Source organism: Oncorhynchus kisutch, linkage group LG18 (assembly GCF_002021735.2).
Source record: "Oncorhynchus kisutch isolate 150728-3 linkage group LG18, Okis_V2, whole genome shotgun sequence".
Lineage (NCBI taxonomy): Eukaryota > Metazoa > Chordata > Actinopteri > Salmoniformes > Salmonidae > Oncorhynchus > Oncorhynchus kisutch.
Genome location: NC_034191.2, coordinates 36,832,260 through 36,947,075, shown reverse-complemented (window position 1 = coordinate 36,947,075; position 114,816 = coordinate 36,832,260). Strand labels below are relative to the sequence as shown.

Sequence of the window (114,816 nt, the reverse complement as noted above, 5' to 3'; positions counted from 1 at the left end):
TGGTTTCCTTCAAACTGTAAATACAGTGGGAGAAAAGTTTAATTTGTTTACCAGTCAGATAATTATGTTGGGATAATGATATACATGTACCTGGGACACATTGAGGGTTCCTTACTTTTTCCTTCATGTGTATATATAGTAATAAAACTGTAATGCCATATATCATTCTATAGTAGGCTATTCTGCATTCTCATTGCAAACAGTTTTTTAGTTGACATTACATGATGTCATGTCAACTTGTTTTGCTTAGTGAATAGCATGTACAACTTATGATGCTTTTGCATTTGTTGTATTGCAATTTGCTAGCATGTTGTATTGAATGCTGATGACTGTAAATTGGATCTACGGCAGCATTGTGTGTGTGTGTCAGAGAGAGAGAGAGAGGCTATGTGCACGCTGTACACAAAATGAGGTGGAAACTGAGCTGCACTTCCTAACCTCATGCCAAAATGTATGACCATATTAGAGACACATATTTCCCTCAGATTAGACAGACCCACAAAGAATTCCAAAACAAATCCAATTTTGATAAACTCCCATATCTATTGGGTGAAATACCACGGTATGCCATCATAGCAGCAATATTTGTGACTGGTTGCCACGAGAAAAGGGCAACCAGTGAAGAACAAACACCATTGTAAATACAACCCATATTTATGTTTATTTATTTTCCCCTTTTGTACTTTAACTATTGTCACATCATTATAACACTGTACATTGCCATAATATGACATTTGAAATGTCTATTCCTTTGAAACTTGTGAGTGTTATTATCTATTTCACTTGCTTTGGCAATGTACTTATACGTTTCCCATGCCAATAAAGCCCTTTTTAATTTAATTGAATTGAGAGAGAGAGAGAGAGAGAGAGAGAGATTGGGAGGGGTGAGAGCAAAGAGGGGGGTGAGTGGGGCCATATATGCCATATATGGGCACGCCATCGACTCTGCCTTGCTATTGGCTGTGGGCCTTGTGCAGCTGCCTGTCAACAAGATGGCCTTCCTCTCCACGGATGTTCTGATTCCGATAATTTTGGTTGGTCAGAGAATGTACCGTAAAGGCCAGCCTGTGTCAGCTCTGAAAAGGTAGCCAGATGAACGAGGAAGAGTGTGAAACAGGCTCAGGATCAGTACAGGTTGTGTACAATCAAAAAACGGACAGTAGGCTTCGAGGTTAACATTAGGTTGATATTAGAAAGTAAGTACTATATTCTGCAGATAGCTAGCTTCGTGGACACGTAACGCTAAAAGATAACCCGAGTCACCTGCACCCCCATCCTTGCTCAATCGGGTTCCTCGGTCGGTTGTTGAGAGGAAAACGGGCCTAAGACGGGGTGACTTGCTAGTGCTGTCATCCGCACTGTTGCAGGTCAAGAGTTTGCGGATCTACAGGTAAAGACGAAGATAACATGAATAATTGCACTTTACGTTAGCAATTCTTAGCTGCATTTCAATGTCGTTAGCCAGCAACACACAATATGGGTTCCATTGCAATTTTGTTTGGCAGCCTAGCCAGCACACAATGTTACACGACACAACCCTTAACGTAGTTGACTAACTAATTTTAATGTTTACTTCAAAGACAGATGTGGTGCCTATCAGTTAGCCGCGCCAAAGCGAGTGTTTGTAACCATGTAACAACGAGATTGTTGTTGGCGTCTTGGGCTATAACGCTCTAACTAATTTAGCCTAGTTGGCTAGCCAGCTAACATTAACTTAGATAAATTGGTAACGTTAAGCTAACTAGCAGTTAGGAAATGAAGTTGGTTAGCTAACGTTACTGTACCTAGTTAGCTAGTTGTGTTAGCTACCTAGCTAACATTAGCCAGCTGACGTTAGTGTTTACTTCTTTGCGGCCTGCTCGTTAGCATAATTGATTAGCATATAACTAACCTAATGTAAGCTCACATTAGTTAGCTAGTTAACCACGGTACGGACCTAGGGGGTTGACTTAATGTTATAAGAATAACTAAACCATCTGGTTAAACCACAGCCAGGGTTTCTGTTTCGTCCTATTCCTAGCTAGCTATGTAACTAAGTTAGCTAGATTGCGCAATTATTGTTACATTTGTATCATATTTTTGGTCATTTCAACTCATTGTTTGGCTGATCATTGTTAGACAATAAACACATGTGGATGTCAATAATTAGTCATTGGCTACTCAATGGTTACCCATGTAGACCACCTACCTGTAAGTTACAACCTAATGGAAATGTTCCGTTAAATTCTGAAGGTGCTTTGTTTATAGCTAGAGTCCATGTCACCTGTACTTCCTCAGTGCAGTAACGTTTCTCTGTTTCGTTTTTTTGATTTTCAGCTTCTTAATTCAGTATTGGCTAGGTGACCATGTTTTCCAAACACTGGTAAATATCTAACGTTAACTCTGAATTAAGATTCAAATTTGTCTGCCGAAACAATGGGGTGTCAGCTATGACATGTGACACCTTGACATTGAAAACATCTATTTTGTTAATTGAAGTGAAGTGGATTTACTGCTGGTGACAGAATTTCATCATGGGTCCCTGATCTGTACTATGCAGAAATAAATGCATAATTATGGATATTAGTGTTGTATCTTAAATAGGCGCACAAATGTAGATATATGCAATATAGACCTCTGCATATTTTGGTATTATTCTACACACTGGCTATTTAAAAAAAAAAATATATATATATATATGTAACCTTTTATTTAACTAGACAAGTCAGTTAAGAACTAATTCTTATTTACAATGACGGCCTACACCGGCCAAACCCGAACGACGCTGGGGAAATTGTGCGCCACCCTATGGGACTCCCAATCATGGCCAGTTGTGATACAGCCTGGAATTGAACCAGGGTGTCCGTAGTGACACCTCAAGCACCCAAGACCAAATTTGTTTGGACCGGACCAAATCCGAATCAGTCATAAATATCTGTTTCCCCTTTTTCCCTCAGAACAGCTTCAGTTTGTCGGGTCATGGGCTCTACAGGTTGTCAAAAGCATTCCGAAGGGATGCTGGCCCATGTTGATGCCAATCTTTCCCACAGTCGTGTCAAGTTGGCTGGATGTCCTTTGGGTGGTAGACCATTTCTGATACACACGAGAAACTGTTGAGCGTGAAAAACCGAGCAGCGTTGCAATTCTTGACACCAACCGGTGTGCCTGGCACCTACTTCCATATTTTTGTCCTGCCCATTCACCCTCTGAATGGCTAACATACACAAACCATGTCTCAAGACTTTAAAATCATTCTTTAACCATCTTTTCCCCCTTCATCTACACTGATTGAAGTGGATTTAACAAGTGACATCAATAAGGGATCATAGCTTTCACCAGGTCCAGTCTGTCATGGAAAGCGCAAGTGTAGTTCGGTAGAGTACAGTAAATGAGTGTACTCAACTTGTGTGCTTTACTGTGTACTGTACTGAACTCTATTCTACTGAACTATACTTTAATTTAAAAAATGTTTTACCAAATCTGAACCAATCATGGATGTCTGTTTTGGGCCAAATCAAGGCCGGTCTGGACCGGACCAAAAATCAGTGTCTTTGGACGTTGAAATCAAGGCCGGGGGGGGGGTACTGACCAAATTCCAAATACTTCTCAATGTCCATGGATGTCAGTTGGTGCTCAGTGAGTAAGGAAGCTGATTACAGTAAATGGAAAGAGCGGAGGCTCATGGGTAGGTGTCAGTAGGTAGCCGGGAGAGGTGACATTAACTGGATGGAGAGGGCTTGTCCAGGCTGTAGTCACACTTGCTTTGACCACCAAATGGTAGAAAGAGAGAGAGAACCGTTATGAGTTGTGGAAGGAAGGACTGTAGCAGGTGACCCAACAGTGGTTTGTGACTATGATTTCCCATTGTTGCCAATTCAATTGCAGTAATTTGTAAAATAATTGTTTTTAATCACTTAATAATTCATAACCAAATAGATATTAGTAAAATCGCTAATATGTAGGTCTACCTTTACTTGTTACTTTTGTGAACTTTCATTATCCTCCCTCCTCATGAGAGAAATGGGAAAATATCTTAGGTATGTGGGTTTTTGATAACAGAATTAAGGCACAGGGCAGTGTGTGTGTTGATGTTAGCTGGCAGGGGTCTTCACATCAACATGATTGTGTTTTGATGTGTTACTGATACCTCTTAAGACTTTTTCTGGTAAATGTTTTCTAAGGCCCTTTTTCCATCTGTTTGAATAGAGTTCGAAGCCTTTGCTTAGTCCTAATATTTAGGATAGAAAATAAACTGTACATATATGCCTTGATTTCTTAAATATAGATGCTGTAGCTTTCATTAGACACCATATTTAACATCATCCTATGAACTTGGAGGCGCTCAAGGGTCCGGTTTTACATTGAAATGCTCTTATTTTCTCAAAGATGAAAGAAATAATCGGAAAAGCACATGTTGTTCAACTGAGAACTAGACCTATACATTTTTATCTTTGGTACTAGAATCAGAAGTATGGGAATAGTGGAGCAATGGGGCATTGAAACATGCTTTGGGCATCTTCATGATTCATCTTCACATGTAGGTCTATATTCAATAGTTAAATTCCAGGGATCATCCATTGACGCTTTGTTCAGCCTAAAATCCTCTCAGAACAGTTTTGTATTGATAGGGTTTGTTTTCAATGTTTACAGAGAAACTACAAATCACCATTAAGGCGACCACTGTCCTGGCCCCTTTACAACCAACACTATTTGAGTGAGGGGGTTGATGATGAACTCTTTTCATTGAAGCCAAATGGTGGAAAGAAACAACCTGATGAAGAGCGTTAGTTTAAAAGGAGGGCCTCGATATCCGTTGCAGTTCAGCACAGTGCTGTTCACTGCCAGAGAAGCACAGCTGACAGACCAAGCACTTCTATAGCCAACTTGTCTGCCTGACCCTCTCGCGACAAAGGCACTCTGGGTTCATTTTATCGGGGTGGGTGGAGTCCATTATTCTTGTAGTCGAGCATCATCAGCCTCACCTTGGCACGGGCTACTGCTGTATTGTCCCTGCAGGCGCAGCCAAGGCGAGGGCCAGTGGCTGGAGTAATTTATCACCTCTCTGCATAGTCCACCATTCTCAAAGCCACTGAGAGGGAGGATATCACTAGAGGCGAACGAGGGGCCTGTCTGAATTATCGGAGGAAAGCCTGGAATTAGGATTTTAGTTTAACAAGTGTTTTTCCCTGAAAGGTCCTTCCCTGCTTAGTATGCCTAAACTGTTTCTTCTCAATATTATATTTTCTCTGTGATGGGAATGATGTCGTGCTAAACATTTCTTCACTGCCTGAGACTATTCTAACGGTGGTATTTTAGTGGGCGCAGATAGAAACGCAAGTTGTGGAATTGAAATGCATTCTGTGGCATTTGACAACCGTTGTTTTGTTTCTATACATTCCCTGTTAAATCTGGAGCATTCTGTTATGATGTGGAGCCTGCTGAATATGCTCCAGCAGAAAGCCTCTGGATTGTTTGATGACTACATGATGGAGGAGTGAATCCTTCTGCATTGGTGTGTGTGTGTGTGGTTCAGCGGTCGGTCAGACAACTTGGGGAGCCAGTGAGAGACGAGCCTCTGGCACGGCACTCAGCTATTTCTGTACTGCTGCTTGGCATGGACAGGATTTGGAGGATTAGGCAACAACAACAAAAAAGCTTAAAACCAGCCTTAATTTGCAGGAATTGTTTCAAATGAGAGGGGAAAACCTGTGCAATTGATAATGCAGTTTTTATCAGCTGTCGGGGAATACAGATTTTCGGCAAAGTATCGGCCGTGTTTTGGTCCATGGATATCACTTTGATACGATAAACGGTGTACCAGTCTCATGTCCTCATTTTGTGGACTCTGTCATCGTTCAGGCTATTACTCATTATCTGTTATTAAGCCAGTATAGATGTCTTTAAACATACTGCTTGTATTAGATGGTGTCTCCCTGCAGAGTTCAGCTTTGTTTCAGCTCGTATGGAAACACGTGTAGAATAGAACCGCATACTGCATGCCGTTTATTACTATTGTAGCATTTTACTACCATCTGTTCATCAGCCGCCTTACTTACTAAATAAATTGCAGGGGATATTGTGGGATCGCAGTCAATAAATAGGCTATGACTACAGGATTGATTATAGCCACTGACTCCAGCTTCTGGGAGACTGGTAGTGCGACTGCCATCCTCCTCCATCTCTCCATCTTCTGAAGCAACGTTGGTGGCTCTAAATAGTAGATACTGATCAATAGAGAGGGAATCTGACTGGAGACAAATGAATCACTCACTGTCTGGTTCAGGAAGTGCCAGTGTTTGTTTCAAAGATGGACAAACAGACTGACACTCACTGTCCCTGTTAAGCCAACCAATATTTTTATGTGGGGGGATAAAAACGGAGTGGGGTGGTGGCCCTGGGATGTACTTCATACAGGGTGTAATCTGCAGGCTCTTAGCTGGAGCTGTGTGATTTATAAAGCCCTTAACCAACCCAGGAGTACGCGTGTACACACACACACACAGTCTGGGCAGCAGACTACTCCGTGTAGACATTCCTCTTCAGCCGAAGGTACACGTTCTCATGCTTTCAACTGGCGACGAGTATAGATAGGTCTATATCTAGCCTTCGCTGGTAAGAGTCACCTCAGGGGCCGAACAATAGTGTAACACTGGTGGTGTCTGTCTCAACTTGTTTGGAATCACGAGATGGAAGGAGTGGGGCTTGTTCAGTTTTTTTGTTACAAGATGTTTCATACATTTTATATACAGTGTGTGTTGTTGTTATTTTTTGGGACAGGGAAGTCCTACTGAGACTAGGGTCTCTTTTACAGATGAGCCCTGCATGAATACATCAAACGCATACAATATTCATAACAAGAAAAACAGACACATTTGTCAACATAGAGGTCTAAAGGTCTCGTTGAAACAGTTTTGCACCACTTGTTCCTCTTAAGCACCCAGTGTCACATTTTTGGCAGGGTAACATGAAATGGCACGGGCACCCCGGGTAAACAGTTTTCCTGCAGGCCGCAGCCAAGATCCTTTAGACTCTGCCTGGCAGGCAATATCAATTCCACTACTCTCCCCTTCTAAAAATAGACTAGGCATATGCTTTCCTTGTTCTTCCTCACCTCCTATTAGGCAGGTCCTCTTTTGAAGTTTCAGGATGGGAATCCATTAGCTCTTTTATTCCTCCCTTCATCTGCCCCAGACACAAGGCCCTGAAATGGAAGCCTTTAATTAGATTGAAAGCCTTCAAGGCGAGATAATTGACTAATTGAGTTTAGCTGTTGAGGCTGTCTGAAAGCACGAGTCCTCCTGACTTCCTTGTGCACTGCGACTTGGTTTCTGAACCACCAAGAGGCTAGAAGCTGACTTGCTGTACTCTTGCTGTAATGAATGGCTAGAAGATGTGACATTTGATCCAGTGAGTGTCTCCACACCCTTCCATAGAGGTCACAGAATTAGACGAGGTGACTTCGGTATTTAGTACTAATACAACATGTAGAATGCATGGGAAGAAATTGGCCATCAAATGAGATTTTTAGATGTGTAATGTAATACAACTTGATGACATGACTCCTGTTTTATCTCCCCCGGCTAGATGACCTATGATGGTTAATGTTGTAATACTCCTCTCCCTCTCCCTACAGATTGTATGCCCTCTTCCTGTGACGGTGCCTACTGGCTCGCACAGAGAGAATGAGTGGCGTGGTGCACAGCAGATGCCCAGCCTAGACGCCGCTGATATGCTTCCCTCCGGCCCGTGATGGACCGAGATACCTTCTCCCACATCCGACTGTGGTGCCCACGCCCCTTTGGCACCTACTCCCAGAACAAGCCCCGAAGCACGGGTACGGGGGGCAGTGGGGCAGCCCCCTCCCTCTGCAAGGCTGACACTGCGGGGCACACGTCGCTGGAGGCCAGGGGAGGCGTGGATGGCCAGGAGGAGGAGGAGGATGCCGGCTCCGAGAACACTCCCCCAGACGCCGACCCGGCATCGGCACCGCAGGCCCCCTCCACCCCTCCCGGCGCCACACAGATGGAGGATGGGAGGGTGCTGCTGGACACCTGGTACGTCATCAAGCCGGGCAACACCAAGGAGAAGATTGCCTTCTTCGTGGCCCACCAGTTCAGTGGGGTGGGCCTGCCTCGACCCAGCGCCTTAAAGGTAAAGGGGAACTGGGCCACGGACTGCACTAAGGCCAAGCGCAGGCGGCGCTGCTCCTCCTATGACCCCCCTGCCCGGGCCCACGTTATTTCCGCCCCCCCGCCCCCAGAGCCCTCCACCCTAGAGGACCTCCCCGGCGTGAGTGAGACTGACCTGCTGTCCGTGGCGGAGATGGTGGCCCTGGTAGAGCAGCGTACAGCCGTGGCCCTGCAGGGCATGGTGGCCCAGGGACAGACTGCCCCAGAAGACCCCGAGCACACACTCCTGCGGGGCACAGTCTCCGACCCCAGCCCCATGGTGTTCCTGTCAGAGAGCCCTGACCCCCCACACCCCTCGCATGGTGCCCTGGAGGAGGAGGAGGAGCAGCAGGAGTCGCGGCGTGTGGCTCAGGTTGTAGCCCACTTTGAGTCCCAACATCAACTCCTGGAGAACACATTGAGGCCCGCGTCGGGCCTGGACTCTCCCAGGGAGAGGGAGCGGAGCGGGGACTCTGGCCGCGCCGGGTCCACCCACGGCCGAGGCGAAGTGAGGATAGCCTTCCGGGTGTCCAGCCTGGATCCTCGCTCGCAGTCGGAGCCCGCAGGCCGGCCCCGCTGCATGTTCATGAGCTGTGGGGGAGGAGGGGGGCAGGCGGGGGCCCGGGCCAACGAGAAGATCACCTGTGATCTCTACCAGCTGGTCAGCCCCTCGTCACTTGACCCCAGCCTCCTGCTGGCCGGCTCTCCAAAAGCTGACCCCCATGGGGAGGGCCATACGGACCGGCCAGCCTCCAGCAGCCCTGACCCCAGCCAGGAGCTCGGCTCTGGGGAGAAGAAGCCTGTGGCCCGGGAAAGGGTGACTGGCTTCCACGTGGAGGTGGTGGTCACGGGTGCTGTGGACCAGTGTGTGTTCTATGGCAAGGACAGCACAGAGAATGTGCAAGAGGAGACTGTGTGTTTCGCCATGCCCAGTGGGGTCAGCCCTGCCGACGGCTCAGAGGACCCCCCTCCAGGCCAGCTGTTCTTCCTGCAGCCCCAGAGAGGGTCTGACGAGGACAGTGGCACCGGCAGCAGCAGTGGAATGTGTTCTTTGGACTGCGCCAATAACAACAATCCTGCTGGGGATGCTGCTGACCGGCCGGACTCCCCCCTGGCTGGCGTGGAGGACTGCTCGGACCCCTCCCTGTGCCGTCTCTACCGCCACGTCTCTCACGACTTCCTGGAGATCCGCTTCCAGATCCAGCGGCTGCTGGAGCCTCGTCAGTACATGCTGCTACTGCCCGACCACATCATGGTCAACATCTTCAGCTACCTGCCCACCCGCTCGCTGGCCGCCCTCAAGTGCACCTGTTATGACTTCAAGGTTCTGATTGAGACGTACGGTGTGCCCGCCACCGACTCGCGCTGGAACCAGGACCCGCTGTACCGCGACGACCCCTGCAAGCAGTGCAAGCGGCAGTATGAACGGGGCGACGTGTCTCTCTGCCGCTGGCACCCCAAACCTTACCACCACGACCTGCCTTATGGACGCTCCTATTGGATGTGCTGCCGGCGCACGGACAAGGACACACCAGGCTGCTGCGTGGGGCTGCATGACAACAACTGGGTACTGCAGCCCTGCGAGCTGGTGCAGACCCGCGCTAAGAGGGAGGACGGGAGGTAAAGGGGGCCCTTCCTGGGTCCCAGCACCCCTCTTACTCCCTCTAGACCCACTGCACCTGGTGGCACGCTACAGACCAGGGTTGGGGTCCTCTCCTGTGTTGTCAGCGCTCTCTCTGCTCGCTATCACCTTGTTCTTAGCAGTCGACAAGCTCCCTACTCGGTTGTTAATACATGTGAAAACTGGACACCTGATGAGTGGGCCCATGTTGGTGGTATGGTATAGTGCTCTGTTTGCATGAGGCCTGATGCTCAACGTTTCTGCCTATTGGTCAACTGACAGTTACGTCCTAGCCATGCTGTCTGTACTGGAGCAGACCCCAACCTTACTGACCAGAGGCTCAGCCACTGAGGACTAACTGGCTGGCTCACAGAGGGAGTCTGTGAAAGTTTTTAAAGGTCCAATGCAGCTGTTTTTATCTCAATATCAAATCATTTCTGGGTAACAATTAAGTACCTTACTGTGATTGTGTTCAATTAAAATGGTCAAAAAGAAAAAATAGCATCTTGGCAAACATTTTCTGAAACAAGAATGTTTGCTTGGACTGTCTGGGTCTGGTTGGGGAGGGGAAAACTGAGAGCTAGCTGTTGCTGGCAGAGGTTTAACTCTTTCTTATTGCTCTATTAACTATTGATGTCACCAGGCAGGCCAAAAATCCATCCTACCAAAACAGGCTGAAATTTCAGGTGGCATTTTCCAACAGCTCTTAGACTAAAAGGGCTTTAACTCACAATTGCACAGTATAATTCCAACCTCTGTGCAAAAATGTATATAAAACACAGGAAATCATGTTTTTGACTGCACTGGGCCTTTAATGATTGAGACTTTTTTTAACAGTGTGGGGGCAAGAGAAGGCAAATTGTCACTTTGCAAAGCTCTGGTGTCACTTTGTACAATGGTTTTGACAGCTTGATATCAATGCTTTTGTTTTTTTGGTGTGAGCGAATGTTTGCTGTTTTTTGAGGACTATGTTCTCCCTCCCGCCTCTCTTTTCTTGCCCCTCTCTCCCCACTAACCCCCAGTCCCAACTCCCTGCTAGTCGGCAGAGGGCAGTCTTTGCGTCAATGCGGGTGAAAAGAAACCCTGACCATCTCTCTACACCAGCTTCCAGCCTTAACCCCACTGGTCCCACTCACACTCCCTAAATCTGCAAAACCTTGACAAATCCAGTCTAGAGAACTTTGTTCACTTGACCCCTCTGACTGGGTATTGGGAGACCACTGTAGGTTTCAGATGTACAATGCTAATGGGAATCTGTGCTTCTCAAATAAACAGAAATGATAACTGGAATATGACCTCTGACATTTCTTTCTGCATGATGACTTGTTGGTAACTTTTGATAGGCCTACACTGTAGCAACTTCTAATTGAAAAATCTATTGATTTCATTTAGATTTACAGATTTGAAATTGTCTTGCGGAGGACAGTGTCACTTGATATATGCAATGGCATCATGTGGCCACTAGAGGGGAGACGTATGCTAATGTACAGGTTTAGCAAAGGAGTGTGGATTATTGGTAATCACCCAATTTCATAACTTGAATTGCGTTTTTATAATATTACAAGAAAGGGACAAGGAAAAGTCCTACAAAGGACTATTTTTCATGAGTAGATGTTTGCACATATGTGTACACTAACAAAAGGTATGAGACATACAGTTTGGTTTAATTCAGAATCTAGTGAAAATGATTATCAATAGTCACATTGCCATTTTTTTACTAGTCCCCTCATGCATAGTAACTGCCACAGCCATCATAACCAGGGCATTAGCATCAACAACATTCTTCCAGAAGGGCTCCTCACTGATGTCAGGCAGCACTTTGGATGCCTCAGTAACCTCCTGTGAGCTCTGGGCCTGTGAGCTGCTGATTCCACAGAACCAGCCAATGAGACAACAGACACGGGTTCTTCAGCATCCACTAGCAAAGGAAAGAAATCAAAACAAGGTAATGGGCTTGTTAAGACTTTGCAGGCGAGTCAAGACTGACTGATCTACAAATCACCTTGCATAACACATTTAGATGTCAGTCAACTTACCCACAATGCATCATGGATTAGAGCTCGACTGCGTCGTGTGTAGTGGACGTTTCTCATACCTGGGCTGTCAGGCTTTTCTCCTCTGCCTCCCTGCGTGCTATCCTCCCCAGCACTTCAGTTCCATCAGACCTCACTCAGAGCATTATATGGGGAGATGCATACCACCATAGGCTTATAATAAGTTCTCATAATAGTGGGTAAGAGTCCCCTGCATTAATGATATGGATGCAGGCATTTGATAAAACAGTGTTGAGGCAAGCGCTCACCTGTTGTCTATGGCCAGTGTACAGTAGCTGACAAGCAGCACCAGGATGAAGGTGCAGAAGAAGAGGAGCACAGTGAAGTAGAGGTAATAGACTCCACACACCAGAGTGGGGCAGTGTGAGGGGAACAGGCAGCTGCCTGAGCCAAACCAAAACTCTGGCCACATATGGCACAGCCCCATAGCTAGGCCCCCCCCCCCCCCATCAGGCCCCAAAACACCCCTGAAAGAAACAAATGTCAATTTAGTACCAAAGTAATCAAAGAAGGAAAAGTTAATCCAGTGGTATATGTCTGCATTCACAAAGAGTTTCAGAGTAGGAGTGCTGATCTAGAATCAGTTTGGCATTTTTGATCAAGGTTATATGAAAGGGGGGTCTAATCTGAGATCGGCAGTACTACCTTCAGATGCCTTGTGAATACGGGCCCAGATGTCTTTCACACTCATACTCAACAATACTTTCCCTATGTCATCTCACAACAATTTGCTCTGTAACTAGAAAACACACCCTCTGACCTCACCTGCTCATTGACCCTCTTCACAAACACAGCCAGGAAGAAGACTAAGGCGATGGGAGGGGCCAGGTAGCTGGTCACTGATTGGATTTGGTCAAACAGCTGACCGCTCTGGGCCGCCTGGACCACAGGGATCCAGCAGATACTGACGGATACGATGACGAGGACCCGCACTCTCAGAGGGCGAGACGGAGTGAGAGGCAGCCATTTTATTGGAGCGTACGTTATATTGACCTACTCCAGCAAATGGTCTGGGAGAGCTGAACTTTTCTACATAAACCAAGTTTTCCTATTTAAACCAAGTGAAAAAAGGCCCAGACCTGCCAACCACCATGCGTTTGCTCTCTCTGGTCTGCGGTCTGAAGCGGGTATAGATGTCCATGGTGAACAGGGTGTTGCTGCTGTTGAAGATGGAAGCCAGGGAGCTCATCAGGGCCATCAGCATGACCGCCAGCATCAGGCCCCTCAGACCTGGGGGAGAGGAGGGGGAAGGAAGATTAAGGTAAGATGATGGGAGAGATAAAAACCTTGGTAGCCATCAACACACAACTGCACGCAGTAAATGATGTGTAAAAATAACAATTATACAGTAAAAGTGTCACCCAGATCTGAGCAACTAGTTCAGCAGAGAAGAGAGACTTCTCACCATTGGGCATCACAGAGACCACCAGTTTGGGGTAGGCGATGTTGGAGCAGCCCACCTCCGTCCCACACACTTCTGGCACCACACAACCCACCTCATCTGTCAACAGAGAGAGAAGACAGGCTCTGTCACCATGGAGCCCATAATGACAGGAGGAAAAGAGAGGGACCACACACACACACACACCCCTTCAGGGTAAAAGAAAAAGGCATCAAAAGTTTGACAAACTGTTATTAATGTAGTTTTTTTTTTGCTGTGTGCTTGCTTCCCTGTTAATGAACCTAAAATATCAAAGTCTCCAATCCTCTCTGTAAATCCTATGACGGCATATTTTGGGAACTCACCTGGGAAGAACATGCGGCTGATCATTCCAGGGAACACCATAAGGAACCTGGGGAGCAGTTTCAGGTATCCACACATGATGCAGACGCCTTCACATGGGTCAGACTGCAGGCCGCCAGGCAGCGCTGCATGATCACCTATACACAGACATGGGGGAAGATCCCAGATCAACTCAACCAACGATTCAATCTTTCTGTCTGATCCATGTTGTTTCACATCCATCTAATTTAAGTATCTCTCACCATAGCAACAGAATGAGCAGAGCAGACAGTAACATTATGTAACACATGCAAATTAGATTGTCAGCAATGTGCCAACTCAAATCTAATCACAGTTTTGAATGTGCCATCTACAGTGAATGCAATATGAAATAAACGCACATATGAATTCCATCCACTGTGATCCTATGAGCTTATTCACCTGGTCAGTGCACCAATACCAGCCGCCCACGATGGTGATGCCAAAGAGGACCCCTGGCCAGGGCAGGTCCCAGCAGCTGGAAGGCGTCATTTTCGGGGGTGAAGCACTGGGGGGAGATGTTGTAGAGCTGGGGCTCCAGGGACTGGTACGTGGAGGGCAGTGCTAACCTGTACTTCTCCAGCAGAGCATTGTAGCCCCCCACCTCAAAGAAGGCTGAGGACAGGAAGAGAAAGGAAGAGGGACACACACACACACACACTGTCACATAGGTTACAGAGGTCAGGAGGAGTGGACTGGGGGATATATAGTGGCTTGCGAAAGTATTCACACCCCTTAGGCATTTTTTCTATTTTGTTGCTTTACAACCTGGAATTATAATGGATTTTGGGGGGGGTTGTATCATTTTATTTACACAACTTGCCTAGCACTTTAAAGATGCAAAAAATGTATTGTGAATCAAACAAGAAATAAGACAAAAAAAACAGAACTTGAGCGTGCATAACTATTCACCCCCCCCAAAAGTCTATACTTTGTAGAGCCACCTTTTGCAGCAATTACAGCTGCAAGTCTCTTGGAGTATGTCTCTATAAGCTTGGAACATCTAACCACTGGGATTTTTCCCCATTCTTCAAGGTAAAACAGCTCCAGCTCCTTCAAGTTGGGTGGGTTCCGCTGGTGTACAGCAGTCTTTAAGTCATACCACAGATTCTCAATTGGATTGAGGTCTGGGCTTTAACTAGGCCATTCCAAGACATTTAGATGTTTCCCCTTAAACCACTCGAGTGTTGCTTTAGCAGTATGCTTAGGGTCATTGTCTTGCTGGAAGATGAACCTCTGTTCCAGTCTCAAATCGCTTGAAGACAAACAGGTTTCCCTCAAGAATTTCCCTCTATTTAGCGCCATCCATCATTCCTTCAATTCTGACCAGTTTCCCAGTCCCTGCTGATGAAAAACATCCCCACAGCCTGATGCTGCCACTACCATGCTTCATTGTGGGGATGGTGTTCTTAGGGTGATGAGAGGTGTTGGGTTTGCACCAGACATAGCGTTTTCCTTGATGGTGAAAAAGCTCAATTTTAGTCTCATCTGACCAGAATACCTTCTTCCATATGTTTGGGGAGTCTCCCACATACCTTTTGGGGAACACCAAACGTGTTTGCTTATTTCTTTCCTTAAGCAATTACTTTTTTCTGGCCACTCTTCTGTAAAGCCCAGCTCTGTGGAGTGTATGGCTTAAAGTGGTCCTATGGACAGAGACTCCAATCTGCCTGAGATAAGGCAGAGCTATACCTAGCAAAGACTTATAGATGATCTTTGTTGCCTCTCTAATTAATGCCCTCCTTGCCTGGTCTGTGAGTTTTGGTGGGCGGCCCTCTCTTGGCAGGTTTGTTGTGGTGCCATATACTTTCCGTTTTTTTATAATGGATTTAATGGTGCTCTGTGGGATGTTCAAAGTTTTAGATACTTTTTTATAACTCAACCCTGAACTGTACTTCTCCACAACTTTGACCCTGACCTGTTTGGAGAACTCCTTGGTCTTCATGGTGCTGCTTGCTTGATGGTGCCCCTTGCTTAGTGGTGTTGCAGACTCTTTAGCCTTTCAGAACAGGTGTATATATACTGAGATCATGTGACAGATCATGTGACACTTAGATTGCACACAGGTGGACTTTGTTTAACTAATTATGTGACTTCTGAAGGTAATTGGTTGCACCAGATCTTATTTAGGGGCTGCATAGCAAAGGATGTGAATACAGTTGAAGTCGAAATTTTACATACACCTTAGCCAAATACATTTAAACTCAGTTTTTCACAATTCTTGACAAATTCCTAGTCTTAGGTCAGTTAAGATCACCACTTTATTTTAAGATTGTGAAATGTCAGAATAATATAATTATTTATTTCAGCTTTTATTTCTTTCATCACATTCCCAGTGGGTCATAAGTTTACATGCACTTAATTGGTATTTGGTAGCAATGCCTTTAAATTGTTTAACTTGGGTCAAACGTTTTGGATAGCCTTCCACAAGCTTCCCACAATAAGTTGGATGAATTCTGGCCCATTCCTCCTGACAGAGCTGGTGTAACTGAGTCAGGTTTGTCGGCCTGCTTGCTTGTACACGCTTTTCCAGTTCTGCCCACAAATTTTCTATAGGATTGAGGTCAGGGCTTTGTGATTGCCACTCCGATACTTTGACTTTGTTGTCCTTAAGCCATTTTGCCACAACTTTGATAGTATGTTTGGGGTCATTGTCCATTTGGAAGACCCATTTGTGACCAAGCTTTAACTTCCTGACTGATGTCTTGAGATGTTGTGGAGGTCTTGGCTGATTGTTTTGATTTTCTCATGATGTCAAGCAAAGAGGCACTGAGTTTGAAGGTAGGCCTTGAAATACATCCACAGGTTGCTTCAATATATCCACATCATTTTCTCCCCTCACGATGCCATCTATTTTGTGAAGCGCACCAACAACATGATGCTGCCACCCCAATGCTTCACGGTTGGGATGGTGTTCTTCGGCTGGCAAGCCTCCCTCTTTTTCCTCCAAACATAACGATGGTCATTATGGCCAAACAGTTCTATTTTTGTTTAATCAGGCCAGAGGACATTTCTCCAAAAAGTACAATCTTTGTCCCCATGTGCAGTTGCAAACCATAGTCTTTTGGAGCAGTGGCTTCTTCCTTGCTGAGCTGCCTTTCTGGTTATGGTGATATAGGACTCGTTTTACTGTGCATATAGATACTTTTGTACCTGTTTCCTCCAGCATTTTCACAGGGTCCTTTTGCTGTTGTTCTGGGATTGATTTGCACTTTTCACCAAAGTACGTTCATCTCTAGGAGACAGAATGCGTCTCCTTCCTGAGCGGTATGATGGCTGCGTGGTCCCATGGTGTTTATACTTGTGTACTATTGTTCGAACAGATGAACATGGTACCTTCAGGTGTTTGGAAATTGCTCCCAATGATGAACCAGACTTGTGGAGGTCTACACATTTTTTTCTGAGGTCATGGCTGATTTCTTTTGATTTTCTCATGATGTCAAGCAAAGAGGCACTGAGTTTGAAGGTAGGCCTTGAAATGCATCCACAGGTACACCTCCAATTGACTCAAATGATGTCAATTAGCCTATCAGAAGCTTCTGAGGCCATAACATAATTTTCTGGAATTTTCCAAGCTGTTTAAAGGCACAGTCAACTTAGTGTATGTAACCTTCTGACCCACTGGAATTGTGATACAGTGAATTATAAGTGAAATAATATGTCTGTAAACAATTGTTGGAAAAAATGACTTGTGTCATGCACAAAGTAGATGTCCTAACCGACTTGCCAAAACTATAGTTTGTTAACAAGAAATGTGTGGAGTGGTTGAAAAACAAGTTTTAATGAAGCCAACCTAAGTGTATGTAAACTTCACACTTCAACTGTACATATGCACGCCCCACTTTTCCGTTTTTTTACATTTTTTACATTTTACTTCACCAATTTTGACTATTTTGTGTATGTCCATTACATGAAATCCACATAAAAATCCATTTAAATTACAGGTTGTAAAGCAACAAAATAGTAAAAATGTCAAGGGGGATGAATACTTTTGCAAGGCACTGTATAGTGGGTCGACAGTTTTATTTTTTATTTAACTAGGCAAGTCTTATTTTCAATGACGGCCGCCCCAGGGTAGCCTAGTGTGAGGCTGGATCAAGGAAGTGGTTTACTAAAGGTGGTGAATGCGAAACGAGGGAGGGAGGTTGGATGAAGGAGGGAGGGAGGGAGGGAGAGAGTGAGTAAGGAAGGGCTGCACTAACAGATCCACTAGACACAGCAACTAATTCATCATGACCAGTTGAGTCATGAGTTTAAAATATTTATTAAAGTGTCATTCCACAATGATAGAATAGTTGACAATACAAAATACACATTTTAAAAGTCACATTGTGGACCACTCAAATAGAGTTGAGACACTAAATGCAGTCATAGTCAAAACATGGTACAGTATTTCATTTGGAGGTACACTATCTATAATACATAACATCATCGATACATCATTGGTACCAGTTTTTATACATTATCTATACACATGCAAGCATAAACAAAAAGTACAGGAGATAAAAGGACATTTAAGCACCGATAAAGAAACATCTCCATTTCTTGTTACTCCATCATGCGTTGAGAAACAAGTGGAGTCAACAGGGTGGAATGTGTTTGGACTCTGGACACAGGACTCTAAACTTACCGAAACCTGTGAGGCTGAAGGCGCCAGCGATGATGACGAATGTATGGACGGACGGTGTCTGTGTACATCAGAGCAGCTAGGCCCCCTAGTGAGCAAAACAGATCATTACAGATGAACACATTTCAAGTTACAATGTCACATACAGTGAAACGGCTTTCTTGCAAACTCAAAACCCAACAATGCAATAACCATTAACAATGTAGTAATAGAAAAAAACACACGAGAAATAAGAATAAGAAATATTAAATACACAAAGTAAGCAAGCAAGCATACTATATACAGGAAATATTTTTTTAAGTCAGTTCCAATACCATCTTTACATGTGCACGGATACTGGAGTGACTGAGGTAGATAGATATGCATAGAGGTAAGGTGACTAGGCAACAATAACCCAGTTGATGAACAAACTACTGAGGTCATCTAGGACAGGGTTTCCCAATATGTGCACACAGGGAGGGCCCCAGGACCGAGTTTGGGAACTCCTTATCCAGGACAGTGTTTCCAAACTCCAGTCCTCGAGTACCCCCAACAGCACACATTTTCATTGTAGCCCTGGACAAAAACACCTGATTCAACTTGTCAAGGGTTTGATGATAAGTTGACAAGTAGAATCAGCTGTGCTTGTGGGTCGAGGGTAACAGACAAAATGCTTAAGGCCCTGTTTTTTTCCTATGGTTAATCTTTTCCAAACATGACCTCTCTTTAATCGTGGACAGCCTTTTCTACCACAAGTAATGAAAGCGTTTTGTGTATAATTTGATCAAACAGATGTTACCTGTGACTGTGTACAGAGCTCAACACTGGGGCCCCACAAGGGTGCGTTCTGAGCCCTCTCCTGTACTCCCTGTTCACCCACGACTGCGTGGCCACGCACGCCTCCAACTCAATCATCAAGTTTGCGGACGACACAACAGTGGTAGGCTTGATTACCAACAACGACGAGACGGCCTACAGGGAGGAGGTGAGGGCCCTCGGAGTGTGGTGTCAGGAAAATAACCTCACACTCAACGTCAACAAAACTAAGGAGATGATTGTGAACTTCAGGAAACAGCAGAGGGAACACCCCCCTATCCACATCGATGGAACAGTAGTGGAGAGGGTAGCAAGTTTTAAGTTCCTCGGCATACACATCACAGACAAACTGAATTGGTCCACTCACACAGACAGCATCGTGAAGAAGGCGCAGCAGCGCCTCTTCAACCTCAGGAGGCTGAAGAAATTCGGCTTGTCACCAAAAGCACTCACAAACTTCTACAGATGCACAATCGAGAGCATCCTGGCGGGCTGTATCACCGCCTGGTACGGCAACTGCTCCGCCCTCAACCGTAAGGCTCTCCAGAGGGTAGTGAGGTCTGCACAACGCATCACCGGGGGCAAACTACCTGCCCTCCAGGACACCTACACCACCCGATGTTACAGGAAGGCCATAAAGATCATCAAGGACATCAACCACCCGAGCCACTGCCTGTTCACCCGGCTATCATCCAGAAGGCGAGGTCAGTACAGGTGCATCAAAGCTGGGACCGAGAGACTGAAAAACAGCTTCTATCTCAAGGCCATCAGACTGTTAAACAGCCACCACTAACATTGAGTGGCTGCTGCCAACACACTGACAATGACACTGACTCAACTCCAGCCACTTTAATAATGGGAATTGATGGGAAATGATGTAAATATATCACTAGCCACTTTAAACAATGCTACCTTATATAATGTTACTTACCCTACATTATTCATCTCATATGCATACGTATATACTGTACTCTATATCATCGACTGCATCCTTATGTAATACATGTATCACTAGCCACTTTAACTATGCCACTTTGTTTACATACTCATCTCATATGTATATACTGTACTCGATATCATCTACTGTATCTTGCCTATGCTGCTCTGTACCATCACTCATTCATACAGTGCCTTGCGAAAGTATTCGGCCCCCTTGAACTTTGCGACCTTTTGCCACATTTCAGGCTTCAAACATAAAGATATAAAACTGTATTTTTTTGTGAAGAATCAACAACAAGTGGGACACAATCATGAAGTGGAACGACATTCATTGGATATTTCAAACTTTTTTAACAAATCAAAAACTGAAAAATGGGGCGTGCAAAATTATTCAGCCCCCTTAAGTTAATACTTTGTAGCGCCACCTTTTGCTGCGATTACAGCTGTAAGTCGCTTGGGGTATATCTCCATCAGTTTTGCACATCGAGAGACTGAAATTTTTTCCCATTCCTCCTTGCAAAACAGCTCGAGCTCAGTGAGGTTGGATGGAGAGCATTTGTGAACAGCAGTTTTCAGTTCTTTCCACAGATTCTCCATTGGATTCAGGTCTGGACTTTGACTTGGCCATTCTAACACCTGGATATGTTTATTTTTGAACCATTCCATTGTAGATTTTGCTTTATGTTTTGGATCATTGTCTTGTTGGAAGACAAATCTCCGTCCCAGTCTCAGGTCTTTTGCAGACTCCATCAGGTTTTCTTCCAGAATGGTCCTGTATTTGGCTTTAACCATCTTCCCTGTCCCTGCTGAAGAAAAGCAGGCCCAAACCATGATGCTGCCACCACCATGTTTGACAGTGGGGATGGTGTGTTCAGGGTGATGAGCTGTGTTGCTTTTACGCCAAACATAACGTTTTGCATTGTTGCCAAAAAGTTCAATTTTGGTTTCATCTGACCAGAGCACCTTCTTCCACATGTTTGGTGTGTCTCCCAGGTGGCTTGTGGCAAACTTTAAACAACACTTTTTATGGATATCTTTAAGAAATGGCTTTCTTCTTGCCACTCTTCTATAAAGGCCAGATTTGTGCAATATACGACTGATTGTTGTCCTATGGACAGAGTCTCCCACCTCAGCTGTAGATCTCTGCAGTTCATCCAGAGTGATCATGGGCCTCTTGGCTGCATCTCTGATCAGTCTTCTCCTTGTATGAGCTGAAAGTTTAGAGGGACGGCCAGGTCTTGGTAGATTTGCAGTGGTCTGATACTCCTTCCATTTCAATATTATCGTTTGCACAGTGCTCCTTGGGATGTTTAAAGCTTGGGAAATCTTTTTGTATCCAAATCCGGCTTTAAACTTCTTCACAACAGTATCTCGGACCTGCCTGGTGTGTTCCTTGTTCTTCATGATGCTCTCTGCGCTTTTAACGGACCTCTGAGACTATCACAGTGCAGGTGCATTTATACGGAGACTTGATTACACACAGGTGGATTGTATTTATCATCATTAGTCATTTAGGTCAACATTGGATCATTCAGAGATCCTCACTGAACTTCTGGAGAGAGTTTGCTGCACTGAAAGTAAAGGGGCTGAATAATTTTGCACGCCCAATTTTTCAGTTTTTGATTTGTTAAAAAAGTTTGAAATATCCAATAAATGTCGTTCCACTTCATGATTGTGTCCCACTTGTTGTTGATTCTTCACAAAAAAATACAGTTTTATATCTTTATGTTTGAAGCCTGAAATGTGGCAAAAGGTCGCAAAGTTCAAGGGGGCCGAATACTTTCGCAAGGCACTGTATATCCTTATGTACATATTCTTTATCCCCTTACACTGTGTATAAGACAGTAGTTTTGTAATTGTTAGTTAGATTACTTGTTGGTTATTACTGCATTGTCGGAACTAGAAGCACAAGCATTTCGCTACACTCGCATTAACATCTGCTAACCATGTGTATGTGACAAATCAAATTTGATTTGATTTGATTTGAGCTGTGATGGAGAGGAGGGCAATCACAGCCACATCGATGTTCCAGCCTAGAGCCTGCTGTATGAACACAGCCCCGGAGAACATGTCCACCCGGAGAGAGAGAGATGAGGAGACAGTCAGACTGGTCCACGGGTATGTTTATATCGCAATGCCTTTCATACCTCAATCAAACGTACGGAACTCAGGAGACTTAGAAATACCACAGATACTATCAATATTGAAGAAAATGTCATGATAAAGGACCGTGTCGGACGTTTATAGCATGTTACAGTGCCTCATAGTGTTGTCCCGGACCAGGGCTCTCCAACCCTGTTCCTGGAGAGCCGCCCTCCTGTGGGTTTTCGCTGTAACTCCAGTTGTAACTAACCCATCAACGAGCTAATAATTAGAATCAGGTGCACTAGATTAAGGTTGGAGCGAAGACCTACACGACAGTAGCTCTCCAGGAACAGGGTTGGGGAGCCCTGTCCTACACTCACAGAGATCTTGGTGAAGATGTAGAGGAACAGAGAAATGACGGAGAGGTACAAACTGATCCTGGTTCCCCCAAACCTCTTCTTCAGGTACTGAGGCATTGTAATTACCTAAGCAACAAGAAATGCAGAAATTACCAATGGACACAAATCTCTCCAGTATGCCATGTTTGCCGGCATACAATGGTCTTGTGTAACTTACCCCCGCTGTGAGGTAGACAGGGACAAACAGCCAGCCCAATAGGAGCACAATAAACAAGGCCTGGGTAGAGAGAGGGCTCCAATGTCAGAAGAATCTCAATTTCCTGATCAGCACATATTAGAAAGTATTGTCATTGTGTTGTGTACTCGAAACCCTGTAACAACATGTCATAACATCTTTTTAGGCGTCAAATTATACTTACGTTCCACGCAAATCCCCCCACAGCAATACCACCTGCTGCTCTGGTACCAGCAAGGCCCACAAAGTGACCGCTACCAATATTACTGGCAAACAGTGACGCTACAACCTAGAGAGAGAGAGAGAAGGGGGAGAACTGTTAAAGGAAAAGCACATCGTCGTGATGATGTGACACGTTGCTTCTTGAAAATCCTGGCTCTTGAAAACTTGTCTGCTGACATGCAAAACGCTTTTGGACTAATGAAACAAATATCCCAAAATTATTTTGGAGTGGTACTGTCCTCTCGCATACAGGCTGTAATATAGACAATGGGACTGAGCAAGACAAGAAAGGTGACTGCAGAGTCCCAAAGGGTTAGCTAAAATACAGGTTAATAAGGGTTCAAATACACGAGCTGGCAAAGAGGTTAAAGATGAAGTTGAACTTACTGGCCACCAAGTCATGGTCCGTCCTGCCAAAAAGTACCCTCCCACAGTGCCACCGTTGGTCTGAAACATAGACTGGAAGACGGGACATTCCCTGGATGTAAGCCCTAAGCAGTGGCTTACTCTACAGTATTGTATATGTCAATAAATGGAGCTATACAAATACCCAGTTTGACATAAGACATCATTATGATAAATGATACATGGAGAGAATCAGGTATAATTTAAAACTATGTAGATTCAAAACTAAACTCAGCAAAAAAAGAAACGTCCTCTCACTGTCAACTGCGTTTATTTTCAGCAAACTTAACATGTGTAAATATGAACATAACAAGATTAGATAAAAGAGACATAAACTGACCAAGTTCCACAGACATGTGACTAACAGAAATGGAATAATGTGTCCCTGAACAAAGGAGGGGTCAAAATCTAAAGTAACCGTCAGTATCTGGTGTGGCCACCAGCTGCATTAAGTACTGCAGTGCATCTCCTCCTCATGGACTGCACCCAGAGTTGCCAGTTCTTGCTGTGAGATGTTACCCCACTCTTCCACCAAGGCACCTGCAAGTTCCCGGACATTTCTGGGGGGAATGGCCCTAGGCCTCACCCTCCGATCCAACAGGTCCCAGACGTGCTCAATGGGATTGAGATCCGGGCTCTTCGCTGGCCATTCCAGAACACTGACATTCCTGTCTTGCAGGAAATCGCACACAGAACGAGCAGTATGGCTGGTGGCATTGTCATGCTGGAGGGTCATGTTAGGATGAGCCTGCAGGGAGGGTACCACATGAGGGAGGAGGATGTCTTCCCTGTAACGCACAGCGTTGAGATTGCCTGCAATGGTAACAAGCTCAGTCCGATGATGCTGTGGCACACCGCCCCAGACCATGACGAACCCTCCACCTCCAAATTGATCCCGCTCCAGAGTACAGGCCTCGGTGTGACACTCATTTCTTCGATGATAAACGCGAATCCGACCATCAACCCTGGTGGGACAAAACGAGTTTGTGCCCATAGGTGACCTTGTTGCCGGTGATGTCTGGTGAGGACCTGCCTTTACAACAGGCCTATAAGCCCTCAGTCCAACCTCTCTCAGCCTATTGTGGACAGTCTGAGCACTGATGGAGGGATTGTGCGTTTCTGTTGTAACTCGGGCAGTTGTTGTTGCCATCCTGTACCTGTCCCACAGGTGTGATGTTCGGATGTACCGATCCTGTGCGGGTGGTGTTACACGTGGTCTGCCACTGTGAGGACGATCAGCTGTCCATCCTGTCTCCCTGTAGCACTGTCTTAGGTGTCTCACAGTACAGACATGGCAATTTATTGCCCTGGCCACATCTGCAGTCCTCATGCCTCCTTGCAGCATGCCTAAGGCACGTTCACGCAGATGAGCAGAGAACCTGGGCATCTTTTTCTGATGTTTTTCAGAGTCAGTAGAACGGCCTCTTTAGTGTCCTAAGTTTTCATAACTGTGACCTTAATTACCTACCGTCTGTAAGCTCTTAGTGTCTTAACAACCGTTCCACAGGTGCATGTTCATTAATTGCATGGCAAACAGTGTTTAAACCCTTTACAATGAAGATCTGTGAAATTTTCTTTGAAAGACACGGTTCTGAAAAAGGGACGTTTGTTTTTTTTGCTGAGTTTTTGTAGGCTACAGACCTGTAGACAGATATACAGATAGGATAATGATAATATTAGTGTCTATTAACTAGCGCTGCTCACATTCTAACGGACGATAAGGCATAAGAGAATGGCCAGGTGAAGGAGAGAAAGGCCAGGTGAAGGAGAGAATGGTCAGGTGAAGGAGAAAATGGTCATGTGAAGGAGGAGAGAATGGTCAGAGTGGTTGGTCAGTAAGACCTTTTGGTCGCCAGAAGAGGCTAATTCAGAGGTTTATTAATGACAGTAATAATTAACGCCTAGCCTCTTCAATGTTCACTTACAGTACACACACGGTTCAGTTGTAGTAAAATAAACCCCATTAGTTCAGTTCAACCTATCGTAACATGTCAAACAAACTAGATTTTCTCTTCCGTGTGCAAATTCTATTGGTAACTTAATCAAATGAATGTTACAGGTGTTAACATTTGGTTTACCGTGACCCAAAATATGCCTAAAGCACAAACAAAGACCACATCCTCTGTCCTGTCGGTCTCTGACCAATGGTTTCACCCCCACCCTGCTGGAAATGTGTTGAGGGAGACTAGGAGATGTGTGCATGAGTACAAGACCATTCACTCTAATGTAAATCTGGTTAATGATTTCTTCGATTTTAGTAACATACGCAAAATGACAAAAGGACCTGTTGTCGTAGCCCAGAGGAAACTTGTAAAACAGGAGAATCCCAAAACTCTTAAGCAAATATTCCTTTAATCATTTGATAGCATAACTGTCATCAAATTATCAATTTGACTTTCAGATCAAAAACATCAGATTACATCAGTCAGGTGATGTTTCTCTTAAGGGGTGTGAGGGATTGGGGGGGGGAGGGGGGGGGAGAGACGACTCCCCTGTTGTTACATACCATAATCCAACATTCACACCCCAACACACATACACATTTAAACTCCAAATATCTTCACACAGCTCTATAGAGTAAAGGGGCGTGTTCAACTAAAATCTAAAATAAAACAAATATTTAGGTGTCAGGTATTCTGGCAGATCTGCATGCTCTTGCGGTAAGTAACCCATGCATCTGAAAATTAAATAAAACATCATTTGGCGACTTGGGGGCAATAATGATTACGAAACCACGTTATCCCCTCTGATGAGAACACTATATCTGATTGGAGGAGGATAAGTGTCAGGGTGAATAGCGATGAAGAGAAACTGACCAAAAATAACAAGTGACTGAAATCTAGGTCATGTTTATTAGAGCATTAAATAAAAAAAAACATTACAAAACATGTTGCAATGGAAAATGAATGTTTAGGTTATTGGACAAGTCCTGGTAGGTAGTCCTTCCCTTTTTCAGTTCATTTTCTTCCGTTTCGTGCCTAATGAACATGGCCCTGGAATCATTGAAAAGTGAAAGACTAAAGTTACATACATGGGATGCTTTAGTGAATTTCAGAATGTCTGGAATAGAAAAGGCAGAAATAAAACAATTCAATAAACATTCGCAGCCAGTCATCCAAAACATAGCCCTATGCAGTCGTTAAATTCCTATAGAAGGTGGCAAAGGCTGAGGATGTGTATTCAACAGGCAGACAAGTTTCAGACCATTGAAATGCATTCAAATCATTTTTGATTAGAACTTTAGTGTTGTTGTGGCATTCGGTGGTTACATTCAGATGCGAGTCCCCTTCCCCCCCACTTTCTCAAGTGTAAAAAGTTGATAACATTTCATTACTGAAACCCCAAGAATGCTGGTCTTAGCCACAACTCATTCATCCGGCTGTGGCTAGTCATCATCAGGATTGCGGTCCTCCCTAGCCAGTCTCAGCCGGGACAGGATGTGTTTCTTGGGGAACTTGAGGGTGGTACAGCCGAACTGGCTGACTCCCCCCGTGTCTCCGGGTAGTTTCTCCCGTCTCTGGACCCAGCTGCGCCAGCCAGGCTTCCAACAGTACACACTGTCATAGAAACGGGAGCCGTTCTCCCCGCCCAGCACGTATATCCTGCGTTTCCACCTGGCCACGCCCCCGGCAGCAATCCGCCTGGGCAACCCCGGGAAAACCACCGGACTGGGGGCTCGGTCACTCCCCCCACCCCCACCCCTCTCAGACACCACTGCCCCTGTCACCTCCCTTTCCACCCCTGTGCCCCGGCCCTCCCTGAAGAACAGCACCCGCCCCGTGGCTTCCAGAGGTTCCAGATGGGTGTAGTTTCCATCTATAAACTTCGTGGCGTCCCTCATGTAGCCTCCAATGGCACAGACCCCTCCCCGCACTGCCACCCCTCCGGCCAGGCAGGTGGCGCCAGAGTCCAGTCCCACGCGGGTCCATGAGTCAGTCAGGGTGTGGTAGATGAGCACGCCAGCGTGCACCACCGCCCGGTTCTGCTCCAGCGTGGTGCCGCCCAGCAGGTAGATGCGGCCGCGCAAGGCGGCACAGGCAAAGGAGCGCAGTGGCAGGGGCAGACGGGGCCCAGGGCCCCACTGGAGAGAGGCCAGGTCCAGGATCTCACAGGAGTCCAGCATGGCTCCTCTGTTGCAGCCCCCCAGGGCGTAGAGTGACTCCCCACAGCCCAGCAGACCCAGCATGGCCCGGGGCTGCACCATGGGCGACCGCTCCTGCCAGCGATCCAACACAGAGTCATACTCATGGACCTCCGTGGACACCGTGCCCCCCCGCAGGATGCCCCCCGCTACGAACAGCCGCCCCCCAATGGCCGTGCAACCTGGGCACAGCAGAGAGCCCAGGGCAGCCAGCTTCTCCCATTTTCCTGTGCGTGGGTCGAAGCAGTCCACCGTGAAGTCCCTCTCGTTCAGCGACTCATCCTCCCGTGGCTTTAGGTCCACACACACTATCTTCTTCTCGAACATGCCTTCCCGGGGCCTCAGCGGGCCCCCCAGGCCCTCCCCGGCTGCCGCAGGGCCCAGCTCCTGGCTCAGCCGCTGGCTCTCCTCCAGGGACAGCAGGCCAGGGCGGAGGTGGTGGAGCAGGGCCGGCATGTGGCTGTAACGGTCCAGGGGTTGGTGCTCGGCCCAGCGGCGCGCCGCGTCGTACACCTCTGCCTCAGAGTCTATGCCCAGGCGGTCAGAGCCCAGCAGGCTTCCCAGGGTACCTGGGTCCAGCAGCAGGAAGTCCTTCTGGCGGGCCACGCGTGGGAAGTGCTGGGCCACCAGCCTCAGAGAGGCCCTCAGGAGCAGCTGGTCGTGGTGGGAGCGGGCCAGAGAGTACATGCCCAGGCAGTTGTCCACAGACAGGTGTTCAAACAGGAACCTACGGACACACAGATATTTGAGGATGGAAAACCAGACAATAAAATATGTTTTTTTTAAAAATGCTATCAAAACTCTGTGGCAGTTACTGAACTGCATATGCTTAGGAGTATGAGCAGCATTCTGGACCGGGGAAAATACAACGCATCTATATCAGGCAGTACTGACTATATAGTTACCTGGAGCACAGGTCCTGCAGGGGCATCACTTGAAGCCGATTGGCCGCGACAAACAGGTCCTCGGCCGTGTCCAGGCAGAGCCCCGCCTCCCCAGTGTAGACAAACTGGATGACAGTCTCCATGACTGACGGCGTCACCTCCTCCAATCGGATCTCAGTGAGGCGGGACTCCACCAACGGGCTAGTGAACATGGCACGGAAATACGGGCTGACCGCTGCCAAGAGGACTCTGAAGAGAGGTAGAAGCATGACGTCATTCACATAGGGTGTGACTACAATGAACTGCAGGAGACTAGAGCACTAAAACAGCAGTAGGCATCCAAGTGTGTGTAACATATTCCTTTGTGTGTAGCAACATGCACGGTCTGGATCTAGTACACTAGAATTAAAAGAAGGTCTTTGATCCCACCTGTGACACATAAACCTCTTCCCCTCCACTAACAGAGTGACATCACACAGCTGCTGAGCATCCAATAGCTGCTTCAACCCTGAGGGTGAGAATAGGTAAAAAGTGAGGCAAATGAGACTTACAGTACCAGGCAAAAGTTTAGACACTTACTCATTCAAGGGGTTTTCCATTATTTCTACTATATTCTACATTGTAGAATAATAGTGAAGACATCAAAACTATGAAATAACACATACGGAATCATGTAGTAACCAAAAAAGGGTTAAACCAATCAAAATATATTTCAGATTCTTCAAAGTAGCACCCTTTGCCCTGACAGCTTCACACACTCTTGGCATTCTCTCAACCAGCTTCACGAGGTAGTCCCCTGGAATGCATTTCAATTAACAGGTGTGTTAAAAGTTTATTTGTGGAATTTATTTTTTCTGAATACATTTGAGCCAATCAGTTGTGTTGTGACAAGGTAAAGGTGGTATACAGAAGATAGCCCTATTTGGTAAAAGACCAAGTCCATATTATGGCAAGAACAGCTCAAATAAGCTAAGAGAAACAACAGTCCATCATTAATTTAAGACATGAAGGTCAGTCAATATGGAAAATTTCAAGAACTTTTAAAGTGCAGTCGCAAAAACCCATCAAGCGCTATGATGAAACTGGCTCTCATGAGGACCGCCACAGGAAAGGAAGACCCAGAGTTATCCTCTGCTGCAGAGGATAAATAAATTACAATTAATTGCACCTCAGATTGCAGTCTAAATAAATGCTTCACAGAGTTCAAGTAACAGACACATTTCAATGTCAACTGTTCAGAGGAGACTACGTGAATCAGGCCTTCATGGTCGAATTGTTGCAAAGAAATCACTACTTAAAGGACACCAATAAGAAGAAGAGATTTGCTTGGGCAAAGAAACATGAGCAATGGACATTAGACCGGTGGAAATTAGACCTTAGACCTTCTGTCCTTTGGTCTGATAAGTCCAAATTTGAGATTTTTGGTTTCAACCGCCATGTCTTTGTGAGACGCAGAGTAGGTGAACGGATGATATCCGCATGTGTGGTTCCCACCGTGAAGCATGGAGCAGGTGGTGTGATGATGTGGGGGTGCTTTGCTGGTGACACTGTGATTTATTTAGAATTCAAGACACACTTAACCAGTATGGCTACCACAGCATTCTGCAGCGATACGCCATCCCAGCCTGGTTGGCACTTAGTGGGACTATCATTTGTTTTTCAACAGGACAATGACCCAAAACACACTCAGGCTGTGTAAGGGCTATTTGACCAAGGAGAGTGATGGTACTGCATCAGATGACCTGGCCTCCACAATCACCCGACCTCAACCCTATTGGGATGGTTTGGGATGAGTTGGACCACATAGTGAAGGAAAAGCAGCCAACAAGTGCTCAGCATATGTGGGAACTCCTTCAAGACTGTTGGAAAAGCATTCCTCATGAAGCTGGTTGAGAGAATGCCAAGAGTGTGCAAAGCTGTCATCAAGGTGGCTACTTTGAAGAATCTCAAATATATTTAGATTTGTTTAACACTTTTTTGGTTACTACATGATTCCATGTGTTTTATTTCATATTGTTGATGTCTTCACTATTATTCTACAATGTATAAAATAGTAAAAATAAAGAAAAACCTTTGAATGAGTAGATGTGGCCAAACTTTTCACACACACACACACACACACACACACACACAGCACATGATGAGCTCTCTGAGTAACATGACTGATGCAATCATTTGGACGTTCCCATTCTACCATACCATGTGTGACGTAGTCTCCTAAAGGAGTGGTGCTGTCGTCGGGAAAGTCCTCTTCTTCAGAGTCACTGTCCGAAAGGGGCTCCCCTCCCCCACTGTCACCGTCCTGCCAGGGCTGTGGCCGCCAGGTGATTGTTCCTCCACGGACTGCACTCATCTGGAAATAGTCAAGATTTGACATAGATAAACAGGAATATCAGGAACCTTTAACAACAAAAAACATTTATGTCAAGGAGCCAAATACACAAGATGGTGGCCAATTATAATGACAATTTGATGTAGATAGATAGATATAGGTAATCTATCTATGAGTAATTAGAGGGTCACGGTCAAGATCAACTTCAAAGCCCTTAATAAATCATATCCAACTCTGAGCTAAAGGCTGAATGAGTGTCTTGCAAAGCTCTAAGGTACCATTCCCTAATCCTCTCTCTTATTGGGAAAATCAACAGGGTACATTCAGGAAGTGACACAAAATGACAACAATGTGGTTGACGTTACCTTCATTAAGGGGAGACTACCCTACTTGGTGGTCCTGTCCTGGGCTCTGATTGTGTGGATGTCACCAGGGGCCAGACAGTTACTGTTAGTAGCTTCTCCTTTGGGCCCGATTGTCTGTAGTCAGTCAAAAAGGGAAGCTGACAGTTGACATCCGTGTGTCCCACCCTCCGATCCGCCTTGCCTGTCCTGGTTTGAGTGAGTACGGCCTCCAGTGTGGGGTGCAGCACGGCTCATGGTTCTCAGAACCACCATGCAGACTATAACAACAGACCGCCCGGCGGCGGCTAGCTAACGTTTGTTAGCAACTGCTGAATGCAGCTCTCTAAAAATCATCCGCCAAAGCACCCCTTTCTGTCTTATCAGAGGAATTAGTCAATCATGGCATAAAACACAAACATCTCAAACACATTACGGATGTAAAACGAACATAAAATACTGTTTTTATTGCCCCAGAGACCTGCCTGACTGTTGTCGGCCGCACAATTGACTTGTCTCCCTTTCTGAACCGCATTACCGCAATGCAATGGTTTCGCTAGTCTCATTGGCTAGCCTTTGAACCAGTGCACGGATGTGACGTTTAGTTTTGAACTCGCTCGTGTTCCTTCTTTTATAACTAAAGAAAATGTAAGAGATATTTTGTTTTTAGACTTTATAAACACACAGTCAGTACATTACATTTGTTACAAATAAAAATAATTTGTATTAATTGGTTGTCTTATTTGGTTCCGCCTTATGTACCAACCTACTTCCGCATTGAAACATGGCGACTTGCATTGGTATGGTTGTTCGGCTTGGCACATTGAATGTCTTAAAACCTGTTTCAAGACACTTTAAAAGGCAGGGGACATTAGTGTTTACCCACAGCCGCTCCACACATGAGGTGCGAAGTAGTCTGTACGAACATGTCCGTGAGGGCTACAGTGACAAGCCAGACTTGGACATGAGACTTGTGTGCGAGGAGACTGACAAAGTCATTGCCAATGTGGAGACTCGGAAAGGGGACCTACGGGGAGCAGATGTCAGGGAGATCGTAAGATTTTCTGTATATCCCATCTCACCACACCATGTTAAATACTGTAGATGTAGCCTAGTTACATGCAATTTGCATGCTCTCTTGACCCTCAAGTCATTAATGTGTATTTGATGTGCAAGAGAGATTGCCTCTGTGCTTTCATATGCTGTCTTACATTTGCCTTGAAGTATATGCATGCGGTGTAGCCTACTACATTAGTATCAAGCACATTGCCTGATCTATATAGGCCTATTTTAGGGGGGTGTTTCTGATGTAAGTGTGTGCTGCAGGTGTATGTTTGGCAGCAACTTGAGGCAGTGCGAAAGGAAATCTCACATCTGGAGAAGCAGAAGAAAGTGATCAGCCATAGAGTTCGGGCTCTTGTGGTCAGTTGATATGTTGGTAATGATACCAATACCTGTGCTTCAAAACATTTTTTTCATGTTATGATGAGATATTATTTTGTGGAATTATTGTGATAAACATTTCCCTTCTCTTCACAGGATCAGAATGACAAGAAATCCCTAGCTAATGTAAGTTCTGCCTTGCCTGCTGTGGCCTTATGGTATTTGCACTTAACATCAAGGCTGAACAGAAATAATACCCTTTTGAAGTAAGTAGCCCCTTATTTTGTTCAGATTCCTGAGTTCAAGGAGGCTACGAAGGAGGGTAGGGAGATCCGTCATCGGCTGAGCCAGCTTTACCCCAGAGAGAGTGAGCTGGAGGAGGAGCACTATGGCCGAGCCCTGAGGCTGCCCAACACCACACACCCCGATGTGGTGAGTACACACACACACGCGCACACAGGTGTGAGGCAAATGTATGTTGTTAGAGAATCATTCTGAGAGAGACCTATGCATAGAGACAGTCTTTCAACTATTGGAAGACATTTTTTTGCATATCTGAAAAAATCTATAGTTTGTAACTAATTTAATTTTCACCCCCCATCTCCCTCTTTCAGCCAATTGGAGATGAGAGCCAAGCGAGAGTGGTGGAGCTGGTTGGACAGAAGCCAGGTGAGGAGGCGGAACAATACAATTACATGCTGTCCTCATGATCTCATCAACGTACAAAGTAGGGCAGTATTTGATATGCAGTTATCTCTGCCCTTTTTCATCAGAGTTTGACTTCAAACCCAGGGGACACCTAGAGATCGGGGAGGAGCTTGGTCTTATCAGACAGAGGTTAGACACACACTGGTCTGCTCTCTGTCTTTTGTTCTCTCTTCCTCCTGTCTCTCTCTCCATACACCTCTGTCTCTTCATGTCACTCTGCTTACTCTCTCTCCTCACTGTTTATTGTCTTTTTCTCTTTATATCAAAATGTATTCTCTCTCTCTCTCTCGTTGTTCCTCAATACTATCTCTCTCATTTTGATCAGTTGATCCTCCAGTCCCAGTATTCTTGGCAAAGGCCTACCGGTAAAACACATAACTGAACCTCATCAACAGTGCAGCCAAACAACAGGGGCTCACCAGCGTTATCCTCTGGTATTGTGGTTAACAATATGTAGCCTAGGGCTTGTCGTTAGTAAATGGGTGCTTAATATTGTATGAGTTGTTTCTTTGTCTAGAATCTTTTTTTTGCTACAGCAAATGGCCAGGGTCTTTGCTAGATTTTCAGATGAACAATCTTTTGTTCTAATTTCCCCTTGAGATTAATGTCTTATCTTTATATATATTTTTAAAACTTAATTACCAACTCTCACCCTCTGTAATTTCCAGGTGAACATAAAGGAGAGCAGTCGTTGGTAAAGTCGATAAAAAAATCTATCCTGTTTATTACATGTTGCAGCATGGAGACACCTCCAGCACAGAAGCAAAGGAAATGTCTAACTGGCCTGCACTGAGAAGGTCCTTAAATCCTAATCAGCAGATAGGCTGGTGTTTACAGAACAGCTGAGAGGCTTTTAGGAGGTCAAAACGAAAGGCAGTGACTTTGTCAGCTGCTACAGAATCACACTGTTTGACAGAGTACAATAATAATCAGCGTCCTCGGTCCTTGTATCTCCAGTCTAGCGTCATCAATCAATATCAAGTCATTCAGAACATTCTGCTTCAAGCTTAGTGACCATAAACCTGCACCTTCAGTGTAACAAATAGAAGACTGGAAATCATGTGTACAGAAACTCCAAATATGCATAACATTGTCTAAATTAAATATGAACTTCAGTCCTCTGAAATATTCCTAGTGGTTAGAATGTTGAGCCAGTAACTGTAAAGGTTGCTGGATCGAATCCCCAAGCTGACAATGTGTAAATATTTTGTTCTGCCCTTGAACAAGGCAGTTAACCCACTGTTCCCCGGTAGGCCGTGTATTATAAATAAGAATTTGTTCTTAACTGACTTGCCTAGTTAAATAAAGCTTAAATCATGTGGTTTACTCCTATCTTCTCTCTGCAGGCGTCTTGCCCATGTCTCAGGTCATAGGTCATACTATCTAAGGGGAGTGGGGGCCAGACTCCAGTCTGCTCTACAGAACTTCGCCCTGGAAACACTGCAGCAGCGGGTGTGTAAGATACCATTGTTTGACTGTGTTATCAGGGAGAATAGATTGATATAACTGCAAAATGTGTGATTATCAATTCAGATTCTGAGTGTCTAAAAGTCACATGTACAAGGTTGCAGGTGTGATTGCAGGGTACAATGAAAATCTTAGGTTTCGAGCTCCAACATGCAGGACTAAGTGAAATAAAATAATGAAAATGATAATAAAAAACAATAGAAATAGCACTATATATAATATAACAACTGTAGCAGTGATGAATAAATGCATGTCTCCCTACTTTGAAAGCGAATCTGTTTTTTTCCCATCTCAGGGGTTTATACCTATGGTTGTGCCAGACATGCTGAAGGGGGCTGTATTTGTGAGTATCTGACTCTATCCTTCATTTACACTGCAGACATGAATGCATAACAATATTCAAACTGGAAAAAGAGAGTAAAGCATTCCGAGATTAAGGTGCGATGTGTGTACCTAGTAGTGAGCCAGTTTTCACAAGTAACATTTCTCCAAACTGACACGTTCTCTCTTTCTTTCTCCGGAGACTCTCTCACTCCATCTCTGTCTCCCTCTCTCATACATACAGGAGGGTTGTGGAATGCAGCCCCATGCCCACAGGTCTCAGGTGTACTCTCTGGACCCCGCCTGCTTCCCTGACCTCAACCTGGCTGGCACAGGGGAGGTGGGCATAGCAGGTGAGGCCATGTATGAGTTAGGCTGTGATGGGGAGGTCGTGGGGTACGGTCATCTGTGTGGGTGAGAATGGAAAAACCTTAATGATTAGTAGTGATGTACTAGTGTGTCGTTGTTGCTGTAACCAGAAAGTGTCCTTTTTCTCTTCTAGGTTATTTTATGGACCATGCTGTTAACTGGAAGGACCTTCCTGTCAGGTGAGGCACTTTATTTGTAATACTGTATGTTTGGTTTTCTGACAACCCAGTGTAACATATACATGTACCTCCTATGTGTTTTTATTAGAGCTGAATGCACTGGTTTTTCCATTGTAGGTCTGTGTGCAGTAGCACATGTTACAGGGCTGAGACGGACACAGGCAGAGAGACTTGGGGCCTTTACAGAGTACATCACTTCAACAAGGTAACAGGAAACAAAGGCAAATCTTTAGAATCAACCAAGGACCAATTGTCCGCCATATTTGATGCATGGTGTTAAAGAACCCTTGTGTTCTCATCCTCTGCTCGTGTGTCTGTCCAGGTGGAGATGTTTGGTGTGACTGCAGATGAGACTGGGGAGGAGAGCTCTCAGATGCTGGAGGAGTTCCTGTCCCTGCAGAAGGAGATCTTCTCCTCCCTGGAGCTCCACTATAGGTCAGTGCTCCTCTCTGACTCTCTGCATACACTCAATCTGGCTGGATAGATGCATAGCTTGTGCTTTGAGTCATACACTACAGTGTATTTTGCCATTTGTACACACCATAGTCATATATTTACATATAAATATATTATTTGTGCAAATACTCACACACACTAATGATTTAACTCATTAAACCCCTAGCAAGAGTGTTCCTGTAACCGCTGCGTTCTCTCTACCTGTAGAGTACTGGACATGCCCACCCAGGAGCTAGGTCGCCCAGCACACAGGAAGTACGACATTGAGGCCTGGATGCCAGGGAGGGACAGCTATGGCGAGGTGGGATTGATGGCACTACTATGATTGGTTAATCATATCCTGGATGAATATTGTTTTTGTTTGAAAATAATTTCCCATTATTGCTCTGTCAGAGCATTGGGGTCGGTTTTGTTATCCAGGCTTGATGTTTTTGTTTCTCCATTGGCTTGCCTTAGATCTCCAGCGGGTCTAACTGTACAGACTACCAAAGCAGACGCCTCAATATCCTATATGAGGGGGAGGATGGTAGCCTACATTATGCTCATACGGTGAGACAAAGAATATCCCCCTTCCTGATGTTGTGAGATTCAGTATTTCTGATGCACTACATGTAATAGATTCTACAAGAACAGATTTTCTAAGTGTTTTCTAATTTTTTTATTAGAAAATGTCTAATTATTTGTGTTCTGCTCTATAGGTGAATGCAACAGCGTGTGCTATTCCCCGTACTATCATTGCTATACTGGAGACTCATCAGACCAAGGTAAGAGAGAACACCGACTGTATTCCCAATACTATTGATGAATACATTCACCCACCATGAAAATAAGTGTCTCTGATAACATGCTACTTTCTATATCTCACTCACATGTCCATTTTCAGGAAGGGACTGTGTTAGTGCCTCCTGCCTTGCAGCCCTTCCTGGGGTTGGAGGTGATTGAAAAGCCCAAATACATTCCTTTGAAATACATCGGACCAAACCAGCCCAATCGCATGCCCCGCCCTGTCCCAAAGCCCAGATGACATCATGCACCAACACACTTACATCAAGAGAACAACTGAAGCCTTTTCCATCTGCACGTTTACTTATTCTGTGTTGCTCTGCCATGTAAATATATTAATGCCAAACTTTGTGAATGTGTGTCACGATGACACTATCATAAACTGTCCTGTTTCTGTCTGCAAAAGAATGAAACGGTATTAAATTAAACAAAAATGTAATTTTCTCACAATTCATGTTGATCATTAAAACCATTCAGGATCTGCAACCACACAGTAGGCTACTTTCAGAGAACACAGTTCTGCTCTAACAAATCTAAATGCTTTTATATGTAAATATACTCAAAAACAACATTATGGCAAATAAGTATTTCAGATCTGGTGGTTTTATTCATTGGACCCCTGTTTATGTCCCACATAGGTGTAGTGCTTGCTGTGTCAGGCTTATCATTCAGGAGAGGGAACACAGGGTCCTTCATGTCCACTGCCTGGAAGTACTAGCACACTGGAATTACTGAGTGAAGAGACACCAAATAGTGCTGTAATGACTGTGTTCCTATCCTTAATTCTGGGAAATAGATTAGAATAGAATTGTTAATGAAGCCCAGAGGTATAATGTGCCCCTTCCAATAGTCAGAAAACAAGTGGACAAAATGCTGTGCCCATTAGGCTGGGCATTACATGGACATTACATGTCAACTCTAAATGTGTAATTAATTGTGCTAGACACTACTATAATTAAGTAATAAGGCCCGGGGATGCATGATGCAAAGCAGAGTGCCTGGATACAGCCCTTAGCCGTGGTATATTGGCCATATATCACAAATCCCCAAGGTGCCTTATTGCTATTATAAACTGGTTACCAACTTAATTAGAGGAGTAAAAACAAATGTTTTGTCACACCCGTGGTATATGGTCTGATATACCATGGCTGTCAACACATAATTGAAATGTACACTCCTTAAAATAAAACCAATGTGTCTCCCGTCCCCCTCTTCACGTAAAGCCTACATGCCTTCAGCATGGCAGGTTATGTGTTGTAATACAAATCTGCTGCTGAGCCATGAGATTGAACACCAGAGAATTGGCGATACCTCCGGTCAGATGTGGTCAACAGCTTGGTGCGAGCAATCCTCTCGTTATCACCGCGTTAGTTGTTACGCCTTGACGGGGCATCATCCTCCCGACCTGTCCTGCATCACCTGTCACTTTGAGCCAAGCACACGCGCCTCTCAGCTCCTCCTCAGCGGGTCCTCGCTCGACTTGAAAATGAGGTCGCCGCATTATTATTTCAAGGTTATTTCCTTTTCTTTAAGGCCTTTATATTCAGATCCTATGGGAGTTCTTATTTTCACGGCGTTGCTTTGGACCTTCAGTGGAGGTAAGGAAAATCAGGGATTCATTTGTGAGGCTGCTGATCAATCCGTGTATGAGCGCATCCAGTGTTAGATAACGCGTATGTTAACCGAGTCCATAGCCTGCCTGTTCTAACAGCCTATAGCATTTTGGTTATAGCTTTGCTTGGGACATTAGCTAAAACGTGTGATTGTAGGCTATTGATTGCAGTTAAGTGGAATGTTTATGCTATTTAGAGCATGTTTATAATTTTATAATATAGCCTATAAATAAAACGGAGGGGAGAATGGATTATGCGGCAATTCAACCAAAATGACTAAAGTACAAAAAGGTAAATTGGTAGGATATATCTTCGCTTTTAAGATTTAGGATCGATCAAGATCGATTTATTACATAATTTGTTTAGAGCGCACCTTATCCGGTCAGTCAGTCACGCTAAATCTGTCCGTAGCCTATCCAGAAAGCGAGTTAGGTTTTCCCTGGGATTGCCTACATATTGATTGTTATCGCATGTGTGTGTATTGGAAATACTCTTATGTAAAAATGACATAATAAATCAAGTGTATTTCTATATCAACCTAAATGTGAATTATGTTGTCGCGCACGACAGGTGACGAAAACAGTGCACGTGCACTCACGTAACTGTTAAACCTAAATCTTTTACAACCATGTCCTGTTTGAATAGCCAAATATTGACCCGATGACCATGGTTTGATGTGAGCAGTTTTGTATCAGTGTCTTGGGTGTTTTGGGAGTAAAGATGTATGGATGTAATGTTGTGAGAACGGGAGGGTAGGCTGTACATGTATTATATAACAGTGTTATATGAAAATACAACTGAGTTTAAAGGCTAATGCTCTGTGCATAGTGCGCACCGTGTAGAGGTGTTAAAGTCACCTATGTGTGTGTGAACATACAGACCCAAATCTCCTTGCCAATTGCCTTGTGTATACAGAGGGTGACTGGAGGCCTGCCAAGCCAATCAACATGGGATTGCAGCTTTAAAGGATCTGTGTCCCAGTTTAGGAAGAAACACTCTCTCTCTCTCCCACACAACTAACAGCCCCGTTACCATTGAACTCCATTATCATTGACCAATTGATTCATGCACCACTGGACTAGCTTTATTGACACATAGAAGAAGGCAGTGGCTTTAATAAGATATGTCAGGGGTCCAGTGACTCAGTCGTTTAGCGCTTGTGTACAATTCATTGGACTCCCTGTGAAGCTGTGAGCTAATAACATGGAGATTTCCACTTCCTCCTTGGGGGAGGATTACAAGGTCCTTTTCTGTCCTGTTAGCTGCTTGGCATGTGGCCTTAAAAATAGATCCTGCTACTTTTAGGCCCAACAATCCAATGACTTTCTTTTTATTTCCTGGCAATGTTCAATCACCTCACTATGTATACAGTTGGAGTCGGAAGTTTACATACACCTTAGCCAAATACATTTAAACTAAACTTTTTCACAATTCCTGACATTTAATCTTAGTAAAAATTCCCTGTCTTAGGTCAGTTAGGATCACCACTTTATTTTAAGAATGTGAAATGTCAGAATAATAGTAGATAGAGAATTATTTACTTCAGCTTCTATTTCTTTCATCACATTCCCAGGGGGTCAGAAGTTCCCAGGGGGTACATACACTCAATATGTATTTGGTAGCATTGCCTTTAAATTGTTTAACTTGGGTCAAATGTTTCGGGTAGCCTTCCACAACCTTCCCACGCTAAGTTTGGTGAATCTTGTCTCATACCTCCTGACAGCTGGTGCGACTGAGTCAGGTTTGTAGGCCTCCTTGCTTGCAAACACTTTTTCAGCTTTGCCCACAAATTTTCTATAGGATTGAGGTCAGGGCTTTGTGACTTTGTTGTCTTTGAGCCATTTTACCACAACTTTGGTAGTATGCTTGGGGTCATTATCCATTTGGAAGACCCATTTGCGACCAAGCTTTAACTTCCTGACTGATATCTTGAGATGTTGCTTCAATATATCCACATAATTATCCCACCTCATGATGCCATCTAGTTTGTGAAGTGCACCAGTCCCTCCTGCAGCAAAGCACCCCCACAACATGATGCTGCCACCCCGTGCTTCACAGTTGGGATGGTGTCCTTCGGCTTGCAAGCCTCCCCCTTTTTCCTCCAAACATAACGATGGTCATTATGGCCAAACAGTTCTATTTTTGTTTAATCAGACCAGAGGACATTTCTGCAAAAAGTACAATTGTTGTCCTCATGTACAGCATGCAAACACCATGTACACCAAGCAAACCGTAGTCTGGCTTTTTTATGGCGGTTTTGGAGCAGTGGCTTCTTCCTTGCTGAGCGGCCTTTCAGGTTATGACAATATAGGACTTGTTTTACTGTGGATATATATACTTTTGTACCTCTTTCCTCCAGCATCTTCACAAGGTCCTTTGCTGTTGTTCTGGGATTGATTTGCATTTTTCGCACCAAAGTACGTTCATCTCTAGGAGACAGAACTCGAGCGCTATGACGGCTGCGTGGTCCCATGGTGTTTATACTTGCGTACTATTGTTTGTACAGATGAACATGGTACCTTCAGGCGTTTGGAAATTGCTCCCAAGGATGAACCAGACTTGTGGAGCTCTACAAATATTTTTCTGAGGTCTTGGCTGATTTCTTTTGATTTTCCAAGACGTCAAGCAAAGAAGCAGTGAGTTTGAAGGTAGGCCTTGAAAAATATATCCACAGGTACACCTCCAATTGACACAAATTATGTCAATTAGCCTATCAGAAGCTTCTAAAGCCATAACATCATTTTCTGGAATTTTCTAAGCTGTTTAAAGGCACAGTCAACTTAATATATGTAAACTTCTGACCCACTGGAATTGTGATACAGTGAATTATATGTGAAATAATCTGTCTGTAAACAATTGTTGGAAAAATTACTTGTGTCATGCACAAAGTAGATGTCCTAATCAACTTTCCAAAACTATAATTTGTGGAGTGGTTGAAAAACGATTTTTAATGACTCCAACCTAAGTGTATGTAAACCGACTTCCGACTTCAACTATACATTTAAAAACATGAACATGTAGTGTGTGTGTGTGAGTCTATCAGTTACACATACATGTCAGTACATACACACAACAAGTAAGTCACATGAGGAGAGGAGTTGTGCTGTGAGGTGTTGCTTTATTTGTTTTTTGAAACCAGGTTTGCTGTTCTCTTGCTCTATATGAGATGGAAGGGCGTTCCATGCACTCTGTATAATACTGTATATTTCCTTGAATTTGTTCTGGACCTGGGGACTGTGAAAATACCCCTGGTGGCATGTCTGGTGGGGTAAGTGTGTTTCAGCGCTGTGTGGAAGTTCACTATGCAAACAATTTGGTATTTCCAACACATGAATGTTTCTTATAAAACAAGAAGTGATGCAGTCAGTCTTTCCTCATCTCTTAGCCAAGAGAGACAGGCATGCATAGTATTAATATTAGCCCTCTGATTACAATGAAGAGCAAGACGTGCTGCTCTGTTCTGGACCAGCTGCAGCCTAACTAGGTCTTCCTTTACAGCACTTGACCATATAACAACAATCAAGATAAGATAAAACTAGAGCCTGCAGGACTTGCTTTGTGGAGTGTGATGTCAAAAACGCACCGCATTTCTTTATTACGGACAGACCTCTCCTCATCTTTACAACCTTTGAATCTATATTTTTTGACTATGATAGTTTACAATCTAAGGTAACACCAAATAATTTAGTCTCCTCAACTTGTTCAACAGCCACACCATTCATTACTCGATTCAGCTGATGTCTATAGCCTAGGGATTGATTTGTATCAAATACAATGCTTTTAGATTTAGAGATGTTCAGGACCAGTTTATTACTGGCCACCAGGGGTGAAAGTGGATTTCATTTCTTACAGGTACGGGACACCGAAGTCCGCACACACATTTTGGTTTTTGCTCCAAAAATTACAGGGTGGCCTTCTCTGCTGACACTGTCAAACAGATCAATAAAAACGATGTTGTCTGATCCATATAATCGGCCTACGAAAAGGGGAGACACAAATATAATATGATGTCCATCTAACCTGGAGGAGGAAATTACTGTCCAAAAACAAACAAAAGTGCCACTGACCCAATGATAAAGACAGTGAATATGCACACTCACCAGGGATATGGCCGATGTTCTCCACGGGTTCCAATATGACAGGCTACTGTTCGCTCAATTAATCATTTTGATAACTACAAGACAGATTGGAGGCTTTTCATTGTCATCTCTTTACAGCAATAGCCATTTGGTTTCCAAACAGTTTTTCCGCAATTGCATTTTTAAATATTGCGATGTGCCTGGCTGGGTCTCTGCTTTTCACTGACAGTCGCAACTCAACAATCATCTATTTGATATTTGCAGGGCGCGCTGCCCAAATCTTTCAGACTGTAGGCTATGCAATTAAAAACAATCCACAGCTTTCTTTTTAAAGAAGCTAATGATCCTCTGTGGCCAAATCATGCTTTCTGGTGTAGTAGCCTATTTGGTGATATGATAATGATAATTTTTTTTAAATAACTGTATAGACAGGAGTAAGCTAATTAGGATACATCATTTTGGCAATTTAATTAAATTTACTTTAGGGAAAGCTTAGTTCCACCAGCCTTATGAACACGCCCCCTATGCCTTTTAATGTCCTAAACGATATCTTAACCGTCATCGATAAGAAAAATTACTGTGCAGCCGTATTCATTGATCTCACCACATCCTCATTGGCAGACTCGACAGCCTTGGTTTCTCAAATGATTGCCTCGCCTGGTTCACCAACTACTTCTCTGATAGAGTTCAGTGTGTCAAATCGGAGGGTCTGCTGTCCCGACCTCTGGCAGTCTCTATGGGGGTGCCACAGGGTTCAATTCTTGGACCGACTCTCTTCTCTGTATACATCAATGATGTCGCTCTTGCTGCTGGTGAGTCTCTGATCCACCTCTACGCAACGACACCATTCTGTATACTTCTGGCCCTTCTTTGGACACTGTGTTAACAACCCTCCAGGCAAGCTTCAATGCCATACAACTCTCCTTCTGTGGCCTCTAGTTTTACTTGCTCTTAAAAACAAGTAAAACTAAATGCATGCTCTTCAACCGATCACTGCCTGCACCTGCCCGCCTGTCCAACATCACTACTCTGGACGGCTCTGACTTAGAATACGTGGACAACTACAAATACCTAGGTGTCTGGTTAGACTGTAAACTCTCCTTCCAGACCCACATCAAACATCTCCAAACCAAAGTTAAATATAGAAGTGGCTTCCTATTTCGCAAAAAGCATCCTTCACTCATGCTGCCAAACATACCCTTGTAAAACTGACCATCCTACCAATCCTCGACTTCGGCGATGTCATTTACAAAATAGCCTCCAATACCCTACTCAACAAATTGGATGCAGTCTATCACAGTGCAATCCATTTTGTCACCAAAGCCCCATATACTACCCACCATTGCGACCTATACGCTCTCGTTGTCTGGCACTCGCTTCATACTCGTCGCCAAACCCATTGGCTCCATGTCATCTACAAGACCCTGCTAGGTAAAGTCCCCCCTTATCTCAGCTCGCTGGTCACCATAGCATCACCCACCTGTAGCACGCGCTCCAGCAGGTATATCTCTCTGGTCACCCCCAAAACCAATTCTTTCTTTGACCGCCTCTCCTTTCAGTTCTCTGCTGCCAATGACTGGAACGAACTACAAAATCTCTGAAACTGGAATCACTTATTTCCCTCACTAGCTTTAAGCACCAACTGTCAGAGCAGCTCACAGATTACTGCACCTGTACATAGCCCCCCTATAATTTAGCCCAAACAACTACCTCTTTCCCTACTGTATTTATTTTATTTATTTATTTATTTTACTCCTTTGCACCCCATTATTTTTATTTATACTTTGCACATTCTTCCACTGCAAATCTACCATTCTAGTGTTTTACTTGCTATATTGTATTTACTTTGCCACCATGGCCTTTTTTGCCTTTACCTCCCTTATCTCACCTCATTTGCTCACATCGTATATAGACTTGTTTATACTGTATTATTGACTGTATATTTGTTTTACTCCATGTGTAACTCTGTGTCGTTGTATGTGTCGAACTGCTTTGCTTTATCTTGGCCAGGTCGCAATTGTAAAAGAGAACTTGTTCTCAACATGCCTACCTGGTTAAATAAAGGTGAAATAAAATAAAATAAAATAAAAAACATGGCATTAACACAACTAGTCATGATGTTTTCATCTGATTGTCAAACAATCACTCAACAAAGGCGCTCCGGTAGGCTACCGCGCGTTCACTCACAAAATCATTTCAGCATCCAAACCCCAACAGTGCACCGTGCAACGCAATTTGATGAATGGAAAGAGACAGCTGTTACAAAACACCTGCGTGGAGTGTAATGAAATTCGGTGATTGTCATTAGGCCTACACTTGTAGCCTGAATTGATGCATCCACTGTTGTCCACGTGCACCTCGGTCTCGGCCACTCATCTACGCCTTGACAAAACCTACTGTTCTCCTCAAACCACAGCACAATTTGGAGGTATACCACCCGGTTTCCAGTCAATCCACTAATTTGTCATGAGGCTGATATGCAGTAATGTTAAATAATGGTGTAATAACCTATAGTTTTTTGGGCATGTTTTGTTAATTGTGATAGGCTCATGTTTTACTGGTAGGAGTACCCTCACAATTTATTTTACTGGGCTGTTGTACTGCCTTACTTTCACTCCTACTGGCCACCCATTCCAAAATTGACTGCAAGTCTTTGTTAAGGGTTTAAGTGACCTCATTAGCTGTGGTTGCTGATGCGTATATGGTCAAATCATCAGCCTACATGGACACACATGCTTTGTTTAATGCCACCGACAGGTCATTGGTAAAAATAAAAAAGAGTAGAGGGCCTAGAGAGCTGCCTTGCGGTACACCACACTTTACATGTTTGACATTAGAGAAGCTTCCATTAAAGAAAACACTCTGAATTCTATTAGATAGATAGCCATGAATCCTAGATATGGTGGTGGAAAAGATAGAACACATACATTTTTTCACCAACTGATTATAGTCAATAATACACTATATATACAAAGGTATGTGGACACCCCTTCAAATTAGTGGATTCAACTATTTCAACCACAGCTGTTGCTGACAGGTGTATAAAATTGAGCACACAGCTATGCAATCTCCATGGACAAACATTGGCAGCAGAATGACGTTACTAAAGAGCTCAGTGACTTTCAACGTGTATCTGTCATAGGATGGCACATTTCCAACAAGTCAGTTTGTAAAATGTCTGCCCTGCTATAGCTTCCCCGGTCAACTGTAAGTGCTGTGATTGTGAATTGGAAACGTCTAGGAACCACTACAGCTCAGCCGCGAAGTGGTAGGCCACAGAAGCTCACAGAAGGGGACCGCCTAGTGCTGAAGCGCATAGTGTGTAAAAATCATCTGTCCTTGGTTGCTACACTCACTAACGAGTTCCAAACTACCTCTGGAAGCAACGACAGCACAAGAACTACATCAAATCAGTTTCCATGGTCGAGCAGCCGCATACAAGCCTAAGATCACCATGCGCAATGCCAAGTGTCGGCTGGAGTGATGTAAAGCTCCCCATCATTTGACTCTGGAGCAGTGGAAACGGGTTCTCTGGAGTGATGAATCACACTTCACCATCTGGCAGTCTGACAGACTAATCTGAGTTTGGAGGATGGCAGGAGAACGCTACCTGCCCCAATGCACAGTGCCAACTGTAAAGTTTGTTGGAGGAGGAATAATGGTCTGGAGCTGTTTTTCATGGTTCGAGCTAGACCCATTGGTTCCAGTGAAAGGAAATATTAATGCTACAGCATTCAATGACATTATAGACGATTCTGTACTTCCAACTTTGTGGTAACAGTTTGGGGAATGCCCTCACCTGTTTCAGCGTGACAATGCCCCGTGCACAAAGCGAGGTCCATACGAGATTGGTGTGTAAGAACTTTTTTAATTTTATTTTACCTTTATTTAACTAGGCAAGTCAGTTAAGAACAAATTCTTATTTTCAATGATGGCCTAGGAACAGTGGGTTAACTGCCTGTTCAGGGGCAGAACGACAGCTCGGGGGTTTGAACTTGCAACCTTCCGGTTACTAGTCCAACGCTCTAACCACTAGGCTACGCTGCCGCCTGCACAGAGCCCTGACTGGCCTGCACAGAGCCCTGACCTCAACACCATCAAACACCTTTGGGATAAATTGGAACGCAAACTGAGAGCCAGGCCAAATCGGCCAACATCAGTGCCCGACCTCACTAATGCTCTTGTGGCTGAATGGAAGCGAGTCCTGTTACGAATTTGCAAAATGTACAATAGGTTACGAATTTGCAAAATGTACATTATGTTACAAATTTGCTCAATGTATGATATGTTACGAATTCTAGCTAGGTGGCTAATGTTAGCTAGGCTAGCGGTTAGGGATAAGTTTAGGAGTTAAGTTAAAGGGTTAAGGTGAGGGTTAGGGGAAGGGTTAGCTGTAAGGGTTAAGGTTAGGGTTATCGTTTGGTGGAAGGGTTAGCTAACATGCTAAGTATTTGCAAAGTAGCTAAAAAGTAATAGAAAGTTGCTAATTAGCTAAAAATGCAAAAGTTGTCCATGAGGAGATTTGAACTCGCAACCAGCCACCCTACTTAAGTAACCATCTGTCTTATGTAACCATACCAAACGTAACATATCATACTCTACTGCTGACTACTGCTTCCCTCCAGGCCTGAGGACAAACACTTTCCTCTAGGCTCAGATTAAAGGTATGACGGATAGGAGTTGCTATAGAGTCAGCTACCAACCTCAGTAGCTTTCTATCTGTATAAGTTGTCAATGCCAGGAGGTTTGTCATTATTGAATGACAACAATTATTGTTCCACCTCTCCCACACTAACTTTCAAACTTAGCTTTTCTTTCATTATTCATTTTTTTAGGCATAAATACGATGGCTCACTGTTCGTTGTTGGCATTTCTTGCCTAAATTTGCCAACTTTGCCAATGAAATAATAATTTAAATATTTGGCAACGTCAGATGGTTTTGTGATGAATAAGGAATCTGTTTTTTCATATAATTTATCTTGGCTTCATAATACAGTTTCTTCTTTTTTTTGTTGAGTTTAGTCACATCGTTTCTCAATTTGCAGTAAATCAGCCAGTCAGATGTGAAGCCAGACTTATTAGCCACTCATTTTGCCCCAACTCTTTCAACCATACAGTTTTTCAATTCCTCATCAAACCATGGAGCCTTAACAGGTCTAACATTCAATTTCTTAACAGGTGCACGTTTATCAATAATTGGAAGAATCAATTTCATAAATTCATAAAGTACAGGATGCTCCTTATTAATCACATCAGCCCAATAAATATTTGTAACATCATCCACATAAGAGTCATAGCACAATCTTTTGTATGATCTCTTATACACTATTTTAGTCCCAGCTCTTTGTAACTTTGTCTTTCCTGGATATAGCCACTATGTTGTCATCCCTGCATCCAATGGGTACGCATACAGCTTTAGAACGAAGTTCTACTGTATTAGTAAAAATGTGATCCATACATGTGGATGATGTTGTTCCTGTAGTGTTTGTAAACACCCTGGCAGGTTGATTTAATAACCTGAACCAGATTATAGGCACTGGTTACAGTAAGAATCTTCCTCTTGAGCGGACAGCTTGATGAAAACCAGTCAATATTCAGGTCCCCAAGAAAGTAGATCTCTCTGTTTACATCACATACACTATCAAGCATTTCATACAACATTTTTAGATACTGACAGATAGCACTTGGTGGCCTATAGCCACACCCCAAAAGAATAGGCATTAGATTAGGCAGGTGAACCTACAACCACAATACTTCAATAACACTTGATATGAGATCTTCTCTAAGCATTACAAGGATATGGCTCTGAATATATACAGCAACACCTCCCCTATAAGCATTCCAGCCTCTTCTACAGATGTTATATCTTCATACTGCTACTACTGTATCATCAAAATAATTATCTAATTGAGTCTCAGAAATGGCTGTATGCGCTTATACAGTATGTGAATGTTATCTGACGTGAGCAAGTTATTGATTTCATGAACCTCATTTCTAAGGCTACATATTTTAATATGGGCTATTGTCAGCCCTTTCCTGGGTATCTTATCATAGATAGACTTAATATGGAACAGAGCAAACAAAGCAAGAGAAAAAAAACGAACATTCAGCAGACCATTAATCAGTTGGTGTTATTGTTGGCAAAATATGCAATTATTTGGAGACTACATTTCTCTCTCTCTCGCTCTCTCTCGCTCTCTCTCTCTCTCTCTTTCTCTTTCTTTCTTTCTTTCTTTCTTTCTTTCTTTCTTTCTTTCTTTCTTTCTTTCTTTCTTTCTTTCTTTCTTTCTTTCTTTCTTTCTTTCTTTCTTTTTTTCTCTCTCTTTCTCTCTCTCTCTCTCTCTCTCTCTCTCTCTCTCTCTCTCTAGTGGGATGCCTTCCTCTATCCTCCTCTCTACCGATTGGAAAGGTCAGAGACAAATCATTTGTGTTATCTCTCTGATTTTGTTTACGAGTGTACTATAACACTGCTAACATATTGTGGTAATTGATATTGATATTGATGCTGCAATAGCTAATTGACTGTGTCCGGCTGTCCTCTGTGTGCATGTGTTTGTGTGTGGGTGTGTTTGTGTGTGCATGTGTTTGTGTGTGCATGTGTTTGTGTGTGGGTGTGTTTGTGTGCGTGTGCTCTCAGGTTGCTGACTGTATTCAGGACTCTCTGAAGAGTAACAGCGGTGTGCCACATTCTAGCTGTGACAAACGGAGAACAGGTGACAGTGCCTACCTTATCTCTTATCTGACATAACCTCCCTCAGCTGCACAAATGCACTAGGTCACACAGTGCACTTTTCACCTGTATTCACTATGACATTGTAATGCGTCAAAATGTGGATTTAGTTTATCATGATGATGGAATCATTACTTACTGTAGGCGAGGAATACCCTTTACATTTGACTATAATGCTGTTCATTATTTCATCAATTGAATCAATCTTCCATTACAAATATTCACGGAAACACCTGTCACTCAGGCAGCTAGGTATGATTATGTGTATTTTGATAAGATGGACATGGTCGGTGTTGAGCAACCAGTGTTGTGTTGTGTTGTGCAGATGATGCTGTCAACAGGCACCAGGGTCTCCTGAGAGAGCTGCAGGATCTAGCCCAGGAGGGTCAGTCTGACTACGGTTATTAGCTAATACTTTACTAGTGAAGAACCCAGGGACGGACTGGGATCAGAAATTGGTACACAGCGATATGGAATATCAAAATATACTGATTTATTAAGAGAATCAGTCTAATTGTTGCAATAGCTTTGTTATGCTATGTTGGTTTTAGAGTCAGGTAATTATACATGTAAATAACATGTAAATCCAGATCAAATCTTTATAAACATGTTTTGTTGTACTTGTTGTAATATGCTTTAAACTGTACAGTAACTATCTACCTCAATTGACTTTATTCTTACAGAGAGGGAAAAAGAGAGAGAGTATGGGAGGGAGAACGAGCGATATGAGGAGAACCAGGCTGAGGGAGAGGGGGACAGAGAGGGGAGGAAGGAGGAGCAGAATAATGACAAGAAGGAGACTGAGAAAGAAGAGCTGAGAGAGAAAGAGACGAAGGCCGATGGGGTAGAGGAGGAGGAGAAGGTGGAAATGAAGGACAGAACAAATGAGGAGATAAGGGAAGAGCCCCGACTGGAGGAGAAAAGGGGGGATGAGGAAGAGAGCGCCAAAGAGTTGGAGGAGCTCCTCGCAAAAGAGATAAGGAAGATAGGAGAGGAGGAAAAAGAGGACAGGGAGCTTGAGGAGCTGCTCAAGGAGCTGAAGAAGAAAAGGTACGAGTCTGTGAAGGAGAAAGAGCTCCAGAGAGGGTTAGAAGCAGAGGAGGAGAGGAAGAAGGATGAGGAGGAGGAGCAGAAAAAGGGAGAGAAAGAGCAGCTAGATATTCTTGAGAAGGAAGAGAGGAAACGCAGCGAGGAGAGGAAGAACAATGAGGTGGAGCTGCTGGTGGAGAAAGGGAAGGTGGAGCGGGAGCTCAAGGAGCTGCTGGAGGAACAGGACAGCATGAAGAATGTGGCGAAGGAGAAAGAGAGGGAGGAAAAACAGGAGGAACTGGAAGAGCTCCTCAAAAAGATGAAACGTGTGCAAGAGGAGGAGGAGCGAGAAGAGGAGGAGAGGAAGAGAGGGAATGCCAGGGATGAGGTGAAAGTGGACAAAGAGAGCCAGAAGGAGGGAGAGATTCACAAGGAATTGGAGAAGGTGAAAGAAAGAGAGAGTGAGAAGGAGGTTAAGGAGCCTCAGCAGAAGAGAGTGATGGAGAAAGCAAGTGATGAGTCGACCCGTCAGTTTGAAAAGGAGAGGAACAGGGACGATGATGATGATGACGATGATGAAGAAGCAGATGAGGAAGATGATGATGAAAACAATGAGGATTGGGAAGAGGAAGAGGAGGATGAGGACAAAAGGAGGATGTTGAGGAGGATGAAGGAGCGGTAAGTGGGCGAGAGTCAACAGGATTTAGCACAACTGAGCTTGTGAAGTTGATATTGTAATTGTTAATTGACTATGTCTCTGTGTGTGCGTCTGCGTGTGTGTGTGCTCCTAACACACTGTCTGAACTGTTCTGTGTGCCTACAGGAGCTTCTGGAGATTGAGGCAGAGCTGCGAAAAGTGGCTGCAGAGCTTCGGGAGCTTCACAGGAGTCGTTAAGTTCTAAATTACACACACACACACACACACACACACACACACACACACAGAAAGACAAACAACACAAAACAGACAGATAATGACACAATGCAGCTCTCTCTCTCATGCTATCACACACAGAAACACACACAACTAACTTACTTAGTAACATGGTATAATCATAATGCTTTTGATGGGATGTACTTCTGTAAGTAGTTGCATTTTAGAACAAGCATAGAGGTACACTTCTCCCCATCCCTTAACTCTCATATTGCATTCAGAGATTACAAGTTCTTTAGATGTCAGTCTTTCTGTGTGTTGCCATTATCAAAGATGGTTTAGTAGGCAAAATGTACAACCTTGCAAAGCTATAGTTAGTCTACATCTCATGATATGTGGGAAAGAGGTCTCCTTTACGATATGTCTCGTGTATATATTTTGTGCAATAATTAAAAATCAGTGTGTGGGATTTGTTAAGGTCATTGTGGCTTTTAATGTAAGCAATGTATCACTGGTATTTGTAATATTGACATTTTGATTCCTATGATTGATTTCCATGTGTATGTCAACAAAATGTGAGGATTGTGCTATCTGGCTAATGCACTGTTAATAGCAGACTGTTAATGAAGAACTGGGGTACCACTCCAGGAGAATCTTAATTGCAAAATCCTTGCGTCCTCTCTCCTCCTTTTCAAAACTCATTGTAAGAGAAGACCAGAAGGGCGGGACATCTGGCTTTCTCATCCAATGGTGTTTGAGAAGGAGATGAGGACATGAGGAGTATTCAACTGAGATCTTCCCTCAGAAAGAGAAGGTGTGTGACCACGGAAACCTCTTTAGTATTGATGTATACTACCGTTCATGGGTTTAGGGTCACTTAGAAATGTCCTTGTTTTCCATGAAAACATACATGAAATGAGTTGCAAAGTTAATAGTAAATATAGTCAAGACGTTGACAATGTTATAAATAATGATTTTTAATTTAAATAATAATTGTATCCTTCAAACTTTGCTTTCGTCAAAGAATCTTCCATTTGGAGCAATTACAGCCTTGCAGACCTTTGGCATTCTAGTTGTCAATTTGTTGAGGTAATCTGAAGAGATGTCACCCCATGCTTACTGAAGCACCTCCCACAAGGATTGGCTTGATGGGCACTTCTTACATACCATACGGTCAAGCTGCTCCCATATCAGCTCAATAGGGTTGAGATCCGGTGACTGTGCTGGCCACTCCATTATAGACAGAATACCAGCTGACTGCTTCTTCCCTAAATAGTTATTGCATAGTTTGGAGCTGTGCTTTGGGCCATTGTCCTGTTGTAGGAGGAAATTGGGTCCAATTAAGCGCCGTCCAGAGGGTATGGCATGGTGTTGCAAAATAGAGTGATAGCCTTCCTTCTTCAAGATCCCCTTTACCCTGTACAAATCTCCCACTTTACCACCACCAAAGCACCCCCAGACCATCACATTGCATCCAACATGCTTGACAAATCAAGCATTCCTCTAGCATCTTTTCATTTTTTCTGCACCTCACGAATGTTCTTCTTCGTGATCCGAACACCTCAAACTTAGATTATCTCTCCAAACACTTTTTTCCAATCTTCCTCTGTCCAGTGTTTGTGTTCTTTTGCTCATCTTAATCTTTTATTTTTATTGGCCAGTCTGAGATATGGCTCTTTCTTTGCAACTCTGCCTAGAAGGCCAGCATCCCGGAGTTGCGTCTTCACTGTTGACGTTGAGACTGGTGTTTTGCGGGTACTATTTAATGAAGCTGCCAGTTGAGGACTTGTGAGGTGTCTGTTTCTCAAACTACACACTCTAGGGTACTTGTCCTCTTGCTCAGTTGTGCACCGGGGCCTCCCACTCCTCTTTCTATTCTGGTTAGAGACAGTTTGCGCTGTTCTGTGAAGGGAGTAGTACACGGCGTTGTGTGAGATCTTCAGTTTCTTGGTAGTTTCTCGCATGGAATAGCCTTCATTTCACAGAACAAGAATAAACTGACAAGTTTCAGAAGACAGGTCTTTGTTTCTGGCCATTTTGAGCCTGTAATCGAACCCACAAATGCTGATGCTCCAAATACTCAACTAGTCTAAAGAAGGACAGTTTTATTGCTTCTTTAATCAGAACAACAGTTTTCAGCTGTACTAACATAATTGCAAAAGGGTTTTCTAATGATCAATTAGCCTTTTAAAATGATAAACTTGGAATAGCTAACACAACGTGCCATTGGAACACAGGAGTAATGGTTGCTGATAATGGGCCTCTGTACGCCTATGTAGATATTCTATTAAAAATCTGCCGTTTCCAGCTACGATAGTCATTTACAACATTAACAATGTCTACACTGTATTTCTGATCAACTTGATGTTATTTGAACGGACAAAAAAGTAGTTTTTCTTTCAAAAACAAGGACATTTCTAAGTGACCCCAAACTTTTGAACGGTAGTGTATTTCCTATGTTATAACAGAACAAGGTCAAAACATAATGATATAAAACAATTATATAATAAGATGAGGATTGTTCCTTTAGTTCTTTTTGTTTGTAGTTTGGGTCACCCAGGTGGTCAAAAGTAATAGAAATGGAATGAATGGGAATGTCCGTTCTAATAATTCTATTTCTATGGTCAGGGTGGCGCCCCAGCTCTTCTCCCAGCTTTGCACTCTTATCTTAACCAGCCAAGGAAGTCTAAATAGAGGAGCGACTACACTAAGCCATTTCCAGTATTTGGTCATAATAAACAGTGACTGTTCTAAAACTTTGTTTTTAAATTGGTAAGATATTGATGTTCATCGTCATGGTTTTTCATAGTTTGTGATCTCCACTGTTACGCAGCCATGTTGGAATAAGAAATGTGAGGAAACAGTACCCCCGCATGTTAAATCAATATAAGTGCATTATGTGCTATACAGTTGCATGGTTAATAACATAGGTGGAGGAACAACAAGAATTGCAATACAAGAATGAGAATAAGAAGTCAGCTTATTAAAACCTATAAAGCTATAACAATGTACATATTAAAAACAAATGATGATGATTTCCTGTAAATGTACTTTGTTATGTCATTAAAATGCATCATAAATAGACTTTTAAATATAAACACTCCTTTTCTATCTAACATTAATTTGCAATTATAAACTGGGTGGTTTGAGCCCTGAATTCTGATTGGCTGACAGCCATGGTATATCAGACCATATACCACGGGTATGACAAATGTTTTATTTTTACTGCTCTAATTTTGTTGGTAACCAGTTTATAATAGCAATAAGGCACCTTGGGGGTTTGTGGTATATGGCCAATATACCCCGACTAAGGGCTGTCTCCAGGCACTCCGCGTTGCGTTGTGCTTAAGAACAGCCCTTAGCCGTGGCACATTGGCCACATACCACTCCCCCTCAGGCCTTAACACTGGTAACTGTTGGGACTCATAGAAAACGAATATAAAACACATCAACACCATGTAAGAAGTCAAACAGGCTACTCACTATGTGTTGTGAGATTTACTCAAGAATGTATACCATTTCAACATTTAGAAATTTATTTACCAAATGAATTTTACCAGCAAAAGGGTTGTGGATTGTAAGTGGGATGTAAAGGACAAATTAGTGGAGGTCAACATTTGTAATTGTACTGGCCCAATCAGAGTCCTGCATCTGTGCCTACTGTGTCTTATATGCTACATGTCAATCAATAAAAGCACAGTGTATACTATTTCTCAATCATTGTTACTTCTATAATAGTAGTGGTTGGTTGTCTTCCTTGACTGATCACAGTCTGTCTATTCATACAAAATCCTGACACCTATGTGTCTGCAAGAAGAGGTGACTCAGACCAGGTTTATGAGATATATTTAAATGCCACCATTGTCAATTAGGTGTCCTACTTCCAGGGGCTTTCTGGATGTATCAGAGAGGATGAGCCAGGTCAGGGTCAAGGGTCAACAGTGAACCCGCGTCAGAGTTCAGATGTCAGCCTGGGGTGCTGAGGGAGCAAGAGGACATGTTGCCTGGGGGACTTCCAGTTCCTGAGGGTCCAATACGGACTCAATGTGACTGAGGAGGGAGGAGAAGAACGGAGGCACTCCCTCGTAGCCTGGAAGAGGGGAACAGAAACATAGGGATGATGAGAGATAGAGAGAGAACATAACATTGAGTAACAGTGAGCAAGAGTGAAAGTGTAACATGGAAGTAAATACAGCAGTTTAACTTACTTTCATGACTGTAAGTCACTCTGGATAAGAACATCTGTTCATAACCTAAATGTATAATGGAAAGGAAAGATGGAAAAGCGGCCTGGGAAGATGCTGATGTGTGTGTGTCGATGCTGATGATGACGTCCACCCCGAACAGAGCCATGCCCAGCTCTGCCCTCAGATCCCTCACTGGGGCCAACATGGCCTCACCACTGGGGGGGGGGCACCTTCTGCGGCACCTTCTCATCCAGCTGAGACACAACACCAAAAGGACACAGGACAGATGATCAGTTCTCAGAGTAGGATTGCTGATCTAGGATCAGGTCCCCCGGTCTATTTGATCTTATTCTTTATGATCTAAAAAACCAAACAGATCCTAGGCCAGCACTACAAGTTTGAGACGCTTTATGAATGCGGGCCCTGGATAGCACAAGACTTATTGTAGACAGTGGGTCAAGTAGAACAGGGTAAAACAGATTTAATTCAATTGTACAGGAATCAGTACCAGTGAATCAAATTGAACATAGTTTATTGCAGTAGTGTAAAGTACTTTAGTAAAAATACTTTTAAAGTAGTACTTAAGTAGTTTTTTGGGGTATCTGTATTTTACTTTACTATTTATATTCTTGACAACTTTTAATTGACTACATTCCTATAGAAAACAATGTACTTTTTACTCCATACATTTTCCCTGACGACCAAAGTTCTCATTACATTTTGAATGCTTAGCAGGACAGGAAAATTGTTAAATTGACGCACTTATCAAGAGAACATGTGGTCATCCCCTACTGCCTCTGGCCTGGCGGACTCACTAAACACAAATGCATCTTTTGTAAATAATGTCTCAGTGTTGGAGTGTGCCTCGGGCTAGCCGTACATTTCAAAACAAGAAAATGGTGTCATCGGCTTTGCTTAATATAAGAAATTTAAAATGATTTATACTTTTACTACTTTTGATACTTAAGTATATATTAGCAATTACATTAACCTTTGATCCTTAAGTATATTTAAAATCAAATACTTTTAGACTTTTACTCAAGTAGTATTTTACTGGGTGACTTTCACCTTTACTTGAATAACTTTCTAGTAAGGTATCTATACTTTTACACAAGTATGACAATTGGGTACTTTTTCCACCACTGGTTGATTGTCTAATGTGGAGGTCGTACTAACTGCAGTGAGGTTGGAGAGAACTCTGGCTTGGACACCTGGTGGCTGTTAAAAAAGATTGTCTTACTCTCTTGGAGTCACAAAACACACCATAGACATTAGGAAGACGTTTTATTGAAACAGGTGATTAAAAGCGCAGTATAAGCATGAGAATGAGAAAGAGTGATAGAGAGAGAGAAAGGAAGAGAAAGTGCAAGAGGGAGAAGAAGAGGTGAGGGTGTGTCCACATTGACCACGGGGTCCGGGGGAGAAGTTCTTCAGCGAGAGCCTCTCCACAGTGAAGTGGTCCTCTCCTAACACAAACACCTTGTGCAGCACGGCACCGTGGTTGACGAAGCTCTGCAGGACACAGGGAGGGCGGGCCTCTGACAGACCAGCCATACTGAAGATCAGAGACATTTATGGTATGGAGAGAGAACAGGGACACTAAAGTCTGAAGAACTAGAGTGAGAGCCATGGGCTAATAAACACCTATACACTTCTATAGAGAGCGATCACAGTGTCAACAAAGCAGTAATACACAGAGCCACACAAAAAGGCAGAAAATTTAAACAAATACATGGAATATATGGGAAAATATGCAAAAAAGACTCTGAGCAATAGAAAGACAGACAGTCTCTTACCTCATGGGAGCGGGATCCATGAGCCACCTTGGTTTTACAGACTAACAGGAAGAGGAATAGTGAGGTGTGAGGAGACAAATCAAATCAAATGTTATTTGTCACATGCGCCAAATGCTTACAAGCCCTTAACCAACAATGCAGTTTTAAGAAAATAGAGCTAAGAAAATATTTACTAAATAAACTAAAGTAAAAAATGCAAAAGTAACACAATAAAATAACAATAATGAGGCTATATACAGGGGGTACAGGTTAGTCAAGGTAATTTGTACATGTAGGTAGGGGTAAAGTGACTATGCATAGATAATAATGCAATGCTCTACTTTCCGGGCTACCCGGATAAAGCACTAAATAAACTTTAGTTAGTGCTAAACACGGCTGCTAGAATCTTGACTAGAACCACATTCTTTATTCATATTACTCCAGTGCTAGTCTCTCTACACTGGCTTCCTGTTAAGACTAGGGCTGATTTCACGGATTTACTGCTAAACTACAAAGCATTACATGGGCTTGCGCCTACCTATCTTTCCGATTTGGTCCTGCAGTACATACCTACACGTACGCTACAATCACAGGATGCAGGCCTCCCTACTGTCCCTAGAATTTCTACGCAAACAGCTGGAGGCAGGGCTTTCTCCTATAGAGCTAAATTTTTATGCAATGGTCTGTCTATCCATGTGAGAGACGTAGACTCGGTCTCGACCTTAAAGTATTTTTTGAAGACTCATCTCTTCAGTAGGTCCTATGATTGAGTTTAGTCTGGCCCAGGAGTGTGAAGGTGAACGGAAAGGCACTGGAGCGAAGAACCGTCCTTGCTGTCTCTGCCTGGCCGGTTCCCCTCTCTCCACTGGGATTCTCTGCCTCTAACCCTATTACGGGGGCTGAGTCACTGGCTTACTGGTGCTCTTCCATGCCATCCCTAGGAGGGGTGTGTCACTTGAGTGGGTGTCTCCTGCCCCCTCCTGTCTCAGCCTCCAGTATTTATGCTGCAATAGTTTATGTGTCGGGGGCGAGGGTCAGTCTGCTATATCTGGAGTATTTCTCCTGTCTTACAGTGCCTTGCGAAAGTATTCGGCCCCCTTGAACTTTACGACCTTTTGCCACATTTCAGGCTTCAAACATAAAGATATAAAACTGTATTTTTTTGTGAAGAATCAACAACAAGTGGGACACAATCATGAAGTGGAACGACATTTATTGGATATTTCAAACTTTTTTAACAAATCAAAAACTGAAAAATGGGGGGTGCAAAATTATTCAGCCCCTTTACTTTCAGTGCAGCAAACTCTCTCCAGAAGTTCAGTGAGGATCTCTGAATGATCCAATGTTGACCTAAATGACTAATGATGATAAATACAATCCACCTGTGTGTAATCAACCGTCCCTCTAAACTTTCAATTTGATTGATTTATTGATAATAAACAGTGAGTAGCAGCACTGTAAAAACAAAGAGAGGGGGGCGTCAATGCAAATAGTCCGGGTGGCCATTTTATTAATTGTTCAGTAGTCTTATGGCTTGAGGGTAGAAGCTGTTAAGGAGCCTCTTGGACCTAGACTTGGCACTCCGGTACCGCTTGCCATGCAGTAGCAGAGAGAACAGTCTATGACTTGGGTGACTAGAGTCTTTGACAATTTTTTGCCACCGCCTAGTATATAGGTCCTGGATGGCAGGAAGCTTGGCCCCAGTGATGTACTGGGGCGTACGCACTACCCTTTGTAGCGCCTTATGGTCAGATGCCGAGCAGTTGCCACACCAGGTGGTGATGCAACCAGATACTCTCGATGGTGCAGCTGTAGAACTTTTTGAGGATCTGGGGACCCATTCCAAGTCTTCTGAGGGGTAAAAGGCATTGTCATGCCCTCTTTATAACTGTCTTGGTGTGTTTGGACCATGATAGTTTGTTGGTGATGTAGACACCAAGGAACTTGAAACTCTCAATCCGCTCCACTACAGCCCCGTCGATGTCAATGGGGGTGTGTTCGGCCCTCCTTTTACTGTAGTCCACGATTAGCTCCTTTGTCTTGCTCACGTTGAGGGAGAGGTTTTTGTTCTGGCACCACACTGCCAGATCTCTGACCTTCTCTCTATAGGTTATCTTATTGTTTTCAGTGATCAGGCCTACCACTGTTGTATCGTCAGCAAACTTAATGATGGTGTTGGAGTCATGCTTGGCCACCCAGTCATCAGTGAACAGGAAGTACAGGAGGGGACTAAGCACGCACCCCTAGGGGCCCCCATGTTGAGGATCAGCATGGCAGATGTGTTGATGCCTGCCCTTACCACCTAGGCGCGGCCCGTCAGGAAGTCCAGGATCCAGTTGCAGAGGGTGGTGTTTAGTCCCAGGGTCTTTAGCTTAGTGATGAGCTTTGATGGCTCCCGAGTAACACAGCGGTCTAAGGCACTGCATCTCAGTGCAGGGGGTGTCACTGCAGTCCCTGGTTTGAATCCAGGTTGCATCACATCCGGTCATGAGTGGGAGTCCCATAGGGCGGCACACAATTGGCCCAGCATTGTCCGGGTTTGGCCATTTCGTTGAACATCAAAGGGGTTGACAACCCTGTGAAGCGTAAGAGGGTGCTGACACTTAAAGGGTTTGAATGCAAATGTTGCATTTCTACAAGAGACTAACTTGAGGACTGGTGAGCATTTTAGGATGCGTAGGGACTGGGTTGGTCAAGTGTTCCACTCCAGTTCTTGACAAGTCCTCACGAAGAACTACAGACCCATCTAAATGTGCCCTACTTATTCAATCTTTTCTTCAGAAATATGCCATGTGTGAGGCTTGGCGTTTCCTACACCCTACATATAGACAGTATTCATTTTATTCTCATGTTCATCAAAAATACTCCCGCATTGATACTTATTTTTGGACAAAAAACGTCTGCCTAACCTTCGGTGGTGTACTTATGAGTATTGTTATTTCTGACCAATCACCATTAGTGTTTGAACGAGAGTTTCCCCAGCGACCTCTTATGTGTTATGAATGGTGTCTTTACCCCATTTTACTCTCAGATAAGGAGATTGTCAATTTCATTTCTTCTGAAATCGCCTTATTCCTAGAAACTAATTCAACGGCAGGTATGTCCTGCTCTACCATATGGGAGTCTCTTAAAGCATACACACGTGGCCAAATTATTTCTTATACAGCCAATCAAAACAAAGCTCGCTCTCAGCGGTTTCAGGACCTGAGCGAGTCCATAGCCACACTGGATGAGAAGTATGCTACAGATCCTTCCTCTGATCTGCATAAAGAGCGCCAACTACTCCAATCTGAATTTGATGAGCTTTCTACCAGGCAAGCTGAACAGTTACTCTTGCGAGCTCGATACAGAGTGTATGAACAAGGCAACAAGGCCAGTAAACTCCTTGCACATCAGATCCATAAATTTGAGGCCTCTCGTTTAATTCCACAAATAAGGACCCTGTCTGGTTCCACCACAGTTATACATAAAGAGATCAATGATCAATTCAAACAATTTTACTCTGCGCTATACACCTCTGAATCTCCCCAAGACCTTTTGCTGATTGATTAATTCTTTAATGCCTTGAATATGCCTTCAATTGATACAATTGATACTCCCATGACTGTATAGAAGAAGAATTTACACCAGAGGAAATTGCAACAGCAGTGTCCTCAATGAAAAGTGGTAAATCACCTGGTCCGGACGGTTTCCCAACTGAATTATACAGGACATTTTCTGGTCTGCTTTGCCCATTCTTGTCTCGATTATTTGCAGAGTGCCTTAATACCTCAAAGCTACCGCCTAGTCTTTATCATGCTTCAATGTCATTACTATTAAAGAAAAACAAATTCTTATTTTCAATGACAGCCTAGGAACAGTGGGTTAACTGCCTGTTCAGGGGCAGAACGACAGATTTGTACCTTGTCAGCTCGGGGATTTGAGCTTGCAACCTTCCGGTTACCTGTCCAACGCTCTAACCTCTAGGCTACCCTGAGTGGGATTACCTAACAGCTGGCCTTTATAGATTTGGCTTTGGCCCCAAATTCATAAAGATTCTTTATTTTTCTCCCATGGCTTCGGTACAGACTAACAACTTGTCCTCTGACTATTTTCCCTTGCACTGCGGATCCACACACGGTTGTCCACTCTCCCCCTTGTTGTTTGCTTTGGCAATCAAGCCTCTCGCCATTGCACTATGCTCAAGGTATAATCAGGACGGGCTTAGAGCAGAAAATCTTGCTAAATGCTGATGACCTCCTTTTGTTTATCTCCAACCCTGATACCTCATTGTCACGTGCCTTATCTATTCTTAAAACATTTGGATCAATCTCAGGGTAAAAGCTGAATCTAGGCAAGAGTGAGGCTGCTTTATTAAAGTGCTCTTTTACAAGTTTTCAGTTTATGATTGCCTGGGATCAATTCACCTACTTGAGAGTTAAAATGACAAGGAAATATTCAAATTTGTTTCAGGAAAACTTTGTTGCTCTAGCAGACAGTTTGAAACAATCTTTTACTTTTTGGAATTCGCTACCTCTTTCTCTTATTGGAAGGATTAATGTCATTAAAATGAATGTGTTGCCCAAATTTTTATATTTATTTCAATGTTCACCCATTTTTATTCCAAAATATTTTTTTAATTCACTGGATCAAACATTCATGTATTTGATTTGGGATGGCAAGGTACCATGGATTGGTAAAAAAACATTTACAGAAGCCTACCAAATTTTCAGACATACTATTGGGCTGCAAATTTCAGAGCCCTTTTGTACTGGCTGCAGACTGATCCTACTGGCCCTAGACCACTCTGGGTCCAGATGGAGTTTGAATCATGTAAACCTGATGCACTTTCGTCTGTGTTGTGCTCGTCTCTCCCAGTGTCCCTAGGCAAAATGTGTGTCAACCCAATCGTAAAGCAGTCTCTTAAAATTTGGAATCAGTTCCGTTTAGCCTTGAGCCTCCTAGGCTTTTCTCTATCAGGCCCAATCAATCAGAACATTTTATTTCCTCCATCTTTGAATGATGGGGCTTTTGCCTTCTGGCACTCACTAGTCCTCTCCTCACTAGCACAATCATTCTTTGATGATACATTTGCCTCTTTTGCTCAGCTACAGGAAAATTTCAACCTCCCCCAATCCCACTTTTTCCACTATCTCCAGACTAGGAACTTTGTCAGAGCTAATACACCTGAGTTTCCCCATAGGCCTGCGAATACAGCTATAGAGAGCATCTTTGAGCTGAACACGCTTCCTAGGGGCGCAATTTCAGATGTATATGCAATCATTAATGACTTACAGAACCCTTCTTTGGTGCCTTTAAAGACTCGATTGGAAAAGGATTTGGGGGAGGAACTTGGGGAAGACACCTGGGAATCTGTGCTGTACAGGGTACATTCGTCCTCTTTTAGCGCTAGACAGAGCCTCATTCAATTCAAGGTGGTTCACCGTGTCCACTGGTCCAGGGCCAAACTTGGAAGAATATTCTCTAATTTTGATCCTACCTGTGTCAGATGTCAAATGGAACCAGCCACACTGTTGCACATGTTTTGGGCGCTGTCATAAACTGTCAGGTTCCTCAGAATTCATATTTAAATGTTTCTCTGATATATATGACATCCGTCTCCCCTTACAGCCCTTTTTGGAGTACTGCCCATAGTACCCCCCTGTCAAGAATTCAGTTGGACACTGTTGCTCATACAACTCTTTTAGCTAGACGGCTAATACTACAGACCTGAAAGATGGCAGCTCTCCCATCTTATAAATATTGTGCGAGAGATGTGCTGTGCTCTCTGAAACTAGAAAAAATGTAATTCAATACACGTGGGAACCCCAAACTGTTTTATGAGGCCTGGGCTCCATTCTGGTCTTACTTTAAACAATCATCCTCTGATGGCATTCATATTAAAACAAAAATAAGTCTGTATTTGACTCCCTTGTGACTTAAGGGTTGGATGAGCATTTCTTTGTGGTTTTTTTTTAGGGGGGGGGGGGGGGGGGGGCATTAAGGTTGATGATGTGCTTATTGATTGTGAACTGCAGATGCCTTGTTCATCTTGCCCGGTCAGAGACTAAAATGCGAGCTTGTTTTGCCCTGTTTTTTTTATATTTTGTTCACACTTACATAAAATTATTATAATACATATTTGTCTTTTAAAGCATTGTAAACTTTATTTTTGGTCCTGTGGATAGTCGGTCTGTGGCCATGACTGTCTGTGAGTGGTTGCATTTCTCTACCCCTATCCCTTGACAGTTTACAGGAACAATGATGAGGTGTTTGCTCTGTCCCTGTACTGCAGATTGCCCTTTAACCTTTGTAGCCCTCTGCCCGGTGTGTTTAACTTATCTGAAGCAAATATTTTTTTGTTGTTGAGTATATTATTTATATTGTTTTTTGTTGTCTTGTGTGTAAAACTGAATAAACAAATAAAAAAAATACTGAGCTGTAGTCAATGAATAGCACTCTCACATAGGTGTTCCTTTTGTCCAGGTGGGAAAGGGCAGTGTGGAGTGGGATTGAGATTGCGATATGCGAATTGGAGTGGGTCTAGGATTTCCAGGATGATGGTGTTGATGTGAGCCATGACCAGCCTTTCAAAGCACTTCATGGCTACCGACGTGAGTGTTATTAGTAGTCATTTAGGCAGGTTACCTTCGCTTTCTTGGGCACAGGGACTATGGTGGTCTGCTTGAAACGTAGGTATTACAGACTCGGTCAGGGAGAGGTTGAAAATGTGAAGACACTTGCCGGTTGGTCAGCGTATGCTCTGAGTACACGTCCTGGTAAACCGTCTGTCCCCGCGGCCTTGTGAATGTTCACCCTCTCCATCAGATATGGAGAGCGCGCTCACGCAGTCGTGTGGAACAGCTTGTGAAGTAAATACAACACTCAATCTTATGGGACAGTTTCCCAGTCACAGCTTAAGCCTAGTCCTAGACTAAAATCACTTTCAATGAACAATCTCCATTGAACATACTTCTTATTCCAAGACTAGGCTAAATCTGTGTCCGGGCAGTCGGCCTTAAATGTCTTATAAATTAGATAAAAGGATAAAATTAGGATAAAATTAGATAAAAGGAGCCAAAACTGAATCACCATTTCCTGGTGTGGAGGCTCTGTAAACAGCAAGATGAATTAGTATGTTTATGTGTTTGGTTGTAGACAGTCCCTCCCTGACTCAGAGGGAAGCTGAGGCCCTTGCTCTCCACGGGGGGGATATCAGGGAGAGCATAAGACAGATGAGAGCTTGGCAGATGTCTAGAGGAGGGACAGTTAGGCCACTGTGCTGTACTTCTCGTGGAGTTCTGGAGCTGGCTCATAATCTGTTTGGAGGCAAAGCGATCCAGTAGCTGGCTCATTGCTGGAAGGGGGTCCAGAAGAACAGTATGGGGATGCACGGACACATAACCCTGAAACACACAAACATATACTATTGTATAATAAAATACTGCTTTTGTACCCCATTAAATGGACCATTTTACCATACCTGGAAGTTGTCGAGGAGTTGTTGCAATTGGCTGTTGTACTCAGCGTCGACAATGACATCAGAGAGCTTGTGTACAATGTCCTCAAAGGGTCCTTGAGACCAATGGCTGACTGAGATCTATCTGTATCAGGAGAGAAGTGTGAATAAAATATCCTCTGCCTCAGGCACAACTTGATGTGTAAATGTAATGCTATGACATGCACTTGTGAGGCAAACGCTACAGCTATTGTTCCCCTCTGTTTGAGAGGAGCGCCAAGCAGCTGACTGCAGGTGGCAGTGACTGAAACAACGAACAAGACATCCTAATCTGACAAGACAGCGACAGGCACAGACAGGAAAAGAAGGAGTAAGTGAGTGAGTGAGTGAGTGAGTGAGTGAGTGAGTGAGTGAGTGAGTGAGTGAGTGAGTGAGTGAGTGAGAGAGAGAGAGAGAGAGAGAGAGAGAGAGAGAGAGAGAGAGAGAAAGAGAGAGAGAGAGAAAGAGAGGGAAAGAGAAAGAGAGAGAGAGAGAGAGAGAGAGAGAGAGAGTGAGAAAGAGAGAGAGAAAGAGATAGAGAGCAAGAGGGGGGGAGTAATGTGTGTGTCTATGTGACACATAAATGAACATACACATTTTTTTTTCACTCATAGTTTCATAAATACCATCCATCATTCAACTGGCATAACTTGTTTCCTAACTACACTATAAAGCAATTACTAATGTATCCCTCACATGCTTACAGATTGTATTTTTACAACCTTATAATGACACTATTCTCATGTCTTCCATCCTAAACCTAAGAACATAATGCAATGTAATGGAAATGGACTTACCTCAACCACCTCAACACCGTGGCTCCTGACCAGAGGGAATTCAATGTTGAATGAAAATGTTAAGACACAATTTATGACAGTTACACCGAGGAGAACCCATATGAGTAAGGCTGCAGGAGAAGCTCCAATGTAGCCTACAGTTGTATTATGTTTGCAAGAACATCAATTCAAAGTTTAAACTTACGCACAAAGCTCAACAAAAGCAAGCACATTAATTTGTCTCAGTCTCTTGTCGCTCAGACAGAAACTTACCCTGCGCCCAGTTATTTGGGCAGAGGAGCAATGACTAAGATGGTTGGACAAAAGGGTAGGAAATACTGATGACTTGGGGGCTTGAGAGAGATACCTCTTCTTTACAAAATGGGAGTAGGCATATATTTTCATATACTGCAGGCAGTGGTTCCCAAACTGTGGGGAGTGGGGGGGGGGGGGGCGCTAGGGGTTCCTTTTTCATAAAGGAACTCAGTCCAACTTTCAACTTACTCTTGAAAGTTGTAAAAGTAGAATGCACAAGATGCAATTTCCAAATAGGGTAGTGCATCTTCAGTTTTCTTCTTCTCATGTCAGTCATTGTATACCTTACAGAGCTATTTATAACTTGTCGGAAATGTCCAGATCAATTAGCCCATGTTAGCTAACGTTTTTTAGCTAGATATTTTAGCCCATAGACGTTGTTGTATGGTTTCAGTCGCTGAAATGTCACATTAATACACATTAGACATGACAAAATGTCTAGAATTGGAAGAAAATTAGATTTAAACATGAGGAATGTTCTATTCAACAACAAGAGCAGTCTGAACAGTCAGTGTCATGAAGTGCTTGTGCCCATAGAAATAGACGTGGCACCTCTGCACCCACAGTAGGGGCGCGGGATGATCCCCAATGCTGGAAGGTTGGCCTGAGGGAAAAACTTTTTCCGAAAAAGAAAATTGTATAACATACAGAACTGGTACATAATGATGCATGATCCAGAAAAATCTTTTCTTATGATTTATTTCGCCAGTAGTCCTATATCCTTCCATAGACAACTTCCTTATTGCGAACAAATTGTCACCAGCCTTACCAGTGTGTTGTTTGCAACATTAGTGAGAGCAACAATGGTACAATCTGCGGTTCGCCTTCAAAATAAAAGTTTCCAATTGAAACTGATGCAAACTGATACAAATTGTGGAATTATGCCACAACTGGACCAAATAATGCTAAACAAACTTGGAATGTTCTTATATAAATTCAATCAAATATAATAATTAGTTAATTTGGCACCAAAAAAGTACATTTTGCATAATTGAATGCAGGGTTTTGCATCATGTGGACTGGCATAGCTGTTCTGTGAGTGTCATTGAGTAGGCTGATACCCCATACCCCAGATTACTGACCATTTTGAATCACATCGTACCTTCTCCGCTATGCAATCTGGTTTCCGAGCTGGTCACAGGTGCACCTCAGCCACGCTCAAAGTCCTTAACGACATCATAACCGCCATCGATAAGAGACATTACTGTGCAGCTGTATTCATCGACCTGGCCAAGGCTTTCGACTCTGTCAATCACCACATTCTTATTGGCAGACTCAACAGGCTTGGTTTCTCAAATGATTGCCTCACCTGGTTCACTAACTACTTCTCTGATAGAGCTCAGTGTGTCAAATCGGAGGGCCTGTTGTCCGGACCTCTGGCAGTCTCTATGGGGGTGCCACAGGGTTCAATTCTCGGCCGACTCTCTTCTCTGTATATGTAACAGTATAACTTTAGACCGTCCCCTCGCCCATACCCGGGTGCGAACCAGGGACCCTCTGCACACATCAACAACAGTCACCCACGAAGCATCGTTACCCATCGCTCCACAAAAGCCGCGGCCCTTGCAGAGCAAGGGGAACCACTACTTCAAGGTCTCAGAGCAAGTGACGTCACCAATTGAAACACTATTTAGCGTGCACCACCGCTAACTAAGCTAGCGTTTCACATCCGTTACACTCACCCCCCTTTTGACCTCCTCCTTTTCTGCAGCAACCAGTGATCCGGGTCAAAAGCATCAATGTAACAGTATAACTATAGACCGTCCCCTCGCCGATACCCGGGCGCGAACCAGGGACCCTCTGCACACATCAACAACAGTCACCCTCGAAGCATCGTTACCCATCGCTCCACAAAAGCCGCGGCCCTTGCAGAGCAAGGGGAACCACTACTTCAAGGTCTCAGAGCAAGTGACGTCACCGATTGAAACACTATTTAGTGCGCACCACCGCTAACTAAGCTAGCGTTTCACATCCGTTACATATACATCAATGATGTTGCTATTGCTGCTGGTGATTCTCTAATCCACCTCTACGCAGACGACACCATTCTGTATACTTCTGGCCCTTCTTTGGACACTGTGTTAACTAACCTCCAGACGAGCTTCAATGCCATACAACTCTCCTTCCGTGGCCTCCAACTGCTCTTAAACACAAATAAAATCAAATGCATGCTATTCAACCGATCATTGCCCGCACCTGCCCGCCCATCCAGCATCACTACTCTGGACGGCTCTGACTTAGAATACATGGATAACTACAAATACCTAGGTGTCTGGCTAGACTGTAAACTCTCCTTCCAGACTCACATTAAGCATCTCCAATCAAAAATTAAATCTAGAATCGGCTTCCTATTTCGCAACAAAGCATCCTTCACTCATGCTGCCAAACATACCCTCGTAAAACTGACCATCCTACCGATCCTTGACTTTGGCGATGTCATCTATAAAATAGCCTCCAACACTCTACTCAACAAACTGGATGTAGTCTATCACAGTGCCATCCGTTTTGTCACCAAAGCCCCATATACTACCCACCACTGCAACCTGTACGCTCTCGTTGGCTGGCCCTCGCTTCATACTCGTCGCCAAACCCACTGGCTACAGGTTATCTACAAGTCTCTGCTAGGTAAAGCCCCGCCCTATCTCAGCTCGCTGGTCACCATAGCAGCACCCACTTGTAGCACACGCTCCAGCAAGTATATCTCACTGGTCACCCCCAAAGCCAATTCCTCCTTTGGTCATCTTTCCTTCCAGTTCTCTGCTGCCACTGACTGGAACGAACTGCAAAAATCACTGAAGCTGGAGATTCCCATCTCCCTCACTAGCTTAAAGAACCAGCTGTCAGAGCAGCTCACAGATCACTGCACCTGTTCATAGCCCATCTGTACACAGCCCATCTATCTACCTCATTCCCATACTGTATTTATTTATTTTGCTCCTTTTGCACCACAGTATCTCTACTTGCACATCCATCTTTTGCACATCTACCATTCCAGTGTTTAATTGACATATTGTAATTACTTCGCCACCATGGCCTATTTATTGCCTTAACTCCCTTATTTGACCTTATTTGCACTCACTGTATATAGACTTTGTTTTCTTTTTTTCTACTGTATTATTGACTGTATGTTTTGTTCATTCCATGTGTAACTCTGTGTTGTTGTATGTGTCGAACTGCTATGCTTTATCTTGGCCAGGTCGCAGTTGCAAATGAGAACTTGTTCTCAACTAGCTTACCTGGTTAAATAAAGGTGAAATAAAATAAAAAATAAAAATTTAATAGACACAAGATCCATAGATAAGCCTGTACATTCCAATCTAAGTATGCCCCCAATGCAATTCTGAAGTCGAATACATCCACAGTGCAATTTCAACCAATTATTTTGCATCAAATTAACTAATTATGATCATTTGTTGAATTTGTATAGCAACATTCCAACCTTGTTTAGCATTATAGTCCAATTTTGTCATGATTCCACTATTTTTATCTGCTTGCTTTAGTTTAAATTCAAAACTTTTATTTTGAAACTAGATTCCACTATTGTTGCTCACGCTATTGTTGTTCACAACACACATGTGCCAGTCTTCTCATGGTTAATTGAAAAAAGAAAGAGAAAGTAAAACTCCACCGGGAAGCTTAACAAACACCTTTATCATCGTCTGCTCTCTATTGTAGACTGTTCTTCTTGTTTTACTGCAACAGACAACAACGGTGAATATAGTCTTATAAGGCTATTAGGATATTGCAGAAAAGGTAACAGGTAACTCGCCGAAAGTTCACTGTAGGTGAGCATCATTTGACGCAAAGCAATGTCCCGTGGTTCGAATGCTGGATTTGACCGACACATTACGATTTTTTCTCCAGAGGGCCGCCTCTATCAAGTCGGTGAGATATTTTGTTTAATTTCACCAGTTTTGTTTCGTGCAGGGGACGACCTAGGCTAGTCTAGCATCTGTATATGTATCGTTCTATACCATCTAAAATCATCTAAGATAGTCGCGCAGTGAATGTTGCAGCGCTGTAGCTGTATGTGACGATGAGCATCCCCATAGGCCAAACGTGTAGTGTATTGTGATTATATCCATATTGTGATTATAAACATACAAATGTTTTAAATATGTGTTACTTCTCTGTGGTATAATATGTGTTACTTCTCTGGTATAATATGTGTTACTTCTCTGTGGTATAACATGTGTTACTTCTCTGTGGTATAATATGTGTTACTTCTCTGTGGTATAACATGTGTTACTTCTCTGTGGTATAATATGTGTTACTTCTCTGTGGTATAATATGTCCGCCAATAAAGCGATCTACCAATGTTTGGGACTTTCCCATGTGCACCTTTAGACCTATAGTGTTCCAAGCCCCCTGTTTAACCCATGCAGCTTTTAAAAGTGAGCCTTTATTTAAGAAGTATAATCTCATGTTCTCGTGTGTTGTCCCTCAGAGTATGCCTTCAAAGCCATCGCGCAGGGTGGGTTGACATCACTGGGCGTGCGGGGGACAGACTGTGCTGTGGTGGTCACACAGAAGAAAGTGCCGGTAAGATATTCCTAATCTGTCTTTAGCTCCATTTCCATGTACCAGGAGCTTCTGTCTTAGTTGTCTTTGACTTCATCCAAATTAGAAAAAATAATATTGATATCTGGCGTTAGAGAAAGAGTCAGTCATGAACAGTGAAGCATGACAGAGTGGTGTCTCGAGCATTTCTGCTGACTGGGCACACGCCACTGATTTGTTAAAGCTTGTCCAATCGAAATATTATATTGTGGCACCAACCCAATATTCCTAACAACAATGAGGTACCATCTACTATATGTATATATGTGACCCTGTCATTATAATACAGGACAAGCTGCTGGATTCTGCCACTCTGACCAACATGTACCCACTTACCCCACGCATTGGATGTGTGATGACAGGACACAATGGTGTGTATAATGGCATCTCACATCTCACACACACACACACAGACACACACACACACACACACACACACACACATACATACATACATACACATACACACCAGTGGTGGTTGGTGCCGTTGAAGATGAGGGAGGACATTTGTATTTATTTTTATGAGCATGGCCTTATTTCTATTACAGCATATTGGATGACTGTCATTCATATTCCATTCACCCACTTCAATGTAACATCGATAGGGTTAGGCTACTACTTGATACTCAAATGATCCCTATACCCATTAAGAGGTTGCTACAACCTAGCCTATGAATGAAAGATTACAACACAGGTCAAGAGAAAATGTTGGTGACAGACAGTGACACACAGACAGTGAGTGACACATTTAAAACCGCTGATCTAGGGTGTAATCGTTAGTCCAACAATTGCAAACAAGTTTCTATTGGTCAAATTCATGTATGTTTATCCCTGTTTCGTTCCGTTTGCTTTAATTTAAGAAGCGTTTTTCAATAGAATTGGCGGAATGAATACACCTCTGGTCACGCATAGTTGATATTCATAGCAGCCATGTTGTATTCCTGCTCGCATCTATGTGCTGTCCTCCTCTCACCTCTTCCCTTCGTTTGTGGACTTCAATGCACAATACATCAGCTGTATGTGACCAGGCGAAATAACCTTTCCAAGCCAAACCATGTCTTAACTGCTACACACAGCCTACATCGTTGTTACCATATTAGCTAAAGTAACATCAAAGTCAACATAGCTAATAGAACTAACGTGTTAGTAAACCCGCTACAATCACGCAGTAACTTTATAGTGTATAATTAGTTAGCGGTTTAGCACTTACACCGGAAGCCTGGTGGCAATACATTTGTAAAACCAAAAGCTTACCTTGACTTGGAAGAGTTCCAGTGTTGTGGTGGATAGTCATAGCTAGCTAGCTAACATAGCATCTGTCTTTTTGAGCAGGGTATATTTGAGTAGGCTAAACTAGCTACCTGCATTTGCTAGCTAATTAAGTGAAACTGAAAATGAAAAAAAATGATAATCTCTCTCTTGCTTCTCCTTCATTTTTGAAGAAATTAATTTGTTAAAACTATTGTCTTTCTCTCTCTTTAAGTCAACTACTCACCACATTTTATGCACTGCAGTGCTAGCTAACTGTAGCTTATGCTTTCAGTACTAGATTAATTCTCTGATCCTTTGATTGGGTGGACAACATGTCAGTCCATGCTGCAAGAGCTCTGATAGGTTGGAGGACGTCCTCCGGAAGATGTCATAATTACTGTGTAAGTCTATGGAAGGGGGTGAGACCCATGAGCCTCCTAGGTTTTGTATTGAAGTCAATGTACCCAGAGGAGGACGGAAGCTAGCTGTCCTCCGGCTATACCATGCTACCATACAGAGTGCTGTTGAGGCTACTGTAGACGCCATTGCAACAAAACAGTGTGTTTGAATAAATTATTTGGTGACGTGAATATATTTAGTGTAGTTTTATTTAAATGTTTTATTATTTTTAATTTTATGAAATTCACTGAGAAGGATGGTCCTTCCCTTTCTCCTCTGAGGAGCCTCCACTGACACACACACGCATCCTTTTACTCTTTCTTCCTCTCCCCCTCAGCGGACAGTCGATCCCAGGTCCACAGGGCACGAGTGGAGGCTGCCGAATGGAAGTACAAGTTTGGCTATGACATCACAGCAGACATGTTGTGTCGGAGACTGGCAGACATCTCCCAGGTCTACACACAGAACGCTGAGATGAGACCTTTGGGATGCTGTGAGTGGTGTACCCCTGTCCTCCTGTCACTATGTCTCTCTGTCCTCTTCCTCTCCATTGATTCACTCCCTCTCCCCCTTACCATTAGTCCCCTGGTTCCTTCTCTGGCCGACTGTAAATCTCCTTTCTTTCAATACCTCTATACACCCTTTTTTCCTCTCCCTGATTGCCCAGTAATATATTTTTTTTTATCACCTTGCCGTATATTTACATAACACTAAACTCATAACTCTAAACTGATAACACTTGTAATGCCCCCTATCTTATGTTTAGAAACTCTCATTGTGCTTTCATTGGGGTTTCACACATCTTTCACCCCAGAGTCATTCATGCAAAATCAAGGTGTTACGTGAAATACCCAGAGAACATTTAGTTTAGTCACCAATACATCAGGTAATGATAGGCTCACCATTTAGTCATTTTAACTACCATTTCATCCAAAAGCAAAGAATACAAGTTACACATTTCAAAAATGTTATTTTTGAAGTGCTCAATAGAAAGAGTAGTAGATGGTAAATATCATTTTCCATACAGTATTTGACTATAACTTAACATGCCCAATTATTTTATAATTTGTATCCAATGGCAGGTTGTGAGCATGTTGAGAAATATCTCAGTCGTACGGCTCCATTATCTTTTTACAGTACATACGTAGGACAAATAAATCAGAAATTGGGGTATTGTAAAGCAGTTGGCTACTGTAAAAACATAGCAGTGTTGTAAGCCATTTGTTCCCCATTCAACATTCTACAAGATCACCTTTTCTACATGACTTGTCAACTGCTACAGTATCGCCTGTCTCTCTGCTTGAAATTCATCATCTTACAGTGTATCTATAAAATTGTTATTTTATATATATTGTTTTAAATGTATTGTTTTATAAACCAGGTGGTTCAAGCCCTGAATGCTGATTGGCTGAAAGCCGTGGTATAGACCGTATACCATGGGTATGACATAAGAAAAAGTACTATTTACTGCTCTAATTACGTTGGTAACTAGTTTATAATAGCAATAAGGCACCTCTGGGATTTGTGGTATATTGCCAATATAACCCGGCTAAGGACTGTATCCAGGCACTCTGCGTTGCGTCGTGCCTAAGAACAGCCCTTAGCCGTGGTATATTGGCCATATACCCCATCTCCTCAGGCCTTATTGTTTAAACCCAGGTATTTCAGCAGTGCAGTGTACACTACACTATAATTCCAGATGGTAGAACAATAGAGTGATGCTTTCCACTTTGTCATATTAAGGCACACTGATGGAGAATGATGATGTAGTATTTACAGCCACATCCATATGTGATTCGGTTTTTACCTTACAACATAAAATTGATGTCCAATTGATACATTTATACATACAAATGATATAGTTTTACGGTGATCAGCAGTTATCAAACTAAAGTGCGTTCGTAAAGTATTCAGACCCTTTGACTTTTTCCACATTTTGTTACGTTACAGCCTTATTCTAAAATTGATTACATTCTTTTTTCCCCCTCATCAATCAACACACAATACCCCATAATGACAAAGAGAAAACAGTTTTTTGGACATTTTTGCAAATGTATTAACAGAAAAAACAGAAATATAACATTTACATAAGTATTCAGACAGTATATTCAGTACTTTGTTGAAGCAACTTTGGCAGCGATTACAGCCTTGAGTCTTCTTGGGTATGACACTACAAGTTTGGCACACCTGTATTGGGGAGTTTCTCCCATTCTTCTCTGCAGAACCTCTCAAGCTCTTTCAGGTTGGATTGGGGGCTTCGCTGCACAGCTATTTTCAGGTCTCTCCAGAGATGTTTGATCGGGTTCAAGTCCGGGCTCTGGCTGGGCCACTCAAGGACATTCAGAGACTTGTCCCAAAGCCACTCCTGCGTTGTCCTGGCTGTGTGCTTTGGGTTGTTGTCCTTTTGGAAGGTGAACCTTCTCCCCTAGTCTGAGGTCCTGGGTGCTCTGGAACAGGTTTTTTTGGAACAGGATCTCTCTGTACTTTGCTCCATTCATCTTTCCCTCGATCCTGACTAGTCTCCTGGTCCATGCCGCTGAAAAACATCCCCACAGCATGATGTTGCCACAACCATGCTTTACCATGGGGATGGTGCCAGGTTTCCTCCAGATGTGATGCTTAGCATTCAGGCCAAAGAGTTCCATCTTGTTTTTATCAGACCAGAGAATCTTGTTTCTCATGGTCTGAGAGTCCTTTAGGTGTCTTTTGGCAAACTCCAAGCTGGCTGTCATGTGCCTTTTACTGAGGAGTGGCTTCCGGCCTGATTGGTGGAGTGCTGCAGAGATGGTTGTCCTTCTGGAAGGTTCTCTCATCTCCACAGAGGAACTCTGGAGCTCTGTCAGAGGGACCATCTCTTCTCTTGGTCACCTCCCTCAGTTTGGCTGGGTTTGGTGATTCCAAACTTGTTCCATTTAAGAATGATGGAGGCCACTGTGTTCTTGGGGACCTTCAATGCTGCATAATTTTTTTGGTACCCTTCCCCAGATCTGTGCCTCGACACAATCCTGTCTCAGAGGTCTACGGACAATTTCTTCGACCTCATGGCTTGGTTTTTGCTCTGAAATGCACCGTCAACTGTGGGACTTTATATAGACAGGTGTGTGCCTTTCCAAATCATGTCCAATCAATTGAACTTACCACAGGTGGACTCCAATCAAGTTGTAGAAATACCTCAAGGATGATCAAAGGAAACAGGATGCGCCTGAGCTCAATTTTGAGTCTCATAGCAAAGGGTCTGAATACTTATGTAAATAAGGTATTTCTGTTTTTATTTTTAATCAATTTGCTTAATTTTCTAAAAACCTGTTTTTGCTTTGTCACTGTGGGGTATTTTGTGTATATTGATGAGACGAAACAATATAATTTTATCAATTTCATAATAAGGTTGTAACGTAACAAAACGTGGAAAAAGGGAAGGGGTCTGAATATTTTCCCGAATGCACTGTACATTAACTAGGCACTACATAGCTTTGGTTCAGTAGTTATCCGTTTTCAGCAGTCTGATTAAGTAATAGTTAATTGTATTGTTAACAGATGACAAGAAAATCATATTAAAAGTCAAGTGAATATTACATTTTGAAACACAGATACTTATACTGAACAAAAATATAAACACAAAAATATCAACATTTTATTGAGTTACAGTTCGTATAAGGAAATCAGTCAACTGAAATACCCAAACATTCCCAATGGGTGACATGTCTGGTGAGTATGCAGGCCATGGAAGAACTGGGACATTTTCAGCTTCCAGGAATTGTGTACAGATCCCTGCATCATGCGGCTGTGCATTATCATGCTGAAACATGAGGTGATGGCGGCAGATACATGGCACGACAATAGGCTTCAGGATCTCATCACGATATATCTTTGCATTCAAATTCCCATTGATAAAATGCAATTGTGTTCTTGTCCGTAGCTTATGTCTGCCCATACCATAACCCCACCGCCAGCATGGGGCACTCTGTTCACAACATTGACATCAGCAAACCGCACGCCCACATGACGCCATACACGTGGTCTGCGGTTGTGAGACGGTTGGATGTACTGCCAAATATCCTAAAACAACGTTGGTGTCAAGTCCTGACCATAGAGAGCCCTTATTTTCTATGGAAGAGTAGGTCAGGGCGTGAATGGGGGTTTTCTAGTTATTATTTTCTATGTGGGTGTAAGGGATCTCGTCCTCCTCTTCTGAGGAGGAGAAGCGAGAAGGATCGGAGGACCAAAACGCAGCGTGGTAAGTGTCCATAATGTTTATTTTAAAACATAAACTGAACACTACGAAATACAAAACAATAAACGTGAAAGGAACGAAACAGTCCCATGTGGCGACAAACACTGACACGGAAGACAAACACCCACAACCCAAAACTGAAACCCAGGCTACCTAAGTATGACTCTCAATCATGGACAACAATTGACAGCTGCCTCTGTTTGAGAACCATACTAGGCCGAACTCAAAAACCAACATAGAAAAACCAACATGGACTGCCCACCCAACTCACGCCCTGACCATACTTAAACAAAGAATAAATAACAGAACTATGGTCAGAACGTGACAGTACCCCCCCCCCCCCAAAGGTGCGGACTCCGGCCGCAAAACCTAAACCTATAGGGGAGGGTCTGGGTGGGTGTCTGTCCGCGGTGGCGGCTCTGTGTACGGGACGTTGACCCAACTCCACCATAGTCTTTCTCCGCCTCTCTATTCGCCTCCGTGGCCTCTTAAGAGCGGCGACCCACGCCGCCGACCTCGGACTGAGGACCCTCGCCACGGGTCCCAAATGGACGGGAGATTCCGGCAGCGACGGACAGGCGGGAGACTCTGGCAGCGACGGACAGGCGGGAGACTCCGGCAGCGACGGACAGGCGGGAGACTCCGGCAGCGACGGACAGGCGGGAGACTCCGGCAGCGACGGACAGGCGGGAGACTCCGGCAGCGACGGACAGGCGGGAGACTCCGGCAACTCAGGACAGACGGGAGACTCCGGCAACTCAGGACAGACGGGAGACTCCGGCAACTCAGGACAGACGGGAGACTCCGGCAACTCAGGACAGACGGGAGACTCCGGCAACTCAGGACAGACGGGAGACTCCGGCAACTCAGGACAGACGGGAGACTCCGGCAACTCAGGACAGACGGGAGACTCCGGCAACTCAGGACAGACGGGAGACTCTGGCAACTCAGGACAGACGGGAGACTCTGGCAACTCAGGACAGACGGGAGACTCTGGCAACTCAGGACAGACGGGAGACTCTGGCAGCGCTGGAGAGGAGGAAGGCTCTGTCAGCGCTGGACAGTCGGGAGCACCTGTAGGGAGAAGACAGAGAGACAGCCTAGTGCGGGGGGCTGCCACCGGAGGGCTGGTACGTGGAGGTGGCACCGGACAGATCGGACCGTGAAGGCACACTGGAGCTCTTGAGCACCGAGCCTGCCCAACCTTACCTGGTTGAATGCTCCCCGTAGCCAGGCCAGTGCAGCGAGGTGGAATAGCCCACACTGGGCTGTGCTGGTGAACCGGGGACACCATGCGTAAGGCTGGTGCCATGTACACCGGCCCGAGGAGACGCATTGGAGACCAGATGCGCTGACCCGGCTTCATGGCACCTGGCTCGATGCCCACTCTAGCCCGGCCGATACGAGGCGCTGGGGTGTACCGCACCGGGCTATGCACACGCACCGGGGACACCGTGCGCCTCACGGCATAACACGGTGCCTGCCCGGTCCCTCTCTCTCTCCGGTAAGCACGGGAAGTTGTCGCAGGTCTCCTACCTGCCTTCGCCACACTCCCTGTGTGGCCCCTCCTAAGAAATTTTGGGGGCTGCCTCTCGGGCTTCCAGCCGCGCCACCGTGCTGCCTCCTCATACCACCGCCTCTCGGCTTTCGCTGCCTCCAGCTCAGCCTTGGGGCGGCGATATTCTCCAGCCTGTGTCCATGGTCCCTTGCCGTCCAGAATCTCCTCCCAAGTCCATGAGTCCTGCAATCGCTGCTGCTGCCCGTTACCACGCTGCTTGGTCCTTTTGTTGTGGGTGTTTCTGTAAGGGATCTCGTCCTCCTCTTCTGAGGAGGAGTAGCGAGAAGGATCAGAGGACCAAAACGCAGCGTGGTAAGTGTCCATAATGTTTATTTTAAAACATAAACTGAACACTACGAACGTGAAATGAACAAACCAGTCCCGTGTGGCGACAAACACTGACACGGAAGACAAACACCCACAACCCAAAACTGAAACCCAGGCTACCTAAGTATGATTCTCAATCATGGGCAATAATTGACAGCTGCCTCTGATTGAGAACCATACTAGGCCGAACTCAAAAACCGACATAGACTGCCCACCCAACTCACGCCCTGACCATACTAAAACAAAGATAAAATAACAGAACTATGGTCAGAACATGACAGTGGGGTTCTAGTTTAGTTTTTCTATGTTGGTGTTTGTTATGATTCCCAATTAGAGGCAGCTGGCTATCGTTGTCTCTAATTGGGGATCATATTTAAGTAGCATTTTTTTCCACCTGTGTTTTATGGATATTGTTTTGAGTTAATGCACGTAGCACCTATGTAGTCACGGTTAGTTGTTTGTTTCGTTCTTTCTTTGTTGTTTTGTGCGTTTTCAAATAAATATTGTGTGGAAACCATATCGCGCTGCAGTTTGGTCCGATAATTATTCCGACGACCGTGACAGTTGGAGGCAGCTTATGGATAAGAAATGAACATTCACTTCTCTGGCAACAGCTCTGGTGGACATTCCTGCAGTTGGCATCTCAATTGCAAGCTCCCTAAAAACTTCTGCCATCTGTGGCATTGTGTTTTGTGACAAAACTGCATATATTAGTGGTCTTTTATTGTCCCCAGCACAAGGTGGACCTATGTAATGACCATGCTGTTTAATCAGCTTCTTGATATGCCACACCTGTCAGGTGGATGGATTATCTTGGCAAAGGAGAAATGCTCACTAACAGTGATGTAAACAAATGTGTTCACAAAAATTGAGCAAAATAAGCTTTTTGTGCTTATGGAATATTTCTGGGATCTTTTATTTCAGCTCATGAAACATGGGATCAACACTTGACATGTTGCATTTATATTTCTGTTCAGTAGATAGAATATGTATCCAAATTGAAAGAGTGATTTGGTGCAGTGAACAAAAGACTGAATTTATTTGTTGCACCCAGTCAACTGAAGATGTGCTGAGAGTTTTTAAACATGAGCCATTTTGATGATCTGTTTAGATTTGAGTGTTTTGCATTGTGAAAATGGCACCAAAGTGATTGAAAAAAATCTATGTGCAGTAGGTGAGTCCTAACTCCCACACAGAGGACTCAGACCCATATCCTTCTCCTCCCAATGTCTCCAGGTATGATCTTGGTGGCCATGGACCCCCAGCTGGGTCCCATGCTGTATAAGTGTGACCCGGCAGGCTACTTCTGTGGCTTCAGGGCCACCAGCGTGGGGGCCAAGCAGACAGAGGCTAACAGCTACCTGGAGAAGAAACTGAAGAAGAGGCCGGAGCTGTCATATGAGATGACTGTGGAGGTAGGCGGATGGATGCCCCTGGATACTCATGGAAACATCTGGCGAAAAGTGAAAGTCTGTACTGTATTCAATCGCTCTCTCTACTCTCTCTGTTTCTTTCCCTCTCTCCTCCTATAGTTGGCCATCTCCTGTCTCTCTTCTATTCTGTCCATGGACTTCAAGCCCAGTGAAATTGAAGTGGGTGTGGTCACTAAGGAAAGCCCCAAGTTCAGGTACTATACTATCACAGTAACTGCATTTTGTCATCACTGTGTTTTTTATATGCTCATATGGTAATGTTCAAGGATTTAAACAAGGGAACAACAGCCAAAATTCTCTCTTTCTGTCTCCCCAACCCTGGTTTCTAACATCCACTCTCATCTTCTCTTCTTTCCTCTCACAGGACACTCTCTGAGACAGAGATCGACACTCACCTGGTGGCCATTGCTGAGCGGGAGTAGAGGTGCAGCCATCCACATACAGTACTTCAGGTGTCAGGCTGACTAACTAACAGACTAGCCTAGTGGTTCAGTAATAGGACAATAATTCTACTTCAGTACAATACTTGGATATGTTTCTACTTTCCAACTATTTACATCTGCACAGGTTGATTTTCACCTTCAGTCTGATTATCAAATCTTCTAGAACATACCGCCAGGCTGTAACTAGGATTCCCATGTTGTTGGATTGGTTTGATCGTGTGGATCGTTTCATCCATCCTATTGTCTGTATCTCATTGAACCCCATTGTTTATGACCACCAAAAAGGGTTTTAGCTGCCTGTTCCCAGAGCGTTACTCATGTCATCTATCACCTGCCACAGAAACACTGTCTAACAGAATAAAACACATCAAGTAAAACAAAAGAACACTAATATCCCTTTTTTATTCTGATATGCTTAGATGTTTTCTGTAGAATCACAAAAGACACAGTAGTACTTAACTTTTTGTATTTGTTTGATTCGGTACAGTCCTGGGTCCGTATTCACGACATGTCTTAGAGTAGGAGTGTTGGGGCCGTATCCACAAAACGTCTCCACCCGAAAAGGTCCTAGGAATCCTGTTGTATCGTTTTTTTAAGACAAAAAAAACCTCCCAGCTCAGAGTAGGTTTCAGGATGACGTTTTTTAAGACACTGCTCAGGCAATCTCTGAGCCAGGAGTGAAATCTATTCATAAAAGTTTATCTCGGCTGGTGATCACGACAAATTGAGGTACCGCAAAGGAAAGATAGTGATGACGATCAAGTCACTTGCCGATTACAGTGCGTAAAAAGGTCAATCATTTACATCGAACACAATCAAAGTTAGCTTAGGCCCTAGATGGCTTCAATTGCCCGATCTATAGTACTTCCAAATTTAGACATATTTTGTAACAATGTGATATTGCGCTCCAAAGGGATAACTTCATTTAACATGATGTAGTTGAATAAAATAATGGAAAGAAAAACATGATTATTGTTTAGCCTAGTGGTTATAGGTATTCAGGCAATAGGCATCTCATGTGAAACAGGCCTCGTGCGAAATCACTGTCAAACGTGCAATAGATACGGTTGCGTGTTGCCATAGGGGTAGATTATTTATAGATTGATTATATAGAAATATCAAAACATTCTAACAACTCCAAAGCAATTGCATGTGGTGCCAGAACCACTGACTTGCTGTTTTTCGCTATTATCAAGAAGCCTGCTGGTAACTCTTAACTGGTTAGGACCTATCATAAGGTGTCCTAAATATCTGTCCACTAGGTGGGACTCTTATGATGATTTATTTTATTTTAACTAGGCAAGTCAGATAAGAACACATTTTTATTTACAATGACGACCTACACCGGCCGAACCCAGATGACACTGGGCCAATTGTGCGCTGCCCTATAGGACTCCCAATCACGTCCATTTGTGATACAGCCTGGAATCGAACCATAAGACCGCTGCACCACTCAGGAGCCCCTGAAAGCGGCTTCATGCATAGCTTTTATTTTGACCCGTAAAAGTAGGATTAAAACATCTTTATTCTCAGCACTTACCACCAATTTTCTACTCTGAGACGCTTTGAGGAGGTACTACAGGTACTGATCTAGGATCGGTTTTGCCTTTTAAATCATAATGAAAAGATCCTCGATCAGTACTCCTATTCTGGGACAGTTTGTGAATATGGGCCCAGACATCGAACAATAATTCAGGCACAAATGAGTAACACACACATTCTATTCCAATTCTCCCACTGACCATGACCTCACTTCTCTGTTCCACACTGTTTCCATCTGAATCCCACTGTAGAAGAGGCTACACTTCAGTACTGGGCCAGTAGATGGCGGGATAGAGATAATGATGGGAGTTTCAGCAGGTATTATGGAGAGAGGAATCCAGTTCACAATACACCAGATAACCAGTGGATGGCGATGTTGCTTAACTTGTGATATCCTCCACCTTGCAGCCTTGCTGCCACTTCAGCACAGGCATGCACAGGTGCCTCGTTGGTACTTCATAGATGTTGATGTTTTTCTTGCCTGTTGATAATGCAATGATACATTTGTGTGCTTTATAATTCAGGTTTATTAATTATATTATTGCCACATGCTATTGCTTTGGAATAAAGGTGAAATAATATACATAAATACAATAACATGTTGTGCACCTCTTTTGACCAGTGCCCTATGGGTCCTATGGGCCCTGGTCAAAAGTAGTGCACTACAGAGGGATGGGAGACATTTCGGACGTAGCCACTGTCTGATAAAAATGTATCTTCCATACAATATAGCACTAGAATATTCTGTTAAACCCAAACATCTTCACATCACATCTTATTATTGGTCACATACACATGGTTAGCAGATGTTATTGGTCACGTACACATGGTTAGCAGATGTTATTGGTCACATACACATGGTTAGCAGATGTTATTGGTCACATACACATGGTTAGTAATGTTATTGGTCACATACACATGGTTAGCAGATGTTATTGGTCACATACACATGGGGAGGCAGGGTAGCCTAGCCTTGTTCTGCCCCTGTTCCTTTGTTCTGCCCCTGTTCCTAGGCTGTCATTGAAAATAAGAATTTGTTCTTAACCTTGCCTAGTTAAGTAAAGATAAAATACACATGGTTAGCAGATTGTGAGTGTAGCTAAATGCTAGATCTGACAGTGCAGCAGTATCTAACAGCTAATATCAAACAATTCCACAACAAACCTAATATCTAACAGTAAAGGAATGGGATGAGAATATATAAGTATAAAATATATGGATGAGCAGTGACAGATGCAATTGATAGTGAAGGATACAGTATACAGTATATACATATGAGATAAGTAATGTGTGATATGTAAACATTCTTAAAGTGACAAGTGTTCCATTTACCAAAGTGGACAATGATATCAAGTCTGTATGTAGGCAGCAGCCTCTCTGTGTTAGTGGTGGCTGTTTAACAGTCTGATGGCCTTGAGATAGAAGCTGTATTTCAATCTCTCTGTCCCAGCTTTGATGCACTGACCTCGCCTTCTGGATGGAAGCAGGGTGAACAGGCAGTGCTCGGTTGGTTATCTTCTTTTGCCTTCCTGTGACATCGGGTGTTGTAGGTGTCCTGGAGGGCAGGTAGTTTGCCCCCGGTGATGTGCAGACCGCACCACCCTCTAGAGAGCCCTGCGGTTGTGGGCGGTGCCGTTGCTGTACAGCCCGACAGGATGCTCTCGATTGTGCACCTATAAAAGTTAGTGAGGGTTTTCGGTGACAAGCCTCCTGAGGTGGACCATTTCAGTTTGTCGGTGATATGTACACCGAGGAACTTAAAACTTTTCACCTTCTCCACTGCTGTCCCATTGATGTGGATAGGGGGGGTGCTCCCTTTGCTGTTTCCTGAAGTCCACGATCATCTCCTTTGTTTTGCTGACATTGAGTGAGAGGTTATTTTCCTGACACCACACTCCGAGGGCACTCACCTCCTCCCTATAGGGTGTCTCGTCGTTGTTGGTAATCAAGCCTAACACTGTAGTGTCGTCTGCAAACTTGATGATTGGTTTGAAGGCGTGCATGGCCACGCAGTTGTGGGTGAACAGGGAGTACAGGAGGGGGCTGAGAACACACCCTTGTGGGGCCCCAGTGTTGAGGATCCCGTCAGGAAGTCTGGGACCCAGTTGCACAGGGCGGGGTCAAGACCCAGGGACTCAAGCTTAGTGATGAGTTTGGAGGGTACTATGGTGTTGAATGCTGAGCTGTAGTCAATGCACAGCATTCTTACATAGGTATTCCTCTTGTCCAGATGGGATAGGCAGTGTACAGTGTGATGGCGATTGCATCATCTGTGGACCTATTGGGACGGTAAGCAAATTGAAGTGGGTCTAGAGTGACAGGTTGTGTAGAGGTGATATGATCCTTGACTAGTCTCTCAAAGCACTGACAGAAGTGAGTGCTCCGGGGCGATAGTCATTTAGTTCAGTTACCTTGGCTTTCTTGGGAACAGGAACAATGGTGGCCATCTTGAAGCATGTGGGGACAGCAGACTGGGATAGGGAGGGATTGAATATGTCCGTAAACACACCAGCCAGCTGGTCTGTGCATGCTCTGAGGACACGACTAGGGATGCCGTCTGGGCCGGCCGTCTTGTGAGGGTTAACATGTTTAAATGTCTTACTCACGTCGGCCACGGAGAAGGAGAGCCCACAGGCTTTGGTAGCGGGCTGCGTCGGTGGCACTGTATTGTCCTCAAAGCGGGCATAGAACTTGTTTAATTTGTCTGGAAGCAAGATGCCGATGTCCGTGACGGGGTTGGTTTTCTTTTTGTAACCCGTGATTGTCTGTAGACCCTGCCACATACGTGTCTGAGCCGTTGAATTGCGACTCCACTTTGTCTCTATACTGACTCTTTGCTTGTTTGATTGCCTTACGGAGGGAATAACTACACTGTTTGATTGCCTTACGGAGGGAATAACTACACTGTTTGATTGCCTTACGGAGGGAATAACTACACTGTTTGTACTCTGCCATATTCCCCGTTGCCGTGCCATGATTAAATGCGGTGGGATGTGCTTTCAGTTTTGCGCGCATGCTGCCATCAATCCACGGGTTCTGGTTAGGGAAGGTTTTAAGTCACAGTGGGTACAACATCTCCTATACACTTCCTTATAAATTCGCTCACCGAGTCAGCGTACTAGTCAATGTTGTTCTCTGAGGCTACCTGGAACATATCTCCCCCCCACTCTTGACAGTGTTCTCTTAGGGTAATCAGCAATTCCCATCCTCCATTGTAGGTGATTAAAACCTTTGGATAAAGCCAGCCTCAGCCATATTAACTACAATGAAACATACAGACACAAACAAACATCTAATCAAAGACACAATTCTAATCCTGTTGTTTTGAATGGGCCTCACTGCCACAACAGTGTCACAACACTGTCACAGTATTCAGGGTTGGGTTCAATTCCATTTAAATTCAGACAATTCAGGAATTAAACTAAAATTATATTTTATTCCGATAGAGTTTAGGAAAATGTGAATATGATTTTCAGTTTACTTCCTGAATTGACCCCATCTCTAGTAAGGGCCTGTACAGTATGCAACAGTGGTACCATGCTAGCTGGTTGGACTGTAATGGATTGTGCGAAAAGGGAAATTGGATGGCCTTTGTTATATTTTCTGGACATTTCCTCTTATCTTGACATGGCTGCAGGATGCCACCGTTTATATTGGGCTACTGTAATCCAAAAGGGAAATTCAACTGGTTATGGGGCTGTTCTGTGAAAATAGGTTTTGGACTCATTGGGAAAGGGGGATACCTAGTCAGTTGCGCAAATAAATGCATTAAAACAAACAGAGTCTTCTGCATTTAACCCAACCCCTCTGAAACAGATATGTGCAGGGGGCCGTCTTAACCAACGGCCTGGGGACCAGTGCCTTGCTCAAAGGAAGAACAGCTGATTTTCCCACCTTACCTGCTCGGGGATTCAAACCAGTGATCTTTCTGTTACTGGCCCAGCGCTGTTAACCGCTAGGCCATGTGTTGTACTGTATGTATTTGGGCATGTCCAGACAGACAGGTAGTGGCTGCAGCCAGCAGCAGCACAGTAGATTACATCTAGATAGATCATTATGGCTAAACTCACCTGACCACCCTCACATCAAAACCCAGATGATTGACCCTACAGTACATCTAACGCCTTCACTGGATCAGCGTTTACTTAGCCTTCTACAATAGCAGTACACTAACACACTAAAACCTATGTCTAAAGTAGAGTAGTATACCATTCATTAAAACACTTGTGTGAATCTGTGTACGTGGCAGATTGCAGTAAACTTGTAATATTCGTTTGATTTCATTCTTACAGAAGAAAAGCAAACTTCATAATACTTAGTTATGAAATCAAATTGAAAGATTAGGGGACTGTATCAAAGAGGGTTTTGTTACAGGATGTAGGCCTGGTCATAGTTCCTGTAAGAAACCATGTGTTCTTGATGTTCCAGAGAGGCTGATAACAACACAGTGCATTTGGAAAGTATTCAGACCCCTTCACTTTTGCCACATTTTGTTACGTTACAGCCTTATTCTAAAATGGATTACATCGTTTTTCCCCCTCATCAATCTACCCCATAATCAAAAACAGGTTTTTAGACATTTATTTTAAAAAATTGACATGTATAAAAAAAAAAATACAAAACTGAAATATTACTTTTACATAAGTATTCAGACCCTTTACTCAGTACTTTGTTGAAGCACCTTTGCAGTGATTACAGCCTTAAGTCTTCTTGGGTGTGACGCTACAAGCTTGGCACAGCTGCATTTGGGGAGTTTCTCACATTCTTCTATGCAGATCCTCTCAAGCTCTTTCAGGTTGGATTAGGAGCTTCGCTGCACAGCTATTTTCAGGTCTCTCCAGAGATGTTCGACCGGGTTCAAGGCCGGGCTTTGGCTGGGCCACTCAAGGACATTCAGAGACTTGTCCCAAAGCCACTCATGCATTGTCCTGGCTATGTGCGTTGGGTTGTTGTCCTGTTGGAAGGTGATCCTTCGCCCCAGTCTGAGGTCCTGAACACTCTGGAGCAGGTTTTCATCTAGGATCCTTCTGTACTTTGCTCCATTCATCTTTCCCTCGATCCTGACTAGTCTCCCAGTCCCTGCCGCTGAAAAACATCCCCACAGCATGATGTTGCCACTACAATGCTTTACCGTAGGGATTGGACCAGGATTCCTCCAGACATGACACTTGGCATTCAGGCCAAAGAGTTCAATCACGGTTTCATCATCTGAGGATCTGAGGATCTTGTTTCTCATGGTCTGAGAGTCCTTTAGGTGCCTTTTGGCTAACTTCAAGCGGGCTGTGGCTTCCATCTGGCCACTCTACCATAAAGGCCTGATTGCTGGAGAGATGGTTGTCCTTCTGGATGGTTCTCCCATCTCCACAGAGGAACTCTGGAGCTCTGCCAGTGAACATAAGGTTTTTGGTCACCTCCCTGACCAAGGCCCTTCTCCCTGGATTGCTTAGTTTAGCCGGGCGGCCTGCTCGAGGAAGTGTCTTGGTGGTTCCAAACGTCTTCCATTTAAGAATGATGGAGGCCACTGTGTTTTTGGGGACCTTCAATGCTGTAGACATTTTTTGGTACCCTTCCCCAGATCTGTGCCTCAACAGAATCCTGTCTCGGAGCTCTATGGACAATCCTTTTGACCTCATGGCTTGGTTTTTGCTCTGACATGCACTGTCAACTGTGGGACCTTATATAGACAGGTGTGTGCTTTTCCAAATCATGTCCAATCAATTGAATTTACCACAGGTGGACTCCAATCAAGTTGTAGAAACATCTAGATGATCAATGGAACAGGATGCACTTGAACTCAATTTCGAGTCTCATAGCAAAGGGTCTGAGTACTTATGTAAATAAGGTTTTTTTTTTATTGTATTTTTTATAAATTTGCTAACGTTTCTAAAAACCTGTTCGCTTTGTCGTTATGGTGTAGATTGATCTGGGATTTTCTTCTTAAATCACTTTTAGAATAAGGCTGTAACAAAATGTGGAAAAAGTGAAGGGGTCTGAATACTTTCTGAATGCACTACATACAGTTGAAGTCGGAAGTTTACATAAACTTATGTTGGAGTCATTCAAGTATTTCAACCACTACACAGACTTTTTGTTAACAAACTATAGTTTTGGAAAGTCTGTTAGGACATCTACATTATGCATGACACAAGTCATTTTTCCAACAATTGTTTACAGACAGATTATTTCACTTATAATTCACTGTATCATAATTCCAGTGGGTCAGAAGTTTACATACACTAAGTTGACTGTGCCTTTAAACAGCTTGGGAAAATCCAGAAAATGATGTCATGGCTTTAGAAGCTTCTGATAGGCTAATTGACATAATTTGAGTCAATTGGAGGTCTACCTGTGGATGTATTTCAAGGTCTAACTTCAAACTCAGTGCCTCTTTGCTTGACATCATGGGAAAATCAAAAGAAATCAGCCAAGACCTCCAGAAGTCTGGTTCATCCTTGGGAGCAATTTCCAAACGCCTGAAGGTACCACATTCTGTACAAACAATAGTACGCAAGTATAAACACCATGGGACCACGCAGCCGTCATACCGCTCAGGAAGGAGACGCATTCCGTCTCCTAGAGATGAACGTACTTTGGTGCGAAAAGTGCAAATCAATCCCAGAACAACAGCAAAGTACCTTGTGAAGATGCTAGAGGAAACAGGTACAAAAGTATCTATATCCACAGTAAAAAGAGTCCTATATTGACATAACCTGAAAGGCCGCTCAGCAAGGAAGAAGACACTGCTCCTAAACTACCATAAAAAGCCAGACTTCAGTTTGCAACTGCACATAGGGACAAAGATCGTACTTTTTGGAAAAATGTTCTCTGGTCTGATGAAACAAAAATAGAACAAAAAGGGGGAGGAATGCAACCCGAAGAACACCATCCCAACCGTGAAGCACGGGGGTGGCAGCATCATGTTGTGGGGGTGTTTTGCTGCAGGAGGGACTGGTGCACTTCACAAAACAGATGGCATCATGAGGTAGGAAAATTATGTGGATATATTGAAGCAACATCTCAAGACATCAGTTAAAGCTTGATCGCAAATGGGTCTTCCAAATGGGCAATGACCCCAAACATACTTCCAAATTTGTTGCAAAATGGCTTAAGGACAACAAAGTCAAGGTATTGGAGTGGCCGTCACTAAGCCCTGACGTCAATCCTATAGAGAATGTGTGGGCAGAACTGAAAAAGTATGTGTGAGCAAGGAGGCCTACACACCAGACTCAGTTACACCAGCGCTGTCAGGAGGAATGGGCCAAAATTCACCCAACTTATTGTGGGGAGCTGGTGGAAGGCTACCCGAAACATTTGACCCAATTTAAAGGCAATGCTACCAAATACTAATTGAGTGTATGTAAACTTCTGACCCACTGGGAATGTGATGAAAGAAATAAAAGCTGAAATAAATAATTCTCTCTACTATTATTCTGACATTTAAAATTCTTAAAATAAAGTGGTGATCCTAACTGACATAAAACAGAGAATTTGTACTAGGATTAAATGTCAGGAATTAGTGAAAAACTGAGTTTACATGTATTTGGCTAAGGTGTATGTAAACTTATGACTTCAACTGTATCTCCTATACATCTGGACTGCATTGGGACAAACAGAATTCATCAGTATCTTCATCTGATGTGTGCACACTGTGTGTGTTTGTGTGTCTGGTAGTAGTGTGTTGGTCTCTATCGACCTAGTGGGTCTGAAACAGGACGCAGTGTGTGTGTTCACCTTCCCCAAGGTCTGCATAGTGCTGCTCCATCTGTGCCACTCTGGGGATTACAGCCCAATCCGTCTGTCTGCCTCTCAAAGTGCTGACGGACAGACCCCAGATTAGCACGGGGTTGCAGAGCACTGCCTCCACCAGCAGCAGAAACGGTGGGGGGACTGAGGGACCAGGGAGAGAGAGAGAGGAGGGGAGGAGATAGAGAGAGATTATCAGAGCAGTTCCAGAGACTGGGGTGATGGGGGTGTGGGGGGGGGGGGGGGCAGATTAGAGCAGCACAGAGAGGCATGGAGAGATTAGTACGGCGTAGTGCACAAAGAGATGATGGGGGGGGGGGGGGGGGGGGCGCAGGAGATTAACCTTGTTCAGCCACAAGCAACAGCACAACCTGGCCCCACAACAGCCATGTCCTAGTCACAAATGGCACCCTGTTCCCTATAGAGTGGACTACTTTTGAGCAGAGTCCATAGCTCTTTGATCAAAAGTAGTGCACTATATAGGGAATAGGATGCAATTTGGGACGCATACTGATTCTCGAGTCTACATTATACTGCATATATTATTCACCCTTCCTGCTTTATGACAGGCCTTAGTCCCCTAGAGTCAATGATAGTATAGTTCAGAGAGTATTGACATACACACTAAAATGTCACACACTCAATTATACTGAAGTGCTACTGGTAATGTTGTACTGAAATGTAACCGGTTGAGGCTGAAGTACACAGATACATTATCATTCAACATGTTCTGAGACTTGATGATCCTTCTGCATGCTGCAATATAGACTACAGTAAACTAAATCAGAACAGTCTAGTTTACGGGAAACATGCTGACACAACAACCCTATCGGAACTATGCTTCTGTGTTATAGTGTTGTATACCTTCGACTAATACTACTACAACTACTACTATTACTATTACAGCTACTATTACAACTACTACTATTGCTACTACTACAACAATTACTACTACTCCAACTACTATAACTCCAACTACTACAACTACTGCTACTGCTACTGCTACTACTACTACTACTACTAATATCACGACTGCTATTTCTACTTCTACTACAACAACCACTACAACTACTACTATTGCTGCTGCTACTGCTACTACTGCTGTTACTATTATTACTACAATTACTACTCCTTCTGCAACTACTACTACTATTACAACAACCGCTACAACTACTACTATTAATATTACTACTACTACTACTATAACTACTGCTACAACTACTAATGCTACTACTACAACTACTAGTACTACTACTACGACAACTACTATTATTACTACTACTACTACTATTACTACTGATTGCACTACTACTACTACTATAAATACTAGTGCTTCTACTACTTCTAAAACTACTAGTACTACTACTACAACTACTACTATTACTACTACTACAACAACTACTACTACTACTCCCAATACTATTACTACTACAACTACTACTACTTCTACTACTATTACTACTAATATCACTACTAGACTGGTCATGGCTCACATCAACACCATTATCCCAGAAACCCTAGACTCCCACTCCAATTTGCATACCTGACTGGTTCCATCACTGCCTGGTATGGCAACTGCTCGGCCTCTGACCGCAAGGCACTACAGAGGGTAGTGCGTTCGGCCCAGTACATCACTGGGGCAAAGCTTCCTGCCATCCAGGACCTCTGTACCTGGTGGTGTCAGAGGAAGGCCCTAAAAATTGTTAAAGACTCCAGCCACCCTAGTTATAGACTGTTCTCTCTGCTACCGCACGGCAACGGTACCGGAGCACCAAGTCTAGGTCCAAGAGACTTCTAAACAGCTTCTACCCCAAGCCATAAGACTCCTGAACATCTAGGCAAATGGCTACCCAGACTATTTGCATTGCCCTCCCCTCTTACACCTCTGTTACTCTCTGTTGTTATCATCTATGCATTATAATAACTCTACCAACATGTACATATTGGCTCAATTTCTTAGACTAACCGGTGACCCTGCACATTGACTCTGTGCCGGTATCCCCCTGTACATAGTCTCGCTATTGTTATTTTACTGCTGCTCTTTATTTGCTTCTTACTTGTATTTCTTATTCATATATATATATATATATATATATATATATATATATATATATATATAGATAGATATATGTGTGTGTATATATACAGTATATCACAAAAGTGAGTACACCCCTCACATTTTTGTAAATATTTGAGTATATCTTTTCATGTGACAACACTGAAGAAATTACACTTTGCTACAATGTAAAGTAGTGAGTGTACAGCTTGTTTAACAGTGTACATTTGCTGTCCCTTCAAAATAACTCAACACACAGCCATTAATATCTAAACCGCTGGCAACAAAAGTGAGTACACCTCTAAGTGAAAATGTCCAAATTGGGCCCAAAGTGTCAATATTTTGTGTGGCCACCATCATTTTCCAGCACTGCCTTAACCCTATTGGGCATGGAGTTCACCAGAGCTTCACAGGTTGCCACTGGAGTCCTCTTCCACTCCTCCATGACGACATCACGAAGCTGGTGGATGTTAGAGACCTTGCACTCCTCCACCTTCCGTTTGAGGATGCCCCACAGATGCTCAATAGGGTTTAGGTCTGGAGACATGCTTGGCCAGTCCATCACCTTTACCCTCAGCTTCTTTAGCAAGGCAGTGGTCATCTTGGAGGTGTGTTTGGGGTCATTATCATGTTGGAATACTGCCCTGCGGCCCAGTCTCCGAAGGGAGGAGGATCATGCTCTGCTTCAGTATGTCACAGTACATGTTGGCATTCATGGTTCCCTCAATGAACTGTAGCTCCCCAGTGCCGGCAGCACTCATGCAGCCCCAGACCATGACACTCCCACCACCATGGTTGACTATAGGCAAGACACACTTGTCTTTGTACTCCTCACCTGGTTGCCGCCACACACGCTTGACACCATCTGAACCAAATAAGTTTATCTTGGTCTCATCAGACCACAGGACATGGTTCCAGTAATCCATGTCCTTAGTCAGCTTGTCTTCAGCAAACTGTTTGTGGGCTTTCTTGTGCATCATCTTTAGAAGAGGCTTCCTTCTGGGACGACAGCCATGCAGACCAATTTGATGCAGTGTACGGCGTATGGTCTGAGCACTGACAGGCTGACCCCCCACCCCTTCAACCTCTGCAGCAATGCTGGCAGCACTCATACGTCTATTTCCCAAAGACAACCTCTGGATATGACGCAGAGCACGTGCACTCAACTTCTTTGGTCGACCATGGCAAGGCCTGTTTTGAGTGGAACCTGTCCAGTTAAACCGCTGTATGGTCTTGGCCACCGTGCTGCAGCTCAGTTTCAGGGTCTTGGCAATCTTCTTATAGCCCAGGCCATCTTTATGTAGAGCAACAATAATTTTTTTCAGATCCTCAGAGAGTTCTTTGCCATGAGGTGCCATGTTGAACTTCCAGTGACCAGCCAGTATGAGTGAGTGTGAGAGCGATGACACCTAATTTAACACACCTGCTCCCCATTCACACCTGAGACCTTGTAACACTAACGAGTCACATGACACCGGGGAGGGAAAATGGCTAATTGGGCCCAATTTGGACATTTTCACTTAGTGGTGTACTCACTTTTGTTGCCAGCGGTTTAGACATTAATGGCTGTGTGTTGAGTTATTTTGAAGGGACAGCAAATTTACACTGTTATACAAGCTGTACACTCACTACTTTACATTGTAGCAGAGTGTAATTTCTTCAGTGTTGTCACATGAAAAGATATAGTCAAATATTTACAAAAATGTGAGTGGTGTACTCACTTTTGTGATATACTGTATATATATATATATATATATATATATATATATATATATATATATATATATGAATATGAATAAGAAATAAAAGTAACAAGCAATTAAAGAGCAGCAGTAAAATAACAATATCTGTATATATATATGTATATATGTTTGTTTTTAAACTGCATTGTTGTTTAGGGGCTCATAAGTAAGCAATTCACTGTAAGGTCTACACCAGTTGTATTTGGCGCATGTGCCTAATTTGATACTACTTATATTTGATACTACTACTAGTTCTACAATTACTACTATTATTACTACTACTACAACTAACTACTACTAATATCACTACTACTATAACTACCTCTACTACTAATATCACTACTACTACAACTACTACTACTAATAATATCACTACTACTACAACTACTACTACTAATAATATCACTACTACTACAAGTACTACTACAACTACAACTACTACTACTACTGCTTCTACTACAACTACTACTACTATTACTACTACCACTACTACAACTCATACTACTAATACTACAACTACTACTACTACCAATCAGGTAGGCTCCCCTCACAGCTTCCTATTTAAAAGTAGATGTGCGTGTGTGTGTGTGTGCGTGCGTGCACACGAATACACTGTCAACATTGTTATTGCAGGTTTGATTGAATAGGGTCATCAGATGTGCTGGAATATGAATACAGTAACAGAGTGAGGGGCTTATTATTCAGGCTGCTCACACTGGCCCTCACACTGGCCCTCACACATGTGTTCTTCAGATCTCACTGTTCCAGTAGTAGACCAGGCCAGAGGGGAGGGAGTGGGTTGGAAAAGTGCCAGAGGTTTCAGCTGGAGCCTGTGCACACACTCTCTCTAGCTCTCTCACTCTCGCTTTCTCTCTCTGTCTGGCACTCTGACCTCATCACTGTCATTGACTACTCTGCTCTAGGCCTCCCCCTACTGACTGCTCTTGTTATAGCAGCTACAGTGCATTCGGACCACTTCACTTTTTCCACGTTTTGTTACGTTGCAACCTTATTCCAAAATGGATTAAATTCATTATTTCTCTCATCAGTCTACACACAATACCCAATAATAACAAAGTGAAAACAGGTTTTTCGAAAACAGAAATACCTTATTTACATAAGTATTCAGACCCTTCGCTATGAGACTCAAAATTGAGGTCAGGTGCATCCTGTTTCCATTGATCATCCTTAAGATGTTTCTACAAATTTATTGGAGTCCACCTGTGGTCAATTCCATTGATTGGACATGATTTGGAAAGGCACACACCTGTCTTTATAAGGTCCCACAGTTGACAGTGCATGTCAAAGCAAAAACCAAGCCATGAGGTCAAAGGAATTGTCCGTAGAGCTCTGAGACAGGATTGTGTCGAGTCACAGATCTGGGGAAGAGTACCAAAAAATGTCTGCAGCATTGAAGGTCTCCAAGAACACAGTGGCCAACATCATTTTTAAATGGAAGAAGTTTGGAACCACCAAGACTCTACCTAGAACTGTCTGCCCGACCAAACTGAGCAATCGGGGGAGAAGGGCCTTGGTCAGGGAGGTGACCAAAAAAATTGATGTTCACGCTGACAGATCTCCAGAGTTCCTCTGTGGAGATGGGAGAACCTTCCAGAAGGACAACCATCTCTGCAGCACTTCACCAATCAGCCCTTTATGGTAGAGTGGCCAGATGGAAGCCACAGCCCGCTTGAAGTTAGCCAAAAAGCACCTAAAGGACTCTAAGACCATGAACTCTTTGGCCTGAATGCCAAGCGTCACGTCTGGAGGAAACCTGGCACCATCCCCACGGTGAAGCATGGTGGTGGCAGCAACATGCTGTGGGGATGTTTTTCAGCGGCAGGAACTGGGAGAGTAGTCAGGATCAAGGGAATATGAACAGAGCAAAGTACAGAGAGATCCTTGATGAAAGCCTGCTCCAGAGCTGTAACGGTTTTCCTCTTCTGAGGAGGAGTAGGAAGGATCGGACCAATATGCAGCATGGTACGTGTCCATGTTAATATTTATTTAAACTGAACACAAAAATAAAATAACAAGAGAACGAACGAAAACTAAAACAGTTCTGTCTGGTGCAGAGACAGAAAACAACTACCCACAAAACCCATGTGGGCAAGAGCTACCTAAGTATGGTTCTCAATCAGAGACAACGACAGACAGCTGTCTCTGATTGAGAACCATACCTGGCCAAAAACAAAGAAATACAAAAACATAGAAAAAAGAACATAGAACACCCACCCTAGTTACACCCTGGCCTAACCAAAATAGAGAATAAAAAGCCTCTCATGACAAGAGCGCTCAGGACCTCCGACTGGGGCGAAGGATCACCTTCCAACAGAACAACAACCCAAAGCACACAGCCAGGACAACGCATGAGTGGCTTTGGGACAAATCTCTGAATGTCCTTGAGTGGCCCAGCCAGAGCCCGGACTTGAACCCAATCGAACATCTCTGGAGAGACCTGAAAATAGCTGTGTAGCGACGCTCCCTATCCAACCTGACAGAGCTCAAGAGGATCTGCAGAGAACAATGGTAGAAACTCTATATGAAATTTGCTCTATCCAATTATATTTTCTTGGCATCTGTTTTTCTTTTTTTTATAATGGCTTGACTGGTCAGTAATCTCATGCCATTCAAAGTGCCAATTGTATCCAGTAAGTCATTATTGAACATTTTATCCATTTGTGATTTGTCATGTGGTAAAAACAGATAAATAGGCCTATACAGGACAAGCTTAGTATAGTAGGTAACTAGCTCTGTGTATTCTGCCAACATTTTCCTGTAGTAAATAAATCCACAAAGGATGGACAAACTGATGTAGGTAATGGGGTAGGGTAATGCTTAGTGAAGAGTCTGTCACATAAAGTATTATTTTTGTTCTCCTAGTGCTGTATAAATGGAGAACAGGGGCCGGATTCACAAAACACTTCTTACACAAAAACTTAAGAAGCTTCTTAAGAAAAAAAGTTCATAAGATAGTTTGTAAGTGCAATTCCTCAACAATATCGTAATGATTTTCTTTTGAACTTCTCAAATATCTTCTTATGAATCTTCTTAAAAGATGTTTGTTGCTAGGCAACCAATTTAGCTATCTAGCTAGCAATGGCAATCATGTTAGCAATCATGTTAGCATATTTCACACCTAGATTACTGTTCTAAAACATGTTCTTGAAACTTTCAGGTGAAGTTTGAGTGAATTAAACATGTTCAATTGCTTTCATGAGCTGTTTCACTGCCCTGAGTTTAAGACAAGAGTTTAGCTATCTTGGAATCAACAACATTATTTCTTTATTTTCAAGAAATTGCGCTAGAAAATATCCAAGAACCTTTTTGAGGAATAGCAACTTTGCTTAACTTTCTTCTTAAGTCTACAGTTAAAGTGAAAATGGCAGTTAAGAAGAAATGTCTTCTTAAGAAGGTTTTGTGAATCTGGGCCCTGGTTCTGAATACTGTGTCTGTACTTGTTTGTCTAACCCTGACACTTGTTATCAATAATCAAAGGACACAGACACATTGAGTCTCATGGAATCATTGGAGTTATCATGAATAAACATGTTGACTTGAAATTCCAAAAGGTCCACTCTGATATTTTGAAACTTAATGGAAATATGTACACCCCCCCCCCCCCCCCCCCCCACACACAACCCCCCTCGCCGCCTGTGATTGGTCACCACGTCCCGGCAGCACAGATTAAGACATGTTTCCCCACTTTACCTCCCCTGTTCCCCACGCCAGCATCACATGACCCATTACATCACTGGATTGAGGTCAGCTCTGGATTAGGATGCTGGGAGAGCGGTGGAATTACTGAAAGTGAGTGAGAAGTGGCGGGAGGAAGGGGGGTTCAGAGGGTACAGAGAGAGAGAGTGGCATTAATAAGAAAGAGGGGCAAAGGGGAGTGAAATAAGAGTCCGTGTACAGTAGAGTGCTTAATGTAAAAAGGGGGATTGTACAAAGCATGCATCTTAAATTCCATGTCCATACTTTGGTTAAAGTGCAGTTTGTGTGTGGTCATGGACCTCTGTTAGAGTTCTAACAATAATTTGTTATCAGAGGATAGATAATAACAGATAATGGTCTTCTACATAAGTGAGGAGGAAGGATATGTGACCCACAGGAATGGGGTCACATTGAAATGATTAGTTGACTGTTTGGAGATCACTCCACTGTGTCTCTACTTGTCTGTTCTGTTCCTCTGTTGACCACTCGCTCATGTATTAATTGTATAACGTTGTGTTTATCAAGCCATGTGGGCAGTCCCCTCCGCCTGCTTGTTGCACTGTTCTCTCCCCTCCCTCTCTATTCCTCCCCCAATCTCTCAGGAGATTACGTCTGGAGACTTGTTATTGATGGTCGGTGATGATAACAGTCAGTGGTAGCAGCTTCTTAACAGCATTCCCTTGTACATACCATATCAACACGCATTGGGAGATAACAAAAAGCCACAGGTTCATAACAGCAGTCTAAATCTATAACAACAGACAGGTTCATAACAGCAGTCTAAATCTATAACAAAGACAGGTTCATAACAGCAGTCTAAATCTATAACAACAGACAGGTTCATAACAGCAGTTTAAATCTATAACAACAGACAGGTTCATAACAGCAGTCTAAATCTATAACAAAGACAGGTTCATAACAGCAGTCTAAATCTATAACAACAGACAGGTTCATAACAGCAGTTTAAACCTATAACAACAGACGGGTTCATAACAGCAGTCTAAATCTATAACAACAGACAGGTTCATAACAGCGGTCTAAATATATAATAACAGACAGGTTCATAACAGCAGTCTAAATCTATAACAACAGACAGGTTCATAACAGCAGTCTAAATCTATAACAACAGACAGGTTCATAACAGCAGTCTAAATTTATAACAACAGACAGGCTCATAACAGCAGTCTAAATCTATAACAACAGACAGGTTCATAACAGCAGTCTAAATCTGTAACAACAGACAGGTTCATAACAGCAGTCTAAATCTATAACAACAGACAGGTTCATAACAGCAGTCTAAATTTATAACAACAGACAGGTTCATAACAGCAGTCTAAATCTATAACAACAGACAGGTTCATAACAGCAGTCTAAATCTATAACAACAGACAGGTTCATAACAGCAGTCTAAATCAAAACAACAGACGGGTTCATAACAGCATTCTTTTATTTATCCGTTATTTTACCAGGTAAGTTGACTGAGAACACATTCTCATTTGCAGCAACAACCTGGGGAATAGTTACAGGGGAGAGGAGGGGGATGTATGAGCCAATTGTAAACTGGGGATTATTAGGTGACCGTGATGGTTTGAGGGCCAGATTGGGAATTTAGCCAGGCCACCGGGGTTATCACCCCTACTCTTACGATAGGTGTCATGGGATCTTTAATGACCTCAGAGAGTCAGGACACCCGTTTAACGTCCCATCCAAAAGACAGCACCCTACACAGGGCACTGGGATATTTTTTTAGACCAGAGGAAAGAGTGCCTCCTACTGGCCCTCCAACACCACTTCCAGCAGCATCTGGTCTCCCATCCAGGAACTGACCAGGACCAAACCTGCGTAGCTTCAGAAGCAAGCCAACAGTGGTATGCAGGGTGGTATGCTGCTGGCAAGTCTAAATCGATAAAAACAGAGGTTCATACCAGAAGTCCCTATCTGCAGTATGTTGTCAGACATATCATTTAGGTGAGAAATCCTAAACGGACTAGGACTTGTTACTATAACCCAGTGAATTCCTCTGAGCCAGACTCTCCAGATTAGTCTGTGAGAGACTGGCACAGCAGGGCCTGGCAGGACTGGGAATGGCTACTGGAAGAAGTCGCACATGGCCAGCCTTGCCACGACGACCCAGAAAACACAATACTGTATGAAAACATGATAGCGATGGAAATAATTTTACTGTAATTTTTAGGTGTTCTAGTTTTCTTCGTGTTTTTGTCCCAAATGAATTTGTATTCCACTCTTGTTCCAATATGTAGGCCTCGTTCTCTTCCCTCATTTATGTACTACAGGTCAACATTTCATTAAATATCATTTTTCCCAGGATGCACTGGGCTTCGAGGGCAGCTGTCATGGGTAATGTTGGAACCAATTTGTCATCTGGAGAGAGAAGGACAGTAATCCTGCCAGCAGAGAGAACGATGTCAAGAGAAGAGAAGAACATGGAGATGGAGAGGAAGAAAGGCTGGAGAGACAGCGACACCATAGACAAGAGAGAGAGATAGGAGGAAGGAGAGAGAGAGAGAGAGAGAGAGAGAGAGAGGGAGACTGTAATCCTGTCTAATTCACTTAGCAAAGCGCTGAAGGGGCAAAACACTAAAACACTAAGAGGATTGGGACATTCTCTAAATTAGATCAGTAAAAATAACAAAGTGCAAGGAGAGGTGAGAAGAAGTGTGGACATGTGGACACTTGGACACAGGCCAGGGGGCCAGGACAGGGCGACAGGACAGGAGAGGGGGACTAAGGATGATAGTGGACATGTTTACTGGCAGACATCGGAACAGGTTGGCCTGGTGCTCCTGTTTGAGTATTCTCTCCAAGTCAGAGAAGGAACCACAATCCCCTAGTTAGTTCTACTTCAATTTAACCCTAATTCTAAGGCTGACCTACCTTCTTTCCCTCCCTCCTCCAACCCTGACTAAGCCAAAATCAGACTTCTCTCATAAACAAATCTAATCCGGACAATAATCTCAGTCCAAGACATGAACAATAATCTTGGATCCGAACTCTGACTTTTACTCTCAATTATAACTAGGTGTTGAACTTTAAGCCCCCTTATTGACTTAGTAAAAGTATATAACATGATTCTCAGTCAAGTGTTGATCCAGTGAGAGACCTAACCATAATACTGATCTTATTACTACATGAATTTGAATTGAGCATACTGTATTTATCCTTTAAACAAATGATGGAGTGAGGTCATTCCTGTTACAATTCTATTTTAGATGAATCATGACAGTAATCATCACAGAACATTTTCATTAAAATAATAATAATAACTTTATTAGTGTAGGACTTCTTAATACCAGTAACAACGGGCTTCACGTCATAAAATCGTACTAACAAAGAAACAAAAACAAGAGGGAGGGGAAATGAAAAAAAAAGAAGATAGCTAATTAAAATCGTACAGCGAAATCGAACATTAAAAGCACCTTTATAAAGTGTATCCTCACAATGTAAAAAGAGGCCCTCAATCTGCAATATGATGGAATGAACAGTAATTACAGTGATAATGATAGAATATGATTACATTCATACTGCAGTTTTATTAGTAAAAAGAGATTTTCAGCCTTGTCATATCAAACAACCAATATCAGAATTAGAACACTATTTAAAGATTCAAATGGGCATCCGTGATGTCATTTGGTTGATTGAAGAGAAATACAGTGAATGGCATATGAAGCTTGACAGGGATAGACATAAGCTATTTGTTATTGTTGGTCATATTTAGATGTAAATTTACAACCAATAGCATATTAGGATTAGGCTTTATGTCATAGAGAATACAGGCTTTGGGGGATTGTAAATTATCACAGATGGTATTTAAAACAAAGGCAGACAAATTTTCTCCATCTTCTCTTATCTACAAAAAGTAACTTTCTTTCTCAGTGTCTTCTTCCTCTTTTAAGTCTTATTTTGGACTTTATTTTGAAGGAAAAAAACAATTAAAACTTAACTTTCATGAGATGAACAAATTCATTGGATTTTCCTCCTTTCAATAAATCAATTTTGCACCTATAGAATTGGAATGGACTTTTAATCAGCTTTATTTACAAACAAAGCATGTGGTATCCAGTATCCTTTGATTGGCTCCTTTCTGTTCACATAACCTCTCAGTTGTCTCACCCAACAATAAATGATAAACGATTGTAGATAAAGAACCATCCAACCTATCCCTGAGAGCAGTCAAGAACCCTGCCTGGAACCCAGTCTTGAATCAAAAGAACACAAGCATGCCACCGTGTTCTCACAAACAATGTTCCTCCCTCCCAACTCCTATGTGACCCCAATTTATCTCTGTGAAACTATGCCTCTGAGCAGAGCAGAGCATAATTGGGAAATTTTTATTTACCTTTACCCCCCCCCCCCCCCCACACACACACACACCCCTCCACCACCATCCCTGCCCCCACACTTTCTAGTTCCATCCAACTTATCACAGAGAGTAGTCTAGAACCCAAAGCCAGAGAACCCAAGCGTCCTTCATGCCATCATGTTCTCACAAACAATGGTCCCCCCAACTCAATTCTTACATGACGCCAATTCATCACTGTGAAACTATGCCTCAGACAGAACAGAATTGGGAAATGTGATTTATTTTTCATTTGCTTTTACTCCTTACAAACCACCCACCCCCTTCGTGCAGAATGTTGGGGTGGACTGGGGGGTGAGTTGTTGGGTTGTTGAGATTAGGAATCGATTAAGAGGAAATTGGACTGTAGGGCTGGCTACGTCTCGTAGGGCCGCCGGCCTGGCCGCAGGATGATTACAGTATTTACAGAACAGCCCGGTGGCCAGCTTGTTTGCCAGGGATTAGAGGCAAAGAAATGAATCATATTTTTAAGTCCCAAGTGTATCTGTCTCCTGCTCTGTCCCACTCTGTCTCTGTGCTTTACTAGTCCATATGCTGCTCCCAGGGATTACCATGGGGGAGGTTCTGGTCCTCTCATCTGTTTCCTCCATCGCTCTACTCCTCTTTCTCATCTCATATCCATCTCCTTACTTCTCATCTCGCTTTCCTCTCCTGCCTTGTCTCTCATTTCTCATATCTCTTTATCCCTCTCTCTATTCCTCTCCCTCCTTTTTGTCTCTCTCTCTCTACCGTTCGTCTCTCCGCTCCCTGACTATAGACACGTAAATGAATACGGACGGCAGGTAACCTAGCGGTTAAGAGCATTGGACCAGTAGCTGAAGTTAACAGTTAACCCCCAACAACAACTGCTCACTGGGCCCTGATGATGTCGATTAAGGCAGCGTACCTCTCTGAACCAGAGGATGCACTCAGTTGTGCAACTGACTAGATATCTCCTATCCTTTTGGGTATCCTTACCATCTATGTCAGGGGTTTCCAAAGATGTTTCACTCAGGCCCCCCTTCTATCACTAAGGGAACATCCCCCCCCCCTCCCGCCCATGTGCCATGTCTATTTCTATGGGAACAAGCACGGTTCGTGACACAAAATATTCCCTCTTGTTATTCGAGCACTGTTCACATGATACAAACTGTGAGAGAGAACATTTTGCAGGTTTTAAGCTCATTTTCTGCAATTCTACACATATTGCCATGTCTTATGTGCGTTCATATGATATTTGAGAGAATTTAACATTACAACAATATCTATGGGCGAAAAAATGTTAGCTGACATGGGCTAGTTGATCTGGACATTTCTGACAAGTTATAAATAGCTCTGTAAGGTATACAATGACTGACACGAGAAGAAGAAAACTGATGATGCACTACCCTATTTGGAAATTGCACCTTGTGCATTCTACTTTCTTACTCTTGAAAGCTGAGTTCCTTAAAAAAATAAAAGGGAGTTACATAGATGATATAATCTTTGTAACTCTCTCTGTGGACATCATGTTGAAATGCAAAGATCCGAACAGAGATGCTGTGCCATTCCAGCCCTAAAACAAACTTTGACCCAAATATGTCAATGCCGTACTCAGTTGATAGTGTGGAAGTATTTTTTTTATACAAATCAACAAATATCACAATTGACTCATAGAACAGGTACAGAATTAGTCTTCTAGATGGTTATGCAAAGTTTAATTTAGAATCATCTAGGATTGGTTTGGTCTTTTGGATAATAATGAATAAGATTATATAGACAGGAAGGACTCTGATCCTAGATCAGCACTCCTGCTCTGAGACGCTTTGTGAATATGGTCCCAGATCTTTTTTTGTTTGTTACGTGCATTGATCTTTTTACAACCTGTCCAGTGCACTTTTCAGAACACTGGTATAGCTGACTTACTAATAAAACACATGGAAATAAATGTTAGCCATCCAAATCCCTACCTCTCTCTGTTTTTAGGAGGTTAATCAATGGGCCCCCGCAGACTTAGGCCTACTTCTAATCTTCATAACTTGCATCCACTCTGTCCTTTCTCCTCTCAACATCTACCCTCTCAAACGTTTGCATGGATTAGAGTAGTGTCCCCGGACGTCACTTTTCAATCCCACTCTGTGTATGTACGATAGATACTTTACTTCCTGCTCTCTTTGCAGGGATACAGGGATACAACAGGATAACACATGTGGGAAAGGGATCTAGGAGAGGCATGCGATCTTAATAGCATAATAGCAGTTGCTTCATTCTTATTGGTTGGATGAGTGCCGCTAAAGTGTCCAATGAGGTTGGACTGCTGCTGTTCATTTGCACACTGATAGGATTGTCTTATTACTTTGTTGGGGCCCATTTTTATGCACGTGGTTATTATGCAAGCATTTATATAGCAGTTTTAAAAGAGGAATGTTGCATATTTGATTTGATCTGTGGTGAATGAGTTTTTCAGCACATGAACTAGATGTAATCATTGTATAGGGATAATCTTTGACTATACTGGTCTTTGATTAAATGTTATTTTCGTAGCTGCAAAGCAATTTTTCTCTTGGATAATACAGTTATACTACTCCTGTTAGTGGTACTGTATCCATCAACCACAGTCTTTTAGCCTGTTGTGAGGCTCAGGGCACTGGAACGTGAGCACAAAACACAATGACCACATGGATTTTCTTCAGTTGTTTAATGTCTTAAAACTCAATAGCTATCCCATGTAGAAGTGGGGGGTGGGCCAACACACAGGAGATATGTCCGATATACTAATACTAAAGAGGGGGAGTCATTCATGTCAGAAAAAAAAGCATAGATTAGAATGCAAATAATGAATGTGGATGATCAGGAAGTATACAGAGCGTTGTATGCTCTCACCACTAACTTTATTGGATAAACCCCTGAGTTTGAAAAACGTTGTTCAGAAAAGAAGAGACCAGAAAACAGAAAAAAATTAAAATTAAAATTGCCAGTCTTCTAGAAATTTGCGTGGTGTGTCTGTGTAACACATTGTTGGTACCAGACGTGATTGCATTTTCAAGTGAAGTTTAATATTTACAAAAAGAACGACATAAACAGAATAATAGCAATATTCATAATAGCTTTAGAATTAATAATAATAATAATTATAGTAATAATGATAATATTAACCGCAAACAAATTACCACAATTTTACTTCAAAGGACTCACAAATTTAAAGAAACATAATATGTTATACTCTAATACAAAAAGATGAAACGATACATCAACACAAAATGGTACCCCTCGCTTCTTTACAGGTAACAACTGAGAGATGGTCCGTGCTTTCTGTGCAAGGGTAGCGCAGTCATGGCCAGACCCTTCCCTTTCTACTGTTGAGTCTTCTCTCCTGCAAATATCTCATTGTAACAGTATATTCGGCAACAGGGTTAGTTTAGTCATTAAGGGGAAATGTAGTATTTAAGTACTGGTGAAGTAATCGTCAAAGCCCCCCCCCCCCCCCCCCCCCCCCCTCCCCGCCCAACAAACACAGTTGGATAGAAACGCAAAGGCTGCACATTTGTCATCCTTGCATATCCCAGAATGCCTTGTGCCCAGATGTGATTCATTCCACGATTGGTGCTCAAAGACAAGAGGTTTGTTACTAACCCTATCACCCTAAACCCAGCCCCCCTCCTTTACCCCTTTACCCCACTTCACTCTAACACACTGTCTGCCGAGGGTCCCCTCCCTTCAAAGCTACTGGGTAAAAGGATACAACAACAGCCTATGATCTCTTCTTGACAGTACCAAAGGTTATCCTTGCTTTACCCATCCCCTCTTGCTTATTGAGAAACCCATGCACGTCCGTGTGTCTGTCTGTTTGGCTCCAGGATCTCTCAATTCACCAAATATGAAAAGCAGCTTCATAACAAAAATAAACCATAAAAGGAATGACAGAGGGAAAAAGAAAACAACATTGTCCCCATTGGAGTCAGTCTCCACCTATTGCTGGAACTCCCTCTGTTTGTTCAATATCAAATTCAAGGCAGGGTCATTTTCTTCATTACAATGGACACAACGTTCAATTGTCCTGAAGTAATGACAAAAATAACCACTGAATCCAATTTGGTCTAAAGTCAAGGCCAGCCCACCCATCTTGGGGGTGGAATTCCACTTTTCCATTCTAATTCTAGGTTACCATTAAGCACAACAAGACCACTAAAAGAGTGACAGATCTTGTTCAGAAATCAACTTGGGGTTGACTATCAGCTACCTGACCAATGGGATTCATTGCAACCAATATTTAATATCCTTTTTTTAATATCCGTTTTGTTCTCTCCATCAAATTGATACATCATCCAGCCTTCAAATTGCAAATCTCTATTCATTTGGTCCTCAAAACCCTGATTATGGCATACAAGAATGGACCTTTGTTAATTATGCTGTTTTTCAAAATGTAATCATCAAATTAATTTCATTCTACAGGTATTGCTTTCAATCGTGTGGTATGTATTCCTTTTTAAAATCAGTTCTCAATTTTAGTATCTCAATTATCTTCTTACATGTCGATTTGTTTGTCATCACTTCTATATGACTAACTTTATTACCTCAATGTCCCATTGATTGTGCATCCTCACGTTGATAATACTGTATTGATTGGATATCATTGATTTAACAATATTGATTCTTGTCACCTTCACAAAAAATCACAAAGCCCAACATCAGTGGATCTGCTTCCACATTGCTTTCCATAAAACAAAAAATAATGACATTTTCTCAGTCATTGAGTTCGTGGACTGAAATGATTAGTTGACCATCTATGTGTCCAAGTCTTTAACACTGAATGGAATGGGAGCTTCTCCTGGCTGGTCCCTTCCTTACCTCCTCCAACCTACAAGACCTGGAACTTCCAGGAGTTCTGGTCTTTGTAGTCCAGGCAGTCAGCTGCGTTGAAGTTGAGTTTCCAGGAGGCAGCTTGGTCCTTGTAGTCCAGGCAGTCGACGGCCCCGAAGCCCAGCGAGGCGGCTGTGTAGCCCTGCGAAGACAGAGAGGCAGGGGACTGGCCGAGGTGCCCGCCCATGGAGGTGATGGGGCTGAGGGCGCCCCCGGTGGCGGAGAGCTGTGAGTGCATGGGAGACAGGTAGGAGCTGCAGTCCAGGCCAGTGAAGTAGGAGGACGAGCCTGCGTAGCTCTGGGTGTAGGCCGGGGCCTGGGTGTAGGTCATGGGGTAGGCAGAGGAGCGCTGCATGCAGGGCGTGGTGGAGGCTGACAGGGGGTCTGGCAGCGGGGAGATGGAGGCAGGGCTCCAAATGGACACGGTCGCGTTGGCACTGCTGGAGCTGGGGGTGATGGCGGGGCCAAGGGGAGGGGGTACTGGACTGTAGGACCCGTTGGTGTTGACACTGGCCTCAGAGTTGGCCTCCCGGGCTGGAGAGGCCTTCTTCTTGGGTGGACGAGGTTTAGACTGGCCTGTGCTCTGCTGTGCCTGCTGGCGGCATTTAGCACGGCGGTTCTTGAACCATACCTGTGGAGGAGCACGTGGTGAGTTCTCAGACAACTCAGCTCCCATTCTGGCCAAACAATCACTGAAGATTTGTAAATAGACATTTGACCCACACTTTCATTTTTGCAAGATCATTTGACCAATTCTAGTGGGCATTTATGCATGCAAATATATATATCCTGTTTATTACCTGTACACGAGACTCTGGTAGGTTGATCTTGAGGGCCACTTCTTCCCTCATGAAGATGTCGGGGTAGCGCGTTTTGGAAAACAGTGCCTCCAAGATGTCTAACTGCGCGCGCGTAAACGTGGTCCTTTCCCGACGCTGCTTTCTGGGGATGTCTAAAATACACATTATATTTCGTTAACTCATCATATATTTGGTTTTGTGAACCTTTTCCCCCTTGGACAGAATGCTTTCAAATGGAACATGAGAAAAATAGAACGGAAGAACGAACTGTGAATCACTTGTTTGGTGTAAAACTTTTGTCAAATTGCATAGTTAAATAACAGTCTAAATTCCATTAGGCTCATTTAGAATTTAATTCGTATATATTCGTGTAATATAATGTTACTAATAACTACTTATACTGAGGTATATATGATGTTCTCTATTAAAACATATATTGTATATCCATGGGTCCTTTGTTTCCAATGTTATAGAAAATAAACATATGTCTCTAGCCTATATTTAGGCTATATATATATATATATATATATATATATATATATATATATATTTTCCTTTATTACAAATGTTTTTTATTTAATGTTCGAGTGTTCTACATTTTTCTCCTATCTCTTCATTATACATGAATTCAGCTTAACACTGTTGCTTTATAAAACATAAACAAACACTAAATAAAATATGTTCGATAAAGGGAAGAAACGTATCTTGATAAAACATGAATGTTTTCACATGAAGGTAGAGCTCTATAAACCTTGATTTCACAACTGACAGGAACCGAAAATATCTAGAACTACAGGTCTTTGTGAATTAGACTGGTGTTCAAAAATAAAACATCAAACATCTGAATTTTTTTCCATACAAATAGTTGTTACCATTTACACATGAAGTATATAGGTCATCTCATTTTAAAGCTGGCATTTTACTCCAAGGCCCTTGAAACAAGTTACTATGGACGTTGACCACATCTTTAAAAATACAAACATGGTTTGTTGTACGTGAGCATGAAGGCATTTCCATTTGAAACAATGTGAGTGATGACCCTCAACATGTGATCAGCTAAGAATAATACATGGTGTCTGTAGTATGACTATATATTATCCACAATTCGCCGTCATAAGTCTAACAATAAGAACGTAAACAACATAATGGGGATGTTGTGCACTGTTCCTTTTACGCACTCGTTGCTCGTGGATATGTTATCAGTACCGCTTGGAATTCAGGCAATTGTTGAGACAAACAGTTCTAAAACATGAAAAAGTTACAAATATGACTTACTTGGGTATCCGACGGCAGAGTGTAGTAGATCCATGCCAGGACCAGACAGAGTTAACCCGTTCACGGCGTAATGAGGCTGCTTAATGTAGGACATCATGCCTGTGCCGGCTTTAAAACGCTCCCTCGCCCTCTCTCTCTCTCTTACACTCAGGCCGGGGGCCGGGTCTTCTGCTATTCTCCAAGGGTTGTCCCGCTTTCTCTCTTCCTCTCTCTCTGTCCCTCCCTCTCTCTTTCTCTCTATCACTTGTTTTTCTTTATAAATGCCAATCGGCTTTTTGTTTTCCTCCTTTGTCTCTGACCCTCTTGCAGTACTTTGCAAACTTTTGAGGCTACAGTAGTACCACTCTACTCACTGGTAAAGAGTGCAGGTGCAGGGCGCCTCCTTGTTCTGCTGCCTTCACACCTGTTGATCAAGCTCTTTCAAAGCACATCTATTCAATAGGTATTGTGGTGCCGGTGTATTCTTTCAATTTCACTTACAAAGTAGCCTGAAACCAACAATTAAACACACTAGCCAGTGGTATGATCACCATTCTAATTGTGATGAACCTTTCAATCCAAGACGTGCGCTTTCGAAGTGCGCATCGGCGTCAAGAAGGGAAGGTATGGTTCCTTATTCTTCCGGTGTCAGATCTAGCGTTCCCTGGACTGAGCTAGAGCCTGTCTGTTGAAGCAAAGAGGATCGAGTCGTGCTTCCCGTGAGTGGCGATAAGCTGGGGTGAGAACGCGGAACTGAGCGAACCAAGAAAGAAGTTGGCTAATTAGAGTGAAGTTCTTGCGACGAGTAGACTCTGACCCCTCCCTCCCTCTCTCTCTCTCTCTCTCTCTCTCTCTCTCTCTCTCTCTCTCTCTCTCTCTCTCTCTCTCTCTCTCCCTCTCTCTCTTTTGGTATAACAATTTTGAATTAAAACGTACAGTAACTGCATAGCCTACCAATCCACTTAACCAAAACATAACATTTTACATGAAATTAAATAGATGTGCCACTCATCATTTCTGAGTAGCCTATACGTTTGGTGTGTTATAAGAGTCCGTTTTGAATTGTTAAAGACAAAAGCTAGCAACTCTGTTGAAGTCATTTCCCAGGAGACGTAGAGGACTTTTGGGAGTTGAATAACAGTGCTGCACTGTCAGGGAAAGCTTGATAGCCATCAGAAGAGTACATTTCGTACATTTTACACCGCTTTAAAAACACAGAAGTAATTGGGCGATGTAGTCTGAGTGAGGAAATTCAAGGGATGGAAGGGGCTGGGGTGGGGTGGGTGTACAAGCAGGATTAAAACTACATAAAGGACCGCGTTGTTCTCTATTAAACCCCCTACTGATCCCCAACATACTCCCTCTTTTACTATTCATCTTTCTGTAGTAATAATAATAACAATATTAATACTTATAATTATGATATTAATAATAATAATGGTATGATGTTATTTGTTGTAATATTATCATTAATAGGGATAACAGCGCATCTTATTATTGTCTATCAAAATAGTAACATGCTATCAACATTATGGTCATGACTGCAATTTAAAGCCATACATTTTTAGAGTCTCTTGGTGCATTTCATTCCAAATAAGTGGGTGAATTATTATAGGCAAACTTGCAGAAGTCTATAAATTGTACTCGTTAGCGCATGTCCCTCGGCGCATTTAATTGTAAATCATGACCATAATGTTTTGATTGATAGTTTTGTCGGTTGTGGTGTAAAACAATGTTGAAGACAGCATTAAGATTGGACAAAAAGTTATAATAAACCGCAAAGCCACTTGTTGTTGAGTTGGAACTGAGAACATTGCGTTGCTTTAGGTTACTTTGTCCAGTGTTTTTATTCGTTGTAGAAATCTACCCCGGTGATGCAAATGGACTGTAAAGTCTTGGTGATTTATTTAAATGCGATGAGTTGTTGTCCATCCTGCGATTGTTGGCCTGTGTCTCATCCTATCCCTGTGGCCAGACAATTTCACAGTGTCCAAAGCCGATTCTCTGCTCTTGTTAATTGAATCGGATTTCTTATAGTTTAAAATCCACACAGACCCATGTACTGCCCAAACTGTATAAGGGGTTTATCTGAATCTGTAAAGCCACGGCGGAGATATAAAGAGAGAGAGACTATACCCGCATGTTGAACATTTTAAATCTCAAATAAACGTCTTTACCTGCGGCATCTGTCCGTGCGCACAGCGTGAGTATGTGTGTTGTTTTAACAGTCCAATTTGGAATATGTGTTTCAAGAGGCCACATCACCTGCTCAACTAGGCTATCAGGTATGGTTTTTGTCTTTCCATTTCATATAGATAATACCGAAAGCTGACGATCGAATTAGCCTATTGCTTGTAAATATGACAAGAAGCGCAACAGTCGATGGTTAAAGACTAAAACTCCTTGTTACATACTTTCTGAGGAGCAAAACAAAGAGCGCGTGTCAGAGTAGGCCTACACGCGCACTCACGTGCACCTGCTCGTCTGCGCTTCTAGGTCTCGCTCTCTTACCATTCCTTCACTACAATTTTAGGATATGCTTTTATGCGTTGGGAGAAACAATTAACCCGTACAAAAGCTTTTCAAATATAGTATTTAATATTAATGATGTACGTTTTTCCACGCATTTCCTGATTGTTATATTATTTTTACCATGATCAAACCGGTAGCCTTTTCAAAGACAACCAAATTGTATTCATGTAAGTTATTGACTTTTGGTTAGGCATATTTCCTTGCCCAACATTGAAAATTCCACACTTTTTCTGATTTCTTTAGTTTTTATTTACGATTTCGTTGCATAAAATGCTAATGTTATGCATTTGGGTTATCGAATTAATTCGATAAAAGTTAAAGACACACGCTCGGTTAAGGTGTTTGTGTTTGACCTACACTAGCTTATTTCTTCATTCATTCTTTTTCATTCTAGTCTACTTTACTTTATCCTAAAATTGTATTTAAAACGGAGGACATTGTAAACACAAAAAAATATAGAGCCTACAAATTGTGCATGAAGAAGCACTGCATTTTGAGACATTTGGCAGTAGCCTATCATTATAATATTTCTAGTCTTCCAGAAACGTGTCAACTGGTGATTTATTTTCTGAAAGTATTGCTATTGTTCTTTTGTGCTGTCAATAACAACTCTAATAACAGTTGTGAATTTATATTTTAGGAGGTGATTCTCTTGGAAATGTACTGTGCAGTGCAATGAATTGTGGTATGGTTGCACTAGGACCCAGGGCAGATACACATTCAGGACACAACCACCACATAAGAGGCTTACCATATCTAATCACACACACACACACACACACACACACACACACACACACACACACACACACACACACACACACACACACACACACACACACACACACACACACACACACACACACACACACACACACACACACACACACACACACACACACACACACACACACACACACACACACACACACACCACTTAGAAACATCATATTATTTTAAACTGGCATGCAATCAGTCTCAGAGGCATAACAACTGTTGTATTTTGATAACATGTTCATCTTCTCCAAACAATTTTATTCCCCATTTGACCCGACTTCTCTCCCACTTTGTCAGAAGACTGCAGCCATATGTTGCATGGTTGCTCTTGTCTAATTTAATTACCAAAAATGTAAGCTCTTTCAATGCGTATTGTTCCTGTCTGGCTACAAAGAAAACGGGTAAAATGCAAACATGTTACTTTCCAAACCAATGTCTAAATGTGTAATAATATATATATTTGCACCAGACACGTAGTAATCGGCCTATACATGTATTGATATATTTACTGGGGTCAAAACATTAGTTTGTGGAGCCAGTTTCCCCTCCAGGGCCCTTTTGTTGTAAAACAAGCAGAGGCCTGTGGATATTCAGGGACTCACTGAAAAAACGGTCATGAATGTGAGGATGTGACTTATTAGTGAGGGATATTAATCTCTATTTAACATCCAGGCCATGTTAAGACAATGTAACCTTGATTGGTTGCGTATACAATTTGAGTGTACTTATGTGAGTGTGTGATACCTTGGATGTACAGGGCCTATGCTCATGGGTGACAGTGCTATGGCTCTCAGGGAATGTGTGTGCGTGTGTGTGTGTGTGTGTGTGTGTGTGTGTGTGTGTGTGTGTGTGTGTGAGAGAGAGAGAGAGAGAGAGAGAGAGAGAGAGAGAGAGATTGTGTTAGCACAGGAAAGAGAAGCTTACCCAATGATCACTACAAAGTTTAAGAGGTCACCGATATAGCGCATTGGTGATTGGTTGCATTAAGCATGGGCCAAAAAATACAAACCAAACACAACAACCCCCTCCTCCAAAACCCCCAAAACCCCAACAGTGTTAGTGTGCAGCTGCTAGAGCCCTGACTTCATGGTATTTGTTCGATACACACATTGTGACACCAACACCAACACACACACACACACGCACAGAGTTCAGCCGATTTATCATAATATGCTTTATCTGAAAAGTAAGTATCTTACCTCGGGATAAAGGGAGGATAGTGGGGCTTGTAGTCAGATTGGCAGAGGAAGGGAGAGGATGGAGGGAGTCCGCTAGTCCATAGGAAGGACATGAAGGACCTGTTTGGAATGAATTGATGACTGATAAGATATAGGGGCCTGCTCTCCAATACAATGGGGAAGTGTTGTACCCAGGAACATAGATCTCTGTGGCACTGGGAGATATGATTGACAGATGGACCTGGAGGGACCATCGTCGTACATAGATGGGATTGATGGATGGATTAACAGGTAACCCCCGAGGAGAAGGGTAGGGTGTTTGGACCCCACTGGGGTGCCTTTTCTATAGCCGGAAGGAAAAATAATTGTGTGATTCCTGATGAAGGAGTGTAGAGAACGAGAGGAAGTAGAGAGAGAGGAAGGGAGGGGTATAGTGGGAGGGGCGTGGGGTAGGACCTGTCCACAGAGACATTATCAGCTGCATACCTACATACTTTTTACAGGTGTGTGTTTAGTTTTTTCAACCCTTTTGTTGTGCTATGTTTTACATTTGAATTCCAATAGTTTTCTTTATGTGTCTTGTGTGATTGTGTTTTTGTATGTGATTATCCTTATGTGTAAATCTTGCAAATACTGGCATTTCCATTTAATCGTAAACGGTTAATGGTGAAGTGTTAATATCCATGTCAGTGGTTGTCGTGGTATCAAGGTCAGGCTGTGTTAATAATGAAATTAGACTGATGTAGGGATTACGCTGTGTAAACTAAACCAGGCAGTGACTGTAGTGAGTCTGTGTGCACAGATACACTGACTGTACAAAACATTAGGAACACCTTCCTAATATTGAGTTGCACCCTTTTTGCCCTCAGAATAGCCTCAGTTTGTCAGGAAATTAACTCTACAAGGTGTCAAATGCGCTCCACAGGGATGCTGGGCCACGTTGACTCCAATGCTTCCTACAGTAGTGTCAAGTTGGCTGGATGTCCTTTGGGTGGTGGACTATTCTTGGTACACATGGGAAACTGTTGAGCGTGAAAAACCCAGCAGCATTGCAGTTCTTGACACACTCAAACCGGTGCGCCTGGCACCTACTACCAGACCCCGTTCAAAGGCACTTACATATTTTGTCTTGCCCATTCACCCTATGAATGGCACACAATCCATGTCTCAATTGTCTCAAGGCTTAAAAATCCTTCTTTAACCTTTCTCCTCCCCTTCATCTACACTGATTGAAGGGGATTTAACAAGTGACATCAACAAGGGATCATAGATTTCACCTGGATTCACCGTCTCAGTCAAAGACTCCAGTCACTCAAGTCAACTCTCTGCTACCGCACGGCAAGCAGTACCGGAGTGCCAAGTCTAGAACCAAAAAGCTCCTTAACAGCTTCTACCCCCAAGCCATAAGACTGCTGAACAATTAATCAAATGGCCACCAGACTATTACATTAACACGCTGCCCCTTTGTTTGGTGCCGCAGGTAGCCTAGTGGTTAGAGCGTTGGGCCAGTAACCAAAAGGTTGCTTGATTGAATCCCCGAGCTGACAAGGTAAAAATCTGTAATTCTGCCCTTGAACAAGGCAGTTAACCCACTGTTCCCCGGTAAGCCGTCATTGTAAATAAGAATTTGTTATTAACTGACTTGTCTAGTTAAATAAAGGTTACATTTCAAATTGTTTTTCTACTGCTGCTACTCGCTGTTTATTATCCATACAGAGTCACTTTATCCGTACCTACATCAAATAAAATAACATTTTATTTGTCATGTTCACCATGTACAAAATAACTTGACTAACCTGTACCCCCACACATCGACTCGGTACCGGTACCCCCTGTATATAGCCTCATTATTGTTATTGTGTTACTTTTTAGTTTTATATTATTATTATATATTTATATATATTCTAAGTAAGCATTTGTAAGTACGCATTTCAAGTTGTATTCGGAGCATGTGACAAATACATTTTGTTTTGATATATCATGTGAAGAGCAGGTGTTTCTAATGTTTTGTACACTCAGTGTATATCATCACTTTATATTTTCATTAGTGGTTCCTGCTTTATGTTACATACATTGTTTAATGTTTGAGGTACAATAGAGTATAATATAAATTAAAGTTAATGATATGGGAGTATAGCACAGCTCATGTTGAACATGTATTAAAGGAGCAATCTGTGATTCAAACAAAAAACAAAGCAAAAATAGATGTACCAATCCCAGATTGCCATTTGTAATCACAGGCCATTCAGTCTGGGTACATTTGTTAGGATAGGGTTCCTACTACAGTGTACAGTTGAAGTCGGAAGTTTACATACACTTAGGTTGGAGTCATTAAAACTTGTTTTTCAACCATTCCACACATTTCTTGTTAACAAACTATGGTTTTGGTAAGTCGGTTAGGACATCTACTTTGTGCATGACACAAGTCCTTTTTCCAACAATTGTTTACAGGCAGATTATTTCACTTATAATTCACTATATCACAATTCCAGTGGGTCAGAAGTTTACATACACTAAAGTTGACTGTGCTTTTAAACAGCTTGGAAATTTCTAGAAAATGATGTCATGGCTTCAGAAGCTTCTGATAGGCTAATTGACATGATTTGA

The 114,816-nt window shown here is 43.2% G+C and overlaps 7 protein-coding genes across 8 annotated transcripts; 4 read left to right on the top strand and 3 right to left on the bottom strand.

Annotated features, from left to right (window-relative positions):
* Positions 1-947: 947 nt before the first annotated feature.
* fbxo46 (F-box protein 46) lies at positions 948-11,058 on the top strand. Its single transcript, XM_020507824.2, has 2 exons — positions 948-1,390; positions 7,613-11,058. The coding sequence occupies exon 2, from the start codon at positions 7,729-7,731 to the stop codon at positions 9,769-9,771; it is 2,043 nt and encodes a 680-aa protein (XP_020363413.1). The 5' UTR covers positions 948-1,390; positions 7,613-7,728; the 3' UTR covers positions 9,772-11,058.
* Positions 11,059-11,466: 408 nt separating this feature from the next.
* LOC109909374 (sodium/glucose cotransporter 2) lies at positions 11,467-23,263 on the bottom strand. Its single transcript, XM_074933768.1, is given in 21 exon segments — positions 11,467-11,669; positions 11,672-11,686; positions 11,864-11,875; positions 11,878-11,933; positions 12,071-12,267; positions 12,270-12,289; positions 12,575-12,756; positions 12,902-13,052; positions 13,228-13,323; positions 13,569-13,652; positions 13,655-13,703; positions 13,987-14,056; positions 14,058-14,199; positions 18,215-18,260; positions 18,262-18,299; positions 18,990-19,014; positions 21,935-22,022; positions 22,412-22,515; positions 22,607-22,666; positions 22,809-22,913; positions 23,234-23,263. Coding segments are annotated over 21 exon segments (1,758 nt in total). The 5' UTR covers positions 23,249-23,263.
* A 2,810-nt stretch (positions 23,264-26,073) lies between these two features.
* On the bottom strand, positions 26,074-31,526 carry si:dkey-260j18.2 (kelch-like protein 12). Its single transcript, XM_031796467.1, has 5 exons — positions 30,974-31,526; positions 30,476-30,629; positions 28,706-28,784; positions 28,298-28,525; positions 26,074-28,119 (listed from the first exon to the last, which is right to left on the bottom strand). Exons 1-5 carry the CDS (start codon positions 30,977-30,979, stop codon positions 26,637-26,639), a joined length of 1,950 nt encoding a protein of 649 aa, XP_031652327.1. The 5' UTR covers positions 30,980-31,526; the 3' UTR covers positions 26,074-26,636.
* Positions 31,527-31,705: 179 nt separating this feature from the next.
* On the top strand, positions 31,706-37,065 carry sars2 (seryl-tRNA synthetase 2, mitochondrial). Its single transcript, XM_031796243.1, has 16 exons — positions 31,706-32,003; positions 32,276-32,371; positions 32,489-32,518; positions 32,624-32,764; positions 32,947-33,001; positions 33,106-33,169; positions 34,387-34,492; positions 34,803-34,850; positions 35,073-35,181; positions 35,331-35,376; positions 35,494-35,581; positions 35,699-35,811; positions 36,040-36,133; positions 36,289-36,381; positions 36,531-36,596; positions 36,716-37,065. The coding sequence occupies exons 1-16, from the start codon at positions 31,734-31,736 to the stop codon at positions 36,854-36,856; spliced, it is 1,560 nt and encodes a 519-aa protein (XP_031652103.1). The 5' UTR covers positions 31,706-31,733; the 3' UTR covers positions 36,857-37,065.
* Positions 37,066-37,725: 660 nt separating this feature from the next.
* LOC109909375 (golgin subfamily A member 6-like protein 22) lies at positions 37,726-54,649 on the top strand. 2 transcript variants are annotated; one of them, XM_031796242.1, is made up of 6 exons: positions 37,726-38,213; positions 48,676-48,716; positions 48,945-49,020; positions 49,363-49,437; positions 49,721-50,744; positions 50,890-54,649. In XM_031796242.1, the coding sequence occupies exons 1-6, from the start codon at positions 37,808-37,810 to the stop codon at positions 50,966-50,968; spliced, it is 1,701 nt and encodes a 566-aa protein (XP_031652102.1). In that variant the 5' UTR covers positions 37,726-37,807; the 3' UTR covers positions 50,969-54,649. The 2 variants fall into 2 exon arrangements, with proteins under 2 accessions (XP_031652102.1, XP_020364025.2); XM_020508436.2 differs by having other exon boundaries at positions 37,727-38,213; positions 49,363-49,422.
* A 14,385-nt stretch (positions 54,650-69,034) lies between these two features.
* LOC109908994 (proteasome subunit alpha type-6-like) lies at positions 69,035-80,057 on the top strand. Its single transcript, XM_031796797.1, has 7 exons — positions 69,035-69,355; positions 69,918-70,012; positions 70,320-70,401; positions 72,018-72,173; positions 79,033-79,211; positions 79,329-79,423; positions 79,594-80,057. The coding sequence occupies exons 1-7, from the start codon at positions 69,280-69,282 to the stop codon at positions 79,649-79,651; spliced, it is 741 nt and encodes a 246-aa protein (XP_031652657.1). The 5' UTR covers positions 69,035-69,279; the 3' UTR covers positions 79,652-80,057.
* A 24,248-nt stretch (positions 80,058-104,305) lies between these two features.
* Positions 104,306-108,495, bottom strand: LOC109908903 (homeobox protein otx5-like). Its single transcript, XM_031795257.1, has 3 exons — positions 107,744-108,495; positions 106,469-106,620; positions 104,306-106,299 (listed from the first exon to the last, which is right to left on the bottom strand). Exons 1-3 carry the CDS (start codon positions 107,838-107,840, stop codon positions 105,667-105,669), a joined length of 882 nt encoding a protein of 293 aa, XP_031651117.1. The 5' UTR covers positions 107,841-108,495; the 3' UTR covers positions 104,306-105,666.
* Positions 108,496-114,816: the final 6,321 nt, after the last annotated feature.

Coding starts and splice junctions, on each gene's coding strand:
- si:dkey-260j18.2 (XM_031796467.1), bottom strand. Junction 28,785..30,475: donor AGGAGACTACGTCACACATG/GTATGGTAGAAT, acceptor TCTCACCCTCAG/GGTTGAAGCAGCTATTGGAT. Junction 28,526..28,705: donor AAGAGGTTTATGTGTCACAG/GTGGGATCAAAG, acceptor ACCTCTCTTCAG/AGTCCTCTTGGCAGCGGTCA.
- fbxo46 (XM_020507824.2), top strand. CDS start 7,729: ATGGACCGAGATACCTTCTCCCACATCCGACTGTGGTGCCCACGCCCC.
- sars2 (XM_031796243.1), top strand. CDS start 31,734: ATGGCGACTTGCATTGGTATGGTTGTTCGGCTTGGCACATTGAATGTC. Junction 35,377..35,493: donor TGGAAGGACCTTCCTGTCAG/GTGAGGCACTTT, acceptor TTTCCATTGTAG/GTCTGTGTGCAGTAGCACAT. Junction 36,597..36,715: donor TGGAGACTCATCAGACCAAG/GTAAGAGAGAAC, acceptor GTCCATTTTCAG/GAAGGGACTGTGTTAGTGCC.
- LOC109908903 (XM_031795257.1), bottom strand. CDS start 107,840: ATGATGTCCTACATTAAGCAGCCTCATTACGCCGTGAACGGGTTAACT. Junction 106,621..107,743: donor CTCTGCCGTCGGATACCCAA/GTAAGTCATATT, acceptor TGTGTATTTTAG/ACATCCCCAGAAAGCAGCGT. Junction 106,300..106,468: donor TACCAGAGTCTCGTGTACAG/GTAATAAACAGG, acceptor GCTCCTCCACAG/GTATGGTTCAAGAACCGCCG.
- LOC109908994 (XM_031796797.1), top strand. CDS start 69,280: ATGTCCCGTGGTTCGAATGCTGGATTTGACCGACACATTACGATTTTT. Junction 70,013..70,319: donor TCACACAGAAGAAAGTGCCG/GTAAGATATTCC, acceptor ATTATAATACAG/GACAAGCTGCTGGATTCTGC. Junction 79,212..79,328: donor CATATGAGATGACTGTGGAG/GTAGGCGGATGG, acceptor CTCCTCCTATAG/TTGGCCATCTCCTGTCTCTC.
- LOC109909375 (XM_031796242.1), top strand. CDS start 37,808: ATGTGTCTCCCGTCCCCCTCTTCACGTAAAGCCTACATGCCTTCAGCA. Junction 38,214..48,675: donor GCTTTGGACCTTCAGTGGAG/GTAAGGAAAATC, acceptor CTCTCTCTCTAG/TGGGATGCCTTCCTCTATCC. Junction 48,717..48,944: donor CCTCTCTACCGATTGGAAAG/GTCAGAGACAAA, acceptor GTGTGCTCTCAG/GTTGCTGACTGTATTCAGGA.